This window comes from Myotis yumanensis, unplaced genomic scaffold, assembly GCF_028538775.1.
Source record: "Myotis yumanensis isolate MYYU_CA2020_CCGP unplaced genomic scaffold, mMyoYum1.0.hap1 SCAF_5, whole genome shotgun sequence".
NCBI lineage: Eukaryota > Metazoa > Chordata > Mammalia > Chiroptera > Vespertilionidae > Myotis > Myotis yumanensis.
This window is the reverse complement of record NW_027223756.1, coordinates 85,838,243-85,982,421: the sequence shown is the minus strand read 5'-3', so window position 1 is coordinate 85,982,421 and position 144,179 is coordinate 85,838,243. Positions and strand designations below refer to the sequence as shown.

Below are 144,179 nucleotides of genomic sequence, written 5' to 3'. Positions count from 1 at the left end.
GTTAAGTACATTTACACTGTTGTGTAACCAACCTCTAAATCTTTTTTCATCATCTTGCAAAAATGAAACTCTACACCCAGTAAACACGAATTCCCCATCTCCCCTCCTTCCCTGCCTGACAACCACCATTCTATATTTTGTTCCTATTAATTTGACTACTTCAGATATAGCTTATAAGTGAATTCATGCAGTCTTTATCTTTTTGTGACTGGCTTCTTCCACTCAGCATAATGTCAGCAACTCTATTCTTACAAATACTTATTTTTCTGTTGTATGTGCATTTCAAATACCACCTCCTTCCGTCAGGAGCCCCACCCCCAAGAAATACAAGTATCCGATCAGAAGTCATTATAATATGTTAAGAGTAGGTCAATAAAAAGAGAGGTAATGTGTACATGAGGATGCCAATAAAGATTGTGTCAGGAAATCAACAGCTCTCTAGCTCAATTAGTCGGTGAGTTAAGTCCCTGGAATCAAGGAATGTGGAAGGAAAAAGTTTTACTTTTTCAGCCTTGAAATGGTAAGTGGGAGGCAAGTGGCAGAGGGATGATGTTCATATTTGGAGGGGCCTGACCCACTAGAATAGAACATCCACATCTGCTCATTAAACATATTTTTACGTTCACTTTCTTCTCTAAGATCATTCAGCTGTTGAGGGAAAATGTAGAAATAAAACTTTACTGGATTGAAATTTACACACATAGTAGAATGTTTTCAGATGTGGCTCCAATTCTTTGTCTGTTTCCAAATCTTTGGCAATGTAACTGTGAGCTCCTCCATGCCAGAGGTGTAGCTTTTTGCTCCATCTTTGAATCTGGACTGGACTTAGGATTTTTTATTTGTTTTGGCCGTTAAAATATGGTGGAAGTGACAATGTGCTTTACCAGGCCTTGGTACATTTCCATGCTCTCACTTGGATCCCTGGCTGAGCCATGTGAACAAATCCAGGTGGGCCTTCCAGAGAAGGAGAGGACAGGAGGACAGAGCTCATTTATTCCAGTCAAACCCTCCCTAGATCAGTCACCATAGCTGAGCCCCTAATACATTAGAAAGCCCAGCTATGGGACACTCCTGCTGACCCATAGCTGACTGCAGACCAGGAGGAGACCAACAGAGATCAGAACACCTCCTCACTATACAAACCCATTAGAAAATAAAGGAATTATATTAAACTATTTGCTTTTAGGATGGCTTATTATAGAGCAATAACAAATTGAATTATATTAAACTATTTGCTTTTAGGATGGCTTATTATAGAGCAATCAAAGTCAACAGAACTGAGGGAAATTATAGTAATCTGCTACTTCTTACTTTTGGCATTTGTACTTATATTTCAGGACAGCACTCACAATCACTCTGCTATTCGAATGCATTTCAGATAACTGTATAGAAGTGCCTCCATGAGGCTCCCTTCCAGCTAGTCAGGGCAAGGTGGAAGGACATGCACGTTTGTGCAGGAAAATTTGTGATGTTTACTCACATGACTGGGCAGGATTTCATCTCCTGTGTGATGCATCCTTTGATTATAAAGATTGAAGATATTTCTGAGTATAAATGAGATATATACTGTATGATATTGAGATTGTTCACTCACTGTCTCTTTGGTGGATTTGAAAAAGTTTAGAAAAGGGGATATATTTAACCAGAAGCACTAAAAGGAGGCACATTTGTAGAGAGCACATTGAAAGATTTTCATCAGAAACAGGAAAATAGTTCAGAAAAAGCACATAAAACTCTTCTGGTAATTTTCACCCTAATGAATAAGGACTACTACACATAGACATCATAGCCATATTTTAATGAGTAGTTGCATGCCCTGAAAAAAAATTTTGAATAACAATAAGTTGTATGTTTATTTTTGCTTCATCATATTTAAAGACATCTCAGACTCTAACCATATGAGATCAGTCTATTTATTAAAATTTATATTTCCATATAGATGCTTGGAAACATATGTTAGATTGTCAATTTTTGCCAGTGGCTATGATAAGCATGGGGATACACAGCATATTAAAGACTATAAAACCAAGAGACTAGCTATGAAACATACTAGTATGTTAAAGTCTACATTGTCAACAAGAGCAGTAAAGGTAGCGTTATAGAAAATAATGAGAAACATATAAGTGAAAACTGTAGTCTCAGATTTTTCTGTACAATAAAATTATGTAAATGCCCTCAGTAGCCAAGTGCAGTTTTGTCTATAGGAATAGCATAATTCATGACTATTCTTTGAGGAAAACAATAGAAAATTACTTGGAATGATATATGTCATAAGAAAATAAATTATTGTAAAGTAATTCAAGTTAACTCATGAGATAACTAGAATTTCCAATTATGTATGGTCCAAAGATTGGCTTTATTTTTGTCAGAACATCAGACTCTGAGGCTTTGAACCCTGCATTCATGGTCATTTCTTCAGACTGGTATAGTTAGCTTACCTTCCAAAGAATCTTTCTAGGGCCCTCTTTATGTCATTGTTCCTGAGACTGTAGATGAAGGGGTTCAGCATAGGGGTGACCACAGTGTATATCACCGAGGCTGTTGCACTTGAATGTGAGTTTTGGGAAGCAGCAGAGCTGAGATACACTCCTAGGCTTGTACCGTAAAATAAGGAGACAACGGACAGGTGAGATGCACAGGTAGAAAATGCTTTATACTTCCCCTGAGCTGATGGGATTGCCCATATAGAGGAAAGTATCCTAGAGTATGAGTAAAGGATCCCAGCAAGGGGACCACCACCCAGCAGCACAGTTAGACAATTTATCATAAGGCTGTTAAGAAAGGTGTCAGAACAGGCAATGTGGACCACCTGATTGAGTTCACAGAAAAAGTGGGGAATTTCCAAGTCTGAGCAGAAGGTCAGCCTCAACACCATTAAGCTATGTAGCAAGGAATGTAGGGCACTCATGCTGGAGGACACCAGAACCAAGAGTCGACATAGCTGGGGGTTCATGATGACCATGTAGTGTAGGGGGTGGCAGATGGCCACAAACCGGTCTTAGGCCATTACTGTTAGGATAAAATTGTCCAACACTGCAAAGAATGTATAAAAATACATCTGTGTGATGCATCCTGCATAGGTGATGACTTTGCTCTGTGTCTGGATGTTCACCAGCATCTTTGGGATGGTGGTGGAGGTGAAACAGATGTCTACCCAGGACAGGTTGGAGAGGAAGAAGTACATGGGCGTATGGAGGTTGGAGTCTGAGCTGACGGCCAGGATGACGAGCAGGTTTCCCAACACAGTGACCAGGTACATGGAGAGGAAAAGCCCAAATATGAGGGGCTGCAGTTCTGGCTTCTCTGAAAGTCCCAGAAGAAGAAATTCTGAAATTTGTGTAAGATTCACAGGTTCCATGTGGTGGAGGTGACTATCAGGAAAGATAAAAGTAACATGACTAATTTTCACACAAAGTTGTATTACTCACATATTTGAAATGCTACAATTAATATTTTATAGTGAAGACATTAATTTTAATATTTTGTGTATGGATATGGTCCCCTGTATGGCATATCCAGTGTCACCCCTGATATAGATTGTTTGTCTCAATCCCCTATTTCTCTGAGGGCTTCATGTAATCTATAGTTTGAATGAGAATTTTTTTCATGTTTCTCAGGAATGTAAATTGAGTGCTGACCATGTTTTAGGCACTGCCCAGGCTGTGAGAATAGGGTGCTGAAAAACAAAAGTCTCTACAATCCAATGAGGAGGGATGAATGTAGAAACAAATAATAAAATAATAAATTATTTCAGATGGTGGCCACTCATAAGAAGAAAAGGAAAGTATGTGCAAAGGAGAAAGTGAATAGGAAGTTCTATTTTTCATGAGATTGTAGGTAGATCTGCAAGCAAGGTGTCATTTGAACAGAGATCTCAAAAAGGTGAGCAGGGGAAATTTTGAGATGTCCTAAATTAAATAGCACTGGGGCTAGAGAGTGAGAGAAAAAGATAAGAGTAGTCAACCAGCTAAAAGCTGTGAATCCACTTACTAAAGACTGCTCTCACTTCTGAATGTATGTTGGAACTTGAATCAATATCTGTAGTGATCACTTGAGATCCCTGCATACTCCATGTGCATGAATTTTCAGGACTCTTGCCTGTAACCAATCAAAATGGTAATGTAAATACTTGTGTGTCTATCCCAGACCTGCCCCAGTTTACTTTCTCCTAGCACAGTGGACACGTCTTCTGTACCTCGCTCTGTTGCTGGTGGTTTCAACTCCATGCTCCAGCACCTGGCCCTTTCCTGGCTGGCATTTGGCTCAATAAACAATGTTGTGGTTTTTTTTTAAAGAAAAGCTTTTGGCCAGGCTGGTGTTGCTCAGTGGTTGAGTGTCGACCTATGAACCAGAGGTCATGGTTTGATTCCTGGTCAGGGCACATGTCTGGGTTGTGGGCTCAGTTCCCAGTGGGGGGCCTGCAGGAGGCAGCTGATCAACTTTCTCTCCCAACATTGATGTTTCGATCTCTCTCTCCATCTCCCTTCTTCTCTCTGACATCAATAAAAAATATGTTTAAAAAAAGCTTTTGACCCTGAAATATTTTTTTTTAACACAGCAGAGGAAGGGAGATACAAGGCTCTGTGGGAAAGTGTGTGCAAGCAGAGAGACTGGCCAGTGCAAAGGCCCTGGGGACGGTTCTGGTGTCCAATGTTCAAGTCAAAAAGTGAAGCAAGTTTGCAAGGTGAATAAGCATGAAGGAGAGTGATGAGAAGTGGTGGCTGACAGATTGAGGAGTGAGGTGGCTTCTCTGCTACTGTTGACACCTCAGGCATAGGGACTTCCTCATCCACACAGCCTCTTATACTTTATTAATCATGTTGCAAAGGTGTCCCGTGAATGGAAACAGATCCCCTCCGTAGTAGCTTCTCTTGATTGAGTTCTGGCCTCATATTGTATGAGCCAGCTTGGAGGGATGCATTTGAAGTATTAGCATAGGAAAAGTAATTCATCATTTAAATTCATGTATACCATTTATTTGAAATCTTCATGTCTAAATTTCTACATATTTTCATTTTATATTTATTCAGTCATTGTTTTTTTTCCATTTATTTCCTCTTCAACTTTTTAAAACTTTCCTTTCAACATAAAATATATTATAAATAAGTCTGTGTTTGTGTGCATATATGTGTATGTTTATTTAAAATTAAATTGTAGGTGAATAAACATACATACAACATTGCCTTTGAACATTTTATTCGGGCTCAACAAAATATGTCCACATATCTCATGTATTCCTTGCAACATTTGTCTGAAGATATGTTTACCATACCACATTACCTTCAGAAATAAAGAAATTGAGGCTTAGGTATATTAAATGTCTAACAATTACATTAAGAAGCCATTAAAGTTTATTGTGCACTCTCTTGACATACAAACATGGAAATATGAATTGTGCACTGCAATTTTTGTATTGCTTTTATGCATCATATTGTACATTTTAATCATGTTCAGTTTATATTATGTAATTATACTTCAATGAATAACTTAGAAGGAATAAACCAGGATCTAGGCCTCAGGTAACTGATTCACACTGAGAAATGGTAGGAGGGTTGCCATCTACTTGCAAAATGAGCAAAGTGTCATGGATATAGGGAGAGTAGAAGTAAAATAAAGCAATTCACATTCGGCATTGTTCCTTTTCTTTAAAATAGGAGATAAAACTAGTTATAGAAATAGGGTAAACTGATCATATATTGCTTCAAATGAGAAGAGGACCATGGCCATACATAATCTTGTGAATAAGCCTAGAAATACATGTAGAGATTCACAGTTGACTATAGAATCCTACAAACACTAGCAGAGCTCAGAACAATGCCACACCATACAATCTCACTTGGTAATAATGCCATTATATTATATAATTTGCTTATAGGATGACTTGTCATATAGCAATAAATTACTGATACAATAATAAAAATGAACAGAAATGACGACAGTAATAATCTAGTGAAGATTATTCTTGGCATTTGCTCTCAGTTTTGAAGATGGCTTTTATGGTTACTTTGTTATTTTAGTTTATTACAGACAAGTGCATTTAAAAACTCTCATTGACTGGTGCAGCCACTGTGGAAGACAGTATGGAGTTTCCTCAAAAAATTAAAAATGGAACTTCCATTTGACCCAGTAATCCCACTTCTAGGAATATATCTCAAGAAATCAGAAACACCAATCAGAAAGGATATATGCACCCCTATGTTCAGAGCAGCACAACTTACAATAGCTAAGATTTGGAAACAGCCCAAGTGCCCATCAGCAGATGAGTGGATTAAGAAACTGTGGTACAGCTACACAATGGAATACTACACTGCTGTAAAAAAGAAGGAACTCTTACTATCCACAACAGCATGGGTGGACATGGAGGGCATTATGCTAAGTGAAATAAGCCAGTCAAAGAAAGGTAAATATCACATGACTTCACTCATTTGTGGAATATAAGGAGCAATATAAACTGATGAACAAAAATACATCCAGAGACAGAGAAGCATCGAACAGACCATCAAACCTCAGAGGGCAGGTAGGGGATGGTGGGAGGTGGGGAGGTATAAGAGATCAACCAAAGGACTTGTATGAATGCATAGCCAATGGACACAGACACTAGGGGGGTGAGGGCATGTTCTGGGGGGTGGGAGTGGCCAGGGAGAAGTTAATGGGGGAAAAAGGAGACATATGTAATACTTTAAACAATAAAGAATTAAAAAAAAGAAATTCAGTTCACAAATTAAGTCAGAAGAGTAAGGAGATTAATAACAATGGAACTACATATACTAGATATCCTAGAATATTATTGATGCCCAACAAGCAGCAAAGACACTGTATTTTTAAATATCCATAAAAATATTTACAAACGATGGCTCAGTCATATGGTAATTTTCAGACAATTTAAAAAAAGATCACTAGGACCCAATTCTCTGACAGCAGTGGAAAGATAAAATTTTTAATCCTTAAAAATTAAAAAAATCCTTCTATACATTCCAGCACATATATATGCCAGAGTCTACATTATCAGGAAGAGCAGTTAAGATAATGATATACAAAAGCATGACATCCATAAAAGTGAAAAACCCAAGTCTCATATTTTCCTCTCTTTTAAAATTGTATGAATTGCCTTGGTCATTGAGTGTGGTTTTAAAAATATTTTTTTATTGTGCTCAGAGAGGAAGGGAGATGGAGAGAGAGATAGAAACATCAATGATGAAAGAGAATCATTGATCTGCTACCTACTGCATTTCCCCTACTGGGGATTGAGCCTGTAACCAGGGCATGTGCCTTGACCAGGAATCCAACCATGACCTCTATGTTCATGGGTTGAGGCTCAACCACCAAGCAACACCAGTAGGGTTCATTAATTGTAGTTTTTTCCCCATAGGAATACTATTCAGGATGATTCTTTTAGGTACAAAAATTATTTGATGTGATATATGTCATTTGAGAAAAATTATTCTAAAAAAATCCATGCTGTCTATTAGGTAAATAGGATTTTCCAAATATCTGATCCATATGGAAATAAATTTGGATAAATTTGGTAAGCTGTTGGATATCTGAGAGAGCAGAAAACGTAATTGAGTTACATAAATTGAATAGAGAAGATGAGGTCAAAGAAATAGAAATTCCAGGAAATCAATGGAAAAAGCAAGTTCTACTTCCATAGTGAAAAAATAATCACAGTATCTGACTCTGATACTTTGACCTCTGCCATCATGGGCAAGTCTTCAGTCTTAGGACAACTGGCCTGTTTGTAGTTTCCTTCACAAAGAATGCTTTCAGAGCCTGTTTGATGTCCTTGTTCCTGAGACTATAGATGAAGGGGTTCAGCATGGGTGTGACCACAGAGTACATCACCGAGGCTGTGGCACTTGAGCGTGCATTGTGGGTAGCAGCAGAGCTGAGGTACACTCCTAGGATTGTACAATAAAATAAGAAGACAACTGAGAGGTGAGACGCACAAGCAGAAAGTGCTTTATACTTCCCTTGAGCAGATGACATTCCATGTATGCAGGATACTATTTTAGAATATGAGTAAAGAATCCCAGCGAAAGGACCACCACCAAGCAGAAGAGCTGAAAAATAGGTCACCATGTTATTTAAAAATGTGTCAGAACAGGCAAGTTTGATCATCTGATTGAGTTCACAGAAAAAGTGAGGGATTTCCACATCCATGCAGAAGGACAGTCGTAATGCCATTAAGCATTGTAGCAAGGAATTCAGGATACTCATGATCCAGCATATCAGAACCAGCAATTCACAAAGGCGAGGGTTCATGATGACTGTGTAGTGCAGGGGGTGGCAGATGGCCACAAACCGGTCATAGGCCATCACAGTCAAGAGGAAAATATCCAACCCAACAAAATGTATATAAAAATACATCTGGGTGATGCATCCTGCATAGGTGATGGCTTTGCTCTGTGTCTGGATGTTCACCAGCATCTTTGGGACAGTGGTGGAGGTGAAACAGATGTCTACCAAGGACAGGTTGGAGAGGAAGAAGTACATGGGTGTGTGGAGGTGGGAGTCTGAGCTGACGGCCAGTAAGATGAGCAGGTTTCCCAACACAGTGATCAGGTATATGGAGAGGAAAAGCCCAAATATGAGGGGCTGTAGTTCTGGTTTCTCTGAAAATCCCAGAAGAACAAACTCTGAAATTTGTGTAAGATTCACAGGTTCCATGTGGTGGAATTGACTATCCTGAAAGATAACAGTAACATGACTAATTTTCACTAAAATGCAACAATTCATATTTTGCAGGCTAGACATTACTTTTAATATTTTATGTATGGATATGGTCCCCTTTAGGGGACATCCAGTGCCACCCCTGTTATGGAATGTTTGTCCCAATCACCTTTTTCTCTGAGGGCTTCATGTATTCTAGTTTTAATGAGAATTTCTCATGTTTCTCAGGAATATAAATTGAGTGCTGACCATGTTTTAGGCACTGTCCAGGCTGTGCAAATAGGGTGCTGAAGAACAAAAGTATTTACAAACCAATGAGGGAGAAAGAATGTAGAAGCAAGTAATGAAATAACAAGGTACGTTAGGTGTTGGCAGTGGTGTGAAGAAAAAGAAAGTACGTCTAAAAGAGACAATGAATAGGGAGTTATGTTTTTCATGGGTTTGTAGGTAGATTTACAAACAAGGTGACATTTGAACAGAGACCTCAAATAAGTGAAAAGGGGAACATTCGAAGATGTCCTAAATTAAATACACTGGGGCCAGAGAGTGTGAGAAAAACAATAGTAGTCAACCAGCTAAAAGCTGTGGCCCACTTACAAAAGACTGCTCACATTCCTGAATGTATGTTGGAACTCGAATCAACTTCTGTAGAGAGCATTAGATGCCCCTGCATCCTGCATGCCCACGAGCTTTCAGAACTGTTGCCTGTAACCAATCAAAGTAGTAATTATTCTTCCTTAGTATCTCTTCAAGACATGCCCCCACTTTACCTGCTTCCACCCCACACAGGATCTGTAGCCAATGTAAGTCGTTTCAAAAGAGCTTACATGTTTCTTTCCTAAAACATGAAGTGGAAAGAGCTGGTAAACTCCAGGACTTGGACATGTCTTTTGTACCTCATTCTGCTGCTGGTGGTTTAAACTTTATGCCCCAAGACCTTTCCTGGCTGGCATTTGGCTCAAAAAATACTTTTTTTTTTTCTTAAAGAAAAGCTTTTGGCTTGCTGGTGTCACTCAGTGGCTGAGCATTGAACTATGAGCCAAGAGATCATGGTTAGATTCCTGGTCAGGGCACATGTCTGGGTTGTGGGCTCAGTTCCCAGTGGGGGGCCTGCTGGAGGCAGCTGATCAATGATTCTCTCTCATCATTGATGTTTCTATCTCTCTCCCTTTCCCTTCCTCTCTCTGAAATCAATAAAAAAAATTTTTAAAAGGAAAGTTTTGGGCCCCGATAATTTTTTCTTTAACACAACAGAGGAAGAGAGACACAGGCTCTGTAGGAAAGTGTCAGCCCTGCAGAAGGACTGGCCAGTGTAAGGGCCCTGAGGAAGGTGTTTGTTTCTAATGTTCAAGTCAGAAAAAGTGAAGCAAGTTTGCAACGTGAATAAGCACGAGGGAGAGTGTGAGAAGTGGTGTCAGAGAAGGGTGAAGTGGCCTATCTGCTACAGCTGACACCTCAGGCACAGGGACTTCCTTGTCCACATGGCCTCTTATACTCTATTATTCTTGTTGCAAAGGTGTCTGGGAATAGGAACAGATCCCCTCCTTAGTACCTTCTCTTGATTGAGCTCTGGCCCCATATTGTAAGAGCCACCTTGAAATGTATGAGTGCAGCTACCCCTGGTCTGAGAACTGCTCACATCCACAAATCACACACAAACACACACACACACCACCACCACCTTCATGGCCTCCTAGGTAGGTATTCCCATGTCTGTTTCAGGCCAGCACACAGATTCTACTACAAATAAATACAACGCAAGTTGGCCAGATCAGTGATCTTTCACTTGGCGAATATAGAAATGGTTTCTAGAAAATCAAAATATTAAACCTTCCATAGATAAATAAACTTGGAGTTCCATACTGAGATGGCCATTTTCTGCTCTGTAAAACATAATGAAATCTGTTCAATGAATGGAAAAGAGAGAGATGTGGGGGAGAAAATAATATATGAGAAGGAATAGAGATTTAATAAACTCAGGTGGTCCTGGAGGGATGGTGAGGAAGATAAATATACTTGAGTCTGGCAGTATTTAAACCTTCAACACATTCCATTGATGCCAGAAAAATAATAAGCAAACAAGAATAAGCTTGTCCAAAAGACAGAATTAACTTCCTAATTGTATCCCTTTATAATGTGAAAGTGTGAGAAGAGTTGGGTATTTTTGTTATCAAGCAGTGGAAGACTTGTTTTCTGTACCCATTCCATAGTCACTTGACCAATTTGTTTTTATGTGCTCTGATAGGGGGCGAGGTTAGCCCCCTTCTCCCTTTTCTTATGCGGCACCTTTTCTGTGTTATTTTGGGGCTTTGGGTTTTCATCTCTTCTTTGACACACCCTGTGAGCACACTCTGGTCCTGGCTCCAGTCTTCATGCAACATGTAAATCCTCCCCAGACCATGCCTTATAAATCCTGCCCACACCATGGCAGTTCTATCTCTTTATACTGAATAGCTTTCTTCATATGACTCTTCCTGAGGAAAATATTTTAAACACACATTTATTTCATTGTTCTCTGCCCTCACTATTATATTGCACGATCAAAAGAGCAGACACTTCCCTTGCTTTGTTCACGTTTGGATCTTTCACAAAGGTATGGCATTAGATGTGCACTTACACAGAGACAAAACTAAGAATGTGAACAGTGATAAAATGAAAAAAAATGAAGGGATAATGAAACCAGGTTAAAATGAGTAGCTTCAAAATAACAATAGTACACAGAATTGAGTGGAGAATTAAACACCAACTGAAACAAGACACGAAATACAATCATTTAATAATATCAATGTGGGCTGCCTACTAAATTATAGAGACCTAGATATAAATGTATATAATGTATAATGTTCCTAGAATTTTCTGGCACATAGCAGATGCTCAGTTGTTGTTCATTTAATGAATCTGGAATTAGGTTTCAATGTACAAGAACATTTTCCATATGGAAAGCTTATACTTCAACATAGTTGAAAAAGCTTAAATTGTTACCTGAAAGCTGGCATAAATGGCTAGGGATCTGAAAGAATATTGAATTGGTCCTTGCTCTCAGACATCTTGCAAGATATCATAGAGGGTATGAACTTGGTGTAAGAATCACCAACACATTTTTGATGAACATTAAAAACTATATATAAAATTCACAGGTGGGCAAAACTGTCTTAACTAAAGCAAGAAACTCAGTGGTTAGAAAATAGATATATTTAAATAAAATGTTAAAAATTTTATGGTCAAAATGTCTTACAACAACCAGTTCAGAAAGAATGATTTCTAGAAATGTTATTGAAAAACAAGAAAATAAATGAAGTTTGCAGAAACTGAGTAATAGTTTGAGAAAACAACAAGAAATGTCTTTCATACCCATCAGCCTGGGGAAAAACTGGAAGAGCAGTCACGTTGATTGGGGTTGGAACTTTGAAACTGGTAGCAAAAGGGTGTACTCTCATTTCACTGTCAGAAAGTGTTACAATTTTGGAAAACAACCTGAAGTCACCTATAAGTATTACAAATAATGGTGTTATTTAATTCAGAGTTTCTTAGAATCGGCACTGTTGGCATCTGGGACAGACTGTTCTCTGTGGTGAGGTCTGTCCTGTGACTTGAAGATTGTTTAGCATCCCTGCCTCCACCCACCCCTCTCCAGTGTGACAGGCACAGATCTCTCTGGAAATAGCTCAATGTCTCATAGGGGACAAAATCACCGCTGATCAGAACCACAGTTTGAATTTCATAATTTAAATATATTTTAATAGCATTGATATGAGAGCAATTTAGGGATAAAGAGTATGAAAGACCATAAAACGTGTGAGTAGCAGTCACACTATGAATTCTTACGTAGCCACTGAAATAAATACATTAATTATTATACCAAACACAGCAATCTCTTGCCTCTGGACTAAGTTGGACCGTCTCTTAGATGAAAATAGGTAAATGTTCTTGGCTTCCATTCTCTGTGACCCTGTCATGCAGGGTCAGCTGTGTTATTGAGTCACCAGGATAAGATCTCTGAGAGGAAGGTCATTGTGGGGACATCTGAATTCCTCCCTAAATGTTTGATGAAAGAGACTGAAGCTCTGTCCCTGGCAAAACAGCTGGAAAGTGTGAAATATCACTCCCCAGCCAGAATTGGGCCTCCAAATGAACAAATGACAGTGAGAAATAAACATAACCATGCCCTTCCAGCCTAAGGTTACACAAGCTGAGAGACCAGGGATGAGGGGATATTTATAAATCCCCATATTTACTCTGCAGGCACATTTCTCTCTTGTTTCTCCAACCTCTAAGCACATGAATATGATATATCTTTTAGCAAGGGGAGGATTAAAGTAGCAAATGGAACAGGGTTGTTAATCAGCTGACTTCAGGATAGAGGATAAGCCAGGCTCATCCAGGTGGAACTAAGGTAACCACAATGATTCTGTTAATGCTGAAGAGAGATACAAAACAATTGGACTCAGAGAGACTTTGAAAATACTACACAGCTGCCTTGAAGATGGAGGAAGGAACATGAGCCATGGAATGCAGGCGGCATCAGGGAGAACAGATCCTGCCCTCACCTCTAGAAGGACCTTTACCCTGCACACATCTGGATATTAGTCAGTGAGACTCCTTTCAAGCCTCTGACATCCACACTGTAAGAGCATATGTTTGTTTGTTTTAAGCAAGTGGTGTGAGAATACTTTATAGCAGCTATAGGATTCTAATACAGACATTTATTCAATAAATTTGTCTGAAGAACCGAGTTTAAGCCTCTTCACTCATTAGCTTCCCTTGGGTAGGGACATTTTATGTTAAAAAAACACATGAAGTAGAAAAATATTTTTAACTAGATGTGGAGATATTCTCCTCCTTCACTGGTACAGTGAAGGCCTCACTGCATAAATGTAAGCTGACAGTGCTGCCTCTGTGGCATTAAGAGTTAAGGTACAACGGGTGACCTTTATTTCTCCCTCTATATAACTATGGTGACTTTTCTTCTCAGTGCCCTATACCTTTGCCTAGAAGTTGGTCAGCCCTCAATTTATATTCCCAGAATGCATGCCAGAATTTCTCCTTACGTATAGAGACCATGGGGGAAAATGCTAAGTTAAGGTTAGGAATTCCTGCCAGTTGTTCCAACAGAGAAAGTCAATGGGTAACAAATCCAAGAATATATGCAGCCCTGTCAATAATAAATATTTAATTCAAAATAAAACTATTTAGTAGTCTTTTCCAGACTTATTAAATATTTTTTTATGTGGATACCCAGCATGAGAGAAGATACTGCAATGCATTTCTCACAAATTGCTATTGCAAGGGACCAACTCCCTGACTGGTCAGGATCTTTTCAATAAATACAAAACATGCGCAAATGCACACCATCTTTGAAATTTAATACAAACACTCTCACTTTACTGCACTCTTCTCCCCACCCAATACCCCAATTACCTTCTTCCAGAAAATTAATCTTCTCAGATACATTTTCGTTTTACTGCAATCAATTTATGCATCTCACTCATTCTACAGTGTCATCCAACTGGACTCCCGTTCTTATCACTTTATTGTCAACTAAGGTCCTTGTAGTACAGATTCAAACACACACATCTGTCTTAATGTATTAACTAAATTAATTACACATTAGTTACTTAACCAACAATATAGATACAATACACTCTTGCCTCTGGGTAAGGCTGTTAGGGTCACAGTGACTCAGGTAAAAGTTTTCAGGTTCCATCCTCTCTGACCCTCTCCTGATGTACCTGCTGTCCTCTCAGACTCACCTGGATGGGTCTCTGAGAGGATGGTCTCCGTGTGGAACTCCTCCCTGGATGGTGGAGACTGAAGCTCTGCCCCACAGGAGACAGCAGGAAGGAGTGAAGCATCAGCTCCTGACTCAGCTTAGGAATCTAAAGCAACAGCCATGTGCTGTCCCCCAGCGTTGTACAAGCCGAGGACTGCACAGGGGAGATATTTACAGCTCTCTCTATACCTGCCCATCAGGCACATTTCCCTTGTGTTATTCCAACTTCTAAGCACATGATTTCCTTCTGGGCCTTTAGAATAAACAGAAAGGAAAATTTTCCTAATGATTCTCTGATCCCAGGAGACCAGATTGTAAGTCAGCGTACTTAGTTTTTATGACTTCATGTCTTCTTGTTGCCTGCTTTCAAGGGCAGAAAGACCTACTACTCTACTCCATCCCTGACTTCCCTTTTTCTTCAAAGTCTGATTAGGGTTGGAACACAACCCTCAGGTCTCTTGAGAATTGTTATTCTCCTCTTCAATATGGCAGAACTGCGCTCCTTTGATATGCAATCCTTGGCACCACACTCTTTGGCTTCCTGACACATTTGTCAAAATAATTAGGGATTTATACTTATATCACCAGTTAAAAGGTATCATTTAGATCCTCACAAACTATTGATTAGTTTTCCTCTCCAGTGTGCCTCCGGTGACTGAGCATTGTCCCGTGCACCTACAGGTTGTTGGCATGCCTGTTTTGCTGGCTTGATCCCCAGTAGGGGTTGTGCAGGAGGCAGCTCATCAATGCTTCTCTCTCATGCATCTTTCTGTTTCTCTTTCTCTGTAAAAAATCAATAAAAACATATTAAAATATTTATTAATTATAAGAGATACATTTAGATATATTTTTAAAATATATTTTTTTAAATTGCTTTCAGAGAGGAAGGGAGAAAGATAGAGAGATAGAAACATCAATGATGAGAATCATTGATTGGCTGCCTCCTGCCTGCCCCCTACTGGGAGGAGATCGAGCTCGCAACTCGGGCATGTGCCCTTACCTGGAATCAAACCTGGCACCCTTTAGTCCTCAGGCTGACACTCTATCCACTAAGCCAAACCAGCTAGGGCCATTTAGATATTTTTATTCCACATGACCTGAGCTTAACATTTTATGGAAATTGTCTGATTTAATCTTTAGAAAAGTCCATCCTATTAGGTAGTATTTCTTTTTGAAATGACCATGCATTTTTATTCCCATTCATTCTATTAATGTCATGCATTACATTGGTTGATTTCTGTCTTAAAAAAAAAAAACTTTGCAGAGGGTCGGAGGGAGACCGCATGGCAGACAGCCGCGTCTCTTGGGACAGACACAGACCCTGACCAGGGTAAGGAGTTCCGCGGGTTTGCTGGCGCCAGGAGATTTGAGATTTGGATTTTGTGATTGCGGAGAACTGAGACTAAAGGGGGCATCCTGAGGAACTGATCAGACCGTGCAGTGCCCATAAGAGAGGAGCGTTTCCCAGACCATGCAGTGCTGGTAAGAGGAGCGTTTCCCAGACCGGTAAGAGGAGCGTTTCCGCGGCCGGCCGGCGTTTGTCTGTTTCTTTGTTTTCACTGAACCCTGCTCATAGGACAGTTCGGATACAGACACTCACCTGTGCTGAAGAGAGGGTGAAGGTGCAGACGAGGGGAATCTGGGGAGAGGCTGAGGAAAGAGGGGGAGCCGGAGGAGGTGGCAGCGAATTGAGTGCTGAGACCCCCCTGGGCCCAGGACTGGGGCAGCCATTCCTCCAGAGGGTGGAATTCCTCCCCCCAGCCCCCCAGGCAAGGAGCACAGCCACACCCAGATTCCACCCTGTATGAGATAAAGGACTAAAACAAGCTGATTAGTCCCTGGGAGTTACCAGGGTCTGGCCTATAGAGGGATTTTCAGTCCCACCAACAACACAGAGCAGGGTAAGGATTAAAAAAGGATAGAGAAGCTGTATAGCCTCAGAGGCCAACCCAAAAACACTGCCACCCAGAGGTTGAGCCACAAACTGACTCTTAGGGGAATACAAATTAAGGCAGACTGGATCACAAATACGGCCTGCTTTAAAATCAGGACTGTGATTTACAACACGGAGGAACAGTGTAATGCAGGCAACACTCTCCTAAATACCTGGCAGGACCAAGGCGAACCAGGCTGAAGAGTAGAAGAACCGAAAGACCATCACTACTGCAAATTTTTTCTTTTTCTTTTTCTTTTTAATTTTTTCACCTTTTTACTAAGAAACCAATTTTTTTTTCTCTTTTTCTTCTTTTTCCATCACCTGATTTTACCCTTTCAATTACCACATTTTTATTTTTAACCAGTATTATTACTCCTACCATTTTACCATTTTTTAAAGTGCCATTTTATTTTCTCTTTATTTTCTTTTGGGATTAGTGTTCTCCATTCTATTTTCATCGTTCCTTTAGCATTAATTTTCCCTATCTCAATTCCACCTCTTTGCTAAAACCCTCTTCCTTACTTTTCCCCTTTTGGTGTCCTGTTTCTCTTACCCTATTCCTGCTCCAGACCTTCCCAATTCCCTCTTTTTACCCCCTGTCTAATTCCACCCTACTTATATATCCTATTTCCAATCTACTGCTCTAAATCCTTATACACCTATTCTTTATCCTTCTTCACTTTCCAACCCTTTTTTTTTCTCTCTTATCTTTCTATTGTTTTCTTGATTGTTGAATATATTGGGCTTTTTTTTTTTTTTTTTTTTTTTTTTAAATTTGTTTGTTTGTTTTGTTTTGTGTTTTTTCTTCTTTTTTAGGACTGGTTGTGAGGTTGTTTTTCTTTTTCTTTTTCTTTTTCCTTTTTTTTTCTGCTGGTTTTTCCCTTCCCTCCCCCACCCCACCCCAGCTATTTTTGTGCTTCTGTTTTCCCTTACCCCTCTGGATATTATTGGTGGTTTGTAGTTTGCATTCATCTCCAGGGATCTGTTGCTGGAATTTGTTGAGATTAGTGGCAGTTCTATTGGAGTTTGCTCCTCATACGGGGAGTCTCTTCCCCACTTCTACTTCATTCTCTTTTTTCGCTCTCTTTTTTCCCCCCTCTTTTTTCCCAATTCTATTTTTGCACTCCTTTTTTGTTTGTTTTTTTCTTATTTTTCTTTTCTGTTCTCTCTTTTATCTTCTTCTCTTCTTTCTCCCTTATCCCCTAATTCTCTTAATTCGGTTGGTCACCTTTATTTGGAGTTATTAATATTGTGAATATACTTGTGTTCAGTGCCTGGTACGTTGTGCCTTGCTCTGTTGTATTTTGTGCCTTTAAATCAACGCAGCAGATCCAAGCAACAGCAGCCCCCTGATCACCGCAGCCTCCTGATCACCACAGCCTCCTGATCACCACACCCTCTGTCTGTGGAACAGCAACTGTACGTGAAGCCTCCCCCCACCAGCCAGAAGAGCCAACACAGCTGTGAACAACACCCACCAGAGGAGCTGCTGCCAACTGGAAAGCAGCTGCTACCACAACCGTCTGAGCAGCAACCACAACCCAAGGAGCCCCTGCCACCCAGGGAGCAGCCACTGAACACCTCAACATCTACATATGTCAGCGAGATCAAACATGGGTAGGCAAAGAAACCCCCAAAGGAAAGAAAAGGAGGACTCGCCAGAAAAGCAGCTAAGTGAGACAGAGATATGCAACATGACGGAAAAAGAATTCAGAATAAGGTTCCTAGAGTACATGCACCACATGTTCAAGAAGCAAGAAGAAACAGATGAAAAACTCAACTACTTATGCAAGAAGCTAGAAGAAACAGATGAAAAAATCAACAACTTAAGTAAGTCCCAAGAAGAAATGAAGAGTGACATAGCTTCAATAAAAAACTCCATTGAAAGTATCAACAGTAGACTGGGAGAAGCGGAGGACCGAATTAGTGAATTAGAAGACAAGGAAGCAAAACACACTCAAACTGTACGGCAAATGGAGAAAAAAATTAAAAGACAGGAGGAGAGCCTAAGGGAGCTTTGGGACAACATGAAACGAAACAACATACGAATAATAGGGGTGCCAGAACAACAGAAAGATGAACATGGATTAGAAAACCTATTCGAAGAAATAATATCAGAAAACTTCCCTGAGGTGGGGAAGAAAAAAGTCACACAAGCCCAGAGAGTCCCAAACAAGGTGAACCCGAAAAGACCCACACCAAGACACATCATAATTACCATGGCAAATGTTCAGGATAAAGAGAGAATCTTACAGGCTGCAAGAGAGAGACGGAAAGTAACATACAAGGGATCTCCCATTAGATTATCAAATGATTTCTCAACAGAAACACATCAGGCCAGAAAAGAATGGACGGAAATCTACAAAGTGATGCAAAGCAAAGGACTGAATCCAAGAATACTCTATCCAGCAAGGCTATCATTCAAAATTGAAGGGGAAATAAGAAGCTTCACAGACAAAAAAGGGCTAAGGGAGTTTATCACCACCAAGCCAGCCATGCAAGAAATGCTAAAGGGACTGGTGTAAAAAGAAGAAATATCAAGCTCAGAAAGAAAACAGCCACACACACACACACAAAAAGAAATGGCTACAAACAAATACCTTTCAATAATAACTTTAAATGTAAATGGACTAAATGCTCCAACCAAAAGACATCGAGTGGCTGAATGGATAAAAAAACATGACCCATACATCTGCTGTCTACAAGAGACCCACCTCATTAGAAGGGACTCACACAGACTGAAAGTGAAGGGATGGAAAAATATCTTTCACGCAAATGGAAAGGAAAAGAAAGCTGGGGTAGCAATACTTATATCTGACAAAGTACATCTCAAAGTGAAGGCCATAACCAGAGATAAGGAAGGCCACTTCATAATACTAAAGGGATCAATACAACAAGAAGATATAACCCTGGTAAACATATATGCACCCAATGCAGGAGCACCCACATACATAAGAAAACTTCTGGAAGATATCAGGGGAGAGATCGACAACAATACAATCATAGTAGGGGACTTTAATACACCACTGACATCACTGGATAAATCCGCTAGACAAAAACTCAGCAAAGAAACAGCAATCCTAAATGACTCACTAGATCAGATGGACTTAATTGACATCTTCAGAACACTTCACCCCACAGCTGCGGAATATACATTCCTCTCAGGTGCTCATGGGACATATTCAAAAATAGACCACATATTGGGTCACAAGCAAAGTCTCCACAAATTCAAGAAGATTGAAATCATAAAAAGCTTCTTCACAGACCACGATGGCATAATGTTAGAAATAAACTACAATAAAAACAACCCAAAATACTCAAACACTTGGAAGCTGAATAGCATGTTATTAAATATTGATTGGGTTACCGATGACATCAAAGAAGAAATTAAAAACATCCTGGACACTAATGACAATGAAAACACAACAATCCAAAACCTCTGGGACACAATGAAAGCAGTCCTGAGAGGGAAGTTTATAGCTCTACAGGCCTATCTCAAAAAACAAGAAAAAATGGTAGTCAATCATCTAACTCTACAACTCAAAGAATTAGAAAGAGAGCAACAAGAAAACCCCAGAGTGAGCAGAAGGAAGGAGATAATAAAGATTAGAGCAGAAATCAATGAAATAGAGACCAAAAAAACAATACAGAAAATCAATGAAACCAAGAGCTGGTTCTTTGAAAGGATAAACAAGATTGACAAACCCCTAGCCAGGCTCACCAAGAAGCAAAGAGAGAGGTCCCAAATAAACCAAATCAGAAATGATAGAGGCGAAATAACAACAGACCCCACAGAAATACAAATGATTGTTAAACAATACTACGAGCAACTCTACTCCAACAAACTGGACAACCTGGAGGAAATGGACAAATTCCTAGAAAAATACAACATTCCAAAACTCAATCAGGAAGAATCTAAAAACCTCAATAGGCCAATAACTATGGAAGAAATTGAAGCAGTCATCAGAAAGCTTCCAGCAAACAAAAGCCCAGGGCCAGACGGCTTCACAGGGGAGTTCTACCAAACATTCAAGGAAGAACTAAAACCTACCCTCCTCAGACTACTACAAAAAATTCAAGAGGAAGGAACGCTTCCAAGCTCATTCTATGAAGCCAGCATCACCCTAATACCAAAACCAGGTAAAGACATCACAATGAAAGAGAATTACAGGCCAATATCCCTCATGAACATAGATGCCAAAATCCTCAACAAAATCTTAGCAAATCGGATCCAGCAGTACATCAGAAGGATCATACACCATGACCAAGTAGGATTCATCCCAGAGATGCAAGGATGGTACAACATCCGTAAATCAATAAATGTGATACATCACATAAACAAATTGAAAGAAAAAAACCACATGGTCATATCAATTGATGCAGAAAAAGCATTCGACAAAATCCAACACCCATTTTTGATAAAAACTCTCAGAAAGGTGGGAATAGAAGGATCATACCTCAACATAATAAAAGCCATATATGACAGGCCCACTGCCAACATCATACTCAATGGACAAAAACTAACACCATTTCCCCTAAGAACAGGAACAAGACAGGGATGCCCACTCTCACCACTCCTGTTCAACATAGTACTGGAAGTATTAGCCATTGCAATTAGGCAAGAAGAAGGAATAAAAGGCATCCAAATTGGAAAAGAGGAAGTAAAACTGTCCTTATTTGCAGATGACATGATATTATACATACAAAACCCTAGAGACTCCATCCAAAAGCTACTAGACTTAATACATGAATTTGGCAATGTAGCAGGATACAAAATTAACCCCAAGAAATCTGAGGCATTTCTATACACCAACAGTGAACTTTCAGAAAGGGAGATCAGAAAAACAATCCCATTTACCATCGCACCAAAAAAATTAAGATACCTAGGAATAAACTTAACTAAAGAGGTTAAAGACCTCTACTCAGAAAACTACAGGACGTTGAAAAAAGAGATAGAGGAAGACATAAACAGATGGAAGAACATACCATGTTCTTGGATTGGTAGAATCAACATCATTAAAATGTCCATACTACCCAAAGCAATCTATACATTCAACGCACTTCCCATTAAAATACCAATGGCCTTCTTCAAAGATCTAGAACGAACTCTCCAAAAATTCATCTGGAATAAAAAAAGACCCCGAATAGCTGCAACGATCCTGAGAAAGAACAAAGTAGGTGGGATCTCAATGCCAGATATCAAGCTGTATTACAAAGCCACTGTTCTCAAAACTGCCTGGTACTGGCACAAGAACAGACATATAGATCAGTGGAATAGAATAGAGAGTCCAGAAATTAGCCCGAACCAATATGCTCAATTAATTTTTGACAAAGGAGGCATGAACATACAATGGAGCCAAGATAGTCTCTTCAATAAATGGTGTTGGGAAAATTGGACAGACATATGCAAGAAAATGAAACTAGACCACCAACTTACACCATACACAAGAATAAACTCAAAATGGATAAAGGACTTAAATGTACGACAGGAAACCATAAAAATTCTAGAAGAATACAAAGGCAACAAAATCTCAGACATATGCCAAAACAATTTCTTCACTGATACAGCTCCTAGGGCAGTTGAAACTAAAGAGAAACTGAACAAATGGGACTACATCAAAATAAAAAGCTTCTGCACAGCAAAAGAAACCATCAACAAAACAACAAGAAAACCCACCTCGTGGGAAAACATATTTGCCAACGTCATATCGGATAAGGGCTTAATCTCCAAAATTTATAGGGAACTCATACAACTTAACAAAAAGAAGATAAACAATCCAATCAAAAAATGGGCAAAGGATCTAAATAGACACCTTTCAAAAGAGGACATTCAGAAAGCCAAGAGACATATGAAAACATGCTCAAAGTCACTAATCATCCGAGAGATGCAAATCAAAACAACAATGAGGTACCATCTCACACCTGTCAGAATGGCCATCATCAACAAATCAACAAACGACAAGTGCTGGAGAGGATGTGGAGAAAAAGGAACACTTGTGCACTGCTGGTGGGAATGCAGACTGGTGCAGCCACTATGGAAGGCAGTATGGAGGTTCCTCAAAAAATTGGAAATGGAACTCCCATTTGACCCTGTGATCCCACTACTAGGAATATATCCCAAGAAACCAGAAACACCTATCAGAAAGGATATATGCACCCAGATGTTCATAGCAGCACAATTCACCATAGCTAAGATCTGGAAACAGCCTAAGTGCCCATCAGTAGATGAATGGATTAGAAAACTGTGGTACATCTACACGATGGAATACTATGCTGCTGTTAAAAAGAAGGAACTCCTACCATTTGCAACATCATGGATGGAACTGGAGAGCATTATGCTAAGTGAAACAAGCCAGTCAATGAAGGAAAAATACCACATGATCTCACTCATTCATGGATAATAAAGACCATTACAAACTTTTGAACAATAATAGATACAGAGGCAGAGCTGCCTCAAACTGATTGTCAAACTGCAGTGGGAAGGCCAGAGAGAGTTGGGGGGCAGGAGGGAGGGGAGTAAGAGATCAACCGAAGGACTTGTATGCATGCATATAAGCATAACTAATGGACATAAGACACTGGGGGGTAAGGGAGGGTAGTGGTTTGTCAAGGGCGGGGGGGGGAAAAAGGATACTTATGTAATACCCTTTGTAATACTTTAAGAGGAAAATAAAAAAAAAAAAAAAAAAAAAAAAAGAAAAAAAAAAAAAAACTTTATTGTTGAAAGTATTACATATGTCCCCTTTTCCCCCATTGACCTCTCCCTGCCCTCCCCTCCTCCACCTTCCCCCCCGCAAGGCCTTCACTACCCTATTGTTTGTGTCCACCGCTTATGCGTATATGCATATGAGTACATTGGTTGTTCTCTTCCCACCTCACCCTCCCCTTCCTTCCCTCTGAGATTTGACAGTCCATTCAATGCTTCTGTGACTCTGGGTCTATTTTGGTTCATCAGTTTATGTTGTTCATTATATTCCACAAACTAGAAGCCCAGTACACAAATTTGTGCACATTGGAAGGAAATTAATTAGAAAAAAATTTTAATATTGCTATTCACCCTTTCTCTATAATATAAGAGTAAACCAAATTCACAATTGACAATGACAAATGAAAGCACACACGTGCAATTGGTGCCAGCGAAAGCTTTATATATATAAACCTGCTTAATTAGACCTGCTTTCTTATTTAGCTAAACTTTTTCCAGCCCAGTGAAGCAACCCAACTCCTCTTTCAGGTAATTGTCAGCAACACAATAGTAAATATCAACATGAAGCAGATTATTATTGTAGATCACTCAGGGAGAACAAAGAGTGAAATATTTAACTGCAGCAGTGTTTGACTATATTCTGTGCAGTGAAAAAACCTGAAGTCATTTTCAAGTACCACCATTTCTTACTTCTTTATAGTCAGGTCAAGTTTCTAAACTTTCTAAATCTCTATTTTCTGGCTAATGAAAAGAAAATAGGATTCCACTGAGTCTCCTGTCTACCTACTCCAGCACTTTTGTGAGGATCAAATGAGATGAGGCACAGGAAAACGCTTCACAGACATTTGGTTAATGTGTAAAATGTTTGCACCTGGCTATAAAGCAAGTTGTGTTCCTGGGCTAAAGAAACTCCAAGGAGGCTAGTTGCTAGGAAGAGGAAGCTGGGCATTGCTATGTGACATCATTACCTGGCACCCACAGTGACTGTTTCTGGGCTGAGCTAGGCTTTGGGCCGCATTTTGTACCATGGGGTCTTGGCAGCGTTGGCTGCAATTTGGTGAGGTGTTGCTCTGGGGTGATGGCAGGGCCTGTGTCCCACTTGGGGGAAGCCAAGTGTTGCTTTGTGGGTTCCAGGTCCGTAGTGCTGTGTCTCTGTAAATGGCCAGTGCGAGTCACAGCAACTTCTGCATTGAGTGTCTGCCCCCCTGGTGGTCAATGCGCATAATAGTGACCAGTTGGATGGTCAGACACTTAGCATATTAGCCTTTTATATATATAGATGAGTGAGATCATGTAATATTTATCTTTCTCTGAATGGCTTATTTCACTTAGCATAATGCTCTCCAGATCCATCCATTTGCTGTTGCAAATGGTAAGAGCTCTTTCTTTTTTACAACTGCATAGTATTCCATTGTATAGATGTACCACAGGTTTTGAATCCACTCATCTGCTGACGGGCACTTGGGCTGTTTCCAAATCTTAGCTATTGTAAATTATGCTGCTATGAACATAGAGGTGCATATACTCTTTCTGATGAGTGCTTGTGAATTCTCAGGATATATTCCTACAAGTGGGATCACTGGGTTAAATGGGAGGGGTATCAATTCAATTGCTCGATCAAACCTAAGAGCTGAGTTCAATGTCCACTTCTCCTTTTAGTGTCATAAATTAATCATTTATTAGTTAATCAGGCAAACAACAGCTATAGACTGATGGCTGTCAAGAGACCTCAGGTACATGTGCTTGGCTTTGACTCTCTCTGACACTTTCATGTTGTACCTACTCTGTTTGGGAACTCTGAGGAGAAGGTCTACATGGGAGAAAGTCCAACCTCCTGGATGGTTGATGATGGAGACTGAAGCTCTCTGCCCAGACAAGACAGCAGGAAGGAGGCAAGCACAGGTCTCTTAGACAAACTTAGGATTCCAAAAGGAACAACCAGGTCCAATCTAGCCCAAGATCACACACGCTGAGAGACTGGAGATGAGGAGATATTTACAGCTCCCTATGTCTGCTCACTAGGTACATTTCTATCTTGTTACTCCAACTTCTAATCATCTGTTTTCCCTGTGAATCTGGACAGAAGAGAATATTTTCCTGGAGATTGTGTGTTCCCAAAAGACCACCTTATATGTCAAGTTATTCCAGTGTCCACTAGTTCTTCCTCATAAAATCTGTTGACTTTCTGAGGACTACTCTCCAAGCACTGTATGCCAACCCAAATATTGGCTTTGAGGTACAGACATAGGCCCTGAATCTACATAAAATTGCTATTTTTCTTTTCAAAAGGGGGAGAACTAACTTCCTTTGATATAAACTTTGGGTTTATTACATACTGGGCTTCATGACACATTAGCCAAAAGAATTTGGCATTTTAACCTTGTATCACAAGTGAAGAGCTGTCATTTAATTCCTCACTATGAAATATTTGTTATATATAAAAAATATCCTTAGAATTTTTGCACTCTAATCTAAGCTTGGAGTAGGAAAGTAAATAGATTCTTCCCTGTAGCCTCCAGAAGAAACCTAGCTCTGCAAACATCTTGATTTTAGACCACTGAGACCATTTCCTGTTTCTGACGCTAGAAATTGTAAGAGCATAAGTGTGTTTGTTTTAAAGTAAAATTACCACCTGAGTGGTAATTTTACTTTAGCATTAAAAATTGGATACAGACATTTATCCAATAACATTTTGTTCAGGACTGAGATTAAGTATCTCAATTCATTCATTTAGCCTCCTCTGGGTAAAAGCATTTTGTGTTTTAATTCCCCTTTAAGTAGAAGAGATTTGTAATCAGTTTGGAGATATTCAGCTTCTTTAGCTGGTAGAGAATTTCTTGTTGTATAAATGTAAATGTGGTTCAGATTTTGATGCATTTGAAGTATTAACATAGGAATAGTAATTCATCATTTAAATTCATGTATACCATTTATTTGAAATCTTCATGTCTAAATTTCTACATATTTTCATTTTATATTTATTCAATCATTGTTTTTTTCCATTTATTTCCTCTTCAATTTTTTAAAACTTTCCTTTCAACGTAAATATTATAAATAAGTCTGTGATTGTGTGCATACATGTGTATGTTTATTTAAAATTAAATTGTAGGTGAATAAACATACATACAACATTGCCTTTGAACATTTTATTTGGGCTCAACAAAATATGTCCACATATCTCATGTATTCCTTACAACATTCGTCTGAAGATATGTGTACTGTCCCACATTACCTTCAGTATAAGTAAATTGAGACTTAGGTATATTAAATGTTTAACAATTACATTAAGAAGCCATTAAAGTTTATTGTGCACTCTCTTGACATACAAACATGGAAATATGAATTGTGCACTGCAATTTTTGTATTGCTTTTATGCATCATATTGTACATTTTAATCATGTTCAGTTTATATTATGTAATTATACTTCAATGAATAACTTAGAAGGAATAAACCAGGATCTAGGCCTCAGGTAACTGATTCACACTGAGAAATGGTAGGAGGGTTGCCATCTACTTGCAAAATGAGCAAAGTGTCATGGATAAAGGGAGAGTAGAAGTAAAATAAAGCAATTTACATTCGGTAGTCTTTCTTTTCTTTAAAATAAAAGATAAAACTAAATATAGAAATAGGGTAAACTTACCATATATTGCTTCAAATGGGAAGAGCACCAGGGCCATACACAATATCATGAATGAGCCTTAGAAATACATGTAGAAATTCCAGCTGACTGTAGACTCCTACAGACACTACTATAGCTCAGAACAACACCCATCATACAATCTCACTTAGTAATAATGTCATCACCGAGACTAATAAAAGAGAAACAAGCAAATTAACCATCACTCCACTACTACGCTATAACCACCAGCCACACCCACCAGCCAATCAGGAGCGAGTATGCAAATAAACCAACTAAGATGGCGGTAGCCACGGAGCTGGAGTGAGCAGTAGGCTTGGGTTGCCCCTGGCTATGGAGGAAGCCAAGCTTCCCATCTTCCCTGGCCGGCCCTGGGCTCCACTCAAGGCTACATAGTTTCAATTATAGAAGATAAATAAATCCCAGATACCTGCTTCCAGCTGGCCATGGCCTCCACTCAAGGAGAGGCTGGGAGCCTGGGTTGCCAGGGCAACCTAGTCTTCCAGCTGGACCTCGGCTCCGCTCAAGGCTACAAGGTTTTAATTATAGAAGATAAATAAATCCCAGAAAAAAAAGAAAAAAAAAGGAGAGGCTGGGAGCTTGGGTCACCGGGGGTGTGGCCAGCCTGATAACGGCCATCATCCCCTCACCCAGGTTGGCCAGGCACCTCAGCGGGACCCCGTGCCCTGAAGAGTAGGCAGCCTGAAAATGGCCCTCTGCCCCTCACCCAGGGTGGCCAAGAACCCCAGTGGGGACCGCTACCCTGAAGGGGGTGTGGCCAGCCTGAAAACGGCCCTCAGCCCCTAACCCAGGCTGACCAGGCACCCCAACGGGACCCCCCCACCCTGAAGGGGATGTGGCCAGCCTTCAAACAGCCCTCAGCCCCTCACCCAGGTTGGCCAGGCACCCCAGCGGAATCACCACCCTGATCTGGGACACCCTTCAGGGCAAACCAGCCGGCCCCCACCCATGCACCAGGCATCTATCCTATATAATAAAAGAGTAATATGCAAATTGACCCTAACAACAGAATGACTGGGAATGACTTGTCACTATGACACACACTGAACACCAGGGGGCAGATGCTTAATGCAGGTGCTGACCCCTGATGGTCAGTGTGCTCCCACAGGGGGAGCTCTGCTCAGCCACAAGCCAGGCTAACGGCTGCCAGCACAGCGATGGTGGCGGGAGCCTCTCCCGCCTCCTCAGCAGCACTAAGAATGTCCAACTGCAGCTTAGGCCTGCTCCCTGCTGGCATGTGGACATCCCCCAAGGGTTCCTGGGCTGCCAGAGAGATGTGTCTGACTGCCAGCTTAGGCCCGATCCCCCAGGGAGTAGGCCTAAGCCAGCAGGTGGACATCCCCCAAGGGGTCCCAGACTGCAAGAGGGCACAGGCTGGGCTGAGGGACCCTCCTGAGTGCACAAATTTTTGGGCACTGGGCCTCTAGTATTATATAATTTGCTTGTAGGATGAGTTGTCATATAGCAATAAATTACTGATACAATAATCAAAATGAACAGAAATGAGGACAGTAATAATCTAATAAATATTATTATTGGCATTTGTTCTCATTTAAAAAAAAATTTTTTTTGTTAAATCTTTATTGTTCTGATTACATTTGTTCCTCTTTTCCCCCCCCCATAACTCCCCTCCTCCCAGTTCCCGCCCCACCCTCGGCCCTCACTTCCCACCCACTGTCCTCATCCATAGGTGCACGATTTTTGTCCAGTCTCTTCCCGCATCTCCCACACCCCTTTCCCCCCCAAGAATAGTCAGTCCATTCTCTTTCTATGTCCCTGATTCATTATAATCACCAGTTCATTCTGTACATCAGATTATTTATTCACTTGATTCTTAGATTCACTTGTTGATAGATGCATGTTTGTTGTTCATAATTTGTGTCTTTATCTTTTTCTTCTTCCTCTTCTTAAAGGATACCTTTCAGCATTTTGTATAATACTGGTTTAGTGGTGATGAACTCCTTTAGCTTTTCCTTATCTGTGAAGCTCTTTATCTGACCTTCACTTCTGAATGATAGCTTTGCTGGATAAAGTAATCTTGGTTGTAGGTTCTTGGTATTCATCACTTTGAATAATTCTTGCCATTCCCTTCTGGCCTGCAAAGTTTCTGTTGAGAAATCAGCTGACAGTCATATGGGTAGTCCCTTGTAGGTAATTGAGTCTCTTTCTCTTGCTGCTTTTAAGATTCTCTCTTTGTCTTTTGCTCTTGGCATTTTAATTATGATATGTCTTGGTGTGGTCCTCTTTGGATTCCTTTTGTTTGGGGTTCTCTGCGCTTCTTGGACCTGTAAGTCCATTTCTTTCACCAGGTGGGGGAAGTTTTCTGCCATTATTTCTTCAAATAGGTTTTCAATATCTTGCTGTCTCTCATCTTCTGGTACCCCTATAATTCTGATGTTGGTGCGTTTGAAGCTGTCCCAGAGGCTCCTTACACTATCTTCGTATTTTTGGATTCTTTTTTCCTTTTGCTTTTCTGGTTGGGTGTTTTTTGCTTCTTCGCATTTCAAATCTTTGACTTGATTCTTGCGCTCCTCTGGTCTGCTATTGGGTGTCTGTGTAATATTCTTTATTTTAGTCAGTGTATGCTTAATTTCTAGTTGGTTCTTTATCACAACATCGAGGGTCTCATTAGATTTCTTGAGGCTCTCATAAAGTTTATTGGCAGCTTCTAGCACATTATTGAAAGCCCTCAAGAGTGTGTTTTTTAGCTCTATATCCTCCATTTCTGTCATGTTTTTTTGTCTCTGCATTTTTTATGCTTTCTTGGTGCACCCCCTTGTGGTCTTTGTGTGCAGTCTAGTTCTAGTTAAGCCTTGATTGTTGTAGTTAATACTAGAGGGATTTGACCACCAGGCCGACTGGCTGTGAGAATCAGCTGTATCTGCAGTGGGAAAACTTCTGTCCTCTGGAGAGGTACTAATCTAGCCTTTGCCTGAGGCTATCTGGCAAATGGCTCTGTTCAGGGCTTGGGCGGGGCAGGATCAACAGGGCGGGCGGAGAGAGCGGTTATGGCTGCTCTTAGTCCTGTTCCCAGAGGCTCTGCTTCTCAGAACCCCAGCAACCGCTGCAAATATCGGAGAGAAAGCTGCCCTCACGTTCCAACTGATGCCAGACAATCCCGCTTCTCCCGTTTGAGTCTGAGTCCCTAGAGACTCACCCGGATCTGGAGCTCAGAGTCTGAGACTCCCTCCTAATTGAAAACGACAAACTCGCCCTCAGCCACCAGCCGGCTCCACGCGCACCTCCGTACCTTTGTATTTTCCACACTGTGCCTCCTCTGAGCCTCGGTATGCTGTTCTCTTTCCTTCTAGTTGAAGAATCTCTCCTCAGCCAGCCTTCCTGTGGTTCTGGGTGATGTCTGTTCTGTCTTTTAGTTGTATTTTTGAAGTGGTTGTTTGTGGCAGCAATCTCTGGTGTTTACCTATGCCGCCATCTCGGTTTCTCTAAAATTTTTTTTAAATTAAATCTTTATTGTTCAGATTATTACATTGGTTCCTCTTCCCCCCCCCCCCCCCCATAACTCCCCTCCTCTCAGTTTCTGCCCCAGCCTCTGCCCTCACTCCCCACCCACTGTCCTCATCCATAGGTGCACGATTTTTGTCCAGTCTCTTCCCACATCTCCCACACTCCTTTCCCCCCCCAAGAATAGTCAGTTCATTCTCTTTCTATGTCCCTGATTCTATTATAATCACCAGTTCATTCTGTACATCAGATTATTTATTCTCTTGATTCTTAGATTCACTTGTTGATAGATGCATGTTTGTTGTTCATAATTTGTATCTTTACCTTTTTCTTCTTCTTCCTCTTCTTAAAGGATACCTTTCAGCATTTTGTATAATACTGGTTTGGTGGTGATGAACTCCTTTAGCTTTTCCTTATCTGTGAAGCTCTTTATCTGACCTTCACTTCTGAATGATAGCTTTGCTGGATAAAGTAATCTTGGTTGTAGGTTCTTGGTATTCAGCACTTTGAATATTTCTTGCCATTCCCTTCTGGCCTGCAAAGTTTCTGTTGAGAAATCAGCTGACAGTCGTATGGGTATTCCCTTATAGGTAATTGAGTCTCTTTCTCTTGCTGCTTTTAAGATTCTCTCTTTGTCTTTTGCTCTTGGCATTTTAATTATGATGTGTCTTGGTGTGGTCCTCTTTGGATTCCTTTTGTTTGGGGTTCTCTGCGCTTCTTGGACCTGTAAGTCCATTTCTTTCACCAGGTGGGGGAAGTTTTCTGCCATTATTTCTTCAAATAGGTTTTCAATATCTTGCTGTCTCTCATCTTCTGGTACCCCTATAATTCTGATGTTGGTGCGTTTGAAGCTGTCCCAGAGGCTCCTTACACTATCTTCGTATTTTTGGATTCTTTTTTCCTTTTGCTTTTCTGGTTGGGTGTTTTTTGCTTCTTCGCATTTCAAATCTTTGACTTGATTCTTGCGCTCCTCTGGTCTGCTATTGGGTGTCTGTGTAATATTCTTTATTTTAGTCAGTGTATGCTTAATTTCTAGTTGGTTCTTTATCACAACATCGAGGGTCTCATTAGATTTCTTGAGGCTCTCATAAAGTTTATTGGCAGCTTCTAGCACTTTATTGAAAGCCCTGTGGGAATGCAGACTGGTGCAGCCACTATGAAGTTTCCTCAAAAAACTAAAAATGGAACTCCATTTGACCCTGTTATTCCACTTCTAGGAATAAATCCCAAGAAACTAGAAACACCAATCAGAGAGGATATATGCACCCCTTTGTTCATAGCAGCAGAATTCACCACAGCTAAGATTTGGAAATAGCCTAAGTGCTCATCAGCAGATGAGTGGATTAGAAAACTGTGGTACATCTACACAATGGAATACTACACTGCGGTAAAAAAGAAGGAATTCTTACCATTTGCAGCACCAGAGATGGAACTGGAGAGTGGTATGCTAAGTGAGATAAGCCAGTCAGAGAAAGATAACTATCACATGACCTCACTCATTTATGGAATATAATGAATAACATAAACTGATGAACAAAAACAGATTCAGAGACAGAGAAGCATGGTTCAGACCATCAAATCTCAGAGGGAAGGTAGGGGAGGGTGAGCGTAAAGGGGAGAGATCAACGAAAGGCCTTGTATGCATGCATATAAGCCTAACCAATGGAAACAGACAACAGATGTGTAAGGGCATGAGTGGGGGTTTGGGGGGGGGGTGGTAACGGGGGGATAAGGACACATACCTTAATCAATAAAGAAATTAAAAAGAGATTGATATTATAGGCAGTACTGAAAGTTTTCAAGCAGTAACATAAAGATAATTCAATAAAACATAGAAAAACACCAGTCAATATTCAATCATATATATACACACTAGAGGCCTGGTGCATAAAAATTTGTGCACTTGGGAGGGTCCCTCACCCTGGCCTGTGCCCTCTCACAGTCTGTGACCACTCAGGGAATGACCACCTGCTGGCTTAGGTCCGCTCCCCGGGGGATTGGGCCTAAGCTGGCAGTCAGACACATCCCTATGGCAGCCCTGGAGCCCTCAGGGGATGTCCGCTTGCCAGCTTGGAGCAGGCCTAGCTGCTGTCGGACAACCTTAGCTCTGTGGAGGAGGCAGGAGAGGCTCCCACCACCACTGCTGTACTGGCAGCCGTCAGCCTGGCTTGTGGCTGAGCAGAGCTCCCTCTGTGGGAGCACACTGACCACCAAGGGGCAGCTACTGCATTGAGCGTCTGCCCCCTGGTGGTCAGTGTGTGTCATAGTGACCAGTGATTCCCAGTCACTTTGCTGTTAGGGTCAATTTGCACATTACCATTTTATTATATAGGATAGAGGCCTGGTGCATGGGTGGGAGCTAGCTGGTTTGCCCTGAAGGATGTCCCAGATCAGGGTGGGGGTCCCGCTGGGATGCCTGACCAGCCTGGGTGAGGGGTTGAGGGCCATTTTCAGACTGGCCACACCCCCTTCTGGAGGGGTTCCCCACTGGGGTGCCTGGCCAGCCTGGGTGAGAAGCTGATGGCTGTTTGTAGGCTGGCCAAGCCCCCCAGCCAGGACCCTTACCCCATGAGAGTGTGGCCAGCCTGGGTAAGGGGCTGATGGCTGTTTGCAGGCTGGCCACAGCCCCTTCAGGATTGGGGTCCCCCCTGGGGTGCCTTGAAAGTCTGGGTGAGGGGCTGATGGCTGTTTGCAGGCTGGCCACAGCCCCTTCAGGGTGGGGGTCACCCCTGGGGTGCCTGGTCAGCCTGGGTGAAGGGTTGATGGCTGTTTGTAGGCTGGACACAGCTCCTTCAGGGTCAGAGTCCCTGCTGAGGTGCCTGGACAGCCTGGTTGATGGGCTGATGGCTGCTTTCAGGCTAGCCAAGCCCCCCAGCGAGGACCCTTACTCCATGAGGGTGTGGCCAGCCTGGGTGAAGGGCTGATGGCTGTTTGCAGGCTGGCTATAGCCCCTTCAGGGTGGGGGTCCCTGCTGGGGTGCCTGGCCAGCCTAGGTGAGGAACTGATGGCTGTTTGCATGCTGGCCACAGTCCCTTCAGAGTAGGGGCCCCACTGGGGTGCCTAGCCAGTCTGTGTGAGGGGCTGATGGCCGTTTTCAGGCTGGACATACCCCCTTCAGGGTGGAGGGTCCTGCTGGGGTGCCTGGCCAGCCTGGGTGAGGGGATGATGGCTGTTTTCAGGCTGGCCAAGCCCCCCAGCAGGGACCCTCACCCCGTGAGTGTGTGGCCATCCTGGGTGAGGGGCTGATGTCTGTTTTCAGGCTGGCTCCATCTCCCAGGCACCCAAGCTCCCAGTGGAGGCTGGCTGGAAGCAGATATCTGGGATTTATTTATCTTCTATAATTAAAACTTTGTTGCCTTGAGTGGAGGCCACAGCCGGCAAAGGCAGGCAGGAAGCTTGGCTTCCTCCATTGCTGGGGCAACCAAGCCTCCTGCTTTCTCCAGCTCCATGGCTGCCTGCCGCCATCTTGGTTGTTTTAATTTGCATATAGTCACTCTGATTGGCTGGTAGGCATGGCTTGGGCATAGCAAAGGTATGGTCAATTAGCCTCTTTGTCTTTTATTAGTGTAGATATACATATGTATATGTATATATATATGTATATCTACACTAATAAAAGAGAAATATGGTAATTAGCGTACGACCGCTACCCTTCCCATTGGCTAATCAGCATATCCTTATGCAAATTAACTGTCAGCCAAGACGGCGGCCGGCAGCCATGCACTGAAGCAAGCAGGGAGGCTTGCTTGCTCCAGTGACTGCGGACTCCAACGTTCCCCGCCTAACTTGCCGGCCTCTCAGCTGCAACTCTAAGCAACTATGTACTATGTTGCAAATAAGAAGCTAAACAAAACCCCAGAAACCGGCTTTCATTCAGCCGGGCACTGCAACATTGTATCGATGTTTTCAGCCGCAAGTTCTCAGAGCTAAAGCTGGCCCAGAATAAAAAATAAATAAATAAATAAAAGGAGCGGTTGGAAGCTTCAGTCACCTGCTTCCGGAAAACAGCCCTCAGCCCCTCACCCAGACTGGCCAGGCACCCCAGTGGGGACCCCCACCCTGATCCAGGACACCCTTCAGGGCAAATCAGCCTGCCCCCACCTGTGCACCAGGCCTCTATCCTATATAGTAAAAGGGTAATATGCCTCCCGGCACTGGGATCAGCAGAGCAGCGAGGCTCCCGGCACCGGGATCAGCATGACAGGGGGCAGCGCCCAAACTGCCTGATTGCCCTGCGGCTCTGTGTTTGACAGGGGGGAGCTCCCAGACCCCCTGATCCGCCCTGTGGCTCTGTGTTTGACAGGGTGCGGCGCCACAACCCTCCCCCCTCCCCCCCACGGGCCCTGCTCTGTGTGTGACAGGGTAGAGCCATAACCTCTCCATCGGCCCTGCACTGAATGTGACAGTGGCGGTGCCCCAACCCCCTGATCGGCCCTGCTCTGTGGGTGATAGAGGGTGGCGCCCCAACCCCCCCTCCACGGGCCTTGCTCTGTGTGTGATAGGGTAGAGCCATAACCTCCCCATTGGCCCTGCCCTGAGTGTGACAGGGTGCAGTGCCCCAACCCCCTGATCGGCTGTGCTCTGTGCGTGACAAGGGGGAGCTCCCCAACCCCTCTGATCGGCCCTGCTCTGTGAGTGACAGGGGCAGTGCCACAACCCCCTGATTGGCCCTGCTCTGTGCGTGACAGGAGGTAGCGTCGCAACCTCCCCATCGACCCTGCCTTGAGTGTGACAGGGGGCGGTGCCCCAACCCCCCAATTGGCCCTACCCTGAGCGTGACTGAGGGTGGCATCGCAACCTCCCGATCCACCCTGCTCTGTGCATGACAGGGGCCGGCGCCCCAAGTCCCCAATCAGCCCTGCTCTGAGCCTGACCAGGGGCTGCACTTAGGGATTGGGCCTGCCCTCTGCCACCTGGGAGCAGGCCTAAGCCAGCAGGTCGTTATATCCCGAGGGGTCCCAGACTGCCAGAGGGCACAGGCTGGACTGGGGGACCCCCCCCCCCCGAGTGCACAAATTTTTGTGCACCAGGTCTCTAGTGTATATATAAGTATATATATACACTCCCTTACAAATGGTCATGATCCCTCCATACTCTAGCAGCGGTTCTCAACCTGTGGGTCGCGAACAATGAAAATATATCCTGCATATAAGATACTTACATTACAATTCATAACAGTAGCAAAATTACAGTTATGAAGTAGCAACGAAAATAATTTTATGGTCGGGGATCACCACAACATGAGGAATTATATTAAAGGGTTGCGGCATTAGGAAGGTTGAGAACCACTAGATGTATAGCATGAAAATAAATATTTTACATAGTAATACAATATATGATTAAAAATTTGCTTTATCATTTTGAAATTAATCTGTGATTTTAAGGTGGCATTAGGTCAAGCTATTTATTAAAAATTATCTTTCAGTTAAGACTCCTCTTGGAGACATATATTTGATAATAATGTTGCAAGTGGCTCAGGTAGGGATTGTAAACACTGGGATGAAACAAAAACAAAAGAGGATTCTAATGAGGAGAATTAAACCTGGTGAGCAGCTATTAAACCCAAGTATGTCAGAGTCTACATTATTAGGAAGAGCAGTTAAGACAGTGATATACAAAAGTATGATAGTCATAAAAGTGAAAAACCCAAGTCTCAGATTTTCCTCTCTTTTAAAATTGTATGAATTGCCTTGGTCATTAAGTGTGGTTTTGAAAAATATATTTTTATTGTGTTCAGAGAGGAAGGGAGATGGAGAGAGAGATAGAAACATCAATGATGAAAGAGAATCATTGATCTGCTACCTATTGCATTCCCCCTAATGGGGGTTGAGCCTGTAACCAGGGCATGTGCTCTGACCAGGAATCCAACCATGACTTCTAGGTTCATGGATTGAGGCTCAACCACCAAGAAACACCAGTGGGGTTCATTAATTGTAGTTTTTTCCCCATAAGAATACCATTCAGGATGATTCTTTTAGGTACAAAAATTATTTGAGGTGATATATGTCATTTGAGAAAAATTATTCTAAAAAAATCCATGTTGTCCATTAGGTAAATGGGATTTTCCAAATATCTGATCCATATGGAAATAAATTTGGGGAAGTAGGAAAACAGCAAAAAGATAAGCTGTTGGATATCTGAGAGAGCAGAAAACTTAATTGAGTTACATAAATAGAATAGAGAAGATGAGGTCAAAGAAATAGGTATTCCAGGAAATCAATGGAAAAGGCAAGTTATACTTCCGTAGTAGGAAAATAATCACAGTATCTGACTCTGAGCCTTTGACTTCTGCCAACATGGGTACATCTTCAGTCTTAGGACAAAGACCTGTTGGTAGTTTCCTTCACAAAGAATGCTTTCAGAGCCTGTTTGATGTCCTTGTTCCTGAGACTATAGATGAAGGGGTTCAGCATGGGTGTGACCACAGAGTATATCACTACGGCTGTTGCACTTGAGTGTGTATTGTGGGTAGCAGCAGAGCTGAAGTACACTCCTAGACTTGTACAATAAAATAAGAAGACAACTGAGAGGTGAGAGGCACAGGTAGAAAATGCTGTATACTTCCCTTGAGCAGATGACATTATATGTATGCAAGATACTATTTTAGAATATGAGTAAAGAATCCCAGCGAAAGGGCCTCCACCAAGCAGAAGAGCTGAAAAATAGGTCACCATGTTATTTAAAATTGTGTCAGAACAGGCAAGTTTGATCATCTGATGGAGTTCACAGAAAAAGTGAGGGATTTCCACGTGCATGCAGAAGGACAGTCGTAATGTCATTAAGCATTGTAGGAAGGAGTGCAGGACACTCATGATCCAGCATATCAGAACCAGCAGTCCACAGAGCCGGGGGTTCATGATGACCGTGTAGTGCAGGGGGTGGCAGATGGCTACAAACCGGTCATAGGCCATCACAGTCAAGAGGAAAATATCCAACCCAGCAAAAAGTATGTAAAAATACATCTGGGTGATGCATCCTGCATAGGTGATGACTTTGCTCTGTGTCTGGATGTTCACCAGCATCTTTGGGATGGTGGTGGAGGTGAAACAGATGTCTACCAAGGACAGGTTGGAGAGGAAGAAGTACATGGGTGTGTGGAGATGGGAGTCTGAGCTCACGGCCAGGATGATGAGCAGGTTTCCCAACACAGTGATCAGGTACATGGAGAGGAAAAGCCCAAATATGAGAGTCTGCAGTTCTGGTTTCTCTGAAAATCCCAGAAGAACAAACTCTGAAATTTGTGTAAGATTCACAGGTTCCATGTGGTGGAATTGACTATCAGGAAAGATAAAAATAACATGACTAATTTTCATGAAATTCATATTTTGCAGGCTAGACATTACTTTTAATATTTTATGTTTGGATATGGTCCCCTTTAGGGGGTATCCAGTGCCACCCCTGATATGGAATATTTGTCCCAATCACCTATGTATCTGAGGGGTTCATGTATTCTAAAGTTTCAATGAGAATTTCTTCAGGTTTCTCAGGAATATAAATTGAGTGCTGACCATGTTTTAGGCACTGTCCAGGCCGTGCGAATAGGGTGCTGAAAAACAAAAGTATCTACAATCCAATGAGGGAGAAAGGATGTAGAAGCAAGTAATGAAATAATAAATTCCTTTAGGTGTTGGCAGTGGTGTGAAGAAAAGGAAATTACATCTAAAAGAGAGAGTGAGTAGAGTTCTTTTTCATGGGTTTGTAGATAGATCTGCAAACAAGGTGCCATTTGAATGAGTGAAAAGGGGAACATTAGGAGATGTTCTAAATTAAATACACTGGGGCCAGAGAGTGTGAGAAAAACAATAGTAGTCAACCAGCTAAAAGCTGTGGCCCACTTACAAAAGACTGCTCACATTCCTGAATGTATGTTGGAACTCGAATCAACTTCTGTAGAGAGCATTAGATGCCCCTGCATCCTGCATGCCCAAGTGCTTTCAGAAATGTTGCCTGTAACCGAACAAAATAATAATTATTCTTCCTTAGTATCTCTTCAAGACATGCCCCCACTTTACCTGCTCCCACCCCACACAGGATCTGTAGCCAATGTAAGTTGTTTCAAAAGAGCTTACATGTTTCTTTCCTAAAACATGAAGTGGAAAGAGCTGGTAAACTCCAGGACTTGGACATGTCTTTTGTACCGCATTCTGCTGCTGGTGGTTTAAACTTTATGCCCCAAGACCTTTCCTGGCTGGCATTTGGCTCAAAAAATACTTTTTTTTTTTTTTCTTAAAGAAAAGCTTTTGGCTTGCTGGTGTCACTCAGTGGTTGAGCATTGAACTATGAGCCAAGAGATCATGGTTAGATTCCTGGTCAGGGCACATGTCTGGGTTGTGGGCTCAGTTCCCAGTGGGGGGCCTGCTGGAGGCAGCTGATCAATGATTCTCTCTCATCATTGATGTTTCTATCTTTCTCCCTTTCCCTTCCTCTCTCTGAAATCAATAAAAATATATTAAAAAAGGAAATCTTTTGGCCCTGATATTTTTTCTTTAACACAAAGGAGGAAGAGAGACACAAGGCTTGTGGGAACGTGTGAGCCCTGCAGAAGTACTGGCCAGTGTAAGGGCCCTGAGGAAGGTGTTTGTTTCTAATGTTCAAGTCTAAAAGATTAAACCCATTTGCAAGGTGGATGAGCATGAGGGAGAGTGATGAGAAGTGGTGGCAGACACACCTAGGAGTGAGGAGGCCTGTCTGCTATGGCTGACACCTCAGGCACAGGGACTTCCTTGTCCACATGGCCTCTTATACTCTATTATTCTTGTTGCAAAGGTGTCCTGTGAATGAAAATAGATCCCCTTCTTAGTACCTTCCCTTAATTGAGCTCTGGTCCCATATTGTAAGAGCCACCTTAGAATGTATGAGTGCTTGTACCCCTGGTCTGAGGGCTTCTCACATCCACAAATCACACACACCACCACCACCACCACCACCACCACCACCACCACCACCACCATGGCCTCCTAGGTAGGTATTCCCATGTCTGTCTCAGCCCCAGTCACACTGATTCTACTACGAATGAAAACAACCCATGTTGGCCAGAACAGTGATCTTTCAATTGTCAAATATAGAAATGGTTTCTAGAAATTCCAAATATTAAACCTTCCATAGACAAATAAACTTGGAGTTCCGTACTGGGATGGCCATTTTCTGCTCTGTATTTAGTAAAACATAGTGAAATCTGTTCAATGAATGGAAAGGAGAGAGAGATTGTGGAGAAAATAATGAAATAGTTGAGAAGGAATAGAGACTTAATAAAGTCAGATGGTCCTGGAGGGACAGTGAGGAAGATAAATATACTTGGGTCTGGTAGTACTTAAACCCTCAACACATTCCATTGATGCCAGAAAAATAATAAGTAAACAAGAAGAAGCTTGTCCAAAAGACAAAATTATATTACTCATTGTACCCCTTTATAATGAGTAAAGAAATAAAACAACACCCCACACACTGAAAGTGTAAAAAGAGGTGGATATTTTTGTTATCAAGCAGGGGAAGACTTGTTTTCTGTACCTATTCATAGTCACATGACCAATTTGTTTTTATGTGGTCTGGTAGGGGGTGAGGTTAGCCCCTTTCCCCCTTTTCTTATGCGGCACCTTTTCTGTGTTAATTTTGGGCTTTGGGTTTTCGTCTCTTTTGACACACCCTGTGAGCACACTCTGGTCCTGGCTCCAGTCTTCATCCAACATGCAAATCCTCCCCAGACCATGCTTTATAAATCCTGCCCACACCATGACAGTTCTATCTCTTTATACTGAATAGCTTTCTTCATATGGTTCTTCATGAGGACAATATTTCAAACACACATTTATTTCATTGTTCTCTGCCCTCACTATTATACTGCATGATCCAAAGAGCAGGGACTTTGTCTGCTTTGTTCATGTTTGGATTTCTTACAAAAGTATGTGACTAGATGTGCACTTACACCAAGACAAAACTAAGAATGTGAACAGTGTTAAAATGAAAAAATGAAGGGATAATGAAACCAGATTAAAATGAGTAGTTTCAAAAGAACAATAGTAAGCAGAATTGAACGGAGAATTAAACATTAACTGAAATAAGCCACAAAACACAATCATTTAAGAATATCAATGTGGGTTTACTGTTAAATTGTAAAGACCTAGATCTAAAAGTATATAATGCATAATATTCCTAGAATGTTCTGGCACATAACATATGCTCAATTATTGTTCATTTAATGAATCTGGAATTAGGTTTCAATGTACATTTACTATTTGGCAAGCTTATACTTCAATATAGTTTAAAAAGTTTGAATTGTTACACGAAAGCTGGCATAAATAGCTATCGATGTGAAAGAATATTGAATTGGTCCTTGCCCTCTGATCTCTTGCAAGATATCATAGGGATTACAAACTCAGTGTAAGAATCACCAATACATTTTTGATGAACATTAGAAATTACATATAAAATTTACCGGTGGGCAAAAATGACTTAATAAAGCAAGAAACTCAGTGGTTATTAAATAGATATATTTAAATAAAATGTTAAAAATTTTATGGTAAGAAATGTCCTACAAAAGTCAATTGAGAAAGAATAATTTCTAGAAAAATTTGAAATGCTATACAAAAATGGGAAAATAAATGAAGTTTGCAGAAACTGAGTAATAGTTTGAGAAAACAAGACATGTCTGTTGTAGCCATTAGCCTGTAAGAGCAGTCACGATGATTGGGTTTGGAACTTTAAAAAAATATTTTTATTGATTTCAGAGAGGAAGGAAGAGAGAGAGAGAGAGAGAGAGAGAAGCATTAATGGTGAGAGAGAATCACTGATCGGCTTCCTTCTGCACACCACCCCGACCCCCTACTGGGGATGGAACTAGCAACCCTGGCATGTGCCCTGCTGGGGGCATTCAGCCACTGAGCCATGCCAGCTAGCCTGGGGTTGAATTTTTTAAGTGGTAGCAAAAGGGGGTCCTCTAATTTTACTGGCAGAAAGTGTTACAATTTTGGAAAACAACCTGAAGTCAGCTATAAATATTACAAATAGTGATGCTATTTAACTCAGAGTCTCTCAGCCTCAGCACTGTTAGCATCTGGGACAGACTGTTCTCTGTGGTGAGGTCTGTTCTATGAATTGAAGATTGTTTAGCGTCCCTGCCTCCGCCCACCTCTCTCCAGTGTGACAGTCACAGATCTGTCAGGACACAGCTCAATGTCTCTTAGGGGGAAATCAACCCCGATTAGAACCACAGTTTGAATTTAATAATTTAAACACATTTTAATAGCATTAATGTAATAGCAATTTAATGAGAAAAGAGTATGAAAGACCATCAAAGGTGTGAGTAGCAGCCACACCATAATTTCTTAGGTAGCCACTGAAATAAATACATTAATTAATCAAGCAAACAAACAGCAATCTCTTGCCTCTGGGCTAAGTAGAATGGCCTCTCAGGTGACAACAGGTAAATGTTCCTGGCTTCCATTCTCTGTGACCCTCTTTCTCATGCAGGGTCATCGGGGTTATGGACTCACCTTGATAAGATCTATGAGAGGAAGGTCATTGTGGGGATGTCTGAATTCCTCCCTGAATAGTTGATGATAGAGACTAAAGTTCTGTTCACAGGCAAGACAGCAGGAAAGTGTGCAGCATCAGCCCCCAGGCAGAATTGGGCCTCCAAAGAAACAAATAACAGTGAGAAATAAACATAACCAAGCCCTCTCAGCCTAAGGTTACACACGATGTGAGACTGGCACATTTCCCTCCTGTTACTCCAACCTACAAGCACATGAATATGATATATCTTTTAGCAAGGGTAGGATTAAAGTAGCAGAGGGAACAGGCTTGTTAATCAGCTGATTTTAGGATAGAAGATGAGCCAGGCTCATCCAGGTGGGACTAAGGTAAGCACAGTGGTTCTGTTAACGTTGAAGAGAGAGACAAAGGAGTCGGTTTCAGAGAGATTTTGAAAATGCTACCCAGCTGGCTTGAAGATGGAGGAAGTGAAAGGGCGAGGGCTATGCCCTCCATCTTGCCTGTATCCTCCATGTTGGGGCCACGTGCGGCCTTCTTCCCGGAAGCCCAGGCCTCTGCTGGCCACGCCCGGGATTTTAAACTAACCAATGACAATCAAGGGAAGTGCGCGCCATAGATATGACCACATCCTGTGTAATGGGTCACCAGCTCGCACCTGGCCAATCGGCGGGGGGCACAGCCCCCTCTCCCGCCCCTACTCCAACCCTCTATAAAACCCCTGGTTCGAGCAGACTGCTTTCTCTTTTTGCCACCTGCTGCTGCATCAGTAAGGAAGGTAGAGGAGCTAAGCCCGGGCTTAAAATAAAAGACTCTTTGCTTTTGCATCGGACTGGCTGGCTCCCTGGTGGCTTCTTGGGAATCTTGAAATCTGGGCATAACAGGAAGGAATATGAGCAAAGGGATAGCAGCCAAGCACACTAACAGGCATCAGAGAGAAACAGATCCTACCCCGAGCCTCTAAACAGGGGCGGGGAACCTTTTTTTCTGCCAAGGACCATTTGGATATTTATAACATCATTCCAGAGCCACACAAAACTATCAACTTAAAAATTAGCCTGCTATATTTGGTCAAACATTTAAATAGTTCACCCCTAATGCCTTGGCAGGGCCAGACCCAATGATTTCTCAAGCTGCATAAGGCATTCCTGGGGTGGGGGTGGGGGGACACATTACCCAAGCCTACTATAGAAGGACCCTAGCCCTGCACACACCTTGATATTAGCCACTTAGACTCGTTTCAAGCTTCTGACATCCAGACTGTAAGAGCATAGCTGTGTTTGTTTTAAGCAACTAGTGTGGGAATACTAGTTGCTTAAAACAACTAGTATTCCCAGCAGCTATAGGATTCTAATATAGACATTTATTCAATAAAACTTGTTTGACAGAACTGAGTTTAAGCCTCTTCCCTCATGAACTTCCCTTGGTTTAGGGAATTTCATGCTAAAAACCCACATGAAATGGAAATGAAATTTTAACTAGATTTGACGATCTCACCCATCCCCCCATTCCCCTCCCACCCCCACGCCCCACCTTTCCCTCAGCTGGTACAGTGAGGGCCTCACTGCATAAATGTAAACTGACTGTGCTGCCTCCAGGCATTAAGAGTTAAGGTACAATGGGTGACCTTTATTTCTCCATCTACATAACTGTAGTGACTTTTTCACTCAGCCCTGTATGCCTTTGCCTAGAAGTAGGTCAGTCCTCAATTTGTATCCCCTGAGTGCATACCAGACTTTCTCATTAAAAATAGAGAATGTATGACCACTGGGGGAAAAGGCTGAGTGTAGGGTAAGAAATCCTGGCAATTATTCCAACAGAGAAAGTAAATGGGCAACAAATCCAAGAATATATGCAACCTTGCCAGAAATAAAATAATTCAAAGTAACACTATTTAGCATTCCTTTTTAGCCTTATTAAATAATATTTTTTCATGTGACTACCCCACGTGAGAGGAGATACTGCAATTAAAGTCTCTCGAACTGCTCTGTAAGGTACCATCTCCCTGACTGGTCAGGGTCTTTTCAGTAAATACAAAACACGCTCAAACACACCCCATCTTTGAAATTTAATGCAAACACTCTCACTCCACTGCCCTGTTCTCCACACCTAATACACTATTTTCTTCTCCCCGAACAACAAAACTTCTCAGATGTGTTCTCATTTTACTGCAATCATTTTATACATCTCACTCATTCTATAATGTTATCTAACTGGACATCCATTCCCATCACTTAATTCTTAACTAAGGTCCTTGTAATGCAGATTCAAACAAACACATCTTCATTAATGTATTAACTAAATTAATTACACATTAGTAACTTAACTAAGAATATAGACACAATACTTTCTTGTCTCTGGACTAGGCTGATTAGGGTCACAGTGACTCAGGAAAAAGTTCCAGGTTCCATCCTCTCTGACCCTTTCCTGTTGTACCTACTGGCCTCGCAGGCTCACCTGGATGGGTCTCTGAGAGGAAGGTCTCCGTGTGGAAGTCTGAATGGCTCCCTGGATGGTTGATGATGGAAACTGAAGCTCTGCCCCACAGGAGACAGCAGGAAGGAGTGAAGCATCAGTCAGTTCCGGAACCAGCGTAGGAATCAAAAGCAGCAGCCATGTGCTGGCCCCCAGCATTGGACAAGCTGAGGACTGCACAGGGGAGATATTTACAGCTCTCTGTATACCTGATCATCAGGCACATTTCCCTCATGTCATTCCAACTTCTAAGCAGATGATTTCCCTCTGGGCCTCTGGAATAAGCAGAAAGGAAAATTTTCCTAATGATTCTCTGATCCCAGGAGGGAGATAGAGGTCAAATGAACTCACTTTTTATGACACCTTGTCTTGATCTCACATGTTTTTCAAGGTCTAATCTTATCCCATCCCTGACTTCATGTTTTCTTCAAAGTGTGATTTGTGGTGGGACACAGACTTGACATCTCCGGAAAGTTGCTTTTTTCCTCTTTAACAAGGCAGAACTGCATTCTCTTGAGATGCCATCCTTGGCACCACACTCTTTGTCAAAAATTAGGGATGCTATACTCATATCACAAGTTAAGGGATGCCATTTGGTGCCTCATACAATATCTATAAATTATAAGAGATACATGTAGATATTTTTATGTCACATGACCAGAGCTTACCATTTTACAGGAATTACCTGATTTAATTTTTAGAAAAGTCCATTGTCTGAGTATTATTATGAACTCTCTTCCCCATTGCAGAAATGGGGCTAGAAGGAGCTTACTGATCTGCCCGCAGCTCAAACTGATAAGACATGGGGCTTTGTTCAGAATTCTGTCAGGGTGCTTCAAGTTCTCAATCAGATATGACCTTGCCTCAGGTGTATTTGGCAATGTCTGAAGGCTGCTGCTGAACACTGACAATACCCAACACAAGTAGTTATCCTGCCTCAATTGTCAGCATGAACAGGTGAGAACACCTAGTCTAAACCAGCACTTCTCCAACTTCACTGTGCATATGAGTCACCCAGGAGTCTAGTTTGAATGCAGAATCTGAATTATCAGGTCCTGGTGGACTTGAGGTGCTGAGAATCAAATCATCATCCATATGATATTGATGCTGCAGGCCCTGGTCTGAGGACCACTCTTTGAGTAGAAAGCTGTGATTCTCTGTTAGAGTCAGGTGCAGGTAGTTTTAGATCTTTTAAATAAAAAAATCATAGTTGAATGTAATTTTGAGCAAATAAGGTAGCCACTCATTCTGGAGGCTGTTAAAAATTCATTGTTCACTTATTTTATATAAGGATTTATTAATGATGTCATATAATATACTCCTGAGAAATGCCTTTTGAAATTCTTTTATGTAAAGGTCCTTGAGAAACAAATAATATATTACTGAAAAATATTTATAGTGTGCAGAGTGAGCACCTCCAAAAGATGCTAACATCCTAGCCCCAGAAAATTGTAATATGTCATTTTTCATAGCAAAGGAAGATTAAGGCAGTAGATAGGATATGTTTGCTAACCAGCTGGCTTTAAGATAAAATGAGTCAGGCATCTAAAACAGACATTAACAAATGGTACCACATTAAACAAAAAAGCGTTACACAGAAAATCAACATCAACAAGACAAAAAGGCAACCTTCTCAATGGGAGAAGATATTTGCAAGTGATATATCTGATAAGGAGTTAATATCCCAAATATATAGATAACTCATACAGCTCAACATAAACAACAAACAATTCAATTTAAAAATGGGCAGAAGACCCGGGTAGGCATACAGATGATGAACAAACACATGAAAAGATGCTCAACATCACAAATTATCAGGGAAATGCAAATCAAAAGCACAAGGAGATAATACCCCACACATGTCAGAATGGGTATCATAAAAAGTCAACAAACAACAAGTGTTGGTGAGGATGTGGAGAACAGGGAACCCTCATTCATTGTTGGTGGGATTGCAAATTGATGCAGCCAGTATGCAAAACAATATGGAAATTCTACAAGAAGTTAAAAAATAAAATCAACACATGACCCAGCATTCTACTTCTGAGTATATACCTGAATAAAATGAAAACAATACTTTGAAAAGATATATGCACCCCCCTATGTGTCCACTGATAGATGAATGGATAAAACAGATGTGGTACATAATACAATATTACTCACCAATAAAAATAATGAAATCTTTCCGTTTGCAATAACATGGATGAACATAGAGAGTATTATGTTAAGTGAAATAATTCAAACAGAAGAAACAAATTTCGTATGATTTCACTTATATGTAGCATTTAAAAACAAGCAAAACGAAACAGAAACAAACTTATAGATACAGAGAAAAAACTGATGGTTGCTAGATAGGAGGGGGTGTAGAGAGGGGGACAAGGGGAAGGGGATGAAGAAATATAAACATCCAGTTATTAAAGAAGTCATGGAGCTACAATGTACAACATAGGGAATAGAGCCAATAATACTGCTATAATTATGTATGGTGACAGATGGTTACTTGACTTATTGTAGTGATCACTTTAAGGTATATAAACATTGCATCACTATGTTAAACAAGTTAAACTAATATAATATTATATGTCAACTGGCAGAGGAGGGTGGGTGAGTGGGAAGAGATCAACCAAAGAACTTGTATGCATATATGCATAGTCCATGGACACAGACAATAGGGTGATAAAGGCCTGGGTTGGGGTGCAGGGCAGGCTAGAAGAAGTCAGTGGGGGAAATGAGAATGGGACATATATAATAATTTCAACAATAAATATTTTTTAAAAATTGTCAACTAAAATTGGCAATAAGTACATAGGTGAGGTACTTATTATTACTAATGTAATCGCCACGGTCCGTGAATATGGAAGACAAAGGAAGAATATATACTTGGTATTAGAGCATGTATTTCTATTTAAAAACATTTCATTTAACAGCCTAAGTGCCCATCAGTAGATGAATGGATTAGAAAACTGTGGTACATCTACACGATGGAATACTATGCTGCTGTAAAAAAGAAGGAACTCTTACCATTTGCAACAGCATGGATGGAACTGGAGAGCATTATGCTAAGTGAAACAAGCCAGTCAATGAAGGAAAAATACCACATGATCTCACTCATTCATGGATAATAAAGACCATTACAAACTTTTGAACAATAATAGATACAGAGGCAGAGCTGCCTCAAACTGATTGTCAAACTGCAGTGGGAAGGCCAGGGAGGGTTGCAGGGCAGGAGGGAGGGGGGTAAGAGATCAACTGAAGGACTTGTATGCATGCATATAAGCATAACTAATGGACATAAGACACTGGGGGGTAAGGGAGGACAGGGGATTGTCAAGGGCAGGGGGAAAAAAAAGACACATATGTAATACCCTTTGTAATACTTTTAGCAAAAAAAATAAAAAATAAAAATTAATAAAAAAACAAAACAAACAAAAAAAAAACAACATTTCATTTTATAGGTAGTATTGATCTATTAACATTGAGATCATGGCCAACATCCCTATAACTCATGTCTGAATGAAGCTTCTCTGACATATATTTTCTCCATAAGTCACATCACAGCCTCCTTGTACTTGGACACACCAACGAGTGTTTCAGCGCAATACTTGGGGGCCAATTTCAACAGTGACATCACCAACAGAAAGCACAAACATGTGAAACATGTGGCACTACAAAGACCATGAAAATGACACATTTATGGTTGGGAGCTGAAACAAGGAGGCCCAGTCCTGTTTTGTTGGACCTCAGATTGGAAGGGGCAACTCAGATGGTTCTCTTCTCTGTGCATGTCTGGGAATGACCCCTGACATCTCACCAGTATTTGTTTGAGGTTACAAACAAATTTTTGCAAGTAGGTGAGTTCTCAAATATGGGATCTATGAATAATGAGGGACAAAAGAACAAAGGCATGCTCTCTTTTTCTCCCTCTCTCTTGTGCTTGTGTGTATCCACTACTCAACATAAACAACAAAGACAGGAACAGTAGGAAGCCAGTGGGGCTGGAGGAAATGGTGAGGGGACAGTGGGAGGAGATAATGGCAGGGAAGGGACAGGGCAGGACTTGTAGAGACTTGTGGGTCCTGAGGAGGAGTTCAAGTTTTGTTTTGAGTGAGGTGGGAGCCACCAAGAGTTCTTGAGTTGAGGTTGTTCTCTGGCCACTGTTAGGGAACAGCCTGTGGGGTAGTGGTGGAGTAGGAGCTGAAAGACCACTGCAGTAGTCCAAGTAGAAGATAATGGGGCTGGTCCAGGGTAGGCCATGGAGGAGGTGAAAAGTGGGTGGATTCTGGATGGATTTTGAAAGTAGAGCCCTCAGAGTTTGCTGATGCAGGGGTCAGGGTGTAGAGATGAACGGAGACAGAGATATACACAGATGATTCTAGTATTTTGACCTGAGGGCTGGGGCCACTAAGAAGGACACTGAGGCCCAGAGAGGCAGCGGAAGATGCCCAGGTTGCACATGGGTCCACAGTGAAGGCCTGGCCCTGATGTGAGAGCTCTGGCGGTGTGGGTATCGTGAGGGGCGGAGGCTGCTCAGAGCCTGGCACCTCCTCCTTACACCCCAGTACTTCCCCTTGGGCTCTGTTCTCTTCCTTTCAGTCTTATTTCCAGAACTACTGCTCCCTGCAGACTCAGACCATATGCTTCTGATTCCTTTGTCCTGAACTCATATGGCATGAGCATCCATGAAAGCTTATGCAGAAGAGTCTAGAACAGCCGTGGACAAACTACGGCCCGCGGGCTGGATCCAGCCCATTTGAAATGAATAAAACTAAAAAAAAAAAAGATCGTACCCTTTTATGTAATGATGTTTACTTTGAATTTATATTAGTTCACACAAACACTCCATCCATGCTTTTGTTTCGGCCCTCCGGTCCAGTTTAAGAACCCATTGTGGCCCTCGAGTCAAAAAGTTTGCCCACCCCTGGTAGAAGCTGGGGTGGGAAGGGGCACTTTCTTCCCTCAGGGATGGGTAGGGCTGTGTCCAGAAGCCCAGTAGCATCTCCAAGACATGAAGCAGAAAGGTGGCATCCTCCCAGGCCAGGCCAGACTGGCCGCTTTCCAGAACAGACTTTTTTGGGGGCCCTACAATGCCTGCTGCAGCCACAGTGCCAGCTGCTCTGACCACCCATCTCCCAGTTCTTCCCACACATTTTCTCCCCGGAGCTCTGGTGGTAGATTTTGTTTTTTTCCCCACCCTTTCCTTCCTACTGAGCTCTGCCACTCCTCAGGACCTCCTCCCTGTGGCGACCTGGGGCCTGGCTCCCGGGGCAGTCCCAAATAGCCCTGGCAGTCCTGTGTGGGACCAGAGCCACAGGGATGGCTCTGGATGTCCAGCCCTTCCTGGCACTTCTTCTGCCCTCTTCTCCACTATCTGGGCTTCTCTGGTTGTCTCCTGCCTTTCCATGTCAAAGGGCTCAGAGGGGCTGTTTTAACTCATTTGTCCTGAACTGAGCTGTCACTACTGGGAAGTGACTAGAACTTAGAAGCTAGTACATATTGAGGCCTTTCTGGGCCTTAACAACCAGCCCCTCCCTCTCCTGATGGTCTATGAAAGAAGAACTTGTGCTCCTGTTCTTGTTTACAGAGAGGGAGACTGCAGAACAGACAGGTGAGCTTGCTCACCCAGGGCCACACTGCCAGACAGTGGCAGATTAGGATCTGATCCCTGACCACTCTGGTCTTCTGCTCTCATGAGAGCCATAGACAAGGTTCCAGCTTTCCATTCAGTACAGAGGAGAGACAGGAAATAACAAATGAGCAAGAACCTAACATTCACTGGCAAAGGCGATGAAGATCTCAAAAGAGGTTGGCTGGGAGAGTGCCGGCTTGGGCTGTGGATGAATGATTCATTCAGACTCATAACCTAGAAAGCTGTTACACTCCAGGTCACAGTACATTATAGGGAGAGGATACCGATTAAAATCAGCAAAGGAGCCCTAGCCAGTTTGCTTCAGTGGATAGAGCATTGGCCTGCAGACTAAAAATTCCTGGGTTCAATTCTGGTCAAGGGCACATGCTTGGGTTGGGGGCTCAATCCCCAGTAGTGGAAGTGCAGGAGGCAGCTCTCATCATTGATTTTTTTTCTCTCTCCCTCTCCCTTCCTCTCTGAAACTAATAAAAATATACTTAAAACATCAGAGATTTTCCTTCTCACCTGGCTGCTGTTTGGGGTAAAAGGAAAAGAAAACTGTGTGGTCTCTCTAAGCCTCTGCCCTGTAATTTACTCTTTTATTAAAATTTAAATACTTTATTGTTTAAAGTATTACATATGTCTGCTTCTCCCCCCCCCCCCATTGACTTCTGCCCAGCTGCTCCCCCCCCCCCCAGCACATGCCCTCACCCCCCTACTGTTTGTGTCCATGGGTTATGTTTAAATGCATGCATAGAAGTCCTTTGTTTGATCTCTAACCCCCTTCTACCTCCTTCCCTGCCTTCCCTTGAGGTTTGACCGTTCGTTGGAAGCTTCTTTGATTCTGAATCTATTTTTGTTCATCAGTTTATATTGTTCATTATATTCCACAAATGAGTGAGATCATGTGATATTTATCTTTCTCTGACTAGCTTATTTTGTTTAGCATAATGCTCTCCATGTCTATCCATGGTGTTGTGAATGGTAGGAGTTCCTTTTTTTTTTTTTTTTTTTTTTTTTTTTTTTTTTTACAGCAGTGTAGTATTCCATTGTGTAGAAGTACCACAATTTTTAATCCACTCATCTGCTGATGGGCACTTAGGCTGTTTCCAAATCTTAGCTATTGTAAATTGTGCTCCTATGAACATAGGGGTGCATATATACTTTCTGGTTGGTGTTTCTGATTTCTTGGGATGTATTCCTAGACGTGGGATTACTGGGTCAAATGGGAGTTCCATTTTTAATTTTTTGAGGAAACTCCATATTGTTTTCCACAGTGGCTGCACCAGTCTGCATTCCCACCAACAGTGCACGAGGGTTCCTTTTTCTCCACATCCTCTCCAGTACTTGTTCTTTGTTGATTTGTTGATGATAGCCATTCTGACAGATGTGAGATGGTACCTCATTGTTGTTTTGATTTGCATCTCTCAGATTATTAGTGACTTTGAGCATGTTTTCATATTTCTGTTGGCCTTCTGTATGTCCACTTTCAAAAAGTGTCTATTTAAATCCGTTGCCCATTTTTAATTGGATTATTTATCTTCCTTTTGTTAAGTTACATGAGTTCCCTATAAATTTTGGAGATTAAACCGTTATTGGATATAACATTGGTAAACATGTTTTCCCATGCAGTAGGCATTGTTGTTGTTTTGTTAATGGTTTCTTTTGCTGTGCAGAAGCTTTTTATTTTGATGTAGTCCCATTTATTTATTTTCTCCTTAGTTTCCATTGCCCTAGGACAGGGGTGGGTAACCCCTGGCACGCGTGTCAAACATGGCACGCCAGTAACTTTTGTTGGCACGCGAAACCCTCTCTTATAATCTTCCATTTACAATTTTTTTCCTAATATCGACTTTTTTATTTTTCAGATAAATTCAGTGTAGGTGCATCTTAAATAAATAAATAATTTTACATAACAAGTTATCTTAAAGACCATAGACATGGATTGACGAGAGAGGGGAAGAGCAATTTCTATGCCTCTGCCTTAACTCTCCCTGCCTTCCTAGATCCGACCAGTGTTTTGATTTCATCCACATACACTTGTGAATCTTTGTTCTCAGTGAAGAATATTGTTAAGTCTCATAATAGGAGTAGCCTGACGGATGAAAGTAGTGGCTCGTGCATATCTCTGAAGGTCACGAAATATAAACCTGTTGTAAAAATCTCTGTCATCAGTGATGCAGCAGCAAAAGTCCCACTGATACTATCAAACGGAGTCATAAAGTTTTCTGTCGGACTATCAGTGTACATGTATACATTAAAAATAAATGTATTTTTCACTATCATATACTGTGTTTTTGTCGCTCGAATGAATTTTATTATTTCTTCAAGGTTCTTCACATACATACACCTTAAGAGATATCAAGTAGGTGTAACATGGTCTCAAAAAATTAGGGTTGGCACACAGAAGAATTTTGAGTCAGAGATTTTGCTGGTTTTGGCATGCACTCACAAAAAGGTTGCCCACCCCTGCCCTAGGAGCTATATCAATAAAGATATTGCTACAATGTATGTCTGACATTTTGCTGCTTATGGATTCTTCTAAGATTTTTATGGTTTCCCGTCTTACATTTAAGTCCTTTATCCAATTTGAGTTTATTTTTGTGTATGGTATAAGTTATTGATCTAGTTTAATTTTTTTGTATCTGTTCAATTTTCCCAACACCATTTATTGAAGAGACTATCTTGACTCCATTGTATGATCTTGCCTCCTTTGTCAAATATTAATTGAGTATAATGGCTTGGATCAATTTCTGGGTTCTCTGTTCTGTTCCATTGATCTATACTAGTATGTCTGTTCTTGTGCCAGTACCAGGCGGTTTTGAGATCAGTGGCTTTGTAATACAGCTTGATATCTGGTATTGTGATCCCTCCAACTTTGTTCTTTCTCAAGATTGCTGCGGCTATTCAGGGTCTTTTTTTTTTATTCCAGATGAATTTTTGGAGAGCTTGTTCTAGGTCTGTGAAATATGCTGTTGGTATTTTTATGGGGATTGCATTGAATCTATAGATTGCTTTGGGTAATATGGACATTTTAATTGCTTTGGGTAATATGGATGTTGATTCTCCCAATTCATGAATACGGTATATTCTCCATTGGTTTTTATCTTCCTCTATCTCTTTTTTTTCAATGTCCTATAATTTTCTGAGTATGTAATTTATTCTTAGTGAAATACCTTAACATAAATGTTACCATCTTAACCATTATTTAAGTGGACAGTTCAGTGGCATTAACTACATTCACATGCAACCATCACCACCATTCATCTCCAGACTTTCTCATCTTCACAAACTGGAACTTGGTCCTCACTAAATATTCATTCCTCCTCCTCTTCCTTCCCCAGCCTGAGGCATCCATCATTCTACTTCCTGTTTCTATGACTTTGACTCCACTTAGGGACCTCATAAAAGTAAAGTCATACAATATTTGTTCTTTTATGACTGGTTTATTTCACTCAGCATAATGTCCTAAGGATCATCCATGTTGTAGCATGTGTCAAAATTTCCTTCCTTTAAAAAAATTTTTACGTGGTAAAAAACACATACATTTACCATTGTAACCATTTTTGAGTGTGCAGTTCAGTAGTGTTAAGTACATTCACAATATTGTGCAAAAACCCCTAAAACTTTTAAATCTTGCAAAACTGAAAATCTACACCCACTAAACACTAACTAACTTCTACCCTCTTCCTTCCATATCTGACAACCACCATTCTCTTTTCTGTTTCTATTAATTTAACTACTTCAGGTATGTCATTTAAGTGAAATCATGCAGACTTTGTCCTTTTGTGACTGGCTTCTTCCACTCAGCATTATGTCAGCAACTCTATTCTTTCAAATACTTATTTCTCTGTAGCATGTGCATTTCAAAGGCCACCTCCTTCCATGAAAAACCCGTGCCCAACAAATACAAGTATCAGGTTGGAAATTATTTTGAATATGTTAAAAGCAGGTCAGTAAAAAGAGAAGCAATGTCTACATGAGGATGTCTAAAAAGATGGTATCAGGAAAGCAACAGCTCTCTAGCCCTGTTAATTAGTGAGTTAAGTCCTTGGACATGAGATATCTGGAAAAAAGAAATTTTACTTTATTTCAGCCTAGAAATGGTAAGCGAGAGGCAAGCTGCAGAGGGGTGATGTTTATATTTGGAGGGGCCTGATCCTCTACAGTAGAATTTCCACGTCTGTTCATTAAACATATTTGTACTCTCACTTTCTTCTGTAAGATCAGTGAGCTGTTGAAGGTGGATGCAGAAATAAAATTTTACTGAATTAAAATGTACCCAAGTGATAGTCTGTTTGCACATGTGGTCCCAATTCTTTTCTGTTTCCATGTCTTTGGCAATGTGACTGTGAGCTCCTCCCATCCAGAGGTGGTCTTTTTCTCCACCTCTGACTCTGGGCTGCATTTAGGATTTTTTATTTGTTTTGACCAATAAAATTTGGTGGAAGGGACAGTGCGTCTTACCAGGCCTTGGTGCATTTCCACTGCTCTAAATCAGAACCCTGGCTGAGCCATGTGAACAAATCCAGGTGGGCCTTCCAGAGAAGGAGAGGACATGCGGACAGAGCTCATTTATTCCAGCCAAGCCCTCCCTAGATCAGTCACCATAGTTGAGCCCCTAATACATTAGAAAGCCCAGCCAAGATCAGCAGAGACATCCCTGCTGACCCACAGCTGACTGCAGACTCAATGAAGAGACCAACAGAGATCAGAACACATCCCCACTACACAAACCCATTGGAAAATAAAGTAATTATTTCAAGCTATTTGATTTTAGGATGGCTTATTATATAGCTATAATGAATTGATACTATCATCAAAGCAAACAGAACTGAGGGAAATTATGGAAAAAGCAGTTCTTACTTTTGACATTTGTATTGGTATTTGAGGACAGCACTCACAATCATTCTGTTATTCAAATGCATTTCAGATAACTGTGTATAAAAAAAAGTACCTGCACTGAGTTCCCTTCCAGGTAGTCAGGACAGGGTGGGAGGGTATGCATGTTTGTGCAGGAAAATCTGTGATTCTTATTTACATGACTGGGCAGGATTTTAACTCCTGTGTGATTCATCCTTTTTATTTTTTAGTTTTCACTTTGTTTATTTTGACTGATTCTTTCCTCCAGATTCTCTACTCACATCAAGCTTACTTGTGATTGGCCAGGAAATACACCCCCGCCCCCAAGACACCATTCCAGATTGATTACACTTAAATATATCACTCCATTGGAAGTACTATCAGCATAGTCTTTGCAAAAAACCAAAGCATATTTTCAGGAGTTTTTAGAAATTGTTTGTAATGCTTATGTTTAATTCTTAGGCCAAACGGTTTTCTAATGAAGACAGCATTGTGCTTTGTGCAAGAATGGAAACCTCAAAACCATAAAGCTTCTGGGAGAATAAACTAGGATGGTCCACAGATGTAAGATGAAATCCACAATATTGGAGTTTGAAATGGTTAGAGAGGCCCAGACTACAATACAAGCATAAACCACCATTAGAAGAGTGGAACATAATATGCCCCAAGGTGTCTGAACCCTCAGTCTGAATTATGAGGCTTAATCTTCAGTTCAGTCAGCAGAAATTGACAATGCAATTTTTCGTTGTATTTATTATACAGACCATGTACATTGTAGAAGTTTCCTTTAGCATCCACTGCTGTACTTTTTGTCCCAGCACTTTGAGGGCATGCAAATACCACAAAGTCATCAACAAGAACAGGCCATGCTCCTGCTTCATTATAATGAGACATGTCATCTGCAATCATTGTACTGAAGTCTAAAAGAAAATTCCAAGTATCTTTTGCTATTGATTGTTTATGATGTCCCAACAAAAACTTTTTCCATAAGTCTAAGAATTTAAATCTTTCATTAAGCATTAAATTCCAGTAGGCAATGGCCATTTCTAGATCTAAACCTTTTTGTCCTGGATTCTTTGCAAAATTAAAAGTAAACTGATAAAAAAAAAGTAAACTGGGAAAAATCCTTAAATTGTCCTAGTCCTTACAATTCCTCTTCCATCTTGGGTATCTGGGCCTCTGGGCTGTCACTTTCTAATTCTGTCATGCCCTGCATGAACTCTTGTTTGGAGAACTTGCACTCTGTTGCTGCTCTGAACTTCCATGCAATGATCAACCCAATAGTGTTGGCTTGGCATGAGGGCCAGGTCATCACAGAACTGCTGTATGCCATCTATTCCAATTTTATTTTAACCTTGAGGATCTTTGTGTCTAGTGTACAGATATTCTAACTTCTTCTTGTCCAATGATCCTTTTACACTGTCTCATATATACAATTCAGGATTTGGGGGAAAAATTGGTCTGTTGCAACATCTAACTTTCAGTTATTTTGAGACAGGCATCTTACTGCTGCTTTTTCACTAGGTTGTGTGAAGATCATAAAGTAACCCAGGTTATCCTTCTGCAACAACTTAAACTTGACCATGTTGTGTCCTCTGGGCCTCTTCCCTCCTCCTCCAGCTCCAGGGTGAATGGAGGATAGATGGATCCTCTCTCAGGCTCCTGGACTCCAGTTCATGCACAGTTCAGGTTAGATGGCTCCTCTCCCAGGCTCATGGGCTCCAGTTCATGCACAGTGTGGGGCATCCCTTGGCGCAGCTGAGGAAGCAGCCCTGGGCTGGGAGAGGCAGAGGGTTGGGGGCAGATGTCAGGAGCCCTGTGTGAGTTTTCCCCTGGGGCAGAGTCCTTCCAGGCATGTGTGATTCATCCTTTGATTATAAAGATTGAAGATATTCCTGAGTGTAAAGCAGGGGTCCTCAAACTACGGCCTGCGGGCCACATGCAAATACAAATATTGTATTTGTTCCCGTTTTTTTGTTTGTTTGTTTTTTTTTTTTTTTTTTTTTTTTTTTTTTTTTTTTATTTTCCTCTTAAAGTATTACAAAGGGTATTACATAAGTATCCTTCCCCCCCCCCCCCCGCCCTTGACAAACCACTACCCTCCCTTACCCCCCAGTGTCTTATGTCCATTAGTTATGCTTATATGCATGCATACAAGTCCTTCGGTTGATCTCTTACTCCCCTCCCTCCTGCCCCCCAACTCTCTCTGGCCTTCCCACTGCAGTTTGACAATCAGTTTGAGGCAGCTCTGCCTCTGTATCTATTATTGTTCAAAAGTTTGTAATGGTCTTTATTATCCATGAATGAGTGAGATCATGTGGTATTTTTCCTTCATTGACTGGCTTGTTTCACTTAGCATAATGCTCTCCAGTTCCATCCATGATGTTGCAAATGGTAGGAGTTCCTTCTTTTTAACAGCAGCATAGTATTCCATCGTGTAGATGTACCACAGTTTTCTAATCCATTCATCTACTGATGGGCACTTAGGCTGTTTCCAGATCTTAGCTATGGTGAATTGTGCTGCTATGAACATCTGGGTGCATATATCCTTTCTGATAGGTATTTCTGGTTTCTTGGGATATATTCCTAGTAGTGGGATCACAGGGTCAAATGGGAGTTCCATTTCCAATTTTTTGAGGAACCTCCATACTGCCTTCCATAGTGGCTGCACCAGTCTGCATTCCCACCAGCAGTGCACAAGTGTTCCTTTTTCTCCACATCCTCTCCAGCACTTGTCGTTTGTTGATTTGTTGATGATGGCCATTCTGACAGGTGTGAGATGGTACCTCATTGTTGTTTTGATTTGCATCTCTCGGATGATTAGTGACTTTGAGCATGTTTTCATATGTCTCTTGGCTTTCTGAATGTCCTCTTTTGAAAGGTGTCTATTTAGATCCTTTGCCCATTTTTTGATTGGATTGTTTATCTTCTTTTTGTTAAGTTGTATGAGTTCCCTATAAATTTTGGAGATTAAGCCCTTATCAGATATGACGTTGGCAAATATGTTTTCCCACGAGGTGGGTTTTCTTGTTGTTTTGTTGATGGTTTCTTTTGCTGTGCAGAAGCTTTTTATTTTGATGTAGTCCCATTTGTTCAGTTTCTCTTTAGTTTCAACTGCCCTAGGAGCTGTATCAGTGAAGAAATTGTTTTGGCATATGTCTGAGATTTTGTTGCCTTTGTATTCTTCTAGAATTTTTATGGTTTCCTGTCGTACATTTAAGTCCTTTATCCATTTTGAGTTTATTCTTGTGTATGGTGTAAGTTGGTGGTCTAGTTTCATTTTCTTGCATATGTCTGTCCAATTTTCCCAACACCATTTATTGAAGAGACTATCTTGGCTCCATTGTATGTTCATGCCTCCTTTGTCAAAAATTAATTGAGCATATTGGTTCGGGCTAATTTCTGGACTCTCTATTCTATTCCACTGATCTATATGTCTGTTCTTGTGCCAGTACCAGGCAGTTTTGAGAACAGTGGCTTTGTAATACAGCTTGATATCTGGCATTGAGATCCCACCTACTTTGTTCTTTCTCAGGATCGTTGCAGCTATTCGGGGTCTTTTTTTATTCCAGATGAATTTTTGGAGAGTTCGTTCTAGATCTTTGAAGAAGGCCATTGGTATTTTAATGGGAAGTGCGTTGAATGTATAGATTGCTTTGGGTAGTATGGACATTTTAATGATGTTGATTCTACCAATCCAAGAACATGGTATGTTCTTCCATCTGTTTATGTCTTCCTCTATCTCTTTTTTCAACGTCCTGTAGTTTTCTGAGTAGAGGTCTTTAACCTCTTTAGTTAAGTTTATTCCTAGGTATCTTAATTTTTTTGGTGCGATGGTAAATGGGATTGTTTTTCTGATCTCCCTTTCTGAAAGTTCACTGTTGGTGTATAGAAATGCCTCAGATTTCTTGGGGTTAATTTTGTATCCTGCTACATTGCCAAATTCATGTATTAAGTCTAGTAGCTTTTTGATGGAGTCTCTAGGGTTTTGTATGTATAATATCATGTCATCTGCAAATAAGGACAGTTTTACTTCCTCTTTTCCAATTTGGATGCCTTTTATTCCTTCTTCTTGCCTAATTGCAATGGCTAATACTTCCAGTACTATGTTGAACAGGAGTGGTGAGAGTGGGCATCCCTGTCTTGTTCCTGTTCTTAGGGGAAATGGTGTTAGTTTTTGTCCATTGAGTATGATGTTGGCTGTGGGCCTGTCATATATGGCTTTTATTATGTTGAGGTATGATCCTTCTATTCCCACCTTTCTGAGAGTTTTTATCAAAAATGGGTGTTGGATTTTGTCGAATGCTTTTTCTGCATCAATTGATATGACCATGTGGTTTTTTTCTTTCAATTTGTTTATGTGATGTATCACATTTATTGATTTACGGATGTTGTACCATCCTTGCATCTCTGGGATAAATCCTACTTGGTCATGGTGTATGATCCTTCTGATGTACTGCTGGATCCGATTTGCTAAGATTTTGTTGAGGATTTTGGCATCTATGTTCATGAGGGATATTGGCCTGTAATTCTCTTTCATTGTGATGTCTTTACCTGGTTTTGGTATTAGGGTGATGCTGGCTTCATAGAATGAGCTTGGAAGCGTTCCTTCCTCTTGAATTTTTTGTAGTAGTCTGAGGAGGGTAGGTTTTAGTTCTTCCTTGAATGTTTGGTAGAACTCCCCTGTGAAGCCGTCTGGCCCTGGGCTTTTGTTTGCTGGAAGCTTTCTGATGACTGCTTCAATTTCTTCCATAGTTATTGGCCTATTGAGGTTTTTAGATTCTTCCTGATTGAGTTTTGGAATGTTGTATTTTTCTAGGAATTTGTCCATTTCCTCCAGGTTGTCCAGTTTGTTGGAGTAGAGTTGCTCGTAGTATTGTTTAACAATCATTTGTATTTCTGTGGGGTCTGTTGTTATTTCGCCTCTATCATTTCTGATTTGGTTTATTTGGGACCTCTCTCTTTGCTTCTTGGTGAGCCTGGCTAGGGGTTTGTCAATCTTGTTTATCCTTTCAAAGAACCAGCTCTTGGTTTCATTGATTTTCTGTATTGTTTTTTTGGTCTCTATTTCATTGATTTCTGCTCTAATCTTTATTATCTCCTTCCTTCTGCTCACTCTGGGGATTTCTTGTTGCTCTCTTTCTAATTCTTTGAGTTGTAGAGTTAGATGATTGACTACCATTTTTTCTTGTTTTTTGAGATAGGCCTGTAGAGCTATAAACTTCCCTCTCAGGACTGCTTTCATTGTGTCCCAGAGGTTTTGGATTGTTGTGTTTTCATTGTCATTAGTGTCCAGGATGTTTTTAATTTCTTCTTTGATGTCATCGGTAACCCAATCAATATTTAATAACATGCTATTCAGCTTCCAAGTGTTTGAGTATTTTGGGTTGTTTTTATTGTAGTTTATTTCTAACATTATGCCATCGTGGTCTGTGAAGAAGCTTTTTATGATTTCAATCTTCTTGAATTTGTGGAGACTTTGCTTGTGACCCAATATGTGGTCTATTTTTGAATATGTCCCATGAGCACCTGAGAGGAATGTATATTCCGCAGCTGTGGGGTGAAGTGTTCTGAAGATGTCAATTAAGTCCATCTGATCTAGTGAGTCATTTAGGATTGCTGTTTCTTTGCTGAGTTTTTGTCTAGCGGATTTATCCAGTGATGTCAGTGGTGTATTAAAGTCCCCTACTATGATTGTATTGTTGTCGATCTCTCCCCTGATATCTTCCAGAAGTTTTCTTATGTATGTGGGTGCTCCTGCATTGGGTGCATATATGTTTACCAGGGTTATATCTTCTTGTTGTATTGATCCCTTTAGTATTATGAAGTGGCCTTCCTTATCTCTGGTTATGGCCTTCACTTTGAGATGTACTTTGTCAGATATAAGTATTGCTACCCCAGCTTTCTTTTCCTTTCCATTTGCGTGAAAGATATTTTTCCATCCCTTCACTTTCAGTCTGTGTGAGTCCCTTCTAATGAGGTGGGTCTCTTGTAGACAGCAGATGTATGGGTCATGTTTTTTTATCCATTCAGCCACTCGATGTCTTTTGGTTGGAGCATTTAGTCCATTTACATTTAAAGTTATTATTGAAAGGTATTTGTTTGTAGCCATTTCTTTTTGTGTGTGTGTGTGTGGCTGTTTTCTTTCTGAGCTTGATATTTCTTCTTTTTACACCAGTCCCTTTAGCATTTCTTGCATGGCTGGCTTGGTGGTGATAAACTCCCTTAGCCCTTTTTTGTCTGTGAAGCTTCTTATTTCCCCTTCAATTTTGAATGATAGCCTTGCTGGATAGAGTATTCTTGGATTCAGTCCTTTGCTTTGCATCACTTTGTAGATTTCCGTCCATTCTTTTCTGGCCTGATGTGTTTCTGTTGAGAAATCATTTGATAATCTAATGGGAGATCCCTTGTATGTTACTTTCCGTCTCTCTCTTGCAGCCTGTAAGATTCTCTCTTTATCCTGAACATTTGCCATGGTAATTATGATGTGTCTTGGTGTGGGTCTTTTCGGGTTCACCTTGTTTGGGACTCTCTGGGCTTGTGTGACTTTTTTCTTCCCCACCTCAGGGAAGTTTTCTGATATTATTTCTTCGAATAGGTTTTCTAATCCATGTTCATCTTTCTGTTGTTCTGGCACCCCTATTATTCGTATGTTGTTTCGTTTCATGTTGTCCCAAAGCTCCCTTAGGCTCTCCTCCTGTCTTTTAATTTTTTTCTCCATTTGCCGTACAGTTTGAGTGTGTTTTGCTTCCTTGTCTTCTAATTCACTAATTCGGTCCTCCGCTTCTCCCAGTCTACTGTTGATACTTTCAATGGAGTTTTTTATTGAAGCTATGTCACTCTTCATTTCTTCTTGGGACTTACTTAAGTTGTTGATTTTTTCATCTGTTTCTTCTAGCTTCTTGCATAAGTAGTTGAGTTTTTCATCTGTTTCTTCTTGCTTCTTGAACATGTGGTGCATGTACTCTAGGAACCTTATTCTGAATTCTTTTTCCGTCATGTTGCATATCTCTGTCTCACTTAGCTGCTTTTCTGGCGAGTCCTCCTTTTCTTTCCTTTGGGGGTTTCTTTGCCTACCCATGTTTGATCTCGCTGACATATGTAGATGTTGAGGTGTTCAGTGGCTGCTCCCTGGGTGGCAGGGGCTCCTTGGGTTGTGGTTGCTGCTCAGACGGTTGCGGTAGCAGCTGCTTTCCAGTTGGCAGCAGCTCCTCTGGTGGGTGTTGTTCACAGCTGTGTTGGCTCTTCTGGCTGGTGGGGGGAGGCTTCACGTACAGTTGCTGTTCCACAGACAGAGGGTGTGGTGATCAGGAGGCTGCGGTGATCAGGAGGCTGCGGTGATCAGGGGGCTGCTGTTGCTTGGATCTGCTGCGTTGATTTAAAGGCACAAAATACAACAGAGCAAGGCACAACGTACCAGGCACTGAACACAAGTATATTCACAATATTAATAACTCCAAATAAAGGTGACCACCCGAATTAAGAGAATTAGGGGATAAGGGAGAAAGAAGAGAAGAAGATAAAAGAGAGAACAGAAAAGAAAAATAAGAAAAAAACAAACAAAAAAGGAGTGCAAAAATAGAATTGGGAAAAAAGAGGGGGGAAAAAAAGAGAGCGAAAAAAGAGAATGAAGTAGAAGTGGGGAAGAGACTCCCCGTATGAGGAGCAAACTCCAATAGAACTGCCACTAATCTCAACAAATTCCAGCAACAGATCCCTGGAGATGAATGCAAACTACAAACCACCAATAATATCCAGAGGGGTAAGGGAAAACAGAAGCACAAAAATAACTGGGGTGGGGTGGGGGAGGGAAGGGAAAAACCAGCAGAAAAAAAAAAGAAAAAGAAAAAGAAAAAGAAAAACAACCTCACAACCAGTCCTAAAAAAGAAGAAAAAACACAAAACAAAACAAACAAACAAATTAAAAAAAAAAAAAAAAAAAAAAAGCCCAATATATTCAACAATCAAGAAAACAATAGAAAGATAAGAGAGAAAAAAAAAAATGGTTGGAAAGTGAAGAAGGGTAAAGAATAGGTGTATAAGGATTTAGAGCAGTAGATTGGAAATAGGATATATAAGTAGGGTGGAATTAGACAGGGGGTAAAAAGAGGGAATTGGGAAAGTCTGGAGCAGGAATAGGGTAAGAGAAACAGGACACCAAAAGGGGAAAAGTAAGGAAGAGGGTTTTAGCAAAGAGGTGGAATTGAGATAGGGAAAATTAATGCTAAAGGAACGATGAAAATAGAATGGAGAACACTAATCCCAAAAGAAAATAAAGAGAAAATAAAATGGCACTTTAAAAAATGGTAAAATGGTAGGAGTAATAATACTGGTTAAAAATAAAAATGTGGTAATTGAAAGGGTAAAATCAGGTGATGGAAAAAGAAGAAAAAGAGAAAAAAAAAATTGGTTTCTTAGTAAAAAGGTGAAAAAATTAAAAAGAAAAAGAAAAAGAAAAAATTTGCAGTAGTGATGGTCTTTCGGTTCTTCTACTCTTCAGCCTGGTTCGCCTTAGTCCTGCCAGGTATTTAGGAGAGTGTTGAGTTTGCCTGCATTACACTGTTCCTCCGTGTTGTAAATCACAGTCCTGATTTTAAAGCAGGCCGTATTTGTGATCCAGTCTGCCTTAATTTGTATTCCCCTAAGAGTCAGTTTGTGGCTCAACCTCTGGGTGGCAGTGTTTTTGGGTTGGCCTCTGAGGCTATACAGCTTCTCTATCCTTTTTTAATCCTTACCCTGCTCTGTGTTGTTGGTGGGACTGAAAATCCCTCTATAGGCCAGACCCTGGTAACTCCCAGGGACTAATCAGCTTGTTTTAGTCCTTTATCTCATACAGGGTGGAATCTGGGTGTGGCTGTGCTCCTTGCCTGGGGGGCTGGGGGGAGGAGTTCCACCCTCTGGAGGAATGGCTGCCCCAGTCCTGGGCCCAGGGGTGTCTCAGCACTCAATTCGCTGCCACCTCCTCCGGCTCCCCCTCTTTCCTCAGCCTCTCCCCAGATTCCCCTCGTCTGCACCTTCACCCTCTCTTCAGCACAGGTGAGTGTCTGTATCCGAACTGTCCTATGAGCAGGGTTCAGTGAAAACAAAGAAACAGACAAACGCCGGCCGGCCGCGGAAACGCTCCTCTCTTACCGGTCTGGGAAACGCTCCTCTTACCAGCACTGCATGGTCTGGGAAACGCTCCTCTCTTATGGGCACTGCATGGTCTGATCAGTTCCTCAGGATGCCCCCTTTAGTCTCAGTTCTCCGCAATCACAAAATCCAAATCTCAAATCTCCTGGCGCCAGCAAACCCGCGGAACTCCTTACCCTGGTCAGGGTCTGTGTCTGTCCCAAGAGACGCGGCTGTCTGCCATGCGGTCTCCCTCCGACCCTCTGGGCTCAGGTCTGGCAAACTTTCCTGCCCAGATCCCTGGTTTTTAACCTTTCCAGGGGAGGTCTGCCCTTCCAGGCTGCAAGCCGTCTCACCAGCTGAGTAAATTTGCCAATTCGGGGTGGGTGTTATTAGTTTCAGCTGCTTACTCCGTTTGCTCCGGGACAAGACCTGGGACGCGTCTGCCTATATCGCCGCCATCTTGCTTCCTCCCTCTTGTTTGTTTTTTTAAATATATTTTTATTGATTTCAGAGAAGAAGGGAGAGGGAGAGAACGATAGAAACATCAATGATGAGAAAGAATCAATGATCGGCTGCCTCCTGCACGCCCCCCACTGGGGACCGAGCCGCAACCTGGGCATATGCCCCGACTGAGAATCGAACCGGTGACCTGGGTCGATGCTCAACCACTGAGCTACACCCAGCTGGGCCCGTTTTTTTTTTTTGTTTTTTTTTGTTTTGTTTTTTTTTTACTTCAAAATAAGATATGTGCAGTGTGCATAGGAATTTGTTCATAGTTGTTTTTTTTTTTTTTTAACTATAGTCCGGCCCTCCAACGGTCTGAGGGACAGTGAACTGGCCCCTTGTTTAAAAAGTTTGAGGACCCCTGATGTAACGGAATTCCTGAGTGTAAATATATGATATTTAGATTGTTTGCTCACTGTCCCTTTGGTGGATTTGAAAAAAGTTTAGAAAAAGGGAGATATTTAATTTAGAGCATTTACTAGTCAAAGGAGTGACATTTGTATGAAGCACATTGACAAATTTCAAACAAAATATAGTTCAGAAAAAATAACACATAAAACACTCCACATAATTCTTCTCCCAATTGAATAAGGAACCTTACACATGGACATCAGATTCCACACTTTATTTTTACTATTATTTTATTATTGATTTTTTTTTTTTTTTTAGAGAGAGAGGAAGGGAGACATAGATACAGAGATAGAGATAGATAGATAGATAGATGATAGATAATAGATAGATAGGTAGGCAGATAGAGAGATAGAAGCATCAATGTGACTGCTTTTTGTATGCACCACACCTGGGATGGAACCCACAACCTAGGTATATGTTCTGACCTGGAATCAAACACACAACACTTTTTTGGTGCACAGGAGGTTGCTCAACCAATTGAGCCATTGGGCCAGGTCAATATTCCACACTTTAATGCAGCATGAAAAATATTTTTGTATAGTAATAAATTGTATGACTATTTTTGCTTCATCATATTTAAGGTCATCTCTAACTCTAATTGTATTAGATCACTTTATTTATTAAAATGTATGTATCCATGAAGACGCTTCTTGGAAACATGTATTGAGTAGTCAATTTTTGCCACTGACTAAGGTAGGCATGTGGACACACAGAATGAAGACTATAATACTAGGAGACCAGGTATAAAACATACTAGCATGTTAAAATCTAATGGTATCCTATATAATAAAAGTGTAATATGCAAATCAACCAAATGGCGGAACAACCGGTCATTATGACTTGCACTGACAACCAGGGGGCAGATGCTCAATGCAGGAGCTGCCCCCTGGTTGTCAGTGTGTTCCCACAGGGTAGTGCCACTCAGCCAGAAGCTGGGCTCATGGCTGGCAAGTGCAGCCGCTGTGATGGGAGCCTCTCCCGCTTCCACTGCAGCGGACAGTAAGGAGTGAGGAGACCAGACTGCGAAAGACCTGGACCGTGAGAGGGAAGTCTGACTACGGACATTCCCCAAGGGGTCCCAGGCTGAGAGGGTGTAGGCCAGGCTGAAGTACCCCCTCCCCAGTGCATGAATCTTGTGAACCAGGCCTCTAGTAGAAAATAATGATGAACATATAAGTGAAAACTTTGGTCTCAGATTTTCCTCTACAATAAAATTATGTAAATGGCCTTATAGCCAAGTATAGTTTGTTCCTAGTGGTAGTATAATTCATGACTGTTCTTTCAGAAAAACAATAAAAAAATTACTTGGAATGATATATATCATAAGAGAATAAATTATGCTAAAGTAATTCATGTTAACCCATGGGATAAATGAATATTTCCAATTCCTTATGGTTCAAAGATTGAATGAATTTGTGTCAGACTTCTGACTCTGAGGTTAGAAACCTGCATTCCTGGACATTTCTTCAGCCTAGTACAGTTGGCTGTTGAAAAGCTTACCTGTCAAGGAATCTTTGCAGGGTCCTCTTTATGTCATTGTTCCTCAGACTGTAGATGAATGGGTTCAGCATGGGTGTGACCACAGTGTACATCACTGAGGCTGTTGCATTGTGGGTAGCAGTGGAGCTGAGGTAAACTCCAAGGCTTGTACCATAAAATAAGGAGACAACTGAGAGATGAGACGCACAGGTAGAAAATGCTTTGTACTTCCCCTGAGCTGATGGGATTCCACATATGGAGGCAATGATCTTAGAGTAAGAGTAAAGAATTCCAGCAAGGGGACCACCACCCAGTAGCACAGTTATAAAATACATCACCATGTTATTAAGAAAGGTGTCAGAACAGGAAATTTGAACCACCTGACGGAGTTCACAGAAAAAGTGGGGAATTTCTAAGTCTGAGCAGAAGCGCAGACCAAACACCATTAAGCTTTCTAGCAAGGAATTCAGGACACTCATGATCCAGGACACCAGAACCAGCAGGCCACAGAGCCGGGGGTTCATGATGACCATGTAATGCAGGGGGTGACAGATGGCCACAAAGCGGTCATAGGCCATCACAGTCAGGATAAAGTTGTCCAACACAGCAAAGAGTATGAAAAAATATATCTGGGTGATACAGCCTTCATAGGTGATAACTTTGCTTTGTGTCTGGATGTTCCATAGCATCTTTGGGATGGTGGTGGAGGTGAAACAGATGTCTACCAAGGACAGGTTGGAGAGGAAGAAGTACATGGGGGTGTGGAGGTGGGAGTCTGAGCTGACGGCCAGGATGATGAGCAGGTTTCCCAACACAGTGACCAGATACATGGAGAGGAATAGCCCAAATATGAGGGGCTGCAGTTCCAGTGCCTGTGAAAATCCCAGGAGAAGAAATTCTGAAATTTGTGTACCATTGCCTGGTTCCATGTGTTGGAGGTGACTATTAAATAAATACATATATACATAAATAAATAAATAAATAAATAAATAAATAATATTCACATTAGCAAGCATTAGTAACTGAGAATAAATGACACATTTATATTTTAGAGTCAGGAAAATAATGTCCATTTTTGTTGTGTGATCTGGCTCCCATTAATATTTCTCTATTGGTCTTCCTCATTAGAATTTCCTTTTCTAACATCTACCTGTTCTTCAAAGGTAGTGTATATTGCTGTTTTACTGAGGATATCTTTCATGCATTTGAGACATATATATTGACTATAGACTATGTTCTAGGCACTGTTCAGAGTATAGGATGCTGAAAAACAGAAGTCTACAAACTAATGATGGAGCAATAATATCCTATATAATAAAGAGGTAACATGCAAATTGACCATCATTCCAACACAGAAGATGGCCGCTCCCATGTGGTCAAAGATGGCCACCCCATGTGGACACAAGATGGCCGGCAGGGGAGGGTCGTTGTGGGCAATCAGGCTAGCAGGGGAGGGCAGTTGGGAAGGACCAGGCCTGAAAGGGAAGGCAGTGGGCGTGACCAGGCCTGCAATAGTGGGCAGTGGGGAGGGGACCCAGGCCTGCAGGGGATGGCAGTTGGGGGGGACCAGGCATGCCGGGGAGGGCAGTTGGGGGGACCAGGCCGGCAGGGGAGGGCAGTTAGGGGCAATCGGGCTGACAGGGGAGGGAAGTTAGGGGTGACAAGGCCTTCAGGGGAGGGCAGTTAGGGGTGACCAGGCCTTCAGGGGAGGGCAGTTAGGGGTGACCAGGCCAGCAGGGGAGGGCAGTTGGGGGGACCAGGCCAACAGGGGAGGGCAATTAGGGGCAATCGAACTGACAGGGGAGGGAAGTTAGGGGTGACCAGGCCAGCAGGGGAAGGCAGTTAGGGGCAACCAGGCTGGCAAGGGAGAAAAGTTAAGGATGGGCAGTTGGGGGGCAACTAGGCCTGCCCAGTTGGGGAGGGCAGTTAGGGGAAATTGGGCAGGCAAGGGAGCAGTTAGGCATTGGCCAGGCTGGCAGGGAGTAGTTAGGGGGTGATCAGGCTGGCAGGTAGAAGCAGTTAGGGGCAATCAGGCAGGCAGGCAGGGAGGCGAGTGGTTGGGAGCCAGCAGTCCTGGACTGTGAGAGGGATGTCCGACTGCCAGTTTAGGCCCGATCACACAGGGATCAGGCCTAAACCAGCAGTTGGGCATCCCCTGATGGGTCCCAGGTTGGAGAGGGTGCAGGCTGAGCTGAAATTCATGCACAGGACCTCTAGTAATGAAATAAAAATGATAATATAATATATCTGATGGTGAAGAGGCTATAAAGAAAAGTAAATCATATCAAATGGAGGAAGTGAATAGTGGGTGTTATTTTATATAGAGTTTAGCCAAGACTTGCCAACGGCTGACACTTTAACACAAACCTCAGTGAAGACTGAGTGAGACACTAAGTGGGAGAGTGTTTCCCAGGGAGAAGGAACAGCCAGTACAAAGACCCTGAGGAAGATGGTTGTTTTAGAAAGTGAAGGCTTGGGAGTTTGAAGATGGCATCATTTGGCAGATTATTCTTGTAACTCCTCCCAGAACCTAACTGGCAATAAAACTAAATTAGGGAATATTCGCTCTGAATTATCAACTGAAGACTAGCTGAAGAGGAGACTTTTAAAGAAGGAAGGGCAGAAACCACCTTGAGAGTGATAGGGAGATTGTGGTTTGGGGAGGGGCTGGCGCCACTCCCACAGGACAGGCCAAGTTGAGGAGGGATATCTCAGCTGTGGGGGTTTCCCCTGAGAGTAGTGAGGCCTGTACACCAGGCTGGGCTCCCCAGCTTCCAGGGCCAGAGTCAGGAACACCTGCCCACATAGCATCCATCAGTGAAAAGCAGCAGGGCTTCTACCAGCAAGGGGCGATGGAGCCTGCTGGAGATAAAGCCACTTTGTTTTTATTTACTTATATATTTTTATTTTTGAAATCTTTATTGTTGAAAGTATTACATATGCTCCCTTGTTTCCCCCATTGACCTCTTCCAGCCTGCTCCTGTCCTCCAGCCCAGGCCTTTATCACCCTATTCTCTCTGTCCATGTGTTATACATATATGCATATAAGTTCTTTGTTTGGTTTCTTCCCACTCACTCGCCCTCCCCTGCCTTCCCTCTGAGGTTCAGTAGTCTGTACCATGCTTCTATGTCTCTGGATCAGTTTTGTTTGTCAGTTTCTTTTTTTTCATTAGATTCCACATGTGAGTGAGGTCATGTGATACTTGTCTTTCTCTCACTGGCTTATTTCACTTAGCATAGTACTCTCCATATCCATCCACGTGATTGCCAATGATAAGAGTTCTTTCCTTTTTATAGCTGCATAGTATTCTATTGTGTAAATGTAGCACAGCTTTTTTTATCCACTCATGTGCTGATAGGCATTTGGGCTGTTTCTGAATCTTAGATATTGTAAATTGCACTGCTGAGGACATAGGGGTGCATATATTCTTTCTGATTGGTATTTCTGATTTCTTAGGATATATTCCCAGGAGTGGTATCACTGGGTCAAATGGGAGTTCCTTTTCTAATTTTTGAGGAAACTCCATACTGTTCTCCACAGAAGAAGCCATTTTGTTTTTCAAAGAGTCAGATCACAGAATTTTAGTTCACAGCCACTCACCCTGGCTTTTGTGGAGGGAGAGTTGTGCGGACTAGAGTCGCCTGAGAAGAGTCTGGGATTAGAAGCATTAGAGAGAGACTTGGAGAGTAGCTTCCAGGATACCTGTGCTCAGTCATCCTCCCCAATTCTGCAGTAGCCATTTTTTCCTGAGAGGTGCAAGCCCCTCCTCTCAGCTGCAGAGGCCCAACCTACAGGCCTGGTCAGACTCAGGAAGCATCAGTGACTGGCTTTGGGGAGAGGCCATTCTCCAAACTTTCCTGGGAACCTGACTGGCACTCCCCCTCATGGAAGAACTGATTGAAATTACCGACTTTCAGCAGACCCCATTGGCTGCCATGAAAGAACTTATAGAAATTACTGACTTCCAGCAGACCCCTTGAGTGGATCTGCCTATGAGTGGATTCACCCTGCAAGGTTAGGGAAATACAGTCTAACCTCAGTTCTCAAATGTCTCCCAACTCAAACAATTTGGTTCTTGACCAAGTTGTTCAGAGAAACCATGTCTTGAGTGTCAAACAAATTTTGTGCATGATCAAAAGCGTCTTGCAAGACACAAAGGAAAGAATGAGAGTCAAGTATACTGTGCTGTGAATATTTTCATGTAATTTTTTGTTGTTTGTTTTGCTTTTGTTGTTGGTGAAATGGATGATTAGCGCAATTTTAAAACCTAAAGAGGCCATCAGATGTGCTGATGTTGCTAAGGGCGTAAAAGTGCTCATGAAACAAAGACCATAGGCAATTGAAGAAGTAGAAAAACTGTTGTTGATTTGGATAAAGAAAAGTAGTTAGCCTATGACAGCGTTTTGGAGGCACTGATATGTAAAAAAGTAAATACTGCACCTCTGGAATGAGTGCTGACAGTGATTCATTTAAGGCTAGTAAGGGGTGGTTCAATAAATTAAGGAAAGAAGTGTTTGTTTCTAGATTATACAGTACTGTAGAAATGGACTCTGTATAATATGGTTAAAACAGGAAATCATTTGGGGATCTGGAATGAAGTAGTTCGATTTACCTTATTTCTAATGTAGAAAAAATGGTTTGGTTTTCAAACAAATCTCTTGTCAAACAGCCTTCTGGAATAAATTAAGTTTGAGAACCATGGTTACACTGTATTCTGGGAGAGTCTCAGGTGTGTGGCTCTGGGATAGAGGAACACACCCACCATCTTCCCTGAAGTCTGAATGGCACCTCCCCCTCATGGGAGATACAGAGGTCCCATCTTCCTGATTTTGCCAACAGCCCTTTCAGAAACAGTTTTTTCAGTGACTAAATCTGATAGCAAGTGGGCATTAATAGGTGGGACCAGGTGGATCCCGAAGTGCCTTGGGATGCTTACCCACCTTTGAGGCCCACACTGCCATGAAGCTGACCTTGGAGAGCAGCCTGGTCCCTCCTCTGCAGTTAAGCTCAGTGGAGGCAGCCACAAAGGGAGATCACTTCCAGCTTCAAATAGGTTGCCAAGAAGCAAATGTGGGCAGCTTCTAATGTTGGCTAGCAACAAAGTCCCCACTAGAAGGTCCCAAGTCAACATACAAAATAGTCAGCCTCAGACAAAATAAGAGAAGTATACAAAGGAGATCCCAAGAGTGCATTAAACTCTACCTAGTTGAACTCCACTTTGTTTTTTTTATGTCCTTATTTTCTTTTTGCTTTGCTATTATTTTCTGTCTCTCTCTTATCTTTCACATTTCTTATTTTTCTCTTTCCTTATTTATTCTATTTTTCTTTCTTTCCCTTATTTTTTCTTCCTTTCTTTTTCACTGTTTTTCTTATTTGTTATTCTTATTTTTTCTCTCCCTTCTTCCTTTCATATTCTTTCACCTCATTTTTTTATTGTATTCTTATAATTTTCTTCTTTTATTATTCTTGTTCATGTTTCTCTTTCTTTTGTAGTTGTTTTTGTTGTTGGGCTCCTTGGTATGTTTTTGTTTTCTTTCTGGTTTTATTTGATCAGCACCTATAAAACAGCCTCACAGTCAGGCAACCTGAAGATGGATCCTACCCACAAATGGCCCAACATCTACCAAGACCCGGTTAAACAGAAGAGCCCTCAAAATGCACACACAAGGGACATAGCATTCAACTCAGGAGATAAAAGAGGCTGCACCACTGGGCCCTACAGGATACTTTCTTTGAAAGACCACCCCACGAAGACTGGGAATCATAGGATTTCTATCTAATACATAGAAACAAACACAAAGAAAGAGCTTGTGGAGAAACGATACAATCCCCAAATGAAATAAAAGGAAGAATCTCCAGAAAAAGAGCTAAATAAAATGGAGGTAAGCAATTTATCAGACATAGAGTTCAAAGTAATAAAGATACTCAAGGAACTTAGTGAAAACTACAAGGAACATAATAGGAATTACAAGGAACTTAGTGGGAACTGCATCAGCATGAAAAAGGACATAGAAACCATGAATAAGAACCATTCAGAAATGAAGAATACTACCTGGTGAAAGAAATAGACTTAAAAGCCCAGAAAGCACAAAAGTCCCACACAATAGGTACCCAAAGAGGCCCACCCCAAGACACATCATAATTAAAATGCCAAGCATTAAAGACAAAGAGAGATTCTTAAAAGTAGCCAAAGAGCCCTAACCGGTTTGGCTCAGTGGATAGAGCGTCAACCTGCGGACTGAAGGGTCCCAGGTTTGATTTTGATCAAGGGCATGTACCTTGGTTGCGGGCACATCCAAATAGGGGGTGTGCAGGAGGCAGCTGGTCGATGTTTCTCTCTCATTGATGTTTCTAACTCTCTATCCCTCTCCCTTCCTCTCTGTAAAAAAAGTAATAAAATATATTTTTTAAAAAAGGGTAGCAAAAGAAAAGCAGTTAGTTACTTACAAGGGAGCACCTATATGCTGTCAGCTGATTTATCAACAGAAAATTTGCTGGCAAGAGGGTAGTAGCAAGAAATATTCAAAGTAATGAATAGCAAGGACCTACAACCAATATTATTCTACCCAGCAAAGCTATCATTTATAATTAAACATCAGATAAAAATCTTCACAGAAAAGAAAAAGCAAACGGAGTTCATCACCACCAAACCAGTATTACATGAAATGTTGAAAGGTATTCTTTAAGAAGAGGAGGAAGAAGACGAGAAAAAAGATACAAAATATACACAATAAAATGGCAATAAATACATATCTATCAACAATAACCTAAAAATAAAAATAACAAACATAGAATCTAAATAAACTGTTGAATAAAATAGAAGCAGAGGAGCAAGGGAACATGGAGCAGACTGTCTAATCTCAGATGGAAGGGATGAGAGGGGAGAAGGAAGACATTAACTAAAGAACTTATATGCATATATGCATTACCTATGGACACACACAATTGGGTGTTGAAGGCCAGGAGCAGGGCAATAACCCAGTGGAGGTTGGCAAAGGGGGGTAAAAAATAGGGCATCTGTAATACTTTCAACAATAAAGATTTAAAATAAAAGAAATGAAGAACACCATATGTGACATTCAGAATACACTGAAAGGAATAAAAATTAAGCTGGATGAAACAGAGAAACAAAAATAAAATAAATTTAAAATAATGAGGATAGTTTAAGGAAAATTTGGAAAAACTTCAATTGTAACAATATCATAGAAGTAGAGAAGGAAAAGAAAGTGAAAAAGGATATAAACCTAGTTTGAATAAAAATGATAACCTGCTAAAGGAAAAATTCACACATGTTCAGAAAGCACAGAGTCTCAATCAAGATGAACTCAAGAGAACCATGCAAGACACATAATATTAAAATGGCAATGGTTCAAGACAGAGTAATAATGTTAAAGGCAGCATGAGATAAACAGTAAGTTTCCTACAAAGGAGTTTCCATAAGGCTTTCAGCTGATTTCTCAACACTGTGTCAAGAAGTGATTGGCATGACTTATTCAATGTAATGAAAAGTGAGGTTCTGAAACCAACACTACTCTATCCAGCAAGGCTTTCATTCAAAATCAATTATGAAATAAAGAGCTTCCCAGACTAAAAAAAGGGAGAGAATTTTAACACCACCAAACAAGCATTGTAAGAAATGTTAATGGGACTACATTAATAATGAGAAGAAATAGAGAACCAAAGACATAAAGAATTAAAATGGCAATAAATTGGTACCTATCAATAATAACCTTAAGTGTAAGTGAATGAAATGCTTGAATCAAAAGACGTAAGGTAGCTGAATGAATAAGAAAATATGACCCAAATACATGCTGTCTATAAGAGACTCAGCTGAGAAAAATATGACTCACACAGGATGAGATTTACGGGATGGAAAAAGCAAATTTTCATACAAACAGAAGTGAAGATAAAGCCTGGAAACAATATTCATATCTAACAAAACTGACTTCAAAATGAAGGCCATAACAAGAGGCAAGGAAGATCACTATATAATACTAAAGGGATGATACAACAAGAGGATATAACCCTATTAAACATATATGCACCCAGTATAGGAAAAACCAAATATATAAAAACAACTTCTAGAGGACTTAAAGGAAGAGATCAACAGCTATACAATCATAGTAGGGAACTATAACACCCTGCTGACATCAGTGGATAGATCTTCTAGACAAAAAATCTAAAAGAAAACAGCGACCTTAAATAACACACTAGAACAAATGGATTTAATTAATTATATTCCACCCAAAGCAGCAAAATGTACATTCTTTTCAAGTGCACATGGGACATTCTCAATGATAGACCACATGTTAGAAATCAAAATAAGTCCCTACAAGTTCAAGAGGATTGAAATCATATCAAGCTTCTTCTCAGATCACAATGGCATGAAACTAGAGTTGAATTATAAAAAAACACCCCAACCTTCAAACACATGGAGGCTAAATACCATTTTGGTAAACAATGAATGGACTACCAATGAGATCAAGAGAAAAAAAAAACTTCCTGGAAATAAATGAAAATGGACACACAACAACCCAGAATCTATGGGACCCTGGAAAAGCAGTCCTGAGAGGGAAGTTTGTAGCACTACAGGCCTATCTCAAGAACCAAGAAAAATTTCCAATAAACTATTTAACCCTACAACTTAAAAAATTAGAAATAAAACAACAAGAAAAGCTCAGTAAGTAGAAGGAAGGAAATAGTAAAGATCAGAGTGGAAATAAATGACATAGAGAACAAAGAAACAATACAAAATATCGATGAAACCAAGAGCTGGTTCTTTGAAAAGATAAACAATATCAATGCACTTTTAGCCTGACTCATCAAGAAACAAAGAGGGAGGATCCAAATAAACAAAATCAGAAACAGAATTAGTGAAGTACCAACTGACACCACAGAAAAAAGGGCTGTAAAAAAATACTATGAACAACTACATGCCAACAGGTTGGACAATGTGGACAAAATGGGCAAATTCCTAGAAACATACAATTTTCCAAAACTGAATCAGGAAGAATCAGAAAACCTGAATAGGCCAATAACAACTGATTAAATTGAATCAGTAATAAAAAAACATCTCAGGAAACAAAAGCCCTGGGCCAGAGGGCTTCAGCTGGGAGTTTTACCAAACATTCAAAGAAGAAGTAACACCTACCGACCTCAAACTATTACAAATACTTTCAGAGGAAGGAAGCCTCTGAAGCTCTTTTTATGAGGCCAGCATTATCATAATTCCAAAATGATATAAAGACACTACAATGAAAGAGAATTACTGGCCAATATCCCTGATGATCATAGATGTTAAAATCCTCAACAAAATATTGACAAATCAGATTCAGCAACATCTTAAAAAGATCATACACCATGGCCACATTGGAATTTTTCCAGGGATCCAAGGCTAGTACTATATTCACAAATCAATAAATATCAAACATCACATAAACAAATTGAAAGACAAAAATTGCAGAATCCTTTAAATAGATGCAGAAAAAGCATTTGATAAAATACAAAACCCAGTTTTGATAAAAACTCTCAGCAAGGTGGAATAGAGGGTTTGTACCTCTATATTACAAAGGCCATATATGACAAACCTATAGCAAACATCATATTTGAAAAGCAAAAGCTAAAACCATTTTCCCTAAGAACCTGTATAAGATAGGGATGTCCACTTTCACAACTCTTACTCAACATAGAACTGGAAGTCCTAGCTACACCAATCAGACAAGAAGAAAACTTAAAATGCATCCAAATTGGAAAGTAGGGAGTAAAACTGTCATTATTCGCATATGACATAATACTGTCCAAATGGTGGTGCTATTTAACTCAGAGTCTCTCAGCCTCAGCACTGTTGGCATCTGGGACAGACTGTTCTCTGTGGTGAGGTCTGTCCTGTGAGTTGAAGGTTGTTTACAGCATCCATGCTTCCACTCACCCCTCTCCAGTGTGACAGTCACAAATCTGTCTGGACATAGCTCAATGGCTCTTGGGTGGGGGTGGGGGGCAGGGAAGGGGACCACCCCTGATTAGAACCATAGTTTGAATTTCATAATTTAAACATATTTTAATATCATTGATATGATTGCAATGTAATGATAACGAGTATGAAAAACCATCAAAAGTGTGAGGAGCAGTCACACTATGAATTTTTATGTAGCCACTGAAATAAATACATTAATTAATCAAGCAAACAAACAGCAATCTCTTGCCTCTGGGCTAAGTAGAATGAGCTCTCAGGTGACAACAGGTAAATGTTCCTGGCTTCAATTCTCTCTCATGCAGGGTCAGCTGGGTTTTGAACTCACCTTGATAAGATCCGTGAGAGGAAGGTCATTATGGGGATGTCTGAATTCCTCCCTGAATGGCTGATGATAGAGATTGAAGTTCTGTTCACAGGCAAGATAGCAGGAAGGTGTGCAGCCTCAGTCCCCAGCCAGAGTTGGGACTACGAACAGACAAATAACGGTGAGAAATAAACATAACCATACTCCTCCCAGGCTAAGTTTACACATGATGGGAGACTGGAGATGAAGGGATATTTATAATTCCCCATACCTGCTCTTCAGGCACATTTCTCTCTTGTTTCTCCAGCCTCCAAGTACATGAATATGATAGATCTTTTAGCAAGGAGAGGATTAGGGGAGCAAATGGAACGAGGTTGTTAATCGGCAAACTTTAGTATAGAAGATGAGCCAGGCTCATCCAGGTGGGACTAATGTAACCACAATGGTTCTTTAATGTTGAAGAGAGAAACAAAAGAATAGGACTCAGAGAGACTTTGAAAATGCTACACAGCTGGCTTAAGATGAAAGAAGGAACATGAGCCAAGTTATGCAGGCAGCCAGCAACACTGAAAGGCATTAGAAAGAAACACATCCTTCCCTGAGCCTCTAGCACTGCACTCCTCTTGTCTCTTGTCTCTGGGATAGGCTGCTTAGACACAGTGACTCAGGTAAAATTTTTCAGGTTCCATCTTCGCTGACCCTTTCCGGATGTACCTGCTGGCCTCCCAGGCTCACCTGGATGGGTCTCTGAGTAGGAGGTTCTGTGTGGAAGTCTGAATTGCTCCCTGGATGGTCGATGATGAGACTGAAGCTCTGTCCTGACATGAGACAGAAGGAAGGAGTGAAGCATCAGTTCCTGAGCAGCTTAGGAATCAAAAGCAACAGCCATGTGCTGTCCCCCAGCGTTGTACAAACAGGACTGCACAGGGGAGATATTTACAGCTCTCTCTGTACCTGCTCACCAGGCACATTTCCCTTGTGTTATTCCAACTTCTAAGCACATGATTTCCCTCTGGGCCTCTAGAATAAACAGAAAGGAAAATTTTCCTAATGATTCTCTGATCCCAGGAGACCAGGTTGTAAGTCCAGCGTTATTAGTTTTTATGACTTCGTGTCTTCATGTCACCTGCTTTGAAGGGCCAAAAGACCTATTACTCTACCCCACCCCTGACTTCCCTTTTTCTTCAAAGTCTGATTGGGGGTGGGACACAGCCCTGATGTCCCTAGAGAATTGCTATTCTCCTCTTCAATATGGCAGAACTGCACTCCTTTGATATGCAATCTTCGGTACCACACACTTGGTTCCTGACACATTTGTCAAAATAATTAGGGAGTTTACACTTATATCAACAGTTAAAAGGTATCCTTTAGAGCCTCACAAAATATTGATTAATACTCCTCTCCAGTGTGCCTCTGGTGGTTGAGCATTGTCCCATGCCCCTACAGGTTGCTGGCATGCCCATTTTGCATGCTTGATCCCCACTAGGTGTTGTGCAGGAGGCAGCCCATCAATGCTTCTCTCTCATGGATGTTTCTGTCTCTCTTTCTCTCTAAAAATTCAATAAAAACATTTTAAAGTATTAAGTATAAGAGATACATTTAGATATTTTTTATGTCACATGACCTGAGCTTATCATTTTGTAGAAATTGTCTGATTTAATCTTTAAGACAGTCCATTCTATTGGGTAATATTTCTTTTTGAAATGACCATGTGATTTTATTCCCATTCATTCTATTAATGTCAGGCATTACATTGGTTGATTTCTATCTTTTTTTAAAACAATCTTTATTGTTGAAAGTATTACATATGTTCCCTTTTTTCCTCACTGATCTCTCCCAACCCTCCGCCCCCTCACCCCCAAAGGCCTTCACCAGCCTGTTGTCTGTGTCCATCGGTTATGCATATATGCATATGAGTTCACTAGTTGATCTCTTCCCACCTCACCCTCCCCTGCCTTTCCTCTGAGGTTTGACAGTCTATTCGATGCTTCTGTGACTCTGGGTCTACTTTTGTTCATCAGTTTATGTTGTTCATTATACTCCACAAATGAGTGAAATCTTTCGATATTTATCTTTCTCTGACTGGCTTATTACACTTAGCATAATGCTCTCCAGATCCATCCATGCTGTTGCAAATGGTAAGAGTTCATCCTTTTTTACAACTGTGCAGTATTCCATTGTATAGATGCATCACAGTTGTTGTTTTGTTTATTGTCTAAAGTTTTACATATGTCTCCTTTGTCCTTGATTGACCCTTTCTCCCCTCCACCCACCCCCCACCGCCATTTCCACCCCCCAGGGCAAGCCCCCACTGCCCTTGTGTCTGAGTCCATTGGTTATGCTAATATGCATGCATACAAGTCCTTTGGTTAAAGTAAACTGGATAAAAAAAAGTAAACTGGTAAAAATCCTTAAATCATACTGGTCCTTTCAATTCCTGTTCCATCTTGGTTATCTGGGGTTCTGTGCTGTCACTTTCTAAGTCTGTCATGCCCTGCATGAACTCTTGTTTGGAGGACTTGCACTGTGTTGCTGCTCTGAACTTCCACGCAATGATCATCACAGAACTGCTGTACGCCATCTCTTCCAATTTTATTTTTACCTTGAGGATCATTGTATCTAGTGCATAGATGTTCTAACTTCTTCCTGTCCAATGATCCTTTTACACTGATCAAATATATATGGTTCAGGATTTGGGGGAAAAAGTGGTCTGTTAGAATATATAACTTCCAGTCATTTTGAGACAGGCAACTTACTGCTGGTTTTTCACTATGTTGTGTGAAGATCATAAAGTAAGCATGGGTATCCTTCTGCAACAACTTAACCTTGATCATGGTGTGTCCTCCAGGCCTCTTCCCTCGTCCTCCAGCTCCAGGGTGAATGGAGGTTAGGTGGCTCCTCTCCCAGGCTCCTGGGCTTAAGTTCATGCACAGTGCGGGGCAGCCCTTGGCACAGCTGAAGAAGCAGCCCTGGGCCTGGGAGAGGCAGAGGGTTGGGGGTAGATGTCAGGAGTCCCTCATGACTTTTCTCCTGGGGGCGTGGTCCTCTCAGGCACATGTGATTCATCCTTTGATTATACAGATTGAAGATATTCCTAAGTGTAAAGATATTCCTGAGTATATATATGATATTTAGATTGTTCTCTCACTGTCCCTTTGGTGGATTTAAAAATAATTTAGAACAGGGGAGATATTTAATTTAGAGCACTTAGAAGGAGTCACATTTGTATGAAACACATTGAAAAATTTCAAACAGAAACAGGAAAATAGTTCAGAAAAACACAAATAAAACAATTCGCGTAATTCTTCACCCAGATGAATAAGGAAACTGATACATGGACATCATATTCCACACTTTATTTTTTTATTTTTACTATTATTTTATTATTGATTTTTAGAGAGAGAGGAAGGAGACATAGATACAGCAGTAGATATAGGTAACTAAATGATAGATAAGAGATAGATAGATAGATAGATAGACAGATAGATAGGGACAGAAGGATTGATGTGAGAGAGAAACATTAATTGACTGCCTCCTGAATGCACCCCACCTGGGATGGAAAACACAACCTAGGTATATGCTCTGACCTGGAATCAAACACACAACACCTTTTGGTGTACAGGAGGATGCTCCAAGCAACTGAGCCATTGGCCAGGTCAATATTCCACACTTTAGTCACATGCAGCATGAAAAATATTTTTGAAGAGTAATAAATTGTATGACTGTTTTTTGCTTTATGATATTTAAGGTAATCTCTGACTCTAACCTTATTAGATCACTCTATTTGTTAAAATGTATGTATCCATGAAGACGCTTCTTGGAAACATGTATTGGGTAGTCAATTTTTGCCAGTGGCTAAGATAGGCATATGGACACACAGTTGAATAACAGAATGAAGTCTATAAAACCAGGAGACCAGCTATAAAACATACTAGCATGTTAAAGTCTACATTATCAAGAAGAGTTGTGCAGTTAGTGCTATAAAAAATAATGATGAACATGTAAGTGAAAACTGTGGTCTCAGATGTTCTTCTACAATAAAATTATGTAAATGACTAGTAGCCAAGTATTGTTTTGTCCCTAGGGGTAGTACAATTCATGACTATTCTTTCAGGAAAACAATATAAAAATTACTTGGAATGATATATGTCATAAGAGAAGAAATTATGCTAAAGTAATTCATGTTAACCCATGAAATAAATAAATATTTCCAATTTGTTATGGTCCAAAGATTGGATTAATTTGTGTCAGACTTCTCTCTCTGAGGCTAGAAACCTGTATTCCTGGGCAATTCTTCAACCCAGTACAGTTGGCTCTTGAAAAGCTTACCTGCCAAGGAATCTCTGCAGGGCCCTCTTTATGTCATTGTTCCTCAGACTGTAGATGAAGGGATTCAGCATGGGTGTGACCACAGTGTACATCACCGAGGCTGTTGCACTTGAGAGTGCATTTTGGGTAGCAGTAAAGCTGAGGTAAACTCCAAGGCTAGTACCGTAAAATAAGGAGACAACTGAGAGGTGAGAAGCACAGGTAGAAAATGCTTTATACTTCCCCTGAGCTGATGGGATTCCACATATGGAGGAAAGTATCTTAGAGTAAGAGTAAAGGATCCCAGCAAAGGGACCACCACCTAGAAGTCCAGCTGAAAAGTACATTATAATGTTGTTAAGAAAGGTGTCAGAACAGGCAATGTGGACCACCTGACTGAGTTCACAGAAAAAGTGGGGGATTTTCAAGTCTGAGCAGAAGCGCAGACCCAACACCATTAAGCTTTCTAACAAAGAATTCAGGACACTCATGATCCAGGACAGCAGAACCAGCAGTCCACAGAGCCGGGGGTTCATGATGACCATGTAATGCAGGGGGTGGCAGATGGCCACAAACCGGTCATAGGCCATCACAGTCAGGATCATGTTGTCCAACATTGCAAAAAGTATATAAAAATACATCTGTGTGATGCAGCCTTGATAGGTTATGACTTTGCTCTGTGTCTGGATGTTCCATAGCATCTTTGGGATGGTGGTGGAGGTGAAACAGATGTCTACCAAGGACAGGTTGGAGAGGAAGAAGTACATGGGTGTGTGGAGGTGGGAGTCTGAGCTGACGGCCAGGACGATGAGCAGGTTTCCCAACACAGTGACCAGGTACATGGAGAGGAAAAGTCCAAATATGAGGGGCTGCAGTTCCAGTGCTTGTGAAAGTCCCAGGAGGAGAAATTCTGAAATTTGTGTGCCATTGCCTGGTTCCATGTGTTGGAGGTGACTACAAAAAAAAAGTATAATTAATTTTCACATTAGTATGCATTCCTGACAATAAATGACACATTTATATTTTAGAGTCAGGAAAATAATGTCCATTTTTGTTGTGTGATCTGGTCCCCGTTAATGTATCTCTATTGGCATTCCTCATTAGAATTTCCTTTTCTAACATGAACTTGTTCCTCAAATTAATGTATACTGCTGTTTTACTGAGGATATCTTTCATGCATTTGAGAAATGTTTATTGACTATAGACCATGTTCTAGGCACACTTCAGAGGATAGGACTCTGAAAAACAAAAGTTTACAAACTAACGATGGAGCAATAATATAATCAAATAAAATGATAACATAATATATCTGATGGTGGAGATGCTATAAAGTAAAGTAAATAACATTATATGAAGTGAGTGGATGGAGGGTGTTCTTTTTTTTATAGAGTTTAGCCAAGTCTTACCAATGGCTGACACTTTAACACACTCCTCAATGAGGACTGAGGAGAGACTAAGTGGGAGAGCATTTCCCAGGGAGAAGGAACAGCCAGTACAAAGGCCTGAAGAAGATGGTTGTTTTAGAAAATGAAGGCTCGGGAGTTTTTAGATAGCAGCATGTGGGAGGATTTTTCTTGCAGCTTCTCCCAGAACCAAACTTGCAATAAAACTAAATTAGGGAATATTCACCCTGAATTACCAACTGAAGACTAGCTAAAGAGGAAGCTATTAAAGAAGGAAGGGCAGAAACCACCTCAAGAGTGATAGGAAGATTGTGGTTTCGGGAGAGGCTGGCGCCACTTCCACAGGGCAGGCCAAGTTGAGGAGGGATATCTCAGCTGTGGGGGTTTCCCCCTGAGAGTAGTGAGGCCCATATACCAGGGTGGGCTCTCAAGCTTCCCGGGCCAGAGCCAGGAACACCTACCCACAGAGCTTCCATCAGTGAAAAGCAGCAGGGCTTCTACCAGCAAGGGGCAATAGAGCCTGCTGGAGATAAAGCAATTTTGTTTTTATTTACTTATATATTTTTATTTTAAAAATATTTATTATTGAAAGTATTACATATGCTCCCTTGTTTCCTCCATTGACCTCTTCCAGCTTGCTCCTTGTCCTCCAGTCCAGACCTTCATCACCCTATTCTCTGTGTCCATGGGTTATGCATATCTACACTAATAAAAGAGAAACATGCAAATTGGTTGTCACTCCACTACGCCCACCAGCCAATTAGGAGTGAGTATGCAAATTAACCCAACAAAGATGGCGGGTTAATTTTCATATGCAGGCGTGGAGCGAAGACTGAAGACTGAAAATGACTGAAGACTGAAGAGGCTTGATGTCTAGGCTATGGCTGTAGTGGAGAAGCCTCCAGGCTTGGCTTCTCCACTGTAGCTAGAGCAAAGACCTGGGTCTCGGGGGCTGGAGGAAAACTGGTGCCAACTGTCAGGGGAAGGAAGGCCTATTGCACGAATCTCTTCATGCAATGGGCCTCTAGTATGCATATAAGTTCTTTGGTCTCTTCTCACTCACTCACCCTCCCCTACCTTCCCTCTGAGGTTCAAAAGTCTGTTCCATTCTTCTATGTCTCTGGATCAGTTTTGTTTATCAGTTTCTTTTGTTCATTAGATTCCACATGTGAGTGAGGTCATGTGATACTTGTCTTTCTCTCACTGGCTTATTTCACTTAGCATAGTACTCTCCATATCCATCCACGTGATTGCCAATGGTAAGAGTTCTTTCCTTTTTATAGTTGCATAGTATTCTATTGTGTAAATGTAGCACAGCTTTTTTTATTCACTCATGTACTGATAGGCACTTGGGCTGTTTCTGAATCTTAGCTATTGTAAATTGCACTGCTGTGAACATAGGGGTGCATATATTCTTTTTGATTGGTATTTCTGATTTCCTAGGATATATTCTCAGGAGTGGGATCACTGGGTCAAATGGGGATTGCATTTTTAATTTTTTGAGGATATTCCACACTGTTTTCCACAGAGGAAGCCACTTTGTTTTTTAAAGAGTCAGATCACAGAATTTTAGTTCACAGCCACTCACCCTGGCTTCAGTGGAGGGGGGTGGTGCAGACTGGAGTCGCCTGAGAACAATCTGGGGTTAGAAGCATTGGGGAGAGACATGGAGAATAGCTTTCAAGATACCTGTGCTCAGTCAACCTCCCCAATTCTACAACAGACATTTTTTCCTGAGAGGTTCAAGCCCCTCCCCTTAGCTGCAGAAGCCCAACCTACAGGTCTAGTCAGACTCAGGAAGCATCAGTGACTGGCTTTGGGGTGACGCCATTCTCCAGACTTTCCTGGGAACCTGACTGGCACCTCCCCCTCATTGGAGAGCTGATAGAAATTACTGATTTCCAGCAGACCCCACTGTCCTGCTATGAGTGGATTTGCCCTGCAAGGTTAGGGAAATACAGTCTAACCTGGGGACTCAAATGTGTCCCAACTTGAACAACTCAGTTCTTGACCAAGTTGTTCAGAGAAAACATTTCTTGAGTGTCAAACAAATTTTGTGCATGATCAAAAGCGTCTTGCAAGACACAAACAAAGGAAAGAATGAGAGTCGAGTATACAGTGCTGTGAATATTTTCATGTAGGTTTCTTTTTTCTGTTGTTTGTTTTGCTTTTGTTGTTGGTGAAATGGATGATTAGCACAATTTTAAAACCTAAAGAGGCCATCAGATGTGCTGATGTTGCTAAGGGCATGAAAGTGCTCACAAAAAAAAGACCATAGGCAATTGAAGTGGTAGAAAAACTGTTGTTGATTTGGATAAAGAAAAGCAGTTAGCCTGTGACTGCATTTTGGAGGCAATGATATGTGAAAAAGTGCATATTGCAGCCCTGGAATGAGTGCTGACAGTGATTCATTTAAGGCTAGTAAGGTGTGGTTCAATAAATTAAGAAAAGAAGTGTTTGTTTCTAAATTATTTAGTACTGTAGAAATGGACTCTGTATAATATGGTTAAAACAGGAAATCATTTGGGGATCTGGAATGAAGTAGTTCGATTTACCTTATTTCTAATGTAGAAAAAATGGTTTGGTTTTCAAACAAATCTCTTGTCAAACAGCCTTCTGGAATGAATTAAGTTTGAGAACTATGGTTACACTGTATTCTGGGAGAGTCTCTGGTGTGTGGCTCTAGGCTAGGGGAACATACCCACCATCTTCCCTGAAGTCTGAATGGCACCTCCCCCTCATGGGAGATGCAGAGGTCCCATCTTCCTGATTTTGCCAATAGCCCTTTCAGAAACAGTTTTTTCAGTGACTAAATCTGATAGCAAGTGGACATTAATAGGTGGACAAGGTGGATCCCAAAGTGCCTTGGGATGTTTGCTGACCCACTTTTGAGGCCCACACTGCCATAAAGCTGACCTTGGAGAGCAGCCTGGTCCCTCCTCTGTAGTTATGCACAGTGGAGGCAGCCACAAAGGGAGATCACTTCCAGCTTCAAATAGGTTGCCGAGAACCAAATGTGGGCAGCTTCTGATGTTAGCTAGCACCAAAGTCCCTAGTAGGAGGTCCTGAGTTAACATACAAAATAGTCAGCCTCAGACAAAAATAAGAGAAGGATACAAAGGGAGATCCCAGGAGTGCACTAAACTCTGCCTAGATGAACTCCACTTTGTTTTTTTTATTTCATTATTTTCTTTTTATTGATTTGTTATTATTTTTTCTCTCTCTTTTTTTCACATCTCTTATTTTTCTCTTTCCTTTTTTGTTCTATTTTCTTTCTTTCACTTATTTTTCCTTCTTTTCTTTTTCACCTTATTCTTTATTGTTATTTTTTCTCTCCCTTCTTTTTTTTTTTAAATATATTTTATTGATTTTTTACAGTGAGGAAGGGAGAGGGATAGAGAGCCAGAAACATCAATGAGAGAGAAACATCGATCAGCTGCCTCCTGCACGCCCCCAAATGAGGATGTGCCCGCAACCAAGGTACATGCCCTCGACCAGAATCGAACCCGGGACCCTTGAGTCCGCAGGCTGATGCTCTATCCACTGAGCCAAACCGGTTCTGGCATTTCTCTCCCTTCTTTCCTTTCATATTCTCCCCCCCTCCCATTTTTTTCTTATTGTATTCTTATAATTTTCTTCTTTTATTATTCTTGTTCACCTTTCTCTTTCTTTTGTAGTTGTTTTTATTGTTGGGCTCCTTTGTATGTTTTTGTTTTCTTTCTGGTTTTGTTTGATCAGCACCTATAAAACAGCTCACACAATGTGGTTGGGTTGAGCCTCACAGTCAGGCAGTCTGAGGATGGATCTTACCCACATATGGCCCAACAACAATCAAGACCTAGTTACAACAGAAGAGCCCCCAAAGCACACACACACAAGGGATATTTCTATAGCATTTAATTCAGGAGATAAAAGAGGCTGCACCACTGGGCCCTACAGGACACTTCCCTTGAAAGACCACTCCACGAAGACTGGGAATCATAGCATTTCTATCTAGTACATAGAAATAAACACAAAGAAACAGCTTATGGAGAAAAGACACAATCCCCAAATGAAATAAAAGGAGGAATCTCCAGAAAAAGAGCTAAATAATTTATCAGACATAGAGTTCAAAGTAATAGTTATAAAGATGCTCAAGGAACTTAGTGAAAACTATAAGGAACATAATAGGAATTACAAGGAACTTAGTGGGAACTATAGCAGCATGAAAAAGGACATAGAAACCATGAATAAGAACCATTCAGAAATGAAGAATACTACCCGGTGAAAGAAATAGACTTACAAGTCCAAAAAGGACAAAGGTGCCACACAATAGGAACCCTAAGAGGCCGACCCCAAGACACATCATAATTAAAATGGCAAGCTTTAAAGACAAAGAGAGATTCTTAAAAGCAGCAAAAGAAAAGTAGTTAGTTACCAGCAAGCGAGCACCCATATGACTGTCAGTTGAATTCTCAACAGAAAATTTGCGGGCCAGAGGGGAGTAACAAGAAATATTCAAAGTGATGAATAGCAAGGACCAACAACCAATATTATTCTACCCAGCAAAGAGATAATTTTTATTTTATTTTTTAAAAATATATTTTATTAATTTTTCACAGAGAAGGGAGAAGGATAGAGAGCCAGAAACATCGATGAGAGAGATCGATCAGCCGCCTCCTGCATGCCTCCCAGTGGGGATGTGCCCGCAACCAAGGTACATGCCCTTGACTGGAATCGAACCTGGGACCCCTGAGTCTGCAGGCCGACACTCTATCCACTGAGCCAAACCAGTTGGGCAAAGCGATAATTTTTAATTGAAGATTGGAGAAAGAGCTTCACAGAAAAGAAAAAGCAAAAGGAGTTCATCACCACCAAACCAGTATTACATGAAATGTTGAAGGGTATTCTTTAAGAAGTGGAAGAAGAAGAAGAGAAAAAAAAGATACAAAATGTAAACAATAAAATGGCAATAAATACATATCTATCAATAAGAATCTAAAAATAAAAACAACAAACATAGAATCTAAATAAACTGATGAATAAAATAGAAGCAGAGGTGCATGGGAACATGGAGCAGACTGATGAATCTTAGAGGGAAGGGAGGAGAGGGGAGGAGGAAGACATCAACTAAAGAACTTATATGCATGTATACCTTACCTATAGACACAGACAGTAGGGTGGTGAAGGCTGGAGGCAGGGCAAGAACCCAGTGGAAGGTAGCAATGGGGGGAGGGGGTGGTGGAAAGGACGACAATTGTAATACTCTCAACAATAAAGATTTAAAATAAAAGAAATGAAGAACACCATATGTGACATTCAGAATACACTGAAAGGAATAAAAATTAAGCTGGATGAAGCAGATAAACAAAAATAAAATAAATTTAAAATAATGAGGATAGTTTAAGGGAAATTTGGGAAAACTTAAAATGTAACAATATACACATCATAGAAGTAGAGAACAAAAGAAAGTGAAAGAAATATAAATCTAGTTTGAAGAAAAACTGATAGAATATTTCCATAACATGTTAAAGGAAAAATTCACACATGTTCAGGAAGCACAGAGTCTCAGTTAAGATGGACTCAAGAGAACCATGCAAAGACACATAATATTAAAATGGCAATGGTTCAAGACAGAGTAATAATCATAAAGGCAGCAAGAGATAAACAGTTTGTTTCCTACAAAGGAGTTTCCATAAGGCTTTCAGCTGATTTCTCAACAGAAACACTGTGTCAAGAAGTGATTGGCATGACTTATTCAATGTAATGAAAAGTGAGGTTCTGAAACCAACACTACTCTATCCAGCAAGGCTTTCATTCAAAATCAATTATGAAATAAAGAGCTTCCCAGACAAAAAAAAAAAAAAAAGGCTAAAGGAGTTTAACACCACCAAAAAGGCATTGCAAGAAATGTTAAAGGGACTACCATAATAATGAGAAGAAATAGAGAACCAAAGACATAAAGAATTAATATGGCAATAAATTGGTACCTATCAATAATAACCTTTAGTGTAAATGAATGAAATGCTCAAATCAAAAGATATATGGTAGCTGAATGGGTAAGAAAACATGTCCCAAATATATGCTGTCTACAAGAGACTCAGGTGAGAAAAATATAACTCACACAGGATGAGATTGGTGGGATGAAAAAAGCAAATTTCCATGCAAATGGAAGTGAAGATAAAACCTCGAAATGATATTCATTATCTGACAAAATCGACTTCAAAATGAAGGCCATAACAAGAGGCAAGGAAGATCACTATATAATACTAAGGGATTGATACAACTAGAGGATATAACCCTGTTAAACATATATGCACCCAGTATAGGGAAAACCAAATATATAAAAACAACTTCTAGAGGACTTAAAGGAAGAGATCGACAACTGTACAATCATAGTAGGGAACTATAACACCCTGCTGACATCAGTGGATAGATCTTTTAGACAAAAAATCTAGAAGAAAACAGCAACCTGAAATAACACACTAGAACAAATGGGTTTAATTATTTATGTTCCACCCAAAGCAGCAAAATGAACATTCTTTTCAAGTGCACATGGTACAGTCTCAATGATAGACCACATGTTAGAAATCAAAATAAGTCCCTACAAGTTCAAGAGGATTGAAATCATATCAAGCTTCTTCTCAGATCACAATGGCATGAAACTAGAGTTGAATTATAAAAAACACCCCAACCTTCAAACACATGGATGCTAAATACCAATTTAGTAAACAATGAATGGACTACCAATGAGATCAAGAGAAAAAAACTTCCTGGAAATAAATGAAAATGGACAAACAACAACCCAGAATCTATGGAACACTGAAAGAGCAATCCTGAGAGGGAAGTTCATAGCACTACAGGCCTATCTCAAGAACCAAGAAAATTTTCCAATAAGCTCTTTTACACTACAACTTAAAAAATTATAAATAAAACAAAAAGAAAAGCTCAGAGTAAATAGAAGGAAGGAAATAATAAAGATCAGAGTGGAAATAAATGACATAGAGAACAAAGAAACAATATAAAGTATCAATGAAACCAAGAGCTGGTTCTTTGAAAAGATAAACAATATCGATGCACTTTTAGCCTGACTATCAAAAAACAAAGAGGGAGGACTCAAATAAAATTATAAATAGAAGTATTGAAGTGCCATCTGACACCACAGAAAAAAGGATTGTAAAAAAAATACTATGAACAACTACATGCCAACAGGTTGGACAATATGGACAAAATGCGCAAATTCCTAGAAACATACAATTTTCCAAAACTGAATCAGGAAGAATCAGAAAACCTGAACAGGACAATAACAACTGATTAAATTGAAACAGGAACAAAAAAACACACACGAAAACCTCTCAGGAAACAAAAGCCCTGGGTCAGAGGGCTTAACATGGGAGTTTTACCAAACATTCAGAGAAGAAGTAACACCTACAACCTCAAACTATTACAAATACTTTAAGAGGAAGGAAGCCTCTGAAGCTCTTTTTATGAGGCCAGCATTATCATAATTCCAAAATGAGATAAAGACACTACAAAGAAAGAGAACTACTGGCCAATATCCCTGATGCACAAAGATGTTAAAAATCCTCAACAAAATATTGACAAATCAGATTCAGCAACATATTAAAAAGATCATACACCATGGCCACATTGGAATTTTTCCAGGGATGCAAGGCTGGTACAATATTCACAAATCAATAAATGTCAAACATCACATAAACAAATTGAAAGACAAAAATTGCAGAATCCTATAAATAGATGCAGAAAAAGCATTTGATAAAATACAAAACCCAGTTTTGATAAAAACTCTCAGCAAAGTGGGAATAGAGGGATTGTACCTCTATATTACAAAGGTCACATATGACAAACCTACAGCAAACATCATACTTGAAAGGCAAAAACTAAAACCATTTTCCCTAAGAACCTGTATAAGATAGGGATGTCCACTTCCACAACTCTTATTCAACATAGAACTGGAAGTCCTAGCCACACCAATCAGACAAGAAGAAAACTTAAAATGCATCCAAATTGGAAAGTAGGGAGTAAAACTGTCATTATTCCCATATGACATAATACTGTCCAAATGGTGGTGCTATTTAACTCAGAGTTTCACAGCCTCAGCACTGTTGGCATTCTGGGACAGACTGTTCTCTGTGGTGAGGTCTGTCCTGTGAGTTGAAGGTTGTTCACAGCATCCATGCTTCCACTCACCCCTCTCCAGTGTGACAGTCACAAATCTGTCTGGACATAGCTCAATGGCTCTTGGGTGGGGGTGGGGGGCAGGGAAGGGGACCACCCCTGATTAGAACCATAGTTTGAATTTCATAATTTAAACATATTTTAATATCATTGATATGATTGCAATGTAATGATAACGAGTATGAAAAACCATCAAAAGTGTGAGGAACAGTCACACTATGAATTTTTATGTAGCCACTGAAATAAACACATTAATAATCAAGCAAACAAACAGCAATCTGTTGCCTCTGGGCTAAGTAGAATGAGCTCTCAGGTGACAACAGGTAAATGTTCCTGGCTTCCATTCTCTGTGACCCTCTCTCTCATGCAGGGTCAGCTGGGTTTTGAACTCACCTTCATAAGATCTATGAGAGGAAGGTCATTGTGGGGATGTCTGAATTCCTCCCTGAATGGCTGATGATAGAGATTGAAGTTCTGTTCACAGGCAAGATAGCAGGAAGGTGTGCAGCCTCAGTCCCCAGCCAGAGTTGGGACTACGAACAGACAAATAACGGTGAGAAATAAACATAACCATACTCCTCCCAGGCTAAGTTTACACATGATGGGAGACTGGAGATGAAGGGATATTTATAATTCCCCATACCTGCTCTTCAGGCACATTTCTCTCTTGTTTCTCCAGCCTCCAAGTACATGAATATGATAGATCTTTTAGCAAGGAGAGGATTAGGGGAGCAAATGGAACGAGGTTGTTAATCGGCAAACTTTAGTATAGAAGATGAGCCAGGCTCATCCAGGTGGGACTAATGTAACCACAATGGTTCTTTAATGTTGAAGAGAGAAACAAAAGAATAGGACTCAGAGAGACTTTGAAAATGCTACACAGCTGGCTTAAGATGGAAGAAGGAACATGAGCCAAGTTATGCAGGCAGCCAGCAACACTGAAAGGCATTAGAAAGAAACACATCCTTCCCTGAGCCTCTAGCACTGCACACCTCTTGTCTCTTGTCTCTGGGATAGGCTGCTTAGACACAGTGACTCAGGTAAAATTTTTCAGGTTCCATCCTCGCTGACCCTTTCCTGATATACCTCCTGGCCTCCCAGGCTCACCTGGATGGGTCTCTGAGTAGGAGGTTCTGTGTGGAAGTCTGAATTGCTCCCTGGATGGTCGATGATGAGACTGAAGCTCTGTCCCGACATGAGACAGAAGGAAGGAGTGAAGCATCAGTTCCTGAGCAGCTTAGGAATCAAAAGCAACAGCCATGTGCTGTCCCCCAGCGTTGTACAAACAGGACTGCACAGGGGAGATATTTACAGCTCTCTCTGTACCTGCTCACCAGGCACATTTCCCTTGTGTTATTCCAACTTCTAAGCACATGATTTCCCTCTGGGCCTCTAGAATAAACAGAAAGGAAAATTTTCCTAATGATTCTCTGATCCCAGGTGACCAAGTTGTAAGTCAAGTGTACTTAGTTTTTATGACTTTGTGTCTTCACGTTGCCTGCTTTGAAGGGCCGAAAGACCTATTACTCTACCCCACCCCTGACTTCCCTTTTTCTTCAAAGTCTGATTGGGGGTGGGACACAGCCCTGATGTCTCTAGAGAATTGCTATTCTCCTCTTCAATATGGCAGAACTGCACTCCTTTGATATGCAATCTTCGGTACCACACACTTTGGTTCCTGACACATTTGTCAAAATAATTAGGGAGTTTACACTTATATCAACAGTTAAAAGATATCATTTAGAGCCTCACAAAATATTGATTAATATTCCTCTCCAGTGTGCCTCTGGTGGTTGAGCATTGTCCCATGCACCTACAGGTTGTTGGCATGCCCATTTTGCATGCTTGATCCCAGTAGGTGTTGTGCAGGAGGCAGCCCATCAATGCTTCTCTCTCATGGATGTTTCTGTCTCTCTTTCTCTCTAAATATTCAATAAAAACATTTTAAAGTATTAAGTATAAGAGTTACATTTAGATATTTTTTATGTCACATGACCTGAGCTTATCAATTTTGTAGAAATTGTCTGATTTAATCTTTAGGACAGTCCATTCTATTGGGTAATATTTCTTTTTGAAATGATCATGTGATTTTATTCCCATTCATTCTATTAATGTCAGGCATTACATTGGTTGATTTCTATCTTTTTAAAAAAATATTTATTGTTGAAAGTATTATATATGTTCCCTTTTTTCCTCATTGACCTCTCCCAACCCTCCTGGGTCCCACCTCCCCACAGGCCTTCACCAGCCTATTGTCTGTGTCCATAGGTTATGCGTATATGCATATGAGTTCACTAGCTGATCTCTTTCCAGCTGACCCTCCCCTGCCTTTCCTCTGAGGTTTGACAGTCTATTCGATGCTTCTGTGACTCTGGGTCTACTTTTGTTCATCAGTTTATGTTGTTCATTATACTCCACAAATGAGTGAAATCTTTCGATATTTATCTTTCTCTGACTGGCTTATTACACTTAGCATAATGCTCTCCAGATCCATCCATGCTGTTGCAAATGGTTAGAGTTCTTTCTTTTTTACAACTGTGTAGTATTCCATTGTATAGATGCATCACAGTTGTTGTTTTGTTTATTGTCTAAAGTTTTACATATGCCTCCTTTGTCCTTGATTGTCCCCATTCCCCCCCCCCCCCCCCGGAATTTCCACACCGGAGGGCAAGCCCCCACTGCCCTTGTGTCTGAGTCCATTGGTTATGCTAATATGAATGCATACAAGTCCTTTGGTTAAAGTAAACTGGATAAAAAAATGTAAACTGGTAAAAATCCTTAAATCATGCTGTTCCTTTCAATTCCTGTTCCATCTTGGTTATCTGGGGTTCTGTGCTGTCATTTCCTAACTCTGTCATGCCCTGCATGAACTCTTGTTTGGAGAACTTGCACTGTGTTGCTGCTCTGAACTTCCATGCAATGATCATCACAGAACTGCTGTATGCCATCTCTTCCAATTTTATTTTTACCTTGAGGATCATTGTATCTAGTGCATAGATGTTCTAACTTCTTCCTGTCCAATGATCCTTTTACACTGATCAAATATATATGGTTCAGGATTTGGGGGAAAAAGTGGTCTGTTAGAATATATAACTTCCAGTCATTTTGAGACAGGCAACTTACTGCTGGTTTTTCACTATGTTGTGTGAAGATCATAAAGTAAGCATGGGTATCCTTCTGCAACAACTTAACCTTGATCATGGTGTGTCCTCCAGGCCTCTTCCCTCGTCCTCCAGCTCCAGGGTGAATGGAGGTTAGGTGGCTCCTCTCCCAGGCTCCTGGGCTTAAGTTCATGCACAGTGCGGGGCAGCCCTTGGCACAGCTGAAGAAGCAGCCCTGGGCCTGGGAGAGGCAGAGGGTTGGGGGTAGATGTCAGGAGTCCCTCATGACTTTTCTCCTGGGGGCGTGGTCCTCTCAGGCACATGTGATTCATCCTTTGATTATACAGATTGAAGATATTCCTAAGTGTAAAGATATTCCTGAGTATATATATGATATTTAGATTGTTCTCTCACTGTCCCTTTGGTGGATTTAAAAATAATTTAGAACAGGGGAGATATTTAATTTAGAGCACTTAGAAGGAGTCACATTTGTATGAAACACATTGAAAAATTTCAAACAGAAACAGGAAAATAGTTCAGAAAAACACAAATAAAACAATTCGCGTAATTCTTCACCCAGATGAATAAGGAAACTGATACATGGACATCATATTCCACACTTTATTTTTTTATTTTTACTATTATTTTATTATTGATTTTTAGAGAGAGAGGAAGGAGACATAGATACAGCAGTAGATATAGGTAACTAAATGATAGATAAGAGATAGATAGATAGATAGATAGATAGACAGATAGATAAGGACAGAAGGATTGATGTGAGAGAGAAACATTAATTGACTGCCTTCTGAATGCACCCCACCTGGGATGGAAACCATAACCTAGGTATATGCTCTGACCTGGAATCAAACACACAACACTTTTTGGCATACAGGAAGATGCTCCAAGCAACTGAGCCATTGGCCAGGTCAATATTCCACACTTTAGTCACGTGCAGCATGAAAAATATTTTTGAAGAGTAATAAATTGTATGAATGTTTTTTGCTTTATCATATTTAAGGTCATCTCTGACTCTAACCTTATTAGATCACTCTATTTATTAAAATGTATGTATCCATGAAGACGCTTCTTGGAAACATGTATTGGGTAGTCAATTTTTGCCAGTGGCTAAGATAGGCAAATGGACACACAGTTGAATAACAGAATGAAGTCTATAAAACCAGGAGACCAGCTATAAAACATACTAGCATGTTAAAGTCTACATTATCAAGAAGAGTTGTGCAGTTAGTGCTATAAAAAATAATGATGAACATGTAAGTGAAAACTGTGGTCTCAGATGTTCTTCTACAATGCAATTATGTAAATGACTAGTAGCCAAGTATAGTTTTGTCCCTAGGGGTAGTCCAATTCATGACTATTCTTTAAGGAAAACAATATAAAAATTACTTGGAATGATATATGTCATAAGAAAAGAAATTTTGCTAAAGTAATTCATGTTAACCCATGAAATAAATACATATTTCCAATTTGTTATGGTCCAAAGATTGGATTAACTTGTGTCAGACTTCTCTCTCTGAGGCTAGAAACCTGTATTCCTGGGCAATTCTTCAACCCAGTACAGTTGGCTCTTGAAAAGTTTGCCTGCCAAGGAATCTCTGCAGGGCCCTCTTTATGTCATTGTTCCTCAGACTGTAGATGAAGGGATTCAGCATGGGTGTGACCACCGTGTACATCACCGAGGCTGTTGCACTTGAGTATGCATTTTGGGTAGCAGTAAAGCTGAGGTAAACTCCAAGGCTAGTACCGTAAAATAAGGAGACAACTGAGAGGTGAGATGCACAGGTAGAAAAGGCTTTATACTTCCCCTGAGCTGATGGGATTCCACATATGGAGGAAAGTATCTTAGAGTAAGAGTAAAGGATCCCAGCAAAGGGACCACCACCTAGAAGTCCAGCTGAAAAGTACATTATAATGTTGTTAAGAAAGGTGTCAGAACAGGCAATGTGGACCACCTGACTGAGTTCACAGAAAAAGTGGGGGATTTTCAAGTCTGAGCAGAAGCGCAGACCCAACACCATTAAGCTATTTAGCAAGGAATTCAGGACACTCATGATCCAGGACAGCAGAACCAGCAGTCCACAGAGCCGGGGGTTCATGATGACCATGTAATGCAGGGGGTGGCAGATGGCCACAAACCGGTCATAGGCCATCACAGTCAGGATCATGTTGTCCAACATTGCAAAAAGTATATAAAAATACATCTGTGTGATGCAGCCTTGATAGGTTATGACTTTGCTCTGTGTCTGGATGTTCCATAGCATCTTTGGGATGGTGGTGGAGGTGAAACAGATGTCTACCAAGGACAGGTTGGAGAGGAAGAAGTACATGGGTGTGTGGAGGTGGGAGTCTGAGCTGACGGCCAGGACGATGAGCAGGTTTCCCAACACAGTGACCAGGTACATGGAGAGGAAAAGTCCAAATATGAGGGGCTGCAGTTCCAGTGCCTGTGAAAGTCCCAGGAGGAGAAATTCTGAAATTTGTGTACCATTGCCTGGTTCCATGTGTTGGAGGTGACTACAAAAAAAAAGTATAATTAATTTTCACATTAGTATGCATTCCTGACAATAAATGACACATTTATATTTTAGTGTCATGAAAATAATGCCCATTTTTGTTGTGTGATCTGGTCCCCGTTAATGTATCTCTATTGGCATTCCTCATTAGAATTTCCTTTTCTAACATGAACCTGTTCTTCAAACGTAATGTATACTGCTGTTTTACTGAGGATATCTTTCATGCATTTGAGAAATATTTATTGACTATAGACCATGTTCTAGGCACTCTTTAGAGTATAGGACTCTGAAAAACAAAAGTTTACAAACTAATGATGGAGCAATAATATAATCAAATAAAATGATAACATAATATATCTGATGGTGGAGATGCTATAAAGTAAAGTAAATAACATTATATGAAGAGAGTGGATGGAGGGTGTTCTTTTTTTATAGAGTTTAGCCAAGTCTTACCAATGGCTGACACTTTAACACACTCCTCAATTAGGACTGAGGAGAGACTAAGTGGGAGAGCATTTCCCAGGGAGAAGGAACAGCCAGTACAAAGGCCTGAAGAAGATGGTTGTTTTAGAAAATGAAGGCTCGGGAGTTTATAGATAGCAGCATGTGGGAGGATTTTTCTTGCAGCTTCTCCCAGAACCAAACTTGCAATAAAACTAAATTAGGGAATATTCACCCTGAATTACCAACTGAAGACTAGCTAAAGAGGAAACTATTAAAGAAGGAAGGGCAGAAACCACCTCAAGAGTGATAGGAAGATTGTGGTTTCGGGAGAGGCTGGCGCCACTTCCACAGGGCAGGCCAAGTTGAGGAGGGATATCTCAGCTGTGGGGGTTTCCCCCTGAGAGTAGTGAGGCCCATATACCAGGGTGGGCTCTCAAGCTTCCCGGGCCAGAGCCAGGAACACCTACCCACAGAGCTTCCATCAGTGAAAAGCAGCAGGGCTTCTACCAGCAAGGGGCAATAGAGCCTGCTGGAGATAAAGCAATTTTGTTTTTATTTACTTATATATTTTTATTTTAAAAATATTTATTATTGAAAGTATTACATATGCTCCCTTGTTTCCTCCATTGACCTCTTCCAGCTTGCTCCTTGTCCTCCAGTCCAGACCTTCATCACCCTATTCTCTGTGTCCATGGGTTATGCATATCTACACTAATAAAAGAGAAACATGCAAATTGGTTGTCACTCCACTATGCCCACCAGCCAATTAGGAGTGAGTATGCAAATTAACCCAACAAAGATGGCGGGTTAATTTTCATATGCAGGCGTGGAGCGAAGACTGAAGACTGAAAATGACTGAAGACTGAAGAGGCTTGATGTCTAGGCTATGGCTGCAGTGGAGAAGCCTCCAGGCTTGGCTTCTCCACTGTAGCCAGAGCAAAGGCCTGGGTCTTGGGGGCTGGAGGAAAACTGGTGCCAACTGTCAGGGGAAGGAAGGCCTATTGCACGAATCTCTTCATGCAATGGGCCTCTAGTATTCATATAAGTTCTTTGGTCTCTTCTCACTCACTCACCTTCCCCTACTTTCCCTCTGAGGTTCAAAAGTCTGTTCCATTCTTCTATGTCTCTGGATCAGTTTTGTTTGTCAGTTTCTTTTGTTCATTAGATTCCACATGTGAGTGAGGTCATGTGATACTTGTCTTTCTCTCACTGGCTTGTTTCACTTAGCATAGTACTCTCCATATCCATCCACGTGATTGCCAATGATAAGAGTTCTTTCCTTTTTATAGCTGCATAGTATTCTATTGTGTAAATGTAGCACAGCTTTTTTTATTCACTCATGTACTGATAGGCACTTGGGCTGTTTCTGAATCTTAGCTATTGTAAATTGCACTGCTGTGAACATAGGGGTGCATATATTCTTTTTGATTGGTATTTCTGATTTCCTAGGATATATTCTCAGGAGTGGGATCACTGGGTCAAATGGGGATTGCATTTTTAATTTTTTGAGGATATTCCACACTGTTTTCCACAGAGGAAGCCACTTTGTTTTTTAAAGAGTCAGATCACAGAATTTTAGTTCACAGCCACTCACCCTGGCTTCAGTGGAGGTGGGTAGTGCAGACTGGAGTCGCCTGAGAACAATCTGGGTTTAGAAGCATTGGGGAGAGACATGGAGAGTAGCTTTCACAATACCTGTGCTCAGTCATCCTCCCCAATTCTGCAACAGCCATTTTTTCCTGAGAGGTTCAAGCCCTTCCCCTTAGCTGCAGAAGCCCAACCTACAGGTCTAGTCAGACTCAGGAAGCATCAGTGACTGGCTTTGGGGTGAGGCCATTCTGCAGACTTTCCTGGCAACCTGACTGGCACCTCCCCCTCATTGGAGAGCTGATAGAAATTACTGACTTCCAGCAGACCCCACTGTCCTGCGTATGAGTGGATTTGCCCTGCAAGGTTAGGGAAATACAGTCTAACCTGGGTTCTCAAATGTGTCCCAACTTGAACAACTCAGTTCTTGACCAACTTGTTCAGAGAAACCATGTCTTGAGTGTCAAACAAATTTTGTGCATGATCAAAAGCGTCTTGCAAGACACAAACAGAGGAAAGATTGAGAGTCAAGTATACAGTGCTGTGAATATTTTCATGTAGGTTTTTTTTTCCTGTTGTTTGTTTTGCTTTTGTTGTTGGTGAAATGGATGATTAGCGCAATTTTAAAACCTAAAGAGGCCATCAGATGTGCTGATGTTGCTAAGGGCATGAAAGTGCTCACAAAACAAAGACCATAGGCAATTGAAGCGGTAGAAAAACTATTGTTGATTTGGATAAAGAAAAGCAGTTAGCCTGTGACTGCATTTTGGAGGCAATGATATGGTTTGGTTTTAAAACAAATCTCTTGTCAAACAGCCATCTGGAATGAATTAAGTTTGAGAACTATGGCTACACTGTATTCTGGGAGAGTCTCGGTGTGTGGCTCTGGGATAGGGGAACACACCCACCATCTTCCCTGAAGTCTGAATGGCACCTCCCCCTCATGGGAGATACAGAGGTCCCATCTTCCTGATTTTGCCAATAGCCCTTTCAGAAACAGTTTTTTCAGTGACTAAATCTGATAGCAAGTGGGCATTAATAGGTGGACCAGGTGGATCCCGAAGTGCCTTGGGATGTTTGCTGACCCACCTTTGAGGCCCACACTGCCATAAAGCTGACCTTGGAGAGCAGCCTGGTCCCTCCTCTGTTGTTATGCACAGTGGAGGCAGCCACAAAGGGGGATCACTTTAAGCTTCAAATAGGTTGCTGAGAACCAAATGTGGGCATCTTCTGTTGTTGGCTAGCACCAAAGTCCCTACTAGGAGGTCCCTAGTCAACACACAAAATAGTCAGCCTCAGACAAAAATAAGAAAAGGATACAAAGGGAGATCCCAGGAGTGCACTAAACTCTGCCTAGATGAACTCCACTTTGTTTTTTTTATTTCATTATTTTTTTATTGATTTGTTATTATTTTCTCTCTCTCTTTTTTTCACATCTCTTATTTTTCTCTTTCCTTTTTTGTTCTATTTTCTTTCTTTCACTTATTTTTCCTTCTTTTCTTTTTCACTGTTTTTCTTCTTATTCTTTATTGTTATTTTTCCTCTCCTGTCTTTCCTTTCATATTTTCCCCCCTCCCATTTTTTTCTTATTGTATTCTTATAATTTTCTTCTTTTATTATTCTTGTTCACCTTTCTCTTTCTTTTGTAGTTGTTTTTATTGTTGGGCTCCTTTGTATGTTTTTGTTTTCTTTCTGGTTTTGTTTGATCAGCACCTATAAAACAGCTCACACAATGTGGTTGGGGTTGAGCCTCACAGTCAGGCATTCTGAGGGTGGATCTTACCCACATATGGCCCAACAACAATCAAGACCTAGTTACAACAGAAGAGCCCCCTAAGCACACACAAGGGATATTTCTATAGCATCCAATTCAGGAGATAAAAGAGGCTGCACCACTGGGCCCTACAGGACACTTCCCTTGAAAGACCACTCCACGAAGACTGGGAATCATAGCATTTCTATCTAGTACATAGAAATAAACACAAAGAAACAGCTTATGGAGAAAAGACACAATCCCCAAATGAAATAAAAGGAGGAATCTCCAGAAAAAGAGCTAAATAATTTATCAGACATAGAGTTCAAAGTAATAGTTATAAAGATGCTCAAGGAACTTAGTGAAAACTATAAGGAACATAATAAGAATAACAAGGAACTTAGTGGGAACTATAGCAGCATGAAAAAAGACATAGAAACCATGAATAAGAACCATTCAGAAATGAAGAATACTACCTGGTGAAAGAAATAGACTTATAAGTCCAAAAAGCACAATAGTGCCAAACAATAGGAACCCAAAGAGGCCCACCCCAAGACACATCATAATTAAAATGGCAAGCTTTAAAGACAAAGAGAGATTCTTAAAAGCAGCAAAAGAAAAGCAGTTAGTTACCAGCAAGGGAGCACCCATATGACTGTCAGTTGATTTTCAACAGAAAATTTGCTGGCCAGAAGGGAGTAACAAGAAATATTCAAAGTGATGAATAGCAAGGAAATACAACCAATATTATTCTACCCAGGAAAGCGATAATTTTTAATTGAAGATTGGAGAAAGAGCTTCACAGACAAGATAAAGCAAAAGGAGTTCATCACCACCAAACCAGTATTACATGAAATGTTGAAGGGTATTCTTTAAGAAGAGGAAGAAGAAGAAGAGAAAAAAGATACAAAATATAAACAATAAAATGGCAATAAATACATATCTATCAATAAGAATCTAAAAATAAAAACAACAAACATAGAATCTAAATAAACTGATGAATAAAATAGAAGCAGAGGTGCATGGGAACATGGAGCAGACTGATGAATCTTAGAGGGAAGGGAGGAGAGGGGAGGAGGAAGACATCTACTAAAGAACTTATATGCATATATGCCTTACCTACGGACACAGACAATAAGGTGGTGAAGGCTGGAGGCATGGCAAGAACTCAATGGAGGGTGGCAAAGGGGGGCGGTGGTGGTAGAAAGGAGGGCATCTGTAATACTCTCAATAATAAAGATTTAAAATAAAAAAATGAACACCATATGTGACATTAAGAATACACTGAAAGGAATAAAAATTAAGCTGGATGAAGCAGAGAAACAAAAATAAAATAAATTTAAAATAATGAGGATAGTTTAAGGGAAATTTGGGAAAACTTCAAATGTAACAATATACACATCATAGAAGTAAAGAACAAAAGAAAGTGAAAAAAATATAAATCTAGTTTGAAGAAAAAAATGATAGAATATTTCCATAACCTGTTAAATTAAAAAATCACACATGCTCAGGAAGTGCAGTCTCAATTAAGATGAACTTAAGAGAACCACGCAAAGACACATAATATTAAAATGGCAATGGTTCAAGACAGAGTAATAATCATACAGGCAACAAGAGATAAACAGTTAGTTTCCTACAAAGAAGATTTCAGCTGATTTCTCAACAGAAACACTGTGTTAAGAAGTGATTGGCATGACTTATTCAATGTAATGAAATGTGAGGTTCTGAAACCAACACTACTCTATCCAGCAAAGCTTTCATTCAAAATCAATTATGAAATAAAAAGCTTCCCAGACAAAAAAAAAGGGGGGCTAAAGGAGTTTAACACCACCAAAACGGCATTGCAAGAAATGTTAAAGGGACTATCTTAATAATGAGAAGAAATAGAGTACCACAGGCATAAAGAATTAAAATGGCAATAAATTGGTACCTATCAATAATAACCTTAATGTAAATGAATGAAATACTCAAATCAAAAGACATATGGTAGCTGAATGGATAAGAAAACATGTCCCAAATACATGCTGTCTACAAGAGACTCAGCTGAGAAAAATATGACTCACACAGGATGAGATTGGTGGGATGAAAAAAGCAAATTTCCATGCAAATGGAAGTGAAGATAAAGCCTCGAAACAATATTCATATCTGACAAAATTGACTTCAAAATGAGGGACATAACAAGAGGCAAGGAAGATCACTATATAATACTAAAGGGATTGATACAACAAGAGGATATAACCCTGTTAAACATATATGCACCCAGTATAGGGAAAACCAAATACATAAAAACAACTTCTAGAGGACTTAAAGGAAGAGATCGACAGCTATACAATCATAGTAGGGAACTATAACACCCTGATGACATCAGTGGATAGATCTTCTAGACAAAAAAATCTAAAAGAAAACAGCGACCTGAAATAACACACTAGAACAAATGGATTTAATTAATTATATTCCATCCAAAGCAGCAAAATGAACATTCTTTGCAAGTGCACATGGGACATTCTCAATGATAGACCACATGTTAGAAATCAAAATAAGTCCCTACAAGTTCAAGAGGATTGAAATCATATCAAGCTTCTCCTCAGATCACAATGGCATGAAACTAGAGTTGAATTATAAAAAACACCCCAAACTTTCAAACACATGGAGGCTAAATACCATTTTGGTAAACAATGAATGGACTACCAATGAGATCAAGAGAAAATAAAAACTTCCTGGAAATAAATAAAAATGGACACACAACAACCCAGAATCTATGGGACTCCAGAAAAGCAGTCCTGAGAGGGAAGTTTGTAGCACTACAGGCCTATCTCAAGAACCAAGAAAAATTTCCAATAAACTATTTAACCCTACAACTTAAAAAATTAGAAATAAAACAACAAGGGAAGCTCAGAGTAAGTAGAAGGAAGGAAATAATAAAGATCAGAGTGGAAATAAATGACATAGAGAACAAAGAAACAATACAAAATATCGATGAAACCAAGAGCTGGTTCTTTGAAAAGATAAACAATATCAATGCACTTTTAGCCTGACTCATCAAGAAACAAAGAGGGAGGATCCAAATAAACAAAATCAGAAACAGAATTAGTGAAGTACCAACTGACACCACAGAAAAAAGGGCTGTAAAAAAAAAATGCTATGAATAACTACATGCCAACAGGTTGAACAATGTGGACAAAATGGGCAAATTCCTAGAAACATACAATTTTTCAAAACGGAATCAGGAAGAATTAGAAAACCTGAATAGGCCAATAACAACTGATTAAATTGAATCAGTAATAAAAAAAAAACATCTCAGGAAACAAAAGCCCTGGGCCAGAGGGCTTCACCTGGGAGTTTTACCAAACATTCAAAGAAGAAGTAACACCTATCAACCTCAAACTATTACAAAAACTTTAAGAGGAAGGAAGCCTCTGAAGCTCTTTTTATGAGGCCAGCATTATCATAATTCCAAAATGAGATGAAGACACTATAATGAAAGAGAATTACTGGCCAATATCCCTGATGATCATAGATGTTAAAATCCTCAACAAAATATTGACAAATCAGATTCAGCAACATATTAAAAAGATCATACACCATGGCCACATTGGATTTATTCCAGGGATGCAAGGCTGGTACAATATTCACAAATCAATAAATGTCAAACATCACATAAACAAATTGAAAGACAAAAATTGCAGAATCCTAGAAATAGGTGCAGAAAAAGCATTTGATAAAATACAAAACCCAGTTTTGATAAAAACTCTCAGCAAAGTGGGAATAGAGGGATTGTACCTCTATATTACAAAGGTCACATATGACAAACCTACAGCAAATATCATACTTGAAAGGCAAAAACTAAAACCATTTTCCCTAAGAGCCTGTATAAGATAGGGATGTCCACTTTCACAACTCTTATTCAACATAGAACTGGAAGTCCTAGCCACAGCAATCAGACACGATGAAAATTTAAAACGCATCCAAATTGGAAAGTAGGGAGTAAAACTGTCATTATTAGCAAATGACATGATACTGTCCAAATAATAATGCTATTTCTCTCAGAGTTTCACAGCCTCAGCACTGTTGGCATCTGGGACAGACTGTTCTCTGTGGTGAGGTCTGTCCTTTGAGTTGAAGGTTTTTTACAGCATCCATGCTTCCACCCACCCCTCTTCAGTGTGACAGTCACAAATCTGTCTGGACATAGCTCAATGGCTCTTGCGTGGGGGTGGGGGACAGGGAAGGGGATCACCCCTGATTAGAACCATAGTTTGAATTCCATAATATCATTGATATGATTGCAATGTAATGATAACGAGTATGAAAAACCATCAAAAGTGTGAGGAGCAGTCACACTATGAATTTTTATGTAGCCACTGAAATAAACACATTAATTAATCAAGCAAACAAACAGCAATCTGTTGCCTCTGGGCTAAGTAGAATGAGCTCTCAGGTGACAACAGGTAAATGTTCCTGGCTTCCATTCTCTGTGACCCTCTCTCTCATGCAGGGCCAGCTGGGTTTTGAACTCACCTTGATAAGATCTATGAGAGGAAGGTCATTGTGGGGATGTCTGAATTCCTCCCTGAATGGCTGATGATAGAGATTGAAGTTCTGTTCACAGGCAAGATAGCAGGAAGGTGTGCAGCCTCAGTCCCCAGCCAGAGTTGGGGCTACAAACAAACAAATAAGAGTGAGAAATAAGCATAACAATACCTCCCATGCTAAGTTTACACATGATGGGAGACTGGAGATGAAGGGATATTTTTTTAAAAATATATTTCTTTATTGATTTCAGAGAGGAAGGGAGGAGAGATAGAAACATCAATGATAAGAGAGAATCACTGATTGGCTGCCTCCTGCACACCCCCACCGGGGATCGAGCCCGCAACCCAGGCATGTGCCCTTGGCCGGAATCGAACTCAGGACCCCTCAGTCCACAGGCTGACACTCTATCCACTGAGCCAAGCCAGGTAGGGCAAGATGAAGGGATATTTATAAACCTTTGTACCTGCTCTGCAGGCACATTTCTCTCTTGTTTCTCCAGCCTCCAAGCACAGGAATATAATATATCTTTTAGCAAGGAGAGGATTAGGGTAGCCAAAGGAACAGGGTAGTTAATCAGCTTACTTTAGGGTAGAGGATGAGCCAGGCTCATCCAGGTGGGACCAAGGTAAGCATAGTGGTTCTGTTTATGTTGAAGAGAGAGACAAAAGAATTGGACTCAGAGAGACTTTGAAAATGCTACACAGCTGGCTTGAAGATGGAAGAAGGAACATGAGCCAATTATGCAGGCAGCCAGCAGCTCTGAAAGCATTAGAAAGAAACACACCCTTCCCTGAGCCTCTAGCCCTGCACACCTCTTGTCTCTGGGCTAGGATGATTAGACACAGTGACTCAGGTAAATTTTTTCAGGTTCCATCCTTGCTGACCCTTTCCTGCTGTACCCATTGGCCTCCCAGGCTCACCTGGATGGGTCTCTGAGAGGAAGGTCTCCGTGTAGAAGTCAGATTTGCTCCCTGGATGGTTGATGATGAGCCTGAAGCTCTGTCCCCACATGAGACAGCAGGAAGGAGTGAAGCATCAGTTCCTGAGCCAGCTTAGAAATCAAAAGCAACAGTTATTTCCTGTCCCCCAGCGTTGTACAAACTGAGGACGGCACAGGGGAGATATCTACAGCTCTCTCTATACCTGCTAATCAGGTGCTATTCCAACTTCTAAGCACATGATTTCCCTATGGGCCTCTGGAATAGGCAGTAATGAAAATTTTCCTAATGATTCTCTAATCCCAGGTGACCAGGTTGTAAGTCAGTGTATTTAGTTTTTATGATTCCTTATCTTGATGTCCCCTGCTTTCTAGAGGCCGAAAGACCTACTACCTTATCCCATCCCTGTCTTTCCCATTCCCATTGGGATGGGAAACAGCTCTGATGTCTCTAGAGAATTGCTATTCTCCTTTTCAATATGGCAGAACTGCACTCCTTTGATATGCAATCCTCGGTACCACACTCTTTGGCTTCCTGACAAATTTGTCAAAATAATCAGGGATTTTATACTTATAGCAGAGGGCCAGTGCACGAATTTCATGCATCTGAGCGGGGGGTCCCTCAGCCCAGCCTGCACCCTCTCACAATCTGGGAGCCCTTGGGGGATGTTGGACTGATGTCTTAGGCCCACTACCCAGGTGGAGCAGGCCTAAGTCATCAGTTGTACATCCTTAGCGCTGCCATGGAGGCTGGAGAGGCTGTCGGCACTGCCGCAGTACTCACCAGCTGTGAGCTCGGCTCAGGGCTTCTGGCTGAGTGGCGCTTCCCGTGTGGGAGCCCACTCACCACCAGGGTGCAGCTCCTGCATTGAGTGTCTGCCCCCTGGTGGTCAGTGCATGTCATAACGACTGGCTGTTCCACTGTTCAGTTGATTTGCATATTAGTCTTTTATTATATAGGATCACCAGTTAAAAGGTATCATTTAGAGCCTCACAAAATATTGATTAATTTTCCTCTCCAGTGTGCCTCTGGTGGTTGAGCATTGTCCCGTGCACCTATAGGTTGTTGGCCTGCCTGTTTGCAGGCTTGATTCCCAGCAGGGGTTGTGCAGGAGGCAGCCCATCAATGCTTCTCTCTCATGGATGTTACTGTTCCTCTTTCTCTCTAAAAAGCCAATAAAAACATTTAAAACTATTCATTAATTATTAGAGATACATTTAGATATTTTTATGTCAGATGACCGGAGCTTATCATTTTATAGAAATTGTCTGATTTAATCTTTAGGACAGTCTATTCTATTAGGTAATATTTCCTTTTGAAATGACCATGCAATTTTATTCCCATTCATTCTATTAATGTCAGGCATTACATTGGTTGATTTCTATCTTTTTTTTAAAACAATCTTTATTGTTGAAAGTATTACATATGTCCCCTTTTTCCCCACTGACCTCTCCCAACTCTCCCAGGCCCCACCACCCCAGGCCTTCACCACCCTATTGTCTGTGTCCATCAGTTATGCATATATGCATATGTGATCATTGGTTGATCTCTTCCCAACTCACCCTTCCCTGCCTTTCCTCTGAGGTTTGACAGTCCATTCAATGCTTCTGTGACTCTGGGTCTATTTTTATTCATCAGTTTATATTGTTTACTAGAGGCCCAATGCATGAAATTCCTGGGGATTGAGCCTAAACCAGCAGTCGGACATCCTTCTCAATTCTGGACTGCTGCCTCTTAATTGTTCACCTGCCTGTCTGCCTGGTCACCCCTAACGGCCCCCCCCCCCCCCCTCCGCTGGCCTGATCGCCCCTCACTGCCTCTGTGTGCCAACCTGATTGCTCCTAATTGCCCCCTGTTGCCTGCCAGGTCACCCCCAACAGGTCCCTCCCTGATGGCCTGGTCGTACCTAACTGACCCCCCCAGCTGGCCTAGTCATCCCTTACTGCCCCCCTTGCTGGCCTGGTTGCCCCATGCAACCTACTGTTCAGTCATCTGGTTGTCCCTCACTAACACTCCTGCCGGCTTGGTCGCCTCACGCAGCATGCTTGTTCAGTTGTTTGGTTGTCCATCACTAATCTCCTGCCAGCCTGGTGACCCCACGCAGCCTGGTTGTTCAGTCGTTTGGTCACCTTTCACTAAACCCTTGCCTGCCTGGTCATAGGCAGCCATCTTGTGAGGGCATGAGGGTCAATTTGCATATCACATCTGTATTATATAGGATTATATTCTACAAATGAGTGAGATCTTTTGATATTTATCTTTCTCTGACTGGCTTATTATGTTTAGCATAATGCTCTCCAGATCCATCCATGCTGTTGCAAATGGTAAGAGTTCTTCCTTTTTTACAACTGCGTAGTATTCCATTGTATAGATGCATCACAGTTGTTGTTTTGTTTATTGTCTAAAGTTTTACATATGTCTCCTTTGTCCCCGATTGAGCCCTTCTCCTTGCCCCCCACCCCCCGTGCCATTTCCACCCCCGAGGGCAAGCCCCCACCATCCCTGTGTCTGAGTCCATTGGTTATACTAATATGCATTGCATACAAGTCCTTTGATTAAAGTAAACTGGATTAAAAAAAAGTATACTGGTGAAAATCCTTAAATCGTGCTGGTCCTTTCAATTCCTGTTCCATCTCGGTTATCTGGGGTTCTGAGCTGTCATTTCCTGTCTGTCATGCCCTGCATGAACTCTTGTTTGGAGAACTTGCACTGTGTTGCTGCTCTGAACTTCCATGCAATGATCATCACGGAACTGCTGTATGCTAACTATTCCAATTTTATTTTTACCTTGAGGATCATTGTATCTAGTGCATAGATGTTCTAACTTCTTTTTGTCCAACGATACTTTTTTACACAATCTCATATATACAATTCAGGATTTGGAAGAAAAAAGTGGTCTGTTAGAATATCTAACTTCCAGTCATTTTGAGACAGGCAACTTACTGCTGGTTTTTCACTAGGTTGTGTGAAGATCATAAAGTAACCCAGGTTATCCTTCTGCAATGACTTAAACTTGATCATGATGTGTCCTCCAGGCCTCTTCCCTCCTCCTCCAGCTCCAGGGTGAATGGAGGATAGATGGATCCTCTCCCAGGCTCCTGGGCTCCAGTTCATGCACAGTTCAGGGCAGCCCTTGGCACAGCCGAGGAAGCATCTCTGGGCCTGGGAGAAGCCTCATCAAAATGAATAAGGAAACTTATACATGGAAATCCTATTTAACAGTTTATTTTTTTATTTTTACTATTATTTTATTATTGATTTTTTTAGAGAGAGGAAGGGAGACATAGATTCAGTGGTAGACATAGATAGGTAAATGATAGGTAATAGAAAAATAGATAGATAGATGATAGATAGATAGATAGATAGATAGATAGAGACAGAAGCATTGATGTGAGAGAGAAACATTGATTGCCTCCTGAATGCACCCCCCCTAGGTATATGCTCTGACCTGGAATCAAACACACAACACTTTTTTGTGCACAGGAGGATGCTCCAACCAACTGAGCCTTTGGGCCAGGTCAATATTCCACACTTTAATGACATTCAGCATGAAAAATATTTTTGTAGAGTAATAAAATGTATGGCTGTTTTTTGCTTCATCATATTTAAGGTCACCTCTGACTATAACCATATTAGATCACTCTATTTAGTAAAATGTATGTATGCATGTAGATGCTTCTTGGAAACCTGTATTGAGTAGTCAATTGTTGCCAGTGGCTAAGGTAGGCATGTGGACACACAGTTGAATAACAGAATGAAATCTATAAAACCAGGAGATCAGCTATAAAACATACTAGCACGTTAAAGTCTACATTATCAAGAAGAGTTGTGCAGTTAGTGCTATAAAAAATAATGATGAACATGTAAGTGAAAACTGTGGTCTCAGATGTTCTCCTACAATGCAATTATGTGAATGAACAGTAGCCAAGTATAGTTTTGTCTCTAAGGGTAATATAATTCATGACTATTCTTTCATAAAAACAATAGAAATTATAGTATATGTAATAAGAGAATAAATTATACTAAAGTAATTCATGTTAACTCATGAGATAAATGAGTATTTCCTGTTCCTTATGTTCCAAAGGTTGGATTAATTTTGTCAGGCTTCTGACTCTGATGCTTAAAATCTGAATTCCTGGGCAATTCTTCAGCCTAGTAAAGTTGACCCTTGAAAAGCTTACCTGCCAAAGAATCTTTGCAGGGCCCTCTTTATGTCATTGTTTCTCAGACTGTAGATGAAGGGGTTCAGCATGGGTGTGACCACAGTGTACATCACTGAGGCTGTTGCACTTGATTGTGCACTGTGAGCAGCAGTAGAGCCGAGGTAAACTCCAAGGCTTGTACCATAAAATAAGGAGACAACCGAGAGGTGAGAAGCACAGGTAGAAAATGCTTTATACTTCCCCTGAGCTGATGGGATTCCACATATGGAGGAAAGTATCTTAGAGTAAGAGTAAAGGATCCCAGCAAGGGGACCACCACCTAACAGCCCAGCTGAAGAATACATTAGAATATTGTTAAGAAAGTTGTCAGAACAGGCAAGTTGGATCACCTGGTTGAGTTCACAGAAAAAGTGGGGGATTTCCAAGTCTGAGCAGAAGGACAGTCTCAACACCATTAAGCTATGTAGCAAGGAAACCATGGCACTCATAATCCAGGACACCAGAACCAGCAGGCCACAGAGCCGGGGGTTCATGATGACCATGTAATGCAGGGGGTGGCAGATGGCCACAAACCGGTCATAGGCCATCACGGTCAGAATAAAGTTGTCCAACACTGCAAAAAGTGTATAAAAATACATCTGTGTGATGCAGCCTTCATAATTGATGACTTTGCTCTTTGTCTGTATGTTCCATAGCATTTTTGGGATGGTGGTGGAGGTGAAACAGATGTCTACCAAAGACAGGTTGGAGAGGAAGAAGTACATGGGTGTGTGCAGTTGGGAGTCTGAGCTGACGGCCAGGATGATGAGCAGGTTTCCCAACACAGTGATCAGGTACATGGAGAGGAAAAGCCCAAATATGAGGGGCTGTAGTTCCAGTGCCTGTGAAAGTCCCAGGAGAAGAAGAAATTCTGAAATTTGTGTACCATTGCCTGGTTCCATGTGTTGGAGGTGACTACAAAAGAAAAAAGATAGAAAAAAATGAATAACTAATTTTCACATTAGCAAGCATTAGTAACTGAGAATAAACGACACATTTATATTTTAGAGTCAGGAAAATAATGTCCATTTTTGTTGTGTGATCTGGTTCCCATTAATGTTTCTCTATTGGCATTTTTCATTAGAATTTCCTTTTCTTCAAACGTAATGTATACTTTTTTTTACTGAAGATATCTTTCATGCATTTGCATAATATATATTGACTGTAGGCCATGTTTTAGCTCTTTTCAGAGTATGGGATGCTTTAAAACTAAAGTCTACAAACTAATGATGCAGCAATAATATAATCAAATAAAAATGATAATATAACATATCTGATGGTGGAGATGCTATAAAGAAGAGTAAATCACATTAACTGTAGAGAGTGGGTAGAGGGTGTTCTTTTTTATAGAGTTTAGCCAAGACTTGCCATCGGCTGACACTTTAACAGAAACCTCGATGAAGACTGAGCGAGAGACTAAGAGGAAAATTGTTTCCCAGGAAGAAGGAACAGCCAGTACAAAGGCCCTGAGGAAGATGGTCACTCATTAGCTTCCCTTGAGTAAGGGCATTTTATGTTAAAAACACACATGAAGTAGAAAAGAAATTTTAATTAGATTTGGAGATATTCCCCCCACCCTCCCCCGCAAGCTGGTACAGGAAAGCCTCACTGCATAAATGTAAACTGACTGTGATGCCTCTGTGGCATCAATATTTAAGGTACAATGGGTGACCTTTATTTCTCCATCAACATAACTATAGTGACTTTTTTCTCAGCACCCTATATCTTTGCCTAGAATTTGGTCAGTCCTCAATTTATATTTCCTAAATGTATGCCAGAATTGCTCCTTAAAAGTAAAGAATGCATGACCACTGGGAGAAAAGGCTGAGTGTGGGGTAGGAATTCCTGCCAATTGTTCCAATAGAGAAAGTAAATGGGTAACAAATCCAAGAATATATGCAGCCCTGCCAATAATAAAGTAATTAATTCAAAGTAAAACTATTTAGTATTCTCTTCAGACTCATTAAATACCTTTTTTTCATGTGAATACCCAGCATGAGAGAAGATACTGTAATGAATGTCTCACAAATCGCTATTGCAAGGGACCAACTCCCTGACTGGTCAGGATCTTTTCAATAAACACAAAACATGCTCAAATGCACACAATATTTGAAATTTAATACAAACACTCTCACTCCACTGCACTGTTCTTCCCACTTAATTTTCTATTACCTTCTTGCTAAAAATAAATCGCAGATATGTTTTCATTTTACTGCAATCATTTTATGCATCTCACTCATTCTACAGTGTCATCCAACTGGACTCTCATTCTTATCACTTTATTGTCAACTATGGTCCTTATAATGCAGATTCCAACAAACACATCTTTCTTACTGTGTTACCTAAATTAACTACAAGTTAATTCTTTAACCCAAAATGCCAACACAGTGAGCTCTTATCTCTGGTCTAGATTGTTTGGGCTCTCAGGTGACTCAGGTTAAAATTCTCAGATTCCATCCTCACTGACCTTTTCCTGATGTACCTGCTGGGCTCCCAGACTCACCTGGATGGGTCTCTGAGAGGAAGGTCTCCGTGTGGAAGTCTGAATTGCTCCCTGGATGGTTGATGAGGAGACTGAAGCTCTGCCCCACATGAGACAGCAGGAAGGAGTGAAGCATCAGTTCCTGAGCCAGCTTAGGAATCAAAAGCAACAGCCATGTGCTGTCACCCAGCGTTGTACAAGCTGAGGACTGCACAGGGGAGATATTTACAGCTCTCTCTATACCTGCTCATCAGGCACATTTCCCTTGTGTTATTCCAACTTCTAAGCACATGATTTCCCTTTGGGCCTCTGGAATAAACAGAACAAGATGTCCCTAATGATTCTCTAATCCCAGGTGACCAGGTTGTAAGTCAAGAGTACTTAGTTTTTATGTCTCCTTCTCTTGAACTTTCCTGTTTTCTACAGATCGAAACTCCTACTACCCTACCCCATTCCTGACTTCTCTTTTTCTTCAAAGTCTGATTTGGGAGGACGCTGACCTTATATCTCTGGAAAATTGCTATTCTCCTTTTCAATAGGGCAGAACTCGTCTAGTTTGATATGCAATCCAGGGCACCACACTCTTTGGGTTCCTGACACATTTGTCAAAATAATTAGGGATTTTATACTTATATCACCAGTTAAGAGCTGTCATTTACAGCCTCATAAAATATTTATTAATTTCCCTGGCCAGTGTACGTCAGGTGGTTGAGCATCGTCCCATGTACCTATAGGTTGTTGGTGCGATTCCTGGTAAGGGCACATGCCCAGGTTGCACGCATGATCCCCAGGAGGGGTTGTGCAGTAGCCAGCCCATCAATACTTCTCTGTCGTGGATGTTTCTCTCTCTCTCTTAAAAAAATCAATAAAATATATTAAAATATTTATTAATTATAAGAGATACATTTAGATATTTTTATGCAACATGACCAGAGCTTATCATTTTATAGGAATTGTCTCATTTAATTATTAGAAAAGTCCATTCTATGAGGTAGTCCAATCTAATAAAAGAGAAACACGCAAACTGACTGCACCTCTGTTACACCCAAGCCATGCCCACCAGCCAATCGGAGTGACTACATGCAAATTAACCCAACCAAGATGGCAGCCAGGAGCCACGGAGTTGGAGCAAGCAGGAGGCTTGGTTTCCCTGGCGATGGAGGAAGCCAAGCTTCCCGCCTGCCCTGGCTGGCTGTGGCCTCCACTCAAGGCAACAAAGTTTCAATTATAGAAGATAAATAAATCCCAGATACCTGCTTCCAGCCAGCCTCCACTGGGAGCTTGGGTGGCTGGGAGCCGTGGCCAGCCTGAAAACAGACATCAGCCCCTCACCCAGGATGGCCACACCCTCATGGGTTGAGGGTCCCTGCTGCCAGCTTGGCCAGCCTGCAAACAGCCATCAGCCCCTCACCCAGACTGGCCAGGCACCCCAGCAGGACCCCACACCCTGAAGGGGGTGTGGCCAGCCTGAAAATGGCCCTCAGCCCCTCACCCAGACTGGCCACACCCTCATGGGGTGAGGGTCCCTGCTGGGGGGCTTGTCCAGCCTGCAAACAGCCATCAGACCCTCATCCAGGGTGGCCAGGCACCCTAGGGGGGACCCCCACCCTGAAGGGGGTGTGGCCAGCCTGAAAACAGCCTTCAGCCACTCACCCAGGCTGGCCAGGCACTCCAGTGGGACCCCCACCCTGATCCAGGACACCCTTCAGGGAAAACCAGCCAGCCCCCACCCATGAACCAGGTCTCTATCCTATATAATAAAAACGTAATATGAAAATTGACCCTAACAGCAGAACGACTGGGAATGACTGGTCACTATGACACACACTGACCACCAGCGGGTAGACGCTCAATGCAGGAGCTGCCCCCTGGTGGTCAGTGTGCTCCCACAGGGGGAGCTCTGCTCAGCCACAAGCCAGGCTGATGGCTGCCGGCACAGAGGTGGTGGCGAGAGCCTCTCCCACCTCCTCAGCAGCACTAAGGATGTCTGACTGCAGCTTAGGCATGCTCCCCACTGGCAAGTGGACATCCCCTGAGGGCTCTCAGGCTGCCAGAGGAATGTCTGACTGCCAGTTTAGGCCCGATCCCCCGGGGAGCAGGTGGAAATCCCCTAAGGGGCCCCAGACTGTGAGAGGGCACAGGCCTGGCTGAGGGACCTCCCCCCGCTGAGTGCACAAATTTTTGTGCACCAGCCCTCTAGTATTATTATAAACTCTATTTCGCATTGCAGAAATGGGGCTTGAAGGAGTTTACCGATCTGCTCAGAGTTCAAACTGATATGAGATGGGGTTTTGATTACCAGGATACCTCTAGCTTTCACTGTGGGGCAGTGGTTCTCAACCAGAGATGACCTTGTCTCAGGGGCAATTTTGCAATGTCTGAAGGATGCTGCTGAACAGTGACAATACCCAAACACATGTAATTATCCTGCCTCAATTGTCCCCATGAAAAGGTGAGAGCACCTAGTCTAGACCAGCACTTCTCCAACTTCACTGTGCATATGAGTCACCCAGGAGTCTAGTTTGAATGCAGAATCTGAATTATCAGGTCCTGGTAGGCTTGAGAGTCTGAGAATCAAAGAATCACCATGTGATGTTGATGCTGCAGGCCCTGGTCTGAGAACCACTCTTTGAGTAGAAGGCTGTGGTTCTGTGTTAGAATCAGTTACAAGTAGTTTTAGATCTTTTGAATAAAAAATCATAGTTTCATGTAATTTTGGACAAATAGGGTATTCACTCCTTCTGGAGGCTGTTATAAATTCATTGTTCACTTATTTCATATAAGCATTCATGAATGACACCATATAATATACTTCTGAAAAATGCCTTCTTCAATTCTTTTATATAAATTTCCTTGAGAAACCAAATTATATATTATTGAAAAAGATTTTGTAGTATACAGAGTAAGCACTTCCAAAAGATGATAATATCCCTAGAAAATTGTAATATGTCATTTTTTCTTAGTAAAGGAGGATTAAGATAGTAGGTGGGATATGTTTGCTAATCAACAGACTTTAAGATAAAATTGGCCGGCATCAAAAGCAAGAATAAACAAATGACAACACATCAAACAAAAAGCTTTGCACAGAAAGTCTATAGCAACAAGACAAAAAAGCAACATAGTGAATGAGAGAAGATATTTGCAAATTATATATCTGATAAGGGATTAAAAACAAAAATATATAGATAATGCATATAAATCAAAATAAACAACAGACAATTAAATTTATAAATGGGCAGAAGACCTGAGTAGGCATTGCTACAAACAGACATATAGATGATGAATAGACACATGAAAAGTGAAAGGGCGAGGGCTATGCCCTCCATCTTGCCTGTATCCTCCATGTTGGGGCCACATGCGGACTTCTTCCCGGAAGCCCAGGCCTCTGCTGGCTACGCCCAGGATTTTAAACTAACCAATGACAATCAAGGGAAGTGCACGCCATCGCTATGACCACATCCTGTGTAATGGGTCACCAGCTCGCACCTGGCCAATCGGCAGGGGGCACAGCCCCTTCTCCCGCCCCTACTCCAACCCTCTATAAAACCCCTGGTTCGAGCAGACTGCTTTCTCTTTGCCACCTGCTGCTGCGTCAGTAAGGAAGGTAGAAGAGCTAAGCCCGGGCTTAAAATAAAAGACTCTTTGCTTTTGCATCGGACTGGCTGGCTCCCTGGTGGCTTCTTGGGAATCTTGAAATCTGGGCATAACAAAAAGATGCTCACTATTATTAATTATCAGGGAAATGCAAACAAAAAACACAAGGAGATATTACCCCGTGCATGTCAAAATGACTATTATAAAAAAGTCAACAAACAGCAAATGTTGGTGACGATGTGGAGAACAGGGATCCCTCATTCGTTGTTGGTGGGATTATAAATTGATGAAGCTACTATGGGAAACAGTATGGAGAATCTTCAAAAAGTTAAAAATACAAATACCATATTACTCAGAAATTGCACTTCTGGGTATTTATCTGAATAAAATGAAAAAATTTTGAAAAGATATATGCCCCCTTATGTTCATTGCAGCATTGATTACAATAGCCAAGATATGGAAGCAACCTAGGTGTCCACTGACAGATGAATGGGTTAAGAAGATGTGGTACATATATACAATGCAATATTACTCAGCCATAAAAATAACGAAATCTTGCCATATGCAATAACATGGATGAACATAGAGAGTATTACATTAAGTGAAATAAGTCAAACAGAGATAACAAATTCCATATGATTTCACTTATACATGGAATTTAAAAAAGAAAACAAGAAAATAAACAAAATGAAACAGAAACAAACTTATAGATACAGAAAACTCACTGTTGCTTGCTGGAGAAGAGGGAGTGTGTTGTGGTGGTACAAGGGGTAGGGGGTTAAGAAGTATAAACATCCAGTTATAAAAGAAGTCATGGACTACAATGTACAGCGTAGGGAATAGAGTCAATGATACTGTAATAATTATGTATGGTGACAGATGGTTAATGGACTTATTGAAGTGATCACTTTCTAAGATGTATCACTATGTTATACACCTGAAACTGCTGGGGTCCAGCCCCAGCGGGTCCAGGGGTTCCCAAAGGTGTGGACGGAGTCGGCGACACGGAGGCAATGTTCAGGTGATCATCATAGCCAGGTTCCTCTTAGCCAGGCACCTCTCTTTATTGTCATCTAACATCTGTTTATATACTATTTGGTCCCAATCCTATCCATTCTATACAAAAGGCCAGGGGGCTTCCCAACTCCATTCAAAGGTTACTCTATTGTTCCACCAAGCTACAAGGAAGTAACTGAAGGAGGTCACTCCAAGCAAAGATCAAAGCGACCAACCACCCCTCTGACACTCAGTTAAAGGGTTTACTGATAAAAATCCTCACCTGGGGAAACAACCTGTCTTCTCCAAGCCAGGTTCCTCCCCTATTGTCCTCTTACATCTGCATTTATCCTATTTGATCTTAATCCCATCCATTCCATTCCAAAGGCTAGGGCATTTCTCATCTCCATTTCAAGGTTACTTGAAACATCCCTGCAGAGACTGCCTCAAGCAGCCAGTGTGGATCAGCTCCCAGCATGAAACTAATATAACATTGTATGTCAATTAAATTGGCAATAATTACATAGGTGAGGCTAATGTAATCCCCATGGTCTTTGAATGTGGAAGAGGAAGGAAGAATATATAGTTGGTATCAGAGAAAGATTTTAAAATGCTACACTGCGGGCTTTAAAGATGGAGAAAGGGCCACGAGTCCAAAGTAGGGAATTTTGCCACTTGTGACAACATGGCTAGAACTTGAGAGCCTTATGCTGAGTGAAGTAAGTCACACAAAGAAAGACCAGTACTGTATGATCTCACTTATTTGTAGACTCTAAGTAGGATGGTGGTTACCAGGGACCCTGGGCTGGGCCAAATGGGGGGATGTTGATCAAAGGGTACAAATTTCTAGTTAAAAGATTATTAAGCTCCAGGGATGCAATGTACAGCATGGTGATGATAATTAACAATTTTTATCATATACTTGAAAGTTGCTATGAGAATAGATTTTAAATGTTCTCACAAAAATAAGTGCTAATTATGTGAGGTGAGGAAGGTATTAACTAATGTTATGGTGGTAATCATATTGTAATATATAAATGTATGAAATGAACACTTTGTACACCTTAAACATACACAATGCTATAGGTCAATCATATATCAATAGAACTGGAAAAATACAGAAAAGATGACATGATTAGTATGGCATTCATGTTTTTTCTCCCAGGTTTATGACAATAAAGCTGAAGTAATCAGTGGTCCATACCTTTTATTGCAGTAGTCATGTTCAAAAGTTATTCATTAACACTGAATTAGTGACTACTGAACCATTGCTCCTAGGGGGAAATGCAGGGTTAGGTTCCCAAAAGCCTCTACGTACAACATTTTTTCAGCCTATCAAAAATAGCTTTGTGTTGCATGTATTTTTGTTTAAGAACATATCATTTAATATGCAGTATTTTAAAAAATTATTTTAATTGATTTCAGAGAGCAAGGGAAAGGAGAGAGAGATAGAAACATCAATGATGAGAAGGAATCATTGATCGGCTTTCTCCTGCTCAATCTGGGGATCGAGCCCACAACTCTGGCATGTGCCCTGACCGGGAATTGAACCATGACCTCCTGGTTCTCAGATTGATGCTCAACCACTGAGCCACACTGGCCAGGCAATGTGTGGTATTCATCCACTAACATTGAGCTCATGGCTAATGTCCCTATAACTCATGTCTGAAAATCTAACACGTATTTTCTCCATAAGTCATATCACAGCCTTCTTGCACTTAGACACACTAGCGAGTGTTTCAGCACTACACTTGGGGGACAATTTCAACAGTGACATCACCAACAGAAAGCACAAACATGTGAATCATGGGGCACTACACATAGACTATGAAAATGACATGTTTATTATATCAGAGCTGAAACAAGGAGGCTGAACCTTGCCTTGTTGAACCTCAGATTGAAAGGGGCCAGAAGGCAAGCCCAAATTCTGGCTGGGGGCTGATGCTGCACACCTTCCTGCTGTCTTGCCTGTGAACAGAACTTTAGTCTCTATCATCCACCATTCAGGGAGGGATTCAGACATCCCCACAATGACCTTCCTTCTTATCCATCTGGGTGAGTCCAATAACCCAGCTGATCTTACATGAGAGGGTCACAGAATGAAAGCCAAGAACATTTACCTGTTGTCAACTGAGAGCCGATTCTACTTAGCCCAGAGGCAAGAGATTGCTGTTTGTTTGCTTGATTAATTAATGTATTTATTTCAGTGGCTACATAAGAGTTCATAGTGTGACTTCTATTCATACCTTTCATAGTCTTTCATATTTTTTATCATTATATTGCAATCACATCAATGCTATTAAAATATGTTGAAATTGTTAGGTCGGAGAGAGCCCAGGATCGGATACATGCAGACATGTGATGAGACAATGGACTCCCCCTGGAATTTCTCACAGATCAACGTGCCAGACATAGATACGGGCTTCTTCTCCCTGAATCCACATACCCCCACACAGATACTGACTCATTCCTGAATACCTTGCTGACCCCCCTGCAGCTGAAGCTTCCTCAACTGAATACCTCAGCTCATGTCCCCGCCCCTCACCCAACCGCAGTATAAAAAAAGCGCCCCCCTCCATGTTGGCGTGAATCCACGTGCCCTGTCTTTGGGGGTACGTGGGTCTCCCGGGGACACAGAATAAACTTTCCTTTCCTTTCTTTTCTGATTCACTGGACTCTCTGTTTCTTGTGCCACCTCCTGAGCCACCTAACCTAACAGAAATTATTAAATTCAAACTGTGATTCTAATCGTGGGTGATTTCCCCCACAAGAGACATCGAGTAATGTCCAGAGAGATTTGTGACTGTCACATTGGAGAGGGGTGGGTGGAGCCAGGGATACTAAACAACCTTCAAATTACAGGGAAGACCTCACCACAGAGAACAGTCTGTCCCAGATGCCAATAGCGCTGAGGCTGAGAGACTCTGAGTTAAATAGCATCACTATTTGTAATATTTATGACTGACTTCATTTTTTACCCAAAATTGTAATGCTTTCTGCTAGAAATTAGAGGACCCCCTTTTTCTACCAGTTAAAAAGTTCCAACCCCAATCAACGTGACTGCTCTTCCATTTTTTCCCCAGGCTAATGGGTACAAAAGGCATTTCTTTTTTAAAAAAATATATTTTTATGGATTTCAGAGAGGAAGGGAGAGGGAGAGAGAGATAGAAACATCTATGATGAGAGAGAATCATTGATTGGCTGCCTCCTGTACACCCCCCACTGGGGATTGAGCCCTCAATCCGGGTATATGCCCTTGATCAGAATCAAAACCAGGATTCTTCAATCTGCAGGCCGACACTCTATCCACCAGCCAAACCAGCTAGGGCACAAAAGGCATTTCTTGTTGTATTCCCAAACTATTACTCAGTTTCTGAAAACTTCATTTATTTTCCCATTTTTGTGTAACATTTCAAATTCTTACTAGAAATCATTCTTTCTCAATTGACTTTTGTAGAACATAGTTTGACCATAAAATTTTAAATATTTTATTTAAATAAAACTATTTTCTAACTACTGAGTTTCTTGCTTTAAGATGTTTTTGCCCACCTGTAAATTTTATATGGAATTTCTAATGTTCATAAAAAATGTATTTTTGATCTTACATGGAGTTTGTAATCACTATAACATCTTGAAAGATATCTGAGGGTGAGGACCAATTCAATATTCTTTCAGATAGATAGCCATTTATGCCAGCTTTCATACAAAAATTCAAACTTTTAAAACTATATTGAAGTATAAGCTTGCCATATGGTAAAGGTTCATATTCATTGAAATCTAATTCCAGATTCATTTGGTGAATAGCTGAGCATTTGCTATGTGCCAGAACATTCTAGAAACATACTACATTATATGCTTTTAGATCTAGCTCTTTACAATTTAGTAGTCAACCCACATTGATATTATTAAATGATTGTATTTTGTGTTTTGTTTCAGTTAGTGTTTAATTCTCTGTTCTATTTTTCTTGTTACAGATGTTTTGAAACTACGCATTTTAACCTGGTTTCATTATCCTTTCTTTTTTTTTTTTTATCACTGTTCACATTCTTAGTTTTGTCTCTCTGCAAGTGCACATCTAATCACATACCTTTGTGAAAAATCCAAACGTGAATAAAGCAGGAGAACTCCTTGCTCTTTTGATCATGCAGTATAATAGTGAGGGCAGAGAACAATGAAATAAATGTGTGTTTAAAATTTTTTCCTCAGGAAGAATCATATGAAGAAAGCTATCTATATAATAAAGATCCAGTGACCTAACTACCTAAGGCTTGACCAGACCGGAAGTCAGTGCTGGGCTGCTGTGGTGACCCAGCACTGACTGGGGGCTGTGGGCGCCTGGACCCAGCACTGACTACCTAGGGTGCTGTGGGTGCCTGGACCCAGCACTGACTACCTAGGGTGCTGTGGATCAGGCCCGGAGAGAGGCCTTCAGAGAGAGAGAGGTAGGGTCTGATTCTTAGCCTCTGTGGCAGCTGTTGATGAGAACTTGCCTCTTTTTCTCTCAGCCTGGCCAACAGCCATGCCTCCATTTCTCTCCAGGCCTCTACCAGGGCTGCTGATCAGCCCTGCCTTTCTGATCAGTCCCTGTTGATTAGCCCAGAGACGCTGACTGGCATAGAAACTGACCAATCAGAACCAAATTGGCCAGCAGAGAAAGGCAGTTGGGGGAGATCAGGCCTGCAGGGGAGGGCACTTAGGGGCAATCAGGCAGGCAGAGGCAGTTAGGGGAAATCAGGCTGACAGGGGAGGGCAGTTAGGGGCAATCAGGCAGGCAGAGGCAGTTAGGGGCGATCAGGCTGGCAGGGAAGAGCAGTTAGGGGTGAGATCAGGCTGGCAGGGGAGGACAGTTTGGGGTGAGCAGACTGACAGAGGAGGGCAGTTAGGGGCAATCAGGTAGGCAGAGGTAGTTCAGGGTGATCAGGTTGGCAGGGGAGAGCAGTTAGGGGAGAGATCAGGCCGTCAGGGGAGGGCAATTGGGGGCAACCAGGCTGGCAGGAGAGGGCAGTTGGGGATGAGATCAGGCCAGCAGGGTAGGGCAGTTAGGGGTGATCAGGCAGGCAGGCAGAGGCAGTTAGGGGTGATCAGGCAGGCAGGCAGAGAGGTTAGGGGTGATCAGGCAGGCAGGCAGGTGAGTGGTTAGGAGCCAGCAGTCCCAGATTGTGAGAGGGGTGTCTGACCGCCGGTTTAGGCCTGATCCCACAGGGACAGGGCCTAAACCGACAGCTGGACATCCCCCAAGGGGTCCTCAATTGGAGTGGATGCAGGCTGGCCTGAGGGAACCCCACCCCCCGCCATGCACGACTTTGGTGCACTGGGCCTCTAGTTCAGTATAAAGAGAGAGAATTGTCATGGTGTGGGCAGGATTCATAAAGCATGGTCTGGGGAGGATTTGCATGTTGGATGAAGACTGGAACCAGGACCAGAGTGTGCTCAAAGGGTGTGTCAAAAAAGACGAAAACCCAAAGCCCAAAAATAACACAGAAAAGGTGCCACATAAGAAAAGGGCGAAAGGTGCTAACTTCATTCCCTATCAGACCACATAAAAACAAATTGGTCAAGTGACTATGAATAGGTACAGAAAACAAGTCTTCTACTGCTTGATAACAAAATTACCCAACTTTTAAAAAATAATTTATGTTTGTGTGGTGTTGGTTGATTCCTACTGGCAGAGGAGGGAAGTTAGGGGCAATCAGGCAGGCAGAGGTAGTTAGGGGTGATCAGGTTGGCAGGGGAGAGCAGTTAGGGGAGAGATCAGGCCAGCAGGGGAGGGCAACTGGAGGCAACCAGGCTGGCAGGAGAGGGCAAAACTTTCAAATTTCTGCTTGAAAGCTTTCAGTGTTGCCTATAATAGCAAGCTTTTTATTACTATAAAGAATATAGAACCCCTTTTGTCAATTTTCCATAAGCATGGATGGGATGGTTAATGACCAGTTTCATTCATTAAATATCTCTATTATGCTCATGATTCTATTCATCTTTAATGATCAAAGAGTGACTCAAAAGAGAACTTGCATTCTTGTGTTTTTTTTTTTCATGTAAATCACGGTCACCAGTTTTTCTACAAAAACATACGTGTTCTTTCCACCTTTCATGGTTATAGGGAAATGAACTCCCAATGAGTGTGTTTAAATACAGGTGTCTGAAATAAACTAAAATAACACAATACCATGAATACGATCTTAAAAAATGAGAATAAATGTCAACAATAATCAGCAGCAGATTATTACTGTCCTCATTTCTGTTCACTGTGATTATTGTATCAGTAAGTTATTCTGTATGACAAGCCATCCTACAAGCAAATTATGTAATATAATGGCATTATTACCAAGTGAGATTATATAGCGGGGAGTTGCTCTGAGCTCTGCTAGTTTCCTTATGAGTCTACAGTCAGTTGTGAGTCTCCACATGTGATTCTAAGACTTACTCATGGTGTTGTGTATGGCCCTGGTGCTCTTCTCATTTGAAGCAATATATGATCAGTTTACCCTATTTACATATCTAGTTTTATTTTCTATTGTAAAGAAAAGAAAGAGTACCGAATGTGAATTGCTTTATTTTACTTCTACTCTCCCTATATCCTTCTAAGTTATTCATTGAAATATAATTACATAATATAAACTGAACATGATTTAAATATACAATGTGATGCATCAAAGCCATACAAAAATGACACTCCATACTTCATATTTCCATTTGTAAGTTAAGAGACTGCACAATAAATTTTAATGGCTTCTTAACGCAATTGATGAACATTTAATACACCTGAAACTCAATTTCCTTATTTCTGAAGGTAACGTGGGACAGTAAACATGTCTTCAGATGAATGTTGCAAGGAATACATGAGATATGTGGACATATTTTGTTGAGCCCCAATAAAATGTTCAAAGTAAAGTTGAGTGTAAGTTTTTGTGTGTTTACTCACCTACAACTTAATTTTAAATAAACACACAAATATGCGCACAAACACAGACTTATTTATAATCTCATATTTTATGTTGAAAAGAAAGTTTTAAAAAGTTGAAGAAGAAATGAAAAGAAAGAATGCTTGAATTAATATAAAATACAAAGATGTATAAATTTAGACATGAAGATATCAAATAAATGGTAGACATGAACTTAAATGATGAATTACTTTTCTATGTGAATGCTTCAAAGGCATCAAAATCTGAAGCACATTTACATTTACACAATAAGAAATTCTCTACCAGCTAAAGAGGCTGAATATCTCCAAATTGATTACAAATTTCTTCTACTTAAGCGGGGGTGGGGGGGGGGGGGGGTTGGGGGAGGGGGGAAGGGAGGAGGCGGAATTAATGCTTTTACCCAGGGGAGTCTAAATGGATGAATTGAGACACTTAAACTCAGTCCTGAACAAAATTTCATTGGATAAATGTGTATTCACTTTTTAATCTTAACGTAAATTTGCCACCTGAGTGACTTAAAACAAACACACTTATGTTCTTATGATTCCTGAAGTCAAACAGGAAATGAGTCTCAGCGGGCTAAATTCAATTTGCATCCTTATGGGGAATGTCCCCCTCCCCACCCCTGCTTCTAGTCTCTTTACCATAGGCCTTCAGGTTTACTCATGCCATATATTTTCAGGACAAAGGAATCAGAAGCACATGGTCTGAGTCTCCAGGGAGCAGTAGTTCTGGAAACAAGACTAAAGAGAAGAGAACAGAGCCAGAGGGGGAGTACTGGGATGTGGACTTAAGAGGCAACGGGAGGAGGTGCCTGGCTCTGGGCAGGCTCTGCCCCTCATGATATCCACACCATCAGGGCCATGCCTTGGCTGGGAATGGGACCACTGTGGACTCATATGCAACCTGGGCACCCCCCTCTGCCTCTCTGGGCCTCAGTGTCCTTCCTAGTGACACAGGTGCTCAGGTAAAATACTACAGTCATGTGTTTCTCCCTCTACCTCTGTCACTCTTGAGCCACTCCCCCATCCCCCACCCCAATGACCACTTCAGCAAACTCCTAGGGCTCTGCTTTCAAAATCCATCCAGAATCCACCCACCTTTCACCTCCTCCATAGCCCCACCCTGGAACAGCCCCATTATTTCCCACTTGGAACAATGCAGACACCTTTGCCCTGGTCTTTCAGCTCCCAGTCCACACCCCTTACAGGCTGTTTTCCCAACAGTGGCCAGAGGGCAACCTCATCTCAAAAACCCTTGGTGACTCCAACCTCACTCAATTCCAAAGTCGAAGACCTCCTTGTGACCCACAAGTCTCTACATGTCCTGCCCTGCCCCTCCCTGCCATTATCTCCTCCCACTGTCCCCTTGCTATTTCCTCCAGCCCCACTGGCTTCCTACTGATCCTGTCTTTCTTGCTTATGTTGAGTGGTGGATATACACAAGCATCTGAGATTGTGTGTGTGTGTGTGTGTGTGTGTGCCTTTGTTTAATTGTTCCTCATAATTCATAGATTCCATATTTGAGAACTCACCTACTTGCACAGTAAAGGTGGAGAAGTGCTGGTCTAGACTGTTAGGTCGGAGAGAGCCCAGGATCCGATACATGCAGACATGTGATGAGACAATGGACTCCCCCTGGAATTTCTCACAGATCAACGTGCCAGACACAGATACCGGCTTCTTCTCTCTGAATCCACATACCCCCACACAGATGCTGACTCATTCCTGAATACCTTGCTGACCCCCTTGCAGCTGAAGCTTCCTCAACTGAATACCTCAGCTCATGTCCCCGCCCCTCACCCAACCGCAGTATAAAAAAAGCGCCCCCCTCCCTGTTGGCGTGAATCCATGTGCCCTGTCTTTGGGGGCACGTGGGTCTCCCGGGGACGCAGAATAAACTTTCCTTTCCTTTCTTTTCTGATTCACTGGACTCTATTTCTTGCGCCGCCTCCTGAGCCACCTAACCTAACATAGACTAGGTGTTCTCACCTTTTAATGTTCACAATTGAGGCAGGATAATTACGTGTGTTGGGTACTGTCAGTGTTCAGCAGCATCCACTAGACATTGCCAAATAGCCCCTGAGGCACAGTCATCTCTGGTTGAGAACCACTGTCCCACAGTGAAAACTAGAAGCATCCAAACGGAATTCCAATCAAAACCCCATCTCTTATCAGTTTGTGCTTTGAGCAGATCAGTAAACTCCTTCAAGCTCCATTTCTGCAATTGGAAGAGAGGTCATAATGATACTACCTCATAGAATGGATTTTTCTAAAAATTAGATCATACAATTCTTACAAAATGATATGCTCAGTATATGTGTCATAACAATATCTAAAATCTAAATGTATCTCTTTATAGATATTTTATGAGGTACCAAATTTCATTTCTTAACTTGTGATATAGGTATAACGTCCCTAACTTTTGACAAATATGTCAGGAAGCCAAAGAGTATGGTTCCCAGGATTCACCTCTAAGGAACACAGTTCTGCCTTGTTGAAGAGGAGAATGGCAATTTTCCAGAGATATCTGATCTATGTCCCATCCAAAATCAGACTTTGAAGAAAACACGAAGTCAGGGATGAGATAAGGTTAGACCTCTGGAAAACATGGAGCCATACAAACTAAGTATACTTGACTTCTATCCTGGTCTCTTGGAATCAGAGAATAATTAGAAAAAATTTCCTTTCTGCTTATTCCAGAGGCCCAGAGGGAAATCATCTGCTTAGTAGTTGGAATGACATGATGGAAATGTGCCTTATGATCAGATATAGAGAGAGCTGTAAATATCTCTCCTGTGGACTCCCTAAGCTTGTACAACCTTGGTAGAAAAGACATGGTTGTTGCTTTTGATTCCTAAGTCTGGCTCAGGAATTGATGCTTCACGTCTTCCTGCTGTCTCGTGTGGGGACAGAGGTTCAGTCTCATCATTAACCATCCAGGGAGCAATTCAGACTTCCACACTGAGACCTACCTCTCAGCGACCAATCCAGGTGAGCCTGGGAGGCCAGTAGGTACATCAGGAAAGGGTCAGAGAGGATGGAACCTGAAAACTTTTACCTGAGTCACTGTGACTCTAATCAGCTTAGCCTAGAGACGAGATATCTCTGTTTGTACTCTAGATTAAGTAACTAATATGTAATTAATTTAGTTAATACATTAAGAAATATGTGTTTGTTTGAATCTGCATTATAAAGACCTTAGTTTACAATTACGTGATGGGAATGGATGTCCAGCTGGATGACATTATAGAATGAGTGAGATACATAAAATGATTGCAGTAAAATGAGAACATATCTTAGAAGTTTAGTTGTTCCAGAAGAAGAAAATAGAGTATTAGGTGCGGATTACAGTGCAGTGGAGTGAGTGTTTGCATTAAATTTCAAAGATGGGGTGTATTTGAGCGTGTTTTGTATTTACTGAAAAGACCCTGACCAGTCAGGGAGATGGTACCTTGCAGAGCAGTTCGCGAGACATTAATTGCAGTATCTCCTCTCACGTGGGGTAGTCACATGAAAAAATATTACTCCTATTTAATAAGGCTAAGGAGGAATACTAAATAGTGTTACTTTGACTTATTTTATTCCTGGCAAGGTTGCATATATTCTTGGATTTGTTGCCCATTTACTTTCTCTGTTGGAATAATTGCCAGGATTTCCTACCCTACACTCAGCCTTTTCCCCCAGTGGTCATGCTCTCTCTACTTTTAATGAGAAGTTCTGTCATGCATTCAGGGGATATAAATTGAGGACTGACCAATTTCTAGGCAAAGATACAGGGTACTGAGAAAAAAGTCATTATAATTATAAAGATGGAGAAATAGAGGTCACCCATTATTCCTTAAATCTTAATGCCACAGAGGCAGCACAGTCAGTTTACATTTTAAGCAGTGAGGACTTCATTGTACCAGCTAAGGAGGAAGATGGGGGAGGGCGATATCACCAAATATAGTTAAAATTTTACTTCCTCTTCATATGTACTTTTAGCATGAAATACCCTAACCCAAGCAAAGTTAATGAGTGAAGAATATTAAACTCAGTTCTGTCAAACAAATTTTATTGAATAAATGTCTACATTAGAATCCTATAGTTGTTGTAAAGTATTCCCACACTAGCTGCTTAAAACAAACATATGCTCTTACCATCTGAATGTCAGAAGCTTGAAATGAGTCTCAGTAGCTGATATCAAGAGGTGTGCAGGGCTGGGGTCCTTCTAGAGCAGGTGTGGATAATGTCCATCCTGCAGGCCTTAGGAGGCTACCAAATCATTTGGTCCGGCTCTGCCAAGGCATTAGGGATGAGTTAATTAAATGTTTGACCAAATATAGCAAGCTAATTATTAAGTTGATAATTTTGTATGGCCATGAAATGATGCTCTAAATATTCAAATGGCCCTTGACAGAACAAAGGTTCCTCACTCCTGTTTAGAGGCTCAGGGGAAGACCTGTTTTTTTCTGACGACTTAGTGTTGCTGGCCACCTGCATCCCTTGGCACATGTTCCTTCTTCCATCTTCAAGCCAGCTGTGTAGCATTTTCAAAATCCTCTGAGACCAAATCTTTTGTCTCTTTATCATTTACAGAACCACTGTGGTTACCTTAGTCCCACCTGGATGAGCCAGACTCTTCCTCTATCTTAAAGTCAGCCCATTACAAAGCCTGTTCCATCTGCTACCCTAATACTCCTCTTGCTATAAAATATACCATATTCGTGTGCTTAGAGGTTGGAGAAACAAAAGAGAAATGTGCCTGCAGGGCAGGTATGGGGATTTATAAATATCCCCTCATCTCCAGTCTCCCTTCATGTGTAAACTTAAGCTGGGAGGGCATGGTTATGTTTATTTCTCACTGTTGTTTGTTTGTAGCCCCAACTCTGGCTGGAGACTGTTACTTCACACCTTCCTGCTGTCTTGCCTGTGAACAGAACTTTAGTCTTTATCATCAAACATTCAGGGAGGAATTCAGATGTCCCCATAATGACTTTCCTCACAGAGATCTTATCCAGGTGAGTCCAATAACACAACTGAACCTGCAAGAGAGAGGGGTTCATAGAGAATGGAAGCAGGAACATTTACCTGTTGTCCCCTGAGAGCCCATTCAAATTAACCCAGAGGCAAGGGATTGCTGTTTGTTTGCTTGATTACTTAATGTGTTTATTTCAGTGCCTACATAAGAATTCACAGTGTGACTGCTACTCACATCTTTGATCGTCTTTCATACTCTTTCTCATGAAATTGCTATCACGCCCAACGGGCATGGCTCAGTGGTTGAGTGTTGAATTACAAACAGTTCATTTCCTGGTCAGGGCACATCCCAGATTGTCGCTTCAATCCCCAGTAGGTGGCGTGCAGGAGGAAGAAGCCCATCAATGATTGCCTGTCATTATTGATGTTTCTATTTCTTTCTCCTTCTCCCTTCCTAAATATATTTCCTATAATTAACAAATATTTCATAGTGAGGGGCTAAATGACAGTTCATAACTTGTGATGTAAGGTTGAAATGCCAAATTGTTTTGGCTAATGAGTCATGAAGCCCAGTGTGTAACACCCAGTTTATGTCAAAAGAATTTAGTTAGTTCTCCCCCTTATTGAAAAAAATAGCAATTTTGTGAAGACATCAGGGCCTGTGTCCTTAACACAAGTCAATATTTATAGATTTGAGTTTTCTAATCAACACTAGAAATACCTTAAATCAGGATTGGGATAAGGTGCTGGGAGGGTAGTCCTCTGAAAGCAAACAGATTTCATGAGGAAGAACTAGTAGATATTGGATTAACTTGACTTCTAAGCTGGTCTTTTGGGAGCACAGTATCTCCAGAAAAATATTCCCTTCAGTCCAGACCCACAGGGAAATTGGGTGATTAGGAGTTGGAGTGACAAGACAGAAATGTATCTAATGAGCAGACATAGGGAGCTGTAAATATCACCTCCTCTCTAGTCTTTCAGCATGTGTGAGCTTGGGCTGAATGAAACCTGGTTGTTATTTTTGGAATCCTAAGTTTGTCTAGGAGACCTGTGCTTGCCTCCTTCCTGCTGTCTTGTTTGGGCAGAGAGCTTCAGTCTCCATCATCAACCATCCAGGAGGTTGGACTTTCCCATGGAGACCTTCCCCTCAGAGTTTCCAAACAGGTGAGTCCAGAGGTCCAGTAGGTACAACGGGAAAGTGTCAGAGAGAGTCAAAGCCAAGCACATGTACCTGTGGTTGTTTGTTTGCTTGAAAAATAATTAATGATTAATTTATGATGCTAAAAGGAGAAATGAGCATTGATCTCAGCAACATATGGGCAATTGTTGACAATTAACGGATGGAAGCCCAATTGGAGGTGGCAATGGGAGGCATAGAATATTTCAAGTAAAAGTAGAAGATATTCAATGAGTTTTGCAACTAAAAGAAGTAGGAAAATACAGTGCCAGGTATGGAAGCATGTTCAGTAATGTGAGGGCAGCTCTTCTTTGTTTTTATCATGGGATCTATTCAACTATGTTTCCATATTAATGGGAAAAATCCAGATCCAATATATTTCTTGTAAAGATTACCTTGCAACAAGAGTTCATAAAACATGCATTTCACAGTATATCCTTTCACTCTGGGTATTCAATTCACATGCAAAAGAATTTATTTGATAAATTAAAGGAGGCATGCTAAATAGCTTAACCTTGCAATTTCTTCATTACCTGTGACCTGAATATATTTGTGGTTTGTTATTCGTTTGTTTTCTCTCTTGTAAATTGTCTGTACAAGTCTTGACATTTGTGTAGTGGGGTCAGAGTGTTTTTATTCCTGTTTTTCATTGCATTCCTTTAAACAAGGAATTGGAGGGTTTTTTCCCACTCACTTTGTTGTCATTGAGTACCTTCATGTATGTATATGTGGGGAATTGTGAGTGTCTATGGATAGTGTGAGCTCAAATCTGTCACTCAGTCATATTGTATTCTCTGTTGCTTTTTTATTTTTCACTTTTCTTACTGAAAAAAATTCAGCTGCTAATTTTATATTCTTCACTTGGGAATTCTTGCTATAAAACAAAAATGAAAAGTGAATGTTTTGAGTAATGGGTACTAATATGTCACCCTACACACACATTGCCAACTTGTTTCACATCTCTATTATTCCTTATTGTTCTTGTTGGCCTTCGTCATTAGCTCTATTTCCAAAATTTGCATCATCTTCTACCTTCCTCTGGAAGGCATTCTTTTTTATATTTGAGTACAGACTACCTTTACCTTCCATTAGCATACTTGAATTCATTTATTTTATATAAGAAGAAATTATAACTTAGACAATGCTTTCTCCTGATTTTAAAAGCCCTTCTATAATATTCTTTTCTTTCCAAGTCTGTGGAATTTCAATCCAGAATAGTGGACCATGTTGATATTATTAACTTATTATTATTTTCTGTCTTTATATAGATCAATTTGATTCTCACTGCATTTTGTTTCATACAATTGTTTTGTAACCACTACACTTAACCTATTATCATTCCTACTGATAATCTTTATTCCATACATTCTTAAGTTTTTTAAAAATGTGTCTTCCTATGTTATGCACACATACACAGTCATATGCTTTTATACAAATGCATAAATAGCATCCTGTGCCCATCAGAAATTCTCTTTATGTCTTGTACAGTCTTTTTTTCCATGTGCCCACTCTTCCTTATTACTCAACAATACCTTATGGTCTTCCCTCCAATCAACTAGTGTGATGCCAATTCATTATTACCATGTGCACATAATATTTTAAGAAGTGGCTGTGCTATTCACACTTTGAAAGTCTTCCACACTGGTTTACTTTCTCAATACATTGCTATTATAACAATTATACAAAAATATTCTGAGATTGTTACATTAAAACTCTGGTTCTCCACCAGAGGTAGTATTGTTTTCCAGGAGACATTGAGCAATGTCCAGAGACATTTTGTCTGTCACATGGGAGGTGCAGATAGAATCCAGTGATGCACAGGAGAGACCACACTGCAGACAATGATCTGGCCCTGAATGTCAATGTGCAGAGATTGAGAAACCATGACTGAAAGAATATAGGTACTTGTAATAGCGTCTACAGATTAGTTTACCAATGTTGTAACATGCTATAGTTCAGCTAAAAAAAGAAAAAAGGGTACCCTTTTGCTACCTGTTTGAAAGTTCCAACCCCAGTCAATGTGACAACTTTTTTAAGTTTTTGCCCAGGCTTACAGGTCTGCAAAAATTCGTTGTTGTTTCCTGAACTTTTTTAAGTGTGATCAGTTATATATTTGTTGTTCTCTTAAATTTGAATATGTAACGCCCCGGACGCAGGCCGCTATCACAAAGCACCAAGAGACGCCTCTCATGCAAAAAGCAAAGGGTTTATTGATACCAGCATGCCGGGACTCGCAGCTTACTCTGAGCACAGAGCAGTGGCTGTGAGCCCCGATCAAGAGTTTAAACACACATTATATACTTTTCAGCAAAGGGGGGGTACATTCCACTGGTGGTCTGGCTGCCGTATGAGTCAACATCATTCCACTGGTGGTCTGGCTGCCGTATGAGTCAACATCTGCTCTGCCGCTTATCAGATTTCAGTCCCTTGTTCCTCCCTCAGGGGATGTTCCCTTGTGTAAGTTTCCCGTAACAGTTTATTTGCTCTTTGTCTGACTTTCCTGTAACTTGGGGGTTGTCAAATATTATTGCTATATGCTTTTATTGTTCCATTATTAGCATTTAAAATATTTTTAAAAATTATTATGATGGGGTAAGTAGAAGAGAGTAAAGGGGAGATAAATAGTGATGGAAGGAGACTTAACTTTGGGTCCTGAGCACACAAATACAAAATACAGATGATGTATTATAGAATTCTAAACCTGAAACCTATACACTTTTATTGATTGTCACCCCAATAAATTCAATACAATTTTAAAAATAAAAAGTATTATTTTTCAATTGGCTTGTTTTGGCCATAAAAATGTTTTACATTTTATTTAGTTAAATATGTCTGTCTTATTACTTTTGAGGCTCCTAACTTAATTACAATGGTTTGGCCCATCCATAATCATTAATATGCAGTTTTCTCTATGTTCACCTAAAAAGGATTGGATACTCTCACAGTGAGTAGGCAATCCCTTTGATTTTTTTGTAACATGACTGGTATAGGGGATCAACTTCATTTTCTTCCAGGAAATATTTATTCTTCCAGGTTTATTCGACAATTTAATCTTTTCAAAAATATTGAATTGCAACCTTACCTTGTGTTAATATATACTGAGCCCTAATTCCTGATTTATTCAACAAACAATAATGGAGCATCTGCTATTTTCCTTTATTTCTAGGAACATTATAGATTATCTTCTACTAGAGGCCTGGTGCACCAATTTGTGCACCAGTGGGGTCCCTCAGCCTGGCCTGTGCCCTCTTGCAATCTGGGACCCCTTGGGGGATGTCAGACTGCTGGTTTCGGCCTGATTCCTGCAGGCCAGGCCAAGGGACCCCCACCAGTGCATGATCTATGCACCTGGCCTCTAGATCTTTGATTAATCTCTTCCCATTTTCCCCACTTCCTCTTTTCCTCGGAGATTCACCAGTCTGTTCCATGTTTCCATGCCTGTGCATTGAGCATTTGCCCCTTGGTGGTCAGTGTGCATCATAGCTACTGGTGAAACGATCAAATGGTTGAACAGTCGAATGGTCGTGTAGGTTTTTATATATATACATGTTTATGTCTTTGCCAATTAATTACTAATCTATATTGGTGTCACTAAATTATTGCTATTTTACACCTTGTTTCTGTTACTTTTTGATGCTAAGCTCAGGTTTTTTTAATTGATTTCAGTTGCTTTAAAATCACTCTGTTTAACCAGTTTTCATTCTCCCTGTCATTCCTTTAATTTCATAACTTCACATTTACTTAAATGTGTTCTTATTTAAATGCACATATATTCACAGACATTTGTGAAAAAACAAAGGCGAACAAAGGTGAATTCTTGCTTGTTTGGATCTGGCACAATGAAGTCAGAGTACAATGAAATAAATGTTTGCATGAGAAGGTGCTCAAGCTAAATTATATGAACAATGTTACTCAGTGTAGAAGGATGGCTCCTTAGGGTGTGTGCAGGATTTGTTGATCATGTCCTGGGAGGCCTTTGCATGTTAGATGAAGACTGGAACCAGAATTAGACTGTGCCAATTGATTTGTCAAAAATGAGGTCAAAACCCAAACTCCAAGAAAAACAATGATGCCACATTAGAAAAGTAAGAAAGGGGCTTGTCTCATCTGCCATCAACTACATAAAAACCTACTGTAACTGGACAAACAATGGGTCCATGCTGCCTGATACTACTTGAGCCAATTAAGCAGAGACAGGGTTGAATCATATATGAGCATTTTTTCCAGGACTGCAGGTAGTATGGAAAAGCAGGAGGTTATCCACAAAAATCTGCTAAGCTGCTTTTTATTGGGTAAAAGTACAAAGATTACATGTGGAAGTAGCCAAAGGGTATGCCAAATGGGCAGTTAACAGGTTAGCTGGCTGGAGATTTGCAAAGGCCTGCAGGTATGCAAATGGGCTGGAGAACTTCAAAGGGCTTAGTGATATGCAAGGGCTGGGGTCTTCAAAGGGCTGATGGCTCTGGTTTTTGCAACAAAGTTGTTGATCTTTCCATGATAATAGGCAGCATCTCCAGGTGAGTTCTCAGGTCCCCTGTGAGCAACTGCCAGCCAGGTTATAGAACAAAACAGTCACAGTTAACAGTTCATGATTAACATTTCTTACAATTCTAGCTGGTCCCCCAACATTCTATTTCTGCCCCTATCACTACTGGTCAAATAAATAGAGAAGAGGCTCAGGAAAAACCGGTCTTCTGCTTGATGTTAAAAATATTCAACCTGTGTTTTTTTGTTCATTTCCTTTGGTGAGTTATTGGTTTATATTTTGGCAATTTTTCCTTTGCGTTAGTCAACCTGTAAGTTGTTTCATACCATATATTTATAACTACCTCTGTCTTTTGGAGCAATTTATTTTTTCTCATTTATTATTTTTGCTTGGCCTCAAGGGGGTGTTATTAGGGTTGGGAAGTTGCTAGAATCCAAAGAAAATTTTCCTTCCTCATCATCTCTCAGGGACCAGCTGAGCTCATTAGATCTCTTTTCTTCCTCATGTGCATTTTATTGCTCTCTCTCCTGCTATGTTTATTTAACCTATGTTTATGTTTAAATACAGAGCAGAGAATAAACATAGTCATACGAAATCTCAAGCATATTTGTCCATGGGAAGCTTATGATATGAATATCGAGGTACTGTTTCTAAATTCTTTTTGGGAAAGATACTTGTCTGGACAGCTTGACTGGTATTTACTCCTAGACTACATAGTGTGGAATGGAGTGAGAAAGACATGGAAATAGCACAGATGAAGAGGCCGTGTCTGTGTGTGTGTGTGTGTGTGTGTGTGTGTGTGTGTGTGTATCTGCCTGCCTTATAAACTGAGAGAAGTCCCTAGAACAGAGGTACCTGGACTCTATTCCAATGTGACTCTAATAGCAAGAGAAGATAACAGGAGGAAATCCTTTTTGATCCTCTGGGTGCGTTTGCAACTAGATTAATAAAGTGAAACACTTACATAGTGTGCACAAGACATCTTGTACGACTTGAAGTTTCAACAGCAACATGCAGGTTACCTTGTTCTTACTATTCTCTACAGCATCTCTCACCCTGCTCTTTCTTGCTCATTCCTCTCGGTACACTGAATCAATGTGTGCATTTGTTTTTCTAAAACAACCATCTTCTCAGGGTCTTTGCACTGGCTATTCCTTTATGCCTGCCAAGAACTTCCCCCTTAGTCTCCAGCTTATTCGTCTTTGACGTGTCTATTTAACTTGCCTCTTGGCAAGTCTTGGCTAAACTCTATTTAAAAAAAAAACACCCTCTACCCACTCTCTCCATTTAATGTGATTTTCTCTTCTTTATAGCATCTGTACCATTGGTTATGTTATATTATCATTTTTATTTGATTAAATTATTTCTTCATCATTAATTTGTAGAGTCTTTTATTTTAAGCATTCCCATACTCTGAACAGTGCCATGAACATAGTCTATAGTCAACATGCAGGGTGTCTCCCCAAAATATATACACACTGTACAAGCTGATAGGTCAATTTTGAAAATAAAATGCATTTTAATAAACACTGCCTTTATAATTACTCAAAGTGTGGGTTACACTTTTGGGACACCCTATATAAACTTCAAATGAATGAGAGATATCTTCAATAAAACAGCAATATACATTATGTTGGAAGAATTGATTGATGGAAAAAGGAAAGTCTAATGAGAAATGGCAACAGAGATGATTTATGGGAACCAGACATATACCAAATATGGAAATTATTTTCCTGATTCTAAAATGTAAATGTGTCATTTATTCTGTTACTAAATCTTGCTAATGTGAAAATGTGTTTTGTCTATTTTCTGATAGTCACCTCTGACACATGGAACCAGGCAATGATACGCAAATATCAGAATTCCTTCTTCTGGGACTTTCACAGGCACTGGAACTACAGCCCCTCATATTTGGGATGTTCCTCTCCATGTATCTAATCACTGTGTTTGGAAACCTGCTCATCATCCTGGCTGTCAGCTCAGACTCCCACCTCCACACACCCATGTACTTCTTCCTCTCCAACCTGTCCTTGGTGGACATCTGTTTCATATCCACCACCGTCCCAAAGATGCTGTGCAACATCCAGACACAGAGTAGAGTTATAACCTGTGACGGTTGCATTACTCAGATGTATTTTTATACACTTTTTGTAGTGTTGGACAACTTTATCCTGACTGTGATGGCCTATGACCGCTTTGTGGCCATCTGCCATCCCCTGCACTACATGGTCATCATGAACCCCCAGCTCTGTGGACTGCTGGTTCTGCTGTCCTGGATCCTGAGTGCCATGGTTTCCTTGCTACATAGCTTAATGGTGTTGCATCTGTCCTTCTGCTCAGACTTGGAAATCCCCCACTTTTTCTGTGAACTCAATCAGGTGGTTCAACTTGCCTGTTCTGACACTTTTCTTAACAACTTTATGATATATTTTTTACTTGTGCTACTTGGTGGTGGTCCCTTTGCTGGGATCCTTTACTCTTATTTTAAGATAGTGTCCTGTATACGTGGAATCCCATCAGCTCAGGGGAAGTATAAAGCATTTTCTACCTGTGCATCTCACCTTTCAGTTGTCTCCTTATTTTATGTTACGAGCCTAGGAGTGTATCTCACCTCTGCTGCTACCCAAAATGCACAGTCAAGTGCAATAGCCTCGGTGATGTACACCGTGGTCACACCCATGCTGAATCCCTTCATCTACAGTCTGAGGAACAATGACATAAAGAGGGCCCTGGAAAGATTCTTTGGCAGGAAAGCTTTTTAAGGGCCAAGTATACTAGTCTGAAGAAGTGACTGTGAATGAAGGGTTCAAAGCCTCAGAGCTCTATTATTTTCTGAGACAAATTAATCCAATCTTTTGCCCAAACATAATTGGAAATTCTCATCTCATGGGTTAACATGAATTCCTTTAGCATAATTTATTCTCATATGGTATACTATCATTCAAAGTAATATTTCTATTGTTTCCTTGATAGAATAGTCATGAACTACACTCTCCCATGGCCATAAGTACATTTGGGTACTAAGGTAATTTACATAATTTTATTATTGAGGAAAATCTGAGACCACAGTTTTCATGGTGCACATCTAATCATTAAAGTGTGGATAGGATGTCTATGTGTCTGTGTTCTTATTCACTTGGAGAAAAATTACCTGGAGAGTTTTATGTGCTTTTTCTGAACTATTTTTCTGCTTCTGCTGAAAGCCTTTCAATGTATTCCTTATGAAGGTGCTTCTTTCTAGTGCTCTGAGTTAAATATATCCCCCTTTCTAAACCTTTCCAAATCCACCAAAGGGACAGTGAATGAACAATCTCCATATCTACACTAATAAAAGAGAAACATGGTAATTAGTGTACGACCGCTACCCTTCCCATTGGCTAATCAGCATATCCTTATGCAAATTAACTGTCAGCCAAGATGGCAGCCAGCAGCCAGGCAGATGGAAGTGAACATGAGGCTTGCTTGCTCCAGTGACTGCAGACTCCAACGTTCCCCGCCTGACTTGCTGGCCTCTGAGTTGCAACTCTAAGCAACTATGTACTATGTTGCAAATGTAGAAGCTAAAAAAACCCCCCAGAAACCAGCTTTCAGCCTGCCAGAATCTCAGAGCTGAAGTTATACATTGTTTTGATTATAGAACGGCAAACAAACCAGATACGAAGCCTCAGAGCTAGAGCCAGAGCTAAAGCTGGCCCAGAATAAAATAAAAAAAAGAGAAAAAAAAGGAGCGGTTGGGAGCTCCAGTCAACAACCGCCAGCCTGAAAGCAGCCCTCAGCGCCTCATCCAGGCTGGCCAGGCACCCCAGTGGGGACCCCCACCTTGATCCAGGACACCCTTCAGGGCAAACCAGCCGGCCCCCAGGCGTCTATCCTATATAGTAAAAGGGTAATATGCCTCCCAGCACCAGGATTAGTGGAGCCGCGAGGCTTCCTGGCACCAGATCAGCATGACAGGGGGCAGCGCCCAAACCTCCTGATTGCCTTGCAGCTCTGTGTGTGACAGGGGGCGGGGCCACAACCTCCCTATCCACCCTGCTCTGTGTGTGACAGGGTGTGGCGCCCCAACCCCATCCCCCCCACGGGCCCTGCTCTGTGTGTGACGGGGTAGAGCCATAACCTCCCCATCGGCCCTGCCCTGAGTGTGACAGTGGCGGGGCCCCAACACCCTGATCAGCCCTGCTCTGTGGGTGATAGAGGGCGGTGCCACAACCCCCTGATCCGCCCTGCTCTGTGTGTGACAGGGTAGAGCCATAACCTCCCCATTGGCCCTGCCCTGAGTGTGACAGGGGTGGCGCTGCAACCTCCCCATCGACCCTGCCTTGAGTGTGACAGGGGGCGGTGCCCCAACCCCCCAATCGGCCCCACCCTGAGCGTGACTGAGGGTGTCATCGCAACCTCCCAATCTGCCCAGCTCTGTGCATGACAGGGGGCGGCACCCCAACTCCCCAATCAGCCCTGCTCTGAGCCTGACCAGGGGCTGCACCTAGGGATTGGGCCTGCCCTCTACCACCCAGGAGCAGGCCTAAGCCAGCAGGTCGATATCTCCTGAGGGGTCCCAGACTGCAAGAGGGCACAGGCCGGGCTGAGGGGCCCTCCCCCCCCTCCCGAGTGCACAAATTTTTGTGCACCAGGCCTCTAGTCATACAACATATGCCTGAATGAAGCTTATCTCACACATATTTTCTCCACAAGTCACATCACAGCCTCCCTCATTTAGAAATATTATAAGTGGGTACCAATTTCAACAGTGAAATCATCAACAGAAAGAACAAAACTGTTTTACGTGTGGCACTACATAGACTATGAAAACTACACATTTATAGTGTCAGAGCTGATACAAGAAAGCAGAGTTTTGCCTTTGTTGGACCTCAGATTAGAAGTGGCCAGTAAGCAATTCAGATTGTTCTCTTCTCTGTGCATGTTTGAGAATGACCACTGAGTTCTTACCAGCACTGATTTTGGGTTGCAAATAAGTGTTTGCAAGTAGGTGAGTTCTCAAATATGGAATCTGTGAATAACGAAGAATGACAGAACAAATGCACACACACACACACATAAACATACAGAATCTCAAGAGTGTGTGTGTGTGTGTGTGTGTGTGTGTGTTTACCACTCAACATAAGCAACAATGACAGGAATAGTAGGAAGCCAGTGGGGCTGGAGGAAATAGTGAGGAGACAGTGGGAAGAGATGATGATGGCAGGGAGAGACAAAGCAGGACATGTAGAGCCTTGTGGGTCACAAGCAGGTCTTTGACTTTTGTTTTGAGTGTGCTGGCAGCAGAGGTTATCCTCTGGCCACTATTGGGGGAACAGCCTATGTGTGTGTGTGGGGGGGGGGGCAGTGGAGTGGAGCTGAAAGGTCAGGGAAGAAGTGACTGAACTGATCACAGTAGAAGACATTGGGGCTGGTCCAGGGTAAGGCCATGGAGGAGGTGAAAAGTGGGTGGATTTTGAAAGTAGAACCCTGCGGGTTTGCTGATACTGGAGTTTTTGGGGAAGTAGAGAGCAACAGAGATAGAGAGAGATACAGATGACTCTAGGATTTTGACTTGAGCACCTGGGCCACTAGAAAAAACACTGAGGCCCACAGAGGCAGAGGGAGATGCCCAGGTTCCAGATGGGTCCACAGTGGCTTCATACCCAGCCAAGGCCTGGCCCTGATGTGAGAGCTCTGGTGGTATGGATATCACAAGGGGCAGAGCCTGCTCAAAACCAGGCACCTTCTTTCGTTGCCTCCCAAGGCCACATCCCAGCACTTCACCTCTGGCTCTATTCTCTTCCTTTTAGTCTTGTTTCCAGAACTACTGCTCCCTGGAGACTCAGATCATGTGCTTCTGATTTCTTTGTCCTGAAAATACATGGCATGAGCACCCATGAAAGGCTTATGTGGAAGAGGCTGGAAGCAAGGGTGGGAATGGGGCACATTCCTCCCTGGGGGGAGGTTAGGGCTGTGTCTAGAAGCCCAGCAGCATTTCCAGGGCAACCAAGAGAGGAGAGGCATCCTCTCAGGCCAGGCCAGATGGGCGGCTTCCCAGGGCAGCCTTCCTTTGGGGCCCTCTGGTGCCTACCCCCAGCCATGACTCCAGCTGCTCTGACCCTCATCTCCCAGTTCTTCCCACACATTTAACTCCTAGGAGTCATGATTGTAGCATTTGGTTTTCCTCAACCCCTCCTTCCTACACAGCTCTGCCACTCCCCGGGACCTCCTTTCCAGTGGCCACATGAGCCTGGATACCCAGGGAGTCTCAGATAGCCCCAGCAGGCCCTGTGTGTGACCAGAGCCCTTCCTGGAACTTTTCCTGCCCTCCTTCCCACCATCTGCGCATCTCTGGGTCCCTCCTGTCTCTCCATGTCAAAGGCCTCAGAGGGGTCGTCTTAACTCATTTGTCCTTCCAGTGAGCACTGACACCTGCTCTAGTTACTGCTTTTCTAGGTTATGAGTCTAGACAGAGACCAATACTTGGAAGCAAGTGCTTTAAGAGGCCTTTCTGGGCCTTAATAAATCAGCCCATCCATCTCCTGATGGTCGATGAAGGAGGAACTTGTGTTCCTGTTCCTGTTATAAGATAGGGAGACTGGAGCAAAGAACCCAGAGAAGCCATACCTCATTCCTGACCCACAAAAACTGTGAGATCATAACTATTTGCTGTTATTTTAGGCCCTTATGTTTGGGGCAATTTGTTGCACAGCAATAAATCACTAACACAACATATTTGGCCAGAGATTAAGAGGTGAATCAGGAATTATAGTGTTTGCCCAGTTGAAACAAAGTTCTAATAGATGTCTGCTTTGGGCTGGTTTCCCTGAACTGCAGAGTCTGAGATAAGGATTGAGTGTGGGTAATTATTAGCAGTGGATCTTACAAAGCATGAGTAGAGAAGGAGGGACATGAGATAGGGAGGTGTAGGCAGCAAATCATGAGAGTTTGAATGAACAATTTCTGCAGTGGGCATGGGGATCAGTCCTTCCAGGGATCTTTGAGAGAGTATAGAACATTCCCTTGAGGAGTGAGGGAGCTGGGGTATTGATCCACCAAAAGTGGTGGAGGGTCATACCCAGGGATGCTAACTCCTTATTAATTCTGACCTGGGGCCACATGGGCCACAGAAATCCCCAGGCAGAGCATCTCAGGTGTTCACCAGAGCAGGGATTACAGTGAGATGAATGGGGCACAAAGATTGATTGTTCCCTTGGCCTCAGTTCTAAAATGTCTCGACACATTGCTGTGACAGATCCTGTCTTAATTTAACAGTTTCCTATTTAAATCATCATGAATGTTTTGCATTAATTTTGATTTTTTAAGACACTTCATTTAAATAATAGTTATCTTGACTACTTGAGTTCCTTGGTGTCCCTTAAAGTTTGTTTCACTTCTCACCATTCTCCCAGCCCTGGGGATCATGGATGAGGGCATCAGTACACATGGGAGAGGACTCGGGTGTGAGCTGCCACATCTGAATAGGGTGGGCTCAGTTCTGCTCTAGTAACAAGCAAACCCCAAATCTCCAATGCATCAGAGATTTTCCTTCTCACCTGGCTACTGTCTGCACATCAAGGAAAAGAAAACAATGTGTGGCCACTTAGGTCTCCTGCCCTGGATTTTTTCCTTTTTTGGTTTTATAAATACATTTTTATTGATTTCAGAGAGGAAGGGAGAGGGGAGAAAGATAGAAACATCAATGATGAGAGAGAATCATTGATATGCTGCGACCTGCATGTGCCCTACTGGGGATGGAACCTGCAACCCTGACATGTGCCCTTGACTGGAGTTGAACCCAGAACTCTTCAGTCCACAGGCTGATGCTCTATCCACTGAGCCAAACCAACTAGGGCTGGATTTTTTCCTAATGTGGTGAAATACAGGTAACATAAAAGTTACCATCTAACCGTTATTTAAGTTGACAGTTCAGTGCAATAAGTACATTCACATGCAGCCATCACCACCATTCATCTCCAGATCTTTCTTAACTTCACAAACTGGAAATTGGTCCCCATTAAACATTCATTCCTCCTCCTCCTCCCCCAGCCCAAGGCACACACCATTCTACTTCCTGTCTCTATGAGTTTGACTCCTCTAGGGACCTCATAAAAGTGGAGTCACACAGTATTTGTCCTCCTATGACTGGCTTCTTTCACCAGCATGATGTTCTTAAGGGACATCCATGAGGTAGCATGCGTCAGAATATGGTTCCTTTTACTAAAAATTTTAAGTGGTAAAAAACACATAACAAAATTAATCATTGTAACCATTTTTAAGTGTGCAGTTCAGTAGGGTTAAGTACCTTCACGTTGTTGTGCAATTAACCTCCAGAATTTTTAAAAAATATTTTTTATTGATTTTTTTTTTTTTTTACAGAGAGGAAGGGAGAGGGATAGAGAGTTAGAAATATCGATGAGAGAGAAGCATTGATCAGCTGTCTCCTGCACACCCCCTACTGGGGATGTGCCTGCAACCAAGGTATACCCTTGACCGGAATCGAACCTGGGACCTTTCAGTCCCCAGGCTGATGCTCTATCCAGTGAGCCAAACCAGCTAGGGCCAGAATCTTTATCTTGAAAAACTGAAACTCTACACCCAGTAAACACTAACTCCCCATTTTCCCTCTGCCCAAGCCTGATGACAACCATTTTATCTTTTGTTTTTATGGATTTAACTCCTTAAGATCCGTCATATAAGTGAAATCATGCACTATTTGTCTTTTTGTGACTGGCTACTCTCACTGAGCATAATGATAGCAACTCTCCTTCCTCTTTCAAAATCCTATTTCTCTGTTGTATGTGCATTTCAAATGTCACCTCCTTCCATCAGGAACTCCACCCCCAAGCAATACAAGTATTGGATTGGATTATGAATATGTTAAAAGCAGATCAATAAAACGAAAAGGGCTGTCTACATGAGGATGCCAAAAATAGATGGTTATCAATAAAGTAACAGCTTTCTATTTCTGTTAATCAATGAGCTAAGTCCTTAGAGTCAAGATATCTGGAAGGAAAAGGTTTTACTTTTTAAACCTAGAAATGATAAGCTGGAGACAAGCGGCAGAGGGGTGATGTTTATATTTGGAGGGGCCCGACCCTTTAGAGTAGAATTTCGACATCTGCTCATTAAACATATTTTTACTCTCATTCTCTTCTCTAAGATCATTCAGCCATTGAGGGTCAATGTAGAAATAAAACTTTACTGAGTTAAAATTTACACAATTGGTAGTCTGTTTGCAGAGATGTCCCCCACTCTTTGTCTGTTTCCATGTCTTCGGCAATGTGACTGTAAGCTCCTCCCATCCAGAGTTGAAGTCTTCTTCTTCACCTTTGAAACTGGGCTGGACTTAGGATTTTCTTTTTTTAGTTGTTTTGGTCAAATTAACGGTGGAAGTGATAGTGCGCTTTCCCAGGCCTTGGTGCATTTCTACTGCTCTCACTAGGAACCCTGGCTGAGCCATGTGAACAAATCCTGGGGCATTCCAGAGAAGAAGAGGACATGGGGACAGAGCTCATTTATTCCAGCCAAGCCCTCCCTAGATCAGTCACCATAGCTGAGTCCCTAATACATTAGGAAGCCCAGCCAACGTCAGCAGAGACATCCCTGCTGACCCATAGCTGACCCATAGCTGACCCATAGCTGACCCATAGCTGACCTATAGCTGACCCATAGATGATTGCAGACTCATGAGGAGACCAGCAGGGATCAAAACACCTCCTCACTACACAAACCCATTGGAAAATAAAGGAATTGTATTAAACAATTTGCTTTTAAGATGGCTTACTATACAGCAATAGTGAATTGATACTATAATCAAAGCAAACAGAGCTGAGGGAAATGATAGTAATCTGCTACTTCTTACTTTTGGCATTTGTACTGATATTTGAGGACAGCACTCACTATCATTCTGTTATTCATATGCATTTCAGATAACTGTATAGAAGTGCCTCCAGGTAGTCAGGACAGGGTAGAAGGACATGCATGTTTGTGCAGGAAAATTTGTGATTCTTATTCAAATGACTTGGCAGAATTTTAACTCCTGTGTAATTCATCCTTTGATCATAAAGATAGTATATATTCTTGAGTATAAAGCAGATATATGTATTGTATGATATTGAGATTGTTCACTCACTGTCCCTTCAGTGGGTTTGAAAAAAAGTTTA

General features: G+C 41.3%; 7 protein-coding genes and 3 pseudogenes across 7 annotated transcripts; 1 reads left to right on the top strand and 9 right to left on the bottom strand.

Annotated features, from left to right (window-relative positions):
• Positions 1-2,434: 2,434 nt before the first annotated feature.
• On the bottom strand, positions 2,435-3,358 carry LOC139009865 (olfactory receptor 7A5-like; annotated as a pseudogene).
• A 4,340-nt stretch (positions 3,359-7,698) lies between these two features.
• LOC139009864 (olfactory receptor 7A17-like) lies at positions 7,699-9,343 on the bottom strand. The gene is made up of 2 exons (XM_070413978.1): positions 9,282-9,343; positions 7,699-8,680 (listed from the first exon to the last, which is right to left on the bottom strand). Exons 1-2 carry the CDS (start codon positions 9,341-9,343, stop codon positions 7,699-7,701), a joined length of 1,044 nt encoding a protein of 347 aa, XP_070270079.1.
• A 27,174-nt stretch (positions 9,344-36,517) lies between these two features.
• LOC139009862 (olfactory receptor 7A10-like) lies at positions 36,518-38,118 on the bottom strand. Its single transcript, XM_070413977.1, has 2 exons — positions 38,057-38,118; positions 36,518-37,478 (listed from the first exon to the last, which is right to left on the bottom strand). The coding sequence occupies exons 1-2, from the start codon at positions 38,116-38,118 to the stop codon at positions 36,518-36,520; spliced, it is 1,023 nt and encodes a 340-aa protein (XP_070270078.1).
• Positions 38,119-55,332: 17,214 nt separating this feature from the next.
• LOC139011478 (DCN1-like protein 1 pseudogene) lies at positions 55,333-56,236 on the bottom strand (annotated as a pseudogene).
• A 9,940-nt stretch (positions 56,237-66,176) lies between these two features.
• Positions 66,177-67,088, bottom strand: LOC139009861 (olfactory receptor 7A5-like). Its single transcript, XM_070413976.1, has one exon. It carries the CDS (start codon positions 67,086-67,088, stop codon positions 66,177-66,179), a length of 912 nt encoding a protein of 303 aa, XP_070270077.1.
• A 13,674-nt stretch (positions 67,089-80,762) lies between these two features.
• On the bottom strand, positions 80,763-81,686 carry LOC139009860 (olfactory receptor 7A10-like). Its single transcript, XM_070413975.1, has one exon. It carries the CDS (start codon positions 81,684-81,686, stop codon positions 80,763-80,765), a length of 924 nt encoding a protein of 307 aa, XP_070270076.1.
• Positions 81,687-93,034: 11,348 nt separating this feature from the next.
• On the bottom strand, positions 93,035-108,234 carry LOC139011477 (DCN1-like protein 1 pseudogene; annotated as a pseudogene).
• On the bottom strand, positions 94,993-95,946 carry LOC139010067 (olfactory receptor 7A17-like). The gene has a single exon (XM_070414182.1). It carries the CDS (start codon positions 95,944-95,946, stop codon positions 94,993-94,995), a length of 954 nt encoding a protein of 317 aa, XP_070270283.1.
• Positions 108,235-109,390: 1,156 nt separating the features above from the next.
• Positions 109,391-110,317, bottom strand: LOC139009859 (olfactory receptor 7A5-like). The gene has a single exon (XM_070413974.1). It carries the CDS (start codon positions 110,315-110,317, stop codon positions 109,391-109,393), a length of 927 nt encoding a protein of 308 aa, XP_070270075.1.
• Positions 110,318-135,863: 25,546 nt separating this feature from the next.
• On the top strand, positions 135,864-136,796 carry LOC139011476 (olfactory receptor 7A5-like). The gene has a single exon (XM_070417005.1). It carries the CDS (start codon positions 135,864-135,866, stop codon positions 136,794-136,796), a length of 933 nt encoding a protein of 310 aa, XP_070273106.1.
• The last annotated feature ends 7,383 nt before the right edge of the window (positions 136,797-144,179 follow it).

Coding starts and splice junctions, on each gene's coding strand:
- LOC139009862 (XM_070413977.1), bottom strand. CDS start 38,118: ATGCAGGGGCATCTAATGCTCTCTACAGAAGTTGATTCGAGTTCCAAC. Junction 37,479..38,056: donor TCCAACATACATTCAGGAAT/GTGAGCAGTCTT, acceptor CTTTCCTGATAG/TCAATTCCACCACATGGAAC.
- LOC139010067 (XM_070414182.1), bottom strand. CDS start 95,946: ATGGAACCAGGCAATGGTACACAAATTTCAGAATTTCTCCTCCTGGGA.
- LOC139009864 (XM_070413978.1), bottom strand. CDS start 9,343: ATGCAGGGGCATCTAATGCTCTCTACAGAAGTTGATTCGAGTTCCAAC. Junction 8,681..9,281: donor TCCAACATACATTCAGGAAT/GTGAGCAGTCTT, acceptor CTTTCAGGATAG/TCAATTCCACCACATGGAAC.
- LOC139011476 (XM_070417005.1), top strand. CDS start 135,864: ATGGAACCAGGCAATGATACGCAAATATCAGAATTCCTTCTTCTGGGA.
- LOC139009860 (XM_070413975.1), bottom strand. CDS start 81,686: ATGGAACCAGGCAATGGCACACAAATTTCAGAATTTCTCCTCCTGGGA.
- LOC139009861 (XM_070413976.1), bottom strand. CDS start 67,088: ATGGAACCAGGCAATGGTACACAAATTTCAGAATTTCTTCTCCTGGGA.
- LOC139009859 (XM_070413974.1), bottom strand. CDS start 110,317: ATGGAACCAGGCAATGGTACACAAATTTCAGAATTTCTTCTTCTCCTG.